The sequence below is a fragment of the Eschscholzia californica genome, unplaced genomic scaffold (assembly GCF_041429995.1).
Source record: "Eschscholzia californica isolate CP2 unplaced genomic scaffold, dmEscCali1.0.p SCAF_3, whole genome shotgun sequence".
In the NCBI taxonomy this organism is placed as follows: domain Eukaryota; kingdom Viridiplantae; phylum Streptophyta; class Magnoliopsida; order Ranunculales; family Papaveraceae; genus Eschscholzia; species Eschscholzia californica.
In genome coordinates, this window is record NW_028238420.1 from 26,918,089 (window position 1) to 27,062,267 (window position 144,179).

The window sequence follows — 144,179 nt, forward strand, 5'->3', positions numbered from 1 at the left end:
ATTTTAGTCTCAATAACGATGTTGTCGGGAGAACTATACTCCTCTAAAATTGTATCCTCGTCATCATAGTACACAGGACACTGTGGACCGTACTCTACATTCTCATGGTGATCTTCTTCTATAATACTGGTTGTTACTTCTTGTAGAGGTCTACAGATATTGTCAGTCTTTTCTTCTAAAGTCTGACAAAACTCGAAAGTACTCTTTTGAAGATCACTAACAGTTTGGGTCAATGAAGATGATCCTAAAGATGGAGAGTCAATAGTTTCACCGTTATCCCACTGAAGTTGAGACACGTGTGAAGCATGAGACTCTTCATTAATCCTCCTTAGCGCACTAATAGACTCTTCATGAACCTTCTTTAACATACTCTAGTTTCGACCAACGAAGGTGATGCTAAAGATGAAGGATCAATAGTTTCACCGTTATCCCATTGCGGTTGAGACACGTGTGAAGCATAAAATTCTTCGTTATAATGCATGTAAGAGTCATTAGTTTCAATGTTTTCCCATCGAGGCTGGGACACATTTGGAGCATAAGACTCTCTACTATAATGCATGTAAGATGATCTGTCAGGATATCTATAATATGGTTCATAACCTTCTTGAGGTTGATAATAATCCCTAGGACCATCATTATGCACATTGTATCTAGGATGACTAACACTATTCTGACCATTTGCTAAATACCACCATGGTAGATTTGAAGAACTCTCGTCCCTTCTGCCATTATGTTGGGACCACGATCTATCCATCTCTCATTAATATTTTTTTTTTTTTTTTTTTTTTTGAGACCGAAAACCGAGGAAGCCCTACGAAGATCCTATAGGAAAGCAAACACAATCAGGCTGACTCCACCAAGCAACCTAGACAAAATCTAGCAATGAGTGGGTTTGTCAGATTCACCTAAAAAGCTAGACAGCTCCTACTTCTCCACAACACTTGAACTTTGACGGTAAACAATTCTCCAGGAAGACAACCAACGATGAACGTTGTGACAGCCGTCTTCCTTCGGCAAACGTTTCCTCTTCTCGAGGCGGCCTTTTTGACAAGAATTGTTTACAAACTTTCCTCTGAGAATGCCTAGATAAAAGTTAATTTCTCGAGTTGTTTTTGAAGGGTCCTATGAGCTCGTTACCTTAGGGGCTGATGTCTAAATAATATTTTAGCTTTTTAAGTGAGGTTTGGGTTCGTGAATGTTGTTACCTATGTGGGCAAGAGAACGGTGATGAAATCCGTTTCTTATCTTGTAACTGGGTTAGTGCCCTTACTAGAATGATTACACTAACAGTTCGATCAAAGCAATTAGGCACACGAATTCACACCAATACCCACTGACAGGAGATTCGTGGGTGTTCAAGAAATTTACCTCCCGTTCAAGACGGGCGATGACCTTTGTAGATGACCCGCGAATGTTCAGACCCGAGGCTTCGTTTTGGTTTTCGGTTACAATTTAATTAAGCCCTCCAATTTAGGGTCAAAACTTTAAAAATAAAAAAAACTACAAAGTCTCTCTCTCACCAAATAAAATAAAAAATAACAAAAAATGTAAATTCTTCTTCTTGAGCTCCTCTCCTTGTTGCGCCTTCTCCTTTGCTCCTTAGTGTTTTTCTACACCAAAAACGGAAAAGCAAGTAAAAGTGTCCAAAAATATAAACTTACCAAAAATAGAAATAAAATTAGATTAAATTAAAACTAAGTCCCCGGCAGCGGCGCCAAAAACTTGATGGGCCTAAAAGGTTACCCTAAAAGGTCTCCACCCGCAAGTATACGGGCGTCAAGTAATAAGTCCGGTAAGACCGGTTCGTTCCTCAGAGACTAAGTTAAACTAAATTCTAACCTTAAAACTATTGAGATTTAAAATTGGTTTTGATGGTGATAAAATAGAATTATAATATAAAACTCAAGAAAAATAAATAAATAAATAAATAAATATTTCGATATTCAGAAAAAGGGAACCTAGGGTTTTCGAATCCGTTTTCCTAACAATTCTACGGACAAATTAATTTTGGTCTAATTCGATAGTTCTTTGTATAACTCAGGTTTTCAGTCCATGAACGGTCTAAAAACCCGGAAGATATTATCGTTAAAATAATAAAAACTGTAATAAATTTATCATTAGAATAATTATTTAAACTTCATCTAAAACCCTAGATATAAAGGACTTAGCTACTCATGCTAGAAATGATAAATATTTGAAGTAATAGAAGAAAAAGAAGAAAGAAACTTACTTTTCTGCGCTTCTCCCACCAAACAGACCCTTAAGGAATTGATTTCCTTCTGTTTTTTTCGGAAATCTGCCAAACGCACCCTCTGGGAAAACGATTTTCTCGTCTTCCCGGAAATATTTTCCTCTCCGAAAATTTATTTTCTCACCTTCTTCAACTCTCTTTCTCTCTCTAAACTTCCTGTTTTCTCTCTATCTTCTTAATCTCTCTGTTAATTCTCTCTCTCTATCTCTCTCACAAAGACATACTAATTATAATCAAAGAGATATAACATTAGAATCAAAGAAATATATCCAATAAACCTCTCAGTTCTCTCTCTCTCTCTACTTTCTTCTCTGTAAACAAAGTGTCTCTCTCTCTAACTCTACTTTCTTCTCTGTAATCTCTCTCTCTCTCACTAAGAAATTAAGGTTACAAATCAAAGAATAAAATCAGAAATTAAAACGAATTGAATCAAAAGCTCTCGGTTTCCCTCTCTCTCTACTTTCTTCTCTAGACCGTCGTCCTTCTCTGTTTTTCTGTTCTATCTCTCGCATCCTCTTGATCTTTCTTATTAGCCGAGAGGACCCCAAAGATGAGATAAAATTGCTCTCTGTTTTTCACTGATATATATAGAGAGAATTCAAAATTCGAAATCCTCAACAAATCTCAATCTCCCCCTCAGTCGAATCCGAGTTCTCTCTCTCTCTAAACTGTTTTTGAACCGTTCCTAAGAAGCCGAGATTCCATCTCTATCACTTCCCATTTCTGTTTAAATCACCCATCTCTCGGCTTCTCTCTCTCTAGATTTCTAGTTTTGATTTCGAATCATCTTCTCTCGATTCTTTCCTTCTTTTCCGTTTTCTGGTTAAGTCGATGATGGTGCTTTCCGGTTGGTTTGAACGGAAGAGAACTGTCCGTCAGATGGACTTCCGGCACTCGTGTCATAGTGAGATCCGTCGGATCGTGGGGATGCACTCGAGTATAATGGTCTCGGATGCATGGGATCGTTCACTACTAAACGTCCCAGTGTAAGCCTTGCGTAACCGAATCTAGCCCGAAGTAGTACCGAAATATTTCGGTAGTCGTTAGATTACACCGCGTCGTCCCACAAGATCAGCGCCACGTGTCCCCTAGGTGAGTTGGTCAACCAAATTTGACCCGAACTTTGACCTTCTCAATTTTATTGATCCGGACTCCGATTTGACTTCCGTTTTCGCCTACGGGCTCGTCTTGGACTCTACTTTCCATCCGAACACTAATCTTGACCAAGAAGTCAGAATCAACAAATGACCAAAATGCCCCTAGTCTGTATTCTTTCCGACTTTATCCGTTTTGCACGCGTAACTCTGTAAAAAGGTACCTGAACATAAAAGAGAGTAATTCGTGAGAGTAACTGCTCTAGAGAGACTAACTCGTCTAAATTAAGAGACCCAGATGGGACATTTTCATGTCTCATCAACCATCATAACCAAGGCTGTCATGCATCAACTTCCTTTTCCATGCTGATTTAACCTGAAGCCAATTTTCGACATCAGCATTTGGCGCTAGAAGGAGGGGATCTCTCCAGCAAATCACCGCATTCGGTAACTCGAATCCTACTCAATACTTTTTCAGAACAAATCACCTTTTCCTAAAGACCTTCAGGCAGACATGCCGGCAGAAATACAAACACTCGGTGAAGACCGAGAAGGATCTTTATACCTGATAATGATCTCATCAGCTCTCGAGCGGCTTAAGGTTGAAAGAAGGAAATAAGAAGAGAGAATAACAGAACTTCAGAGCAACCTAGAAGTAGCGGAAGCTAGGTTGAAATCCCTGCAAGGTAAAAATCCCAGAACGGCGGATGATTTGAGGGGTCCCACATTTCCAGGAATAGGATCGCTCTCAGAGACAAGGAACTTTACTAATCTCACCCAAGCCCTCCTCAATGCGTTCGAAAAGCCTTCAGACGAAAGGGCTGCCAACTTAAGTCAAAAAAGCCAGACTGATAACCAGGGATCTCGAAACACGAGCCTAGCAGTGGCAGCAATTAGGTGCTTGACAGTACTGGCAAAAGAGCTCGGTGAAATATCAGAAACTCTGACAGGAATATTCGCCGAGGCAGGAACGGAGGCCGAATCCGAGAGCGAAGAAAGTGTCAACGTCATAGATGGAGGACCAACTCATACGGAGGACAGAGGCAACAAACGACGACGGAAATATCAGGGGATCATGACGGTACGAGACGAGGCTACACCTCCGATAATATTCACTAATGATGACATGAAAGGAGTAATCGCGCCTCACGCAGACCCCTGGTGTTGACAGCACTGGTTGCCAATCGAAGAGTAGAGCGTATCCTGATTGACACAGGAAGCTCCACAAAAATCATAAGCCGAACATGCCTCCACAAACTCCAGGTGAGCGCACATCACACCGAGACTTACGATCATTACTTGATAGGTTTCGGCGGAGACCGATTACGAGTTGGGGGAAAGGTCACTCTACCCATACTCATCGGAGAAGGAACGGCCAGCCGAGCATTAATGATGGAGTTCGTAATCATCGACGAACTACACACGTACAACATTATCCTGGGAAGGAACTTCTTGAAAGAATCGCGAGTTGTGATCTCATTGAACCACTTGACCCTAAAATTCCCAATTTTGGGAACGAACCTGGTAGGGACAATAAAAGGGGATCAAGCAGCCGCCAGGGAATGCTACACCGTTTCAGCTCGGCACTGTCGACGACCAGCAGTAGTTACTGAAGGAGTTGAAGGAGATGTCCTTCGACCAAGATGGCAATGCGAGCAATATGTCGGCTAGGACAATTGATGAAGAAGATCATCAAGTCCGATTGCTTTAGGGGTCGTAGCGTTTAGCTAGAAACCAACTACGATCGTCGAATTACGAAGTAATTCGCGGCTAACTTCGATCGGATCCAACATCGGGTTACACATAAGAATGGGTATTTAATCGGATGATATGACTAGTGGGAGTGTGATATAATATTGGGAATGTCCCATAAACATATCTCACAGGCCTAAATAGAATTTGGGCAAAAGATAGCAAAAAGACCCGAAATAAGGGTTTTGGGCCTAGGCCGATTCGGGCACTTTTAGAGTTCGGATTGGGCTGATTTTTGGAGGGACTTTTCCTTATGTTATGAAAATTAAATATGCCAATTTTGGCTGGGTTTGGACTTCATCTCCTTAGGGAATTGACAAAATATCAACTAGTTGCTATTTTCGACTATTTCCCTAAATCTTATTCTAAAGGGTGTTTTAGGAAACCTAAAAGGAGGTGGATTCTTATTAGGGTTCTATATAAACACTCTTAGGGCAGAGAATAAGGGTGGAATTTCTCTCTAAGCTTTCTTACTCTACCACATCAAGTAGAGAGGAGAAAGTGGGCTAATTCCCAAGCTATCTTCTAGTCAAGCAAGAAGAAGGTCTTCTTATTATCAAACCACCATTGGAGTGCTAGCGAGCTTTCAAAGAAGGAGATTAAATACACTATTCGGTGTCCCAAGTAGAGGAGCTACGTTTGAAGCTCTTGGTCTTCTTTAATCAATTCAACTAGTTCGAGGGAAAAACGATTAAGGTAATCTACTATCTCCATTAGTTTAATTACTAGTTTTGCATGATGATCTTGGGGATACTAGTGTTAGACATTAGATGTCGTTATCCGCTATAAACACTAGTATAAGGGTTTAAATCCCTTCAGTGGCGTCAGAGCCTCTTGCAGTTAACTAGTTTTTGCTAAGAATCGAACTAATTCATATTTGATATACTTGATAGTTTGAAAATTGAGTTTATAAAAGTATTTTAAAAGTGTTTTAAAAGTATTTTAAACTCATAATTTGATATTATTGAATGGGATTCAATAAAATTTTCAAATTGAGAATCAAATTGATGATTGAAAGTGTTTTAAAAACTCAATTTAATTGAATTTCGAACTAATCCATGCTTGATTAAGTTGATAGTTATGTTTAAAAGAGTTTTAAACATAAGAATTTGATTGATTTTGAATGGGATTCAAGAATTTTTCAAATAGATTTCAAAATTTGTTCTTGAAAAAGTTTCAAAAACCTAGATTTTGATCCAAAATTGGTTTGATTAAGAGTAGTTTTTAAGTTTTGGAAACTTTTGAAAAACAAAAATTTGGAATTTTAGAAGTGTTCTAAAAGGAGTTGTTTTGAGTTTAGGAAACTCCCAAAACAAATTTGGAAAAATTTGAAAGTTTCTAAAAGTTTTAAAAGAATTTTAGAAGTGTTCTAAAAGGAATTTCAAAATTTTAGAAAAGTTTTAAAATTGGAAAGTAGCAACTTAGAGTTGCATAAGAAAAAAAAAAAAAAAATTTTGGAAACTAGGTTTTGAAAAACCCTAGTGTCTGGCCAGGAAGCTTCCTGGCCGGACCGGAAGCTCCTGGACGCGTCTTCTGGACGCGTCCAGAGCAGCTGCAACCAGAAGCTCCTGGACGCGTCTTCTGGACGCGTCTAGAGCAGCTACTGGGGACGCGTCTTGGAGACGCGTCCAGGTCGCGTCTAAGACGCGATCAGCAGCTGCAAGGGAGCTTCCTGGACGCGTCTGAGACGCGTCCAGAGCTCTCAACCAGACGCGTCTTGGAGATGCGTCTGGGAGGTTCTGCGTGTCTCGGACTAGGTCCGAGACACCTAGTGCTGGTCCGGTCCAGCACCAGACACGTCTAGGACGCGTCTGGTACATGGACTAGCGTCCTGGCTCCGGCCAGGACGAGACCAGGCCTTGATAGGCCTCGGCCAGGACATGCAGTCCCTATGGGCTGTGCTATGTCCGGACCTTCTCCGAGCCCTTTTGTGGGCTTGGGCCGGGACTTGTCTAGGACTTGTCCCGGGCTTTTTCGAGGCTTTTCGGACCATGAAAAGGGACCATCATTCGAGTGGGAGTTTTTGCCAAAATTTCTTCCGGTTCCAACCAAATAATTCCAAAATCAATCCGTGCCATCCAGAAGGCCAAAACGGATTTCTCTTTAAATTGATTTATGAAATCATTAAGAATCGAACCAATATTTTTTCCGAAATTGACCCGGGCTTTCAGAACCCGAAACGGAGTTTTTCTTAAAGATGATTTCAGAATCAGTGGGAGTAATTGAACACTGCTATGCATGATTCGATCAATGATGGGTTTAAGCCAGTCTTCCGAATATTTTGGGATATATTCTAGAAACGATTGTTTTCACACTTACCAAAGTCCGTCTAATAGCTAAGCTTGTAAAAGCATTACAAAAATTAGCTAAAGTCTGACGCAATTTCTTTAGAAGAAATTTGGGCTTTTTCCACAAGCAATCAAGAGAACAAAGTGTTTGTTGCTCATGATATTATTCTTCTAGTAATTAGCACACCTAGTAGTCTGGGAGAAAAAAACTAATTATTACAAGAATAAGTGGGAGAAAAGTACAAGTCGATTTAATTCGATCATGAGAAAAATCATGGAGGGTCATGAAGAACAATCATGAAACTTGTACAAGGCGATTAAATTCGACCAAGAGCAACAAACTGCGGCTCCTCGGAAAAGGAAAGGTTAAAGATATGATCTTGTAAACCCACCGCACAAAAGCGAATGTCATTCGCAGGAGAACTCTCAAAGCGAGTGAAAGTGTCTCTAAAGGAATATCTCAAAGTAGTTGAGAAAATTCCAACTTGTGGTTCAAAAGCCCTAAAAGGTCAAAATAAAATCTTAAAGACTCAGAAAATAAAGGTTATTTCTGAAGAGATAAAAGACCTGCGCAAAAACGGAAACTGACTCTAGATTTTGGCTAGAAGCCAAAATCATCGTGGAATCCATATCTCGTCAAGACGTGAAGCTTGATAATTTAAGTCAACAGAAGACCTAAATTGGTTTTCCAAAGTAGAACACTGAGAAGGATGGAAACATTCATGTTTCCCGAAACTAGACAAGAAGAATAAGATTCTTCCAATCAAGTTATGTCCATAGACATGCTTCAGAAATCTATCGACGGATTAAAAGCACACAAGAGTTAGAATCTTCAATTCAAAAAGGCAATCAAAGAAGTTTGATTCCTGAGGAATGAAGAAAATCTTGAATCACGAGTTTCAAGAAGGTAAGTGGGAGAAACAAACCTTCCGGGTCCGTATGTTGAGTACATACAAAAGATTGAGTACGACATAAGATGTTGTGTAACAGTGAACACACTAACTCAATAAAAGGACCACACACAAGGATGAAATGCCATTTTGGGCATCTGAAGATCTATAAGCATAGATCAAAAGGATGATAGGATTGGAGAGACTCAGTACGCTGAGATGCTTGAGATCCGAAACAGAAAATCTAAGACTCGGAAAGTCTAAAAGAATTTCGACCCAAAACTCATGACTAAGACCGTTGCTAAATCGGAGTTTGAAATGACACCGATGTAGCAAACAAGCATGAGAGAGAGATTTATGTTCGAATACATAAAGTCAATCATATTGGATATGATTAGCATTTGAATATCCAAATTCGGATTTGAAAACCGAAACATTACTTAGAAACATCCTAGAAGGCTAAAGGATGAAGTAGTACAAAAGTTGAACATGTCATCGTAGCAAACTTCCAGACATGGAAGGAAAGTAGGCTAAAAGTATTTTAAGCCGGGAACTATTGCAAATACTACATAAAGAATTAAAAGCCTTAACTCTAGTAAAAGTTACTAGAAATTATCAAGGTTGAAGATAACGGTCTTCAAATTAATTGATAATTAGCAAAGTTTAAACGGATTACATCCGTAGTCAAACTAAACTGTCACCTAAGACAAAGTATGAGAGTCATACACGAGTCTAAGGCATGAGGTATAATTTTAAACCTCGACAAGTAAAACTGAGTGGGTAAAAAGAGTTTTACGGAAGAGGCTCAGATTTACAACTCTCGTTATCAGAAATAATAGAGTTATTTCACCAGTCGTCTAAATTTGGTTTAGTGTTTAAACGACAGGCCATTGATGATAAAACATTCCGAATAGGTTTGTCAGATACGTGATCTGATGAATGAAACCCTATTAAGTGAACTTGGAATATTTATTATCAAATCCCTGGTCCAGGTCATTGCATGGACAACAATGACTAACGAAGACTAGCACGGGAGTCGATGGGATAGCACAGTTTCATGGGCTATAGGAATAGTATATTCTATTCGACTACGTGGGTGTGTAAAAGGTTTATACACTGGATAACCCTCAAATGAGAAGTACATCACTCGTGATGAACGTCAATACTTCTCATAAAGACAATTGGAGAGATTCCTCGAAACATGAGTGTTCCACTCATCTTATGAAAGGAATGTCCGACTTTGGTTCCGTCAAACGCCGCGCCGTAAAAGGAGGGTATAAAGACGGATACTGGGAAGGACAGGATAGACATGAAGTTAAGTGGGAGCGCAAGAATGGATTGTGTCAACCTAATCACATTAGGTACAAAGTGTCTCAAGGCCACTTGATGAGTAGCAACTGAAAATGCGTGGCCACGCTCAAACGGATTAGGAGTTAATCGTTTGTATTTTACAGTTGTACTCGGATATCAAGAAAGTCTGAATGACGTGACGTATCAGATGGGATACTAAATTGACACGGGAATCGAGGCATCGCACTTGTTCTAAGTCCAAGTGGGAGTCTGAAGGAGTTGAAGGAGATGTCCTTCGACCAAGATGGCAATGCGAGCAATATGTCGGCTAGGACAATTGATGAAGAAGATCATTAAGTCCGATTGATTTAGGGGTCGTAGCGTTTGGCTAGAAACCAACTACGATCGTCGAATTACGAAGTAATTCGCGACTAACTTCGATCGGATCCTACATCGGGTTACACATAAGAATGGGTATTTAATCGGATGATATAACTAGTGGGAGTGTGATATAACATTGGGAATGTCCCATAAACATATCTCACAGGCCTAAATAGAATTTGGGCAAAAGATAGCAAAAAGACCCGAAATAAGGGTTTTGGGCCTAGGCCGATTCGGGCACTTTTAGGGCTCGGATTGGGCTTATTTTTGGAGGGATGTTTCCTTATGTTATGAACATTAAATATGCTAATTTTGGCTGGGTTTGGACGACATATCCTTAGGGAATTGAGAAAATATCAACTAGTTGCTATTTTCGACTATTTCCCTAAATCTTATTCTAAAGGGTGTTTTAGGAAACCTAAAAGGAGGTGGATTCTTATTAGGGTTCTATATAAACACTCTTAGGGCAGAGAATGAGGGTGGAATTTCTCTCTAAGCTTTCTTACTCTACCACATCAAGTAGAGAGGAGAAAGTGAGCTAATTCTCAAGCTATCTTCTTGTCAAGCAAGAAGAAGGTCTTCTTATTATCAAACCACCATTGGAGTGCTAGCGAGCTTTCAAGGAGGGAGATTAAATACACTATTCGGTGTCCCAAATAGAGGAGCTACGTTTGAAGCTCTTGGTCTTCTTTAATCAATTCAACTAGTTCGAGGGAAAAGCGATTAAGGTAATCTACTATCTCCATTAGTTTAATTACTAGTTTTGCATGATGATCTTGGGGATACTGGTGTTAGACATTAAATGTCGTTATCCGCTATAAACACTAGTATAAGGGTTTAAATACCTTCAGTTACCACCCTCCCACACACCGGAAAAATCACCAACTCCAATCACACCGTAAGCATGCAGGAATAGCGCCGCCAAGGTCAGTATTGCTCATATCGAGAACCTATATATATATATATATATATATATATATATATATATATATATTACTTTAGCCGCTAGGCAGGAAAAATAGTGCTACTAGCTACATATTTTACCTATATACATATATATATATATATATATTATTTTAGCCTTTAGCTATAGGCAAGAAAAGTAGCGCTACTCGTTACATATTTTAACTAGTAAAATAAAAACATTTACAGCAACTAGCTACCTATTTTATTTAGCAAAATAAAATATTTTTGACACAGTAAAAGGAGGAGTCCTAATTAAACTCATCTCGCTCTGAATCGAGCAGGTAGCCCTGACAGCAAAAGCCACGACCAGGGGACCTAAAGGCAGCCTTGGTAGGTGAAAGCAGCGACCAAGGACCCTAATTTAAACAGCCCTGCTAAGCGAATGCCACGATCAGGGACATGATAGCCTCCGTAGCTGCGGCGACAACCGAAGGCTCTAAGGAGCAGTCCTAGTTAAACTGAACTTTGCTCGAGTAAAAACCGACCCCTCACCAAGGTCCCAAGGAGAAGTCCTAGTTACAATAATCGGCTCAAGTCGGCAAAGGAGGTAGCTCCGGTAGCTACGGCTGCGACCCGAGGCCTCACATGGAGGAGTCCTAGCTAAAACTCAACCCTTTACTCGAGTGAAACGTGGTCCCTGTGGATCCCCAAGGAGAAGTCCTAGTTAAACTACCGCCCCGATGAAGGTGACCGGGGGTATAAGGAGAAATCCTTGCGAAACTATTCATGCTTAAATGAGAAAGACGGCCCTGATAGCCCAAGCAACGACCAGGGGCACGGGAGGAGTCCCGACGAAAACTAGTCGTGATCACACTGACGTAACCAACTCTGGTAGCCTAAGCTACGACCAGAGATCTAAGTTGAAGTCCTAGAGAAACTAGCCAAGCTCTAGCTGGCGAAAGCAGCTCTGGTAGCGAAAGCCACGACCAGAGGTTTAAGGAGAAGTCCTAGTTAAACTAGCCGAGATCAAGCTGGCGAAACCAGCGCTGGTAGTGAAAGCCACGACTAGAGGTCTAAGGAGAAGTCCTAGCAAAACTAGCCAAGCTCAAGCTGGCGGAACCAGCTCTGGTAGCGAAAGCCACGACCAGAGGTCTAAGGAGGAGTTCCGGTGAAACTAATTATGCAAAGACAACTCTAGAATAGGCAGTCGGAGGTAGAGCTAAGAACTCTAACACTATTCAAAACCTTTACACAGGGCTAATTCGGATTCTATTTTGCAGAAGGAAATAGTAAGTTTAAGGCATGCTAGATTAGGTCTGAAATTATTTCTTTTGCAGGGGCGATCATTCGGAGCATGCGTCGTAAGCCTAAGAAAAATTTGCATTAGTAAGTATAGAGCTAATTACATTAACTTTTGATTACATATCTAAGAAAACAGGAATATATAGTTCGGCGGCAAGCTCCCATTCGCCAGAAGAAGAAGAAGAGGACGAAGGGCGACCAATGTCCATCGAAGCCCTGATCATAACGGCCAGAAGGCGACCACCCCCACAACGACGAACCAGAAAACCCACAACAGAAAAAAGAGCAGATTCAGAAGTGCTAGTAACACCATTCAAAGAACAAACCAGAAGATAAAGCGGCCTGGAGGAACTGAGGGTAGAAAGGTGATCGTCATTCATAAGATCGCACGGACGAAGGACCTCAACAAAGCCCTCGCCAGCCACTTCCATGCAGAAGTGTTTAATGGAAAGTTCATCACGGTTCAGAACCATGTAGAAGGCAACCCTAACATCACTACCAGGGAGAGTTCCGCTAACCATTAAAAGAGACATGGTGAGATTTGAAAAAATTATTCTTGCCTTGAACATCTATTTTATAGGGCAAAAAGGGCCATGATGATAGGGCGTGATCAACGAATAGTCGCGGCGAGCAGTCGTGGGAAACTAGCGAACCAAGCGTGGGAAATAAAGGAAAGCACAAAAGTAATGAAGAAAAGGTAATTTTTTATTAATTCATATGAAGAAGCTATTATAGAAGAAATTACAGAAAAGAACGTCAAAACCACCACTGGCACTTGGGTCTGTTACAGAAGAAATTACAAAAAGCCCAATAGTTGAAGGGAAAAGAAAAAACCAAGAGTGCCTCCAATTGTTGAGGGAAATGAAAATAAACCCAAGAATGTGAACAGCTAGAAGAGCCGTCACGAAATGGGAGAAGAGAAAAGAGAGCAAAAACCCTCAGGTATCCCCCTCAGCATGGGCGATCAAGACCAGTGCATGACAAAGGACGAAGAAGCCCTACGATCATCACCTGAACCCAAACACCTAAGCTGGAGGAGGTACTGACGATCTTTGCCTCGAGTTAATCTCAAGCACAGCAACCCGTGAAGTTATCACGATCATTGCAAAGAAACCCACCCTCTATCACCGTCATTACGAAGAAGCATTCCCCAAACAGGCACGTGGTATGAACTCGATCAGAGATTTCATCTCAGAGGAAGAAGTGAGAAATGGAGGAGTAAGATAGAAAGGAAGGTATTCCACGAAACTATCTTCAAAAACTTTTGGCAATGAAGAATTGAGAAGCCAAGGCAAACTATTTATAGCTGGAGGACCCCTTGAGCATAAGGAGTGGTCATTAAAGACGGAGACTAAACACGCCTCGAAAATATTCAAAAGAATAATGGTTGGGAGACGTGAACGGTTCAAGAATGGTAGTTACCAATGAAGTCTCAACGAGATTCTAGGGGACGTGATGCATCTATCAGTTGCAACGCTCCATGCGTCCGAGCATGATGAAACCCGCTACCGTGTGGGGTAATCCAAAAGATCAGCGCCAGAAATGCGTGATCAGAGGATCAAATCTATGACGTCACAAAATCACGCGTGGGAAAAAATTAATTAGTTGTACAGAAGACGAAACGTGTCTTGGAACAATAAACCACACATCAGAGTAAGAACACAGCTGGTTTAGCTCAGGCTAGGATAATACTCAGTCGGAGAAGATCTACACTTAGAAGATATCGATCAGCTCTAGAATATCAACAATAAGACAGAACTTTGCCAAACAGCTACAGTCCATGTAAGACCCGGAGAGCTTTACGGTACAGCTCTGGGACAGGTAATACTTTCGACTTCTGGCCTTCAAAGTAAAACATACGAGTTAAAACTACTCCTTAGCAACTCTACTTTCGACTAAGGAGTGGCGGGACTCATGATGATGCATAAAATGTCCAGAAGTTGACCAACGTCTGAAGAGTCAAAGATCAGACCAGAAGTCTCTCAGGACAAATCGGCTTAAGGCAGCAGGACAGCTAAAACCCCTGATGGTCCACCACACATTCCCACAACCGGGAGGTCGGCCAGAAGAAATCAGCTCTGCACAAAATACCCTTGGCATGGATAGATCAGCCCTGCGATCTCTAAGAATAAGGGGGATCTCTATAGGTTCGGCCCATATCTTACGCTTAGAACTGAGGAGATATCAACGCTGCGTAACCTAAGGACTTAATCCCGGACTTTTCAGAAAGATCTCAGTCGGTAACACATCTTGAAGTGTTTAAGCCCAGTTGGACTCCACGTATCTAAAGGAGGAAACTTCTCCTTTAGAGTCTATCACCCCGGCAAGATATCAACAAAGTATCCTTGAACTTGGGAACTTTCACTTATCAAAAATCCGGGATAGACTCAAAAAGAAACCCTAGATACGCAAAAGAGGTATCTTCTATTACGATCTGGCGGCCACCGCCTCACTACCACCACTAAGGACAGTCGGCCTACCTTCGCCTATGAAAGACCCCCCACATCGTCTTTCAAAGGACACGACCTCTGGAGAACAAAGACACACCATCTCTTCCAAACATAAAATCTCTTCAAACCAGAAGGATCACCCCCAAAACAGAGTTCACACAACTCGCCCCCCAAAAGGATCAATCAATATTCCTTCTTTTACTACAAAGAGCACCCTGACTGTCTTGAGCGTTAGAGCGGTTTTCGAACCCTTTGCAGGTTTTCCCCCCTCGGGAACAGACGAACAGGAGAAAGGAATCAGGAGCAGGAGCAAAACAGAGGAGCGGAGCAGAGCAGAAAAGCAGAACAGAGGAGCGGAGCAGAGTAGAGAAGCAGAGCTGAACAGAGGAATCTCACCTCTCAAAACAGAATATACCATCATAACGGAGGCTGTCATGCATCAACTCCCTTTTCCATGCTGATTTAACCCGAAACAAATTTTCGACATCAGCAGGTAGGACTTTGCTTCTGCGTTTACCATAATGGGCCACCCTCCAACCCTATTTTTGTTTTCTCGATATGCGAGGCTCATCATTAACTTAAGTAGTTCTTCGTTGGTCTGATGGCTTTTGCCCTTAAAAGGCGAGGTGTTTTTCAATCATGTGTCCTATTTTGATAGCATTGCAACTTTTTTTGCAAAAATTTATCATCATTGTTACTGATCTTTGCCCTTTTTTCTCTAAATACCGATCCTTCGACGGTAAGTTTCATTTTTTGCTCCAACAAATGGGAGAGGGCGGGTCTTCCTCACTTCTCATCGTCGCATCGGTGTCTACAAGGTCTTCTTGAAGGAAAGTCTGTTCTTTCTTCTCCCCTACTTTCTTCGTGGAAGTCATGAACCATTTCGGGTTGTTTCCTTTCCACTCGTACCCAAATGCCATTTTGATTGTGATGACTTTTTATCTCCTCCGTAGGCATCACAAGATCAAATCTAGTCTTTATGATTTCGATCGTCTTTGATGATCCAAAAAATGATCATCAATTAACTATGTCAATAAGTAAAGAAAAGACCAAAATCTAATGGGTCAACCCTATCAAGTCAACAAAGATGTTGAATCCGAAAGCGGTTTGCCACTCAAGCCTAAAAATGGGGGGTCGACATGATTCTTCTAGGCGCCTAAGGTATGCCTTGGCTCGAATACACCCAGGTCTGCCCTAAGATTTAAGAGAAAACTAGGGGGTTCCGAGTAAGTGGGCCTTATACCTCAATCTCAAAAGATGGGGGGGGGGAGCGTGTTAATGCTTTACCAACCTAATTTCGAAACCATATCAAAGATCCCAACCGATGAGGATCTTTAGTACTTACTAAACTTGGGCTTCAAGAGTCCTTACAGGAGAAATCTTTTCTTCAAGAATCTACGAACCCGGAAACACTATACTCCAAGTATCATTGAATAAGGTAACTTCTAAATATAAAAGATACGGGATAATCTCGAAGAGGAATCCCATTATCAGTAGTTTCAATCTAACAAGGTTGATCTCAGCCGCCCCATTAACACCGTGTGCCTACAGTTTGTCAAGGAAGCTTATAATAGGTAATCAAATCGTCTCAAAGCAGACACACAACGAGTAAGTCACAACCCCATAAACTCAGGTTCACTCAATACTCAACTATTTAACTACAAAGACAAACAAACTATCTTGAGCGTTGCAGAGGTTTTCAAGTTCCTTGCAGGTTTCGCGCCCTAGACCAAGAGGAGCATAGCGCGGTTCAACGTAGCAGTCTCAACATCTTGACTATTTCTAGAAAGAAAAATTTTGACATCAGCAGGTCCAATCAGTCGTTAACTTAAGAGTGATTGGATCAGCTCTTTGCATCCGCAAATTGGATAAAAAAATCTCAGCATGCAGGGGAGCTTCACCTCCTTAGTTATAACAATGACCATTACCCGATTTTATTGAAGACTGAAGTTCATTAGACATATGGTCCATCACTAGAGAAATTTGAGGCTTACTAGTTAAAACACCAAAACTACAATGTACAGCTAGAGAAAAAAAATGGTCAGAGGGTTCAGATGGTCTAGTCGATAAATTACAAATAGTAAAAAAAACCTCAAATACTGGAGCAGGGATAGCTTCGATAATTTGGATCACAAGCTGAAGATTGACAGAGATTGTTGATAATCCAGAGTCAGCCAGTCACCCAATGGGCTTTACATCAGGAATCAAGGATATTGGAAGATATCATAGTGTTAAAGGAAATCTTGCGAACTAAATTAGAACAAGGATCGAGACAATTTTGGTATTTGAATGGTCCTGTGGAAAAAGATATTACAGATCTTTGGTTGCTCACTTTCAGAATTTATTCATTGAAGAACAGGTATATTCTACCTCCATGGATGTATTACTTAATTATAAGAAAATGTTAGTTGAGAATCAGCATTCCATTGCAACGATGCCCATAAAAGATGATATCAAATATGTAGTAATGAAAATGGGTCCACTGAAAAGCCCTGACCCAGATGGACAACCGTGCTTATTTTATCAGAATGGTTGGACAACTGTTTATCCGAACATCATTAGGTTCATCCAATATACCTCCAGTCAAGGTAATTTTCCAGAATCCTTAAACGAGACGAACATAATTTTGATCCCAAAATTCGAAAACCCATCGCAGGCTGCTGATTTCAAATCAATTTCTTCGTGTAATACACTATGAACTCATTGATGGGCCTAGAAAGTTTACTTAAAAGGTCTTCACCCGCAAGTATACTGGCGTCAAGTAGTAATATTCCGGTAAGACCGGGGTCGATCCTCAGAGACTAAGTCAGCCTATTCTAAATCTTATAACTAATACGGTTTCGTTTCAAAAGGTATATGGTGGTAAGACAATAAGATAATAAACTTAGTTTAAACAACGCAAGATAGTTAATGGAGAAACTTATGAAGGGGATTACCTAGGGTTTCGGAATCCACCTTATCGTGTATGTAAAATGACCTAATTTTTCACAACTTAAATCTTTTTATAACTCAAGGGAGGGTAACCATTCGTACCAAACCTCGGAAATCATAATCTTGTAAAACGACATACACATTTAATATTTTAATTTCAAGACAAATATTCAAGAGATGCTCCAACTATTACTTATCAAACCCTAAGCATGATACATTAAAGACACTAAGTTTAAACATGTAACATCAAAATGTAAGCATAATTAATGAAGGAGTTACTATGAAACAGGTGTAAGTAAATTGAATTTATCTATCAAAACACATCAAAGATATTTACTGTGAGAAAAATGTCATTCCATCATACAAAACTAAGGCTCCATCCTAACCCTAGATTAGATGATTAGCTACTCATGATTAAACTAATATCAAGATTCGAAGTTAAAGGAAAACAGGCACACATGATTTGAAATATTAAAAATGTCACTGGAAATTACTTCCCTTTCGACAGCCAAACGCACCCCTAAGGAAAAATACTTTTCCAGCAACTAGAAAAATAATTTTCCTGCAAAATCTCTCAAATCAAACAAGCCTTTTGTTATTCTCTTCCAACGAAATTTCTCTCTTCTTCTTTCTTCTTTCTTTACTGATTCAACCAAAAAGCTTAAGAGAATAGGATGAATAGAATAAAATTGTCTTGATGAATCTTTAACAATGAAAGACTTTCTTTAATAATTTAAATCTTTGTTACAATTTGTCTCTTTACAAAAGTCTCTCACACTCTGTTTCTCCTCAAAAATCACTCACTCACTCCCTGTCTCTCACTCTCTCTCACAAAAAGAAAAGAAATTAGATAAGGAAGAAGATGAAAATGATAATGTTTTCTGTTTTTTCGAGTAGGAATGATGATCTCTTATTCTTAGTTTCAGTCCAAGATCTCTGTTTTTATCTAAAGATAAGATGTTGTACCCATTCTTAGCTCCCGGTTTATATAAAAAGATGAATAAGATTTAAAACATACCCAAATACCCAGTCAATCCTCTCTTGATTCTCTGAAAATATTCAACTTCATCTCTCTTTCTATTTCAAGATATTGAATAGATAAGAAAAGAATTCTCCTCTGTCAGTCCCTCCATCTTTCCATCCTCCATCTTTCCATCTCTGTTTTATAATATATTCAGATTTATGAGAGAGATGGATGGGGAAGAATCTCTTTCTCTCAAAATTATCTTCTGTGTATCCTCTTTAAATCAATCGAATCCTCTTAAATATATCTCCTTCAATCTTGAGAGTCATCTCTTTCTCTAATTTTATTTCCAATAATCAATCAAGCTCTGAAATCCACTCTCTCTGGGTTTATTTCTTTCTCTTAAACAGTAGAGAGAGAGAGAGAGAAAGAAAACTAAAAGAAGAAAAAAGAAATAACTAAAAGTTTGGGGCCAATCACGTTTTTGTTGGAGTGGTCGTTGTTGTTAAGAGTACTGAACATACAATGTAACTTGGAGCATCGGGTTAAAGTGAATCATTCTGGAAAAGGTCGTCAGATAGAGTTGTTCGGGTGCGTGTCACAACAGAGATCATTGCATCGTCCGGGGAGCACCAAAGTATGATGTATCGCATACACTGAATCAGCGCCTAGACTGAATCCTGCTAGTGTCCCTCTCATGGCCACCGTTGTACCGAAATTTTCACTAATGTTCCGGATATGCACCACGTGTATCTAACCGATTTGGTCAACTATCTTTAACTCCACTTTTTGACTTGGAATATCTTTCTGATCCGGACTCCGATTTGACTTTCGCTTTCGCTGTTGGGTTTGTCTTGGGCTCTACTTTTCATCGAAGTATCAACTTTGACCAAAATTATCAGACTACCCTCATCGCCAAATGACTAAAACGCCCTTAGTATGCCTTTCTCCCGATTTTATCCGTTTTTCGCGTAAGAGACACAAACAAATCATAGAAATAACGTCTCAAAATAGATTAACATGCTCAAGTTAAAAGAATCTGATGGGACATTTGGATGTCTCATCATTCATCACAAAGCTCATTTCCAATCGATTAAGACCTCTGCTAGAAAGATGGATGCAGTGGAACTAGAGTGTGTTTCTTTCAAAAAGACAGAGAGTGGACAATATTATTATAATTCAGTCGCTGCACTATAAAAATATCAAAAGAAAAGAAGGATCTTATATATTAAAGCTCGATATGGCAAAGGCGTATGACATAGTACATTTGGGATTCCTGAAACAGGTATTGTATGTAGTTGGTGCCCCAGAGGGACTGCTAAATGTGATTATGTCTATGTATCTACCAATTTTTGTAGTGTGATAGTGAATGGAAAAATATGGTAAGTTTGAATCATTAAGAGGAATTCGCGAAGGTTTCCCACTACCCCTTACTTGTTCGTTCTTGTTTCTCCGTTCCTATCATTACTAATTGAGAAGTACGAAAGAGAATCATTGTTCGATGGGTACTTAGTTAACAGAGTTGTCCCAAGAGATTCTCATTTACTATTCACATATGACTTAATTCTTATGGGAGAAGCACAGGGCCGGGCCTGAGCCCAAAATAGGCAAAGCCTCACTTTGGGCCACCACAGTTTAGGGGCCCCCAAACATAAGAAAAAGGTTAACTTCCAATGTTCTTGTAACAGATTTTAAAGGCCCCCACATATTGAAATAAAAGAATGGGCCACATTTTTTGCCCACCCGCACTAATTAGATTTGTGGGCCCATTTAATACAATCAAAACCTACTCAAAGGCCCCATTTCCGTTCTTTCTCTATCATAATCCTTTCTTCCCTATTTCTAACAGAGAAAACAAAACACTCTTTCCTAACCGTCAACCCTAACACCTAATAACTCAGACACCCACATCTCCCTCTTAGTCTTTCTTTCTCCTCTCTTTAAAGATTCTAATACTAATCTATATGCATATTTAGATTGGACTATAGTTACAAATTTACTTATGATTGGGTAAAAAATTATCAGTATTACATAAATACAAAATTAAGTACACAATTGATGATTAAATATTAAATCCCTAATTTGTTAATCTCTTTCACTCCCCTCTTTTTCTTTATATTTATGTATATGTTATATTATTATATACTCCCTCCGTCCCATATTGAATGACCTAATTTCTATTTTGGGTTGTCCCATTTTAGTGTCATGTTTCTAAAAATAAGGAAAAGAACTTTTCGCTCTTTCCAACAATACCCATTACTATAAATTTAATGACAACGTTATTTAAAAGTAAATTCAACTTTTTCATTGTAAATTACAAAAGTTAATGAGGTTACAATTGGAAAAACCATGTTATTTTTTAAAGTCAAACTCTAATTAATGATGTTCCCTTAAAAAGTTGAGTTTCCAAAATAGGTCATTCTTTTTTGGACTGAGGGAGTATAAAATATCCGTTTGGTTATAGATTTATTAATTATCACTAATTTGTTTTTGAATTCAACAAAACCTAGCTAAGTTTTCTAATTTCTCTATATTTTCGACATAGACAAGTGTGGTTATATGTGTGTTTGTCACCATTACTACAATTTAGTATAATTGTCATTTCTGATCTATGTATAACATTGTTCTTATTATTCTTGTTATTGTCGTCATGTAATTTGGTGATCTCGCTAGATGTATCAAACACATTGTAAACATAAATAAGGAAAGTGTGGAGGACGATAGCACGAAAGAAAATAACATGAGTGAGGATGGTGTAGATGACATTGATAGAGATAATACAAATCAACCCTTATATAACGATACAATTGAAGATCTCATTAATGAAAATACAGACCTAAGAATATATTTGGTCAAGGACATTGAGAATAAAAGAGTTTTAGGCTTTCCTATGACTAGTGAGAAGATTTGTGAAGAAAATAATGGAAACTAAGCATCATTGAATCAGTAGTTGCGGAGTGGTAAAGTACCAAAATTGCACTCTTAACGCATTAAACATGGCGATTGAGAATGACTCAACTATTATTAGTGATTTTGCATCTAAATGTATTCTAAAAGTATTTAAGTATTTATAAATTCTTTTTATATAACTTTGATTTGGGTCGTGTTAGGGTCATAGAGGAGTCGGGGGCACATTTTCGGACTTCGCTTCGGGCCATCAAAATGTCAGGACCGGCCCTGGAGAAGCATCTACAAAAAACTTAGAGGCGGTTCAAAGTATTATAACACAATATAGTGCAAGCGATAAATTTTTCCAAGTTCTCCTTACTTTTCAGTATAGTACCCCTCGAGAGGTATACAAGAGTACATTACACAACTACATGCACCACTTATGGAGGACGCAGAGAAATACCTAGGTAATGTAATCATTAGGAGTCGCATACATTCTCATGAGTTTCTACTGCGGAAATTTAAATCCAAACTATCAGGGTGGAAGAGGAAAGTCATTTCCCAAGCAGGTCTGACAACTTTGATTAAAACAGGCCTACGTCCAACATGGACATATTTCTTGGGTCTTTCTTTGCTCCCGCAAGGTACATTGAACCAACTAGAGAAGATAGAGAGGGTGAGACCAAGAGTAAGATGCACATAAAATGGACTTTCTGCCATGACAGCTAATTGAAAGACCGAAAGAATTTGGAGGGTTGGCAATTCGGGCATTGGTCAAGGTCAATCGAAGTCTCGTAGCCAAGGTGGCCTAGAGACTCCTTACAGATCCAATCACTGTATAGGTACGTATCATTACGGCTAAGTATTACAGTACAAATATGAATGGACAAAAAAATCAAATTCTTTAGTGTTATGGTCTTTCTTACTGGAAATCAAATAGGATATGAGAAAATAATGTTGTTATAAGGTGGGAGATGGTTCCTCGATTAAAATACTTCATGACCATGGGTACTTGACATTCAAAGATTCATTCAATAAGTTAAATTGAGCATACCAAGCAACATATTTTGGGTAACATATATATATATTTGATAGATCAACAAACGCATATAGCTGAAAAATACAATGGGAATAGGACTTACTCGAATATACTTAACATACAACTATCCAGAGCAATGTTAATTGACAGACTACTATGGATCCCTCAACTACAAGGGTGATTCACAACAAAATCATTTTTGAGCGAAGTAATCCCTCAACTACTATGGATTCCTCAACCATAAGGGTGATTCACAATAAAATCAATTTTCAACGAAGTAATCCCTCAACTACTATGGATCCCTTAACCACAAGGGTGATTCACAGTATTCACTCAACTGATGGTTAGTAACGCCACCTTCTAAAGTGTAACCTCTTCAATCTTTCAGTATGATTCTTTAATATTGTTTTAACTTCGAAATAGTTGTTGAATGTGCAGTTGACTGTACGCTGATGATTAACAGATCAAATGAAGCGGTTGAAGCCTCTGAACTTCATCTTTAATCACTAGTTTTTTGGGTTTTTTATGATTTAAAGTTGTAAACATTCTGATATAGATTTAAACTCTCACGAGTCAGATCTGTTTGATTAGACATATCTAACCGTTGATCTGTCTGCTTGAACAGATCTATGATCTGTTTCAGGAAGGTGAAACAAATGTGATGTAATATTTTTTTTGTAATGATGTTGATAGTTTGTAGATATGTTTTAGACTTTAGTTATCTTTAATTTCATGATTATGTAACTTTCTGAAATAAATCTTACTCGTTTGAGTTAGATCTGTTTGATCAGATAGATCTAAACGTTGATCTGTCTGATCAAACAGATCAGCGATTTGTTTGAGGAAGGAGATATAAATATCATGTATTTCTTGTTGTGATCATGATGGATGATGATAAAGAAGGTTTGATAGTTCTTTCTTTAATTATGATATCAACTTTCTTAAATAAATCCTTTAATCTCTTGAGTTAGATCTGTTTAATCAGACAGATCTAAACGTTGATTTGTCTGATCAAACAAATCAGAGATTTGTTTCAGAAAGGTGAAACAAATATTATGTAATTTTTTTTTTTGACAATGGATGATGATAAAGTAGGGTTGATTGTTCATTCTTGATTACGATAAAAACTGAAACAGATCTTTCACTCTCTTGAGTTAGATCTGTTTGATTAGACAGATCTAACCATTGGTCTGTCTGATCAAACAGATCTATAATCTGTTTTAGAAAGGTGAAACAAATATTATTCAATTTTTTTTTATGATGATGATGGATGATGAAAAACTAGGTTTGATTGCTTTCTCTTGATTATACTGTAAACTTTTTGAATCAGATATTTAACTCTCTTGAGTCAGATCTGTTGATCAGATATCTTACAGTTGGTTTGTCTGATCAAACAGATCTCTGATCCATTTCAGAAAGGTGAAACATATTTGATGTAATTTTTGTTTTCTTGTAAAAATAACTAATGCAATTTTCTGAAAATTTCTTATAAACCGATGATGAAGTTAGTTATTCTTCGTATTCTCTGGACATGAACTCGACCTTTCAAAATGACTTTTCTATTTTGGTTGTGGTTCTAATTTAGGTTGACGTGCGGGAGATTCAAAGTGATGCTCAAGGAGATTCACCTCCTGCTAGCATTGTTGTTCCTCCTGATCCCGTGGTTCTGCTCCTGCTGGCTCTGAGCAGTTGAAGTAGAATTTCCATCTTCTAAATCGTCCTCTAGGAGAGACAACAAATCTGAGGTTAGGGCAAACTACACTTTAGTAAAAGTTTCTGATTCTAAGAATGAGGACAACAAAATTCAGATGGCAAAATGCATTTTTTGTGGTGTTATGAAGGATTCAAAATCTAAGTTTTCTAAAAAAAAAGTCAGAGGCTTGGAAAGTTAGCCTCTTTTCAATTTAGTCAGGCAAGGTCTCGGAAATATACTATCAAACTTATTATTCTCCCTGAGTTGCCTCTGCAATTTGTGGAGGATCCCTTTTTCGAGCATTATATTACTGATTCATTTCATCATGATTTCAAATACTTTTCTAGATGAACTGCTAGAAGTGATTCATTTTTTCATGTGTTATACGATAAACTTACTAATGATTGGATGATTTTCGGGAAAGTTATTTCCCTTTCTATGGACAATGCAAGTGTGAACACAGTATCTGTTTCTCATCTAAATCGGTTGATGCCTCATTTGCCTTTGAGAAGCGAATTATTCCACGTTCGATGTTGGTGTCATATTTGAATCTTGTGGTTAAGGATGGGTTTAAGGTCCCTCAATTTAAGGATATGCTTACACGGTTGAAAGGAAGCCTTCAATATATCGCGGTCTCAAAAACTCAGAATGCCCAATATCGATCTCATTGTGAAGCTAAAGGGTTGTTCCGAAAAAATTACAGTTAGACGTAAAACATCTGTGGAATTCCACTTACCTTATGTTGGGGTTTGCCTTTTAAGAATGTGACAGATTCTTTTTTGTCTGATTGATCTCCTCCGTTTGTTTTATCCGAGTCTGATTGGCAACACGCCAACATGTTGTGCAAGTTTTTGAAGCTTTTCTTTGATGCGACAAAGTCCTTTTCAGGAATTAGAGTATGTGATTTCAAATTCGGTCCTTGAGTATTTGGTCGATATAGGAATAGTATTTTTGGATAATCGAAATGATCTGATATTTTCGAAAATTATTAATTCAATAGAAGTGAAATTTTGTATGTATTGGGGATAGAACTTCTGTTTTATTTGGATTTACATGTATTCTTGATCCACGAATTGAGATGAAAGTTGATATGGTGTTATCTGAACTTGAAAATTATTCTGTAAGTTCCTCACATGTTATAAAGTGTTCTTCATCTCAATCTTTCACAATGGTTATTAAAATACGTGAGCTTTTTTCTGAGTATAAGGCCAATTTGAATGTCTCTACTTCTGTTTCTTCATCTTCGGTTGATGGTCCTTCTGAGACCGATGACTAGTCAAGGCGAGGTGTTTTTTGGAGAAGTATCGAGAGGGCCCGAAGGGACCTTTTGGCTACTGCTTCCCAAGAAATATCTAGATATGATTCCGAGCCGGATCATTCTGTCGGTAATATTGAGAAATTTGATGTATTTGCTTGGTGGAGTGAGAACGAGAAAAGATACCCGGTTTTATCCCGAATAACACGTGATGTTCTTGCGGTCCTGGTTTCAACTGTTGCTTTTGAGTCTACTTTGTCTTGGGGTAGGAGCAATCTTACTCCGGAGATGTTGGAGTGTTCTGTTTGTCTGAAAGAATGGTGGAAACACCAACTTAGTGTTACTTTAATGGAGTTTGATCCATTAAACGACGGATTTCCTGAGCTGATTTCGAGCACGTCTCAAGTTCAATCTCTTAATTGATGAAACTTTTTTGGTTATGTAACTTTTTGGTATTAGTTTAGTAATTGTGTAATGTTGTTAAAATTATAACTATAAATGAAATTAAGTTGATTAATGATTGTTATTATTTTTTATTTTATTTAAAAAAAAACCGAGTTCGTTTGGCCTGTGACTGCCAAAGCGGGCTGGGGGACACTGGCAGGCTACGGGCATGAGAAAAGACCAAAGTGACTGGCCCGATCCGTCTGACGGTCTATAGTAGGCTTCAAGTTCCCGTGCCTGATCCGCCAGTGTCCGTCTAAAATATTCCCGCGGGAGTCCGAGCCTGACCGAATCCCACCCCTATCTCGTACTATCCGTGTCACTTGTCTAGGGGGGTGACTATTTGGGTTGGCCAACAGCGACACCGTATGGGAGGAATCTGAAGCTATCTTGGTCCACCTTCAAACATTTCTATGATATTTCAAAAGATTAAGTCAATTCCTTACGCTATACTTCAAAAGAAAATTTTCAATTCTTCATCTCAAATCGCCAATTCATTAACCAACACATTTCAAACCTCTAAACTCCTAGATAGTTACTTCAAACTTGGAAAAATTGAAGATGCAAGGAAACTGTTTGAAGAAATTCCTCAGAGAAGTATTGCTTCTTGGTCAATCATGATTTATGGGTATGCTACACATGGGCTTCATTCAGAATGTACAAAAACATTCTCCAAAATGCAAGTTCTGGGTAACGTCCCAAATTCATTCACAATGGTGGGATTACTGGTTTGCTCGGTTAACTCGAGGGACTTAGAACTTGGACAGTCTGTTCATGGACTTATTGTAAAAATGGGGTTCGAAATGGATCCGATCGTGGGAACTGCTGTTTTAGACATGTATGCAAAATGTGGAGACATAGTTAGTTCATATAAATCATTTGAAACAATGGATGACCCTAGTTTGATTTCTTGCAGTGCAATGATTGCTGGATTCGTATATAATGAATCATTTGCAGAAGGTTTATTACTTTTTAACCGAATCCGACGACTTGGGTTAGTACCCAATTATGTTACTATGTTGAGTGTTATAAGGTGTGCTACTGCTTTGGGATCAAGTAATTTATGTCGGTCGATTCATGGTTTGGTTATAGAATCTGGCTTCTGTTCTGTTCTTTCCGTGATTAATGCGGTTTTGAATATGTATTCAAGCTTGGCAGATTTAGAAGCTACTTCCCAGATATTCGGAAACATGACACGTAAGGATGTCATCAGTTGGACGACGATGATTGGTTTGTACGTTAGTCTTGAATATGCTTCTGATGCTCTTACTCTGTTCACTAAAATGAGACTAAGTGGCATCAAACTAGACAAAGTTCTCGTACTAAATCTAATAACAGCTTGTGCGCTGTTGGGAAATTTGAAGATGGGAAGAAGTATACATACTCAAGCTGTTATTAGTGGATTCATTTCAGACCTTCCTATTGGCAACTCAATCATTACAATGTACTCAGAGTGTGGAGACTTTTGCTCGTCGAGAGGTCAGTTCGAGCAAATGACAGAAACGAGTTTGATTTCATGGACAGCAATGATTTCAGGGTGTGCTCTAAATGGGGACCCTCGAGAAGCTTTGGACTTGCTGGTTGAAATGAGAGCGAAGCATCACCTCAACCTTGATTCAATTCTTCTCATTAGTTTGTTAGCTGCTTGCGCTGAATTAGCAAGTTTGGAATGCTCCCAACAACTCCATGCTTATGTTTATAGAGCTGGATTTCAGCAATCAAAGACAATTCAGAATAGTCTAATATCAACATACTCAAAATGTGGGGCTATTAAACTTGCTCAAAAAGTGTTTAATGAGATGGGTTATCGAGATGTAGTCTCGTGGAATGCAATTATATCTGGATGTGGGATTAATGGCCGAGGAAAAGTTGCTATTCAGCTCTTTAAAGAGATGGAGAAGAATGGAGAAGAACCTGACAGCCTGACTTACCTCAGTGTACTAAGTGCCTGTGGTCATTCTGGTTTGGTGGACGATGGGTTAATCATTTTCGATCAAATGGTGAATGCTAAAAAGATTAAGCCAAGTAAAGAACATATCTGTTGTATAGTTGACACGCTTGCCCGAGCTGGTCGCTTGTCTGATGCAAATAAGTTTTCAAATATGTTTTCAGAAAGTTTTGACCCAAACATATGGAGGGCTTTACTAGGTGGTTGTCGGATACACAACGATGTGCAATTAGCAGAGATTGCAGCAGATAAGGTATTCAGCTTGGATCCAGAAGAGGCAGGTCATGTTGTTCTTCTTTCAAATGTCTATGCATCTACTGGTAGGTTCAACGAGGCCGAGGTTGTTAGAAGGAATATGAGAACAAAAGGGTTGATGAAGGAGCCTGGGATTAGCATGTTAGGTCCGGGGCCTGGAAATTTCGATTGAAGAGTATTGAGAGTGTCTTGAATATGGGTAGATATCCAACCCAGTTTGTGACCGCGAAAACGAAATTTTTGGCCCGAGAGATTCAGTGCTAATGTTCAGCAGGGCTGTCGAAGCAGGGGCTGATCTCCGTTGCTTGGCGAAGGCGGGGGCTTCTGTTTATAATGGGTGTTCATGTATATTTCGGAATTAGGAAACGAGGTAGTGAGGCGATAGGATTCAAGTTTCCAGTAAGCTATACAAACTGAAATCCTGAAAATATCTTTGTAACTTTTTTTTCATTCATATTGGAAATCATCGCCCCATTATTCGCCGTGAAATAGGTATAATAAACCGAACCACATAAATATCTTATGTTCAGTGTGATTGTTTATTTTCGTTAATACTTTTCTGGGTTGCTTGTTCTTCGCCATAACAAAGAACCTATCTTCAGTTCTTCACAGTTATTGAGATCCTTAGTTCATGCTACCACTCCAACCAACCAAAGTTTCAAACTGCATTTCAAACTTTTGAGGTACTATAGCCTATAGAACTGAGATGAATCAACTAAGAAAAGAATAGGAGATCATGGAAAAGTTTATCTTATTAATAACCAGGTATAGTTCTACTACTTTATAGTACGTCATTAACTTAGTAAGATCACCTCAAAAGTGATCAGTGTAACAGTAGGTGCATAAGTGTCACTAAAATCCACCAACTTGGTAGTGTTCATCATATGAGCAGAGTTTCTTTCTGTGTTTGAGCATCGAGGTACAACAGCATTACAAAAATGATGCATACAAACACATAATGAAAACATTAAACCTTCAATTGTAGTTTCTCTTTCTAAAATAGCAGAAGGGCATGATAATGATTCAATTCGTGTACTTTAAGATCCTAGGTGCAGGAGGTAAAGGGTTCAATTGCCATCTCCCTTCAAAATACACCTCTTCATTAAAAGGGAAAAAGAAAAAGATGAGATATTAAGTGACATATGTTACTCATGGCATCACTTCGGTATAGGATTACATTGATTTTTTACTCTGTACTATTATTCAACAGTATATTAAAAACTTATAAATATTTGTCGTATTTAGACTTCTAAGCCCATGTTTCTAACTTTTTTAGCTGGCTAAGTTGTCGCTGGGTGCCGAAGCTTCCGAGAGTATGTCTTGCATTGCTGGATCTTATGGTTATACCTCACCAGGTTTGTCTACTTCCCATCTGTTCTTGTCGAATTAATCAACACATGTGGATGCCTTAGAGACGTATCCTATACTCAACAAAAAGTGATGTTTCAGACCAATTTATTGTGCTCCATTACTAGACAGATCAAATATAAGAAAGGTGCCACCCGACTCCAATTTAGTGGAAAATATCACTTCTTAGATCCACCTTCACTATGTATGCATCTCTGTTCACGGTATGAAGGTACCAGTATCCAAACAAAATCTGATAATTAAGATCAGTTGGCAAAGTTTATCAGCCAGTGATGATGCTATTTGCATCAAATTTACAGCTTGGTTTTACAGGAGCCCGGTAACAGGGCGAAAGCTTGGTGAGTTTGATGAAAGGGTTAACGTTGTGAGGTGAGTGAGAAAGAAAGAATTAAATTATTGGAACTGTCGAATACAGCGGTGGTATTGTTACTGCGGGATATATAGCAGGTTCACTAGTTAGCAATTGACTACGCATCTTCCTCGTTTGTTTTTTTGAAGGTCTGAAATATGATGCGAAATTTCTTTTGGTATTGTTTTGTATGCGAAATAAATCTTTAAATCAAATGTATGTGTTTTCAGCCATAAGTCTAGATTTGAGAGAAAACTTGTTTTAACGTTTGATTTTACTAGAGAAGTAAATGTATATAGAAACTCAAATTATTCAAGTAAACGGACCTTCGGCCAGAATATGACGCTTCTCCTGCTCGTTCCAGCACAGTGATTCTCACCTTTTTATTTTTACTTTTTGTACTTTGAGTTTGAAGGTCCACTAATAGACCCCTGTTCCTCGACTAGTTTTTTCGGTTTCCCATCCGCTATTAGGGATGAAGTGGAAGAGTAGTTTTCGTGAAATATTGAGGGAGGTCACTTGAAAAATTAAAGGATTCATTTCAATTTGGCTCCCAATTTGTGACCAACTGGAAAATTTGATATGTTCCACACAATTGTAATTCATTAGTCGAACTTTAACAGTTCATTTTTTCTTTTTTTCCTCTTACCCCTTCTTTCATTAGTATTTGAATGAAAGTACTTCAAAGGTCTGCAGACCTCGGTTTTGTTGTCATTTTCTTCATGGAAGGCGCACCGTACAGTGGGATTTTTTTGGCCATTTGTCATTTTTTTTTGTTGGGATTAACGCCTTGACGAATGGAGTTGTACTGCGATCTTTTTTATCAGTACTCTAGAATCTCTTATCTCCTTCTGGTCAATGAGGTGCACTCGTTGTAGTCTGGTCTTGTTATTTCAAACTGATCTCTACCATCTATATCATAATTAAATGGTTGTTTTGAACCTCTCTTTTCAGAGAAGTTATGACAATGTCATCATTTAGGCCCGGGATCTGTACCATCTCGTCTTTGAATCTCATCCAAAAGTTTTTGAGCGATTCTCCTTTGTGTTAGAGTAGACCTAACAGGTCTTCCAAGCTTTTCTGAGGCATTTTGTTGATGTACAAGGTCATGCGAAATGTCGCGGTGACCTCCTCAAATGACCTCATGGTCCCTGGCAGCAGAATGGAATACCAAGATTTGGCCGCTCCCTTTAGGATTGTGGGGAAATCTCGGCACATTGTTGGTTCATCGGTGGTTCCAAAGCTCACAAGCGTGATACAATTATGCATGGAAATCTCTGGATCAACTTACCATCATATGTTTACAAAATTGGGCATTTCAAATCTTTTGGCCTCTCAGACGTTCAAGATTTCAAGACTAAAGGGAGGTAGAGTGATCTTACCTAGCCTTTCTTTCTCCGCGATCTTCCTTTTCATCTCTGCTGCTGGATCATCAGAGATCCGAATGAGGGCCCATCTTCTTCATGGTCGATCTATAATATGGGAATGGGAGGAGCGCATTGCCCCTCTCTTTTGGCCACAGAGGTATCTTCCTCCTGTTTCTTATGTACCCTTTCCATCCCCTTTTGTTTTGTTACTTGCTTTCTTTTCTTAACTGCTTCTTCTGCCTTATGTTTGAGCCTTTACGTGGCTTCCAGATCTCTATCATTGCCAACGAATGGGGTACAAGAAAAGGATGGAGTGGCAAATAAGTTTAACGAAAAGGATTGGATGGGTTCCCTTCTTTCCTCAGACTCTGTTTGCTTCTTTATCTGGTCCATTTTCTCTTGCAGTTTCAAGAGAGTGGGTTGCATCAAAAGTATGATGTCGGCACCACTCCTCGTTTCCTCCTTTGATCACGCAATTTTTATTGCTAAATCTTCATCGGAAGACATGGTGATGTCCTGAAATCAAGTGATCAAGTGAATATTAGTTTGATTTGTTGGAAACACGAAGCTACTAATTAATGGATTTGGGTTTTAACGAATGTTTGCGGGATGTTAAAGTGTTTCCCTTCCTCTGGCGCCAAAGTGATCAAGTCGCAAAGGTTTTCCCAAATATATTCCTGATGATAAAGATACCCGATCAGATGTTGAATTTTTCCTTATGTTTTTTACTGCATCCAGATGGGCAAAGCTTGCAAAAAATAAGGAAGACACTTCGACGCCCAAATCAGTGGGATGGTTTTTGCAGTTAAAGAAAATGATTCACAAGTCTGCGTCTAAAGAATGACATTCCATTCTTTTAGGACAAACCTTATATGTTTATATAGGTTTGGATGATTGCGACAGAGCACGACTGAGACAACGTGGTGGTTAGGCACCGGTCTTAATGATAGCTGATGAGACATGAAAATGTCCCATCAAAGCTCTCTTAACTCGAGCTAGTTAGTCCATTTCGAGCAGCTACTCTGATGATTTGTTTGTTTCTCTTACTCACGAGTCTTCTAAAGAATTAAACACGAAAAGCGGATAAAAACGGGAGGGAGACACATGGGCATTTTGGTCATTTGGTGATGAAAGTAGTTTGGTATTTTTGGTCAATGTTGATACTCCAATGCAAAGTAGTGTCTAAGACGAACCCAACGGTGAAGAATGAAGCCAAATCGGAGTCCAAATGAGCAAAATCGAGCGAGTTAAATTTAGACATTATTGACCAACGAAATAGAGAAGGACACGTGTCAAAAGCATCGTGCAAGGACCAAACGGTTGAAAGTGTTACCGGTAGGGTTTCGGGTTTTTCAGGATGGCGCTAAGGACTTCTCTAGAACTATGATTCAGTATTCGCGCGCATCCAAAATTCAGTACTCCCCGCGTGATCTGACGCGTCCACAGACGGCCAATGCACAGGGATCTAAGCTTGAGATGACGCTGCTCGGTAGACCCTCTTACAGCCGATCCCTCCTTATTTTTTTGTTGAGGACGATCCCTCCTTATTGGAATCCAACATTTAAGCGATCCCTCTCACATGACAAGCTCACGTCAAAACCAACCTGGCGTCCCTTCATTGGTCAGAAATAAATATTTCTGGTTCAAAAATGATAAACTTCTCTCCCACCTTACTCCCTTGTACACTCAGTGGCGGACCCAGAAAAACTTCTTTGTAGGGACACACTTCTTTATAATAAACATTTGTAAAATGCCGAAAGTATTTATTTGACATTGAAATAAGTAATTTATACATTTTATAGTGATATTCTCGACCATAACGACCAGCGCTAACTTGTGTATCTCGTTGACTGTAATTTCAATATAGCCAATTGGTCTTTATATACATTTCAATTATATAAAAATAATAAAAGAATGAGAGTAATTTATATCTTAAAAAAACATCACCACTATTGTCGTTCATAAAGAAATTAAGAAAAGAGAGAGCATAGTGTAACAACCCTAAGTAATATATAGGGGGTGTCTATAGCAAGATGGCACTTATATCCCCACGGTAGCCAGATTTCAATTTTAGGGTCCACTTTCACTAAAGTAAAAGTTAGGATTCCCTATAGCAATAGACCCACCAAATTAATAACCAAGCAACTCATCTCTTTCCCTCTTACTTGGTTAAAACCATGAGATTGTGAGAAGCTCTAAAGTGAGGGTTTTGTTTAGTGGGAAATTGAAGGTGTAGTGAGAGAAAGTGAAGACTAAGAGGGAAACAACAAAGGGGTTTTGCTAGGGATTTGGTTTCTTCTTCTTTGTGCTCCATTATCAAGTAGGTTTCTTCTTCCCTAGGGTTTATATAGCCCTCTTTAATTTTTAACCTAGTTTTGGATAGTAGTACTATAATAGCTTTGAACCATTGTTGTTTACTAGGTTATCATCAACTTAGAACTAATTAGTGATACCATAGATATATATTATGATTAGAAACTAATTACAACAACAACATAGTAACCCTAGATCATTATAGTTATATTAATGGAGTATACATATACCCGGACAGCAACCTAGGTTATTTAGGTTATATAAATATGGTATATATATACACCCGGACAGCAGCCTAGATACTAAGAATTGTTTGTGTTTATGTTATTTATGTTGATAATTGATTGTATGAGATGATGTGTATGATATTGGAGCATAAGTGCTATCAATAGTTGTGTGTGATATATTGCTTTAGGTTGTTAACCTAGAAAGCATAGGCTAGTCGGAACCAAGAATGGTTGGCTCGACATGTGGGTCGATTGCAAACACTAGTTACCATTACGATATTGGATAACTTGGTGGACCATGATCTTGAGTTTCGTTAATGGATTGAACTAAGACTGGTTGGCTCGACATGTGGGTCGATTGCAACCACGGGTTTGTCAATTTGATATTGGACAACCTAGTGGACTAGGGGTTTGGGTTCTAATATGGATTGACGGTTGTAATCCATAGGTGGTTGGCTCGACAGGATGATCGATGCAAACACAAGATCATTCTTGTGGACCACATACTTCTAGTGTGAGAAGTAATTACCAACTAGAGGTTGGCTCGCCTCCTGCTCATATGTAAAGTGCTCATGTTGCACTGTGCTCGTGTTGCACGGATTCCCTTTTTGGGTGGTATCCTTTGTCTATTGAGAGGTTTAAGTCGATGCAAACACGAATGGTAAGTGACGCTATCTTGTGGACCTCAAAATTGGTTATGCCCCTCCAAAAGGGAAGTTGTATTGTATGAATCTCTTCAACCGTGTAACAGGTTGACTTCAATTGTGTTAGCACGAAAGGTGTAACATAATGGACTGTTATTGTTGTTCTGTTGTTCGATACTTGGTTTTGTGTTGAATTGGTCTATTTAGACCTTAGGTAATTAGAAATCTACTAGCTGGGTTCTGACCCAGCCTATTATTTTTCAGGTGATAGAGATCGGGGAGCGCCACCAGCTTGATCCCAGTTCGTCAGCTCAGAGCTTCTTTCTTAGTTTTCGCTTTCGAGATTAGGTAGTTATTTGGAGTTTCACTTTCTAGATAGTTATTTGTTTCATTCGTTATTGTCCGACCTACGTGTCGATGATTCAGAACCATTGTTTGAGTTAAGACAGTTTAATGGATTTCTTTTAGATGATTTATTGATTCTTATGAGCTTCACATTTGATATTATTTGTCTCTTTTGATGGATATATCGACTATGTTTACTGTTCTGCGGAGAAATGTTTTAAGTTTAGGTTTTCATGGCGGCCGACGTGGAAATCTAGATTTGGGGCGTTACAAAGTGGTATCAGAGCTCTAGGTTCATAAATCCTAGGATCAGTGTGTAGGGTTCAACCCCTCTAAGCGCATAGTACGTAGTAAATTTTTGTACGGAGCTCTTGACTGTCTAAGTTCTGACTTGGTTTCTCTTTTGGATTTGAATAAAGTTATGGTTAGCGAAGGGGCTACTGGTCGTGGCAGAGGTCGTCGCAGTGCTCGCACTCGAGGGGGTGGTAGAGGTCGAGGTCGAGGTGTCCTACCTGAGGAAAGGGGTTCTACAGCACCAGAGGGTACACATGGACAGTCAGGGGGTCATGAGACCACAAATCCTAATCTGAACGGAGGAGAGACAGTGACAATTGATGCAGCCGCATTGCAAAATTTGATTAACATCGCAGCAGAGGCTCAAACAAGGGAACAAGCTCGGACGCAGAATCCGACACTAGAGACGGGAGGTCCTGCTGTGAATCTGAGGCCACCGACTGAGATGACCTGGTTGAAGTACTACCATGAGTTTATGAAAATGAAACCGCCAATATTTGATGGGACTGGAGGACCGGTAGAGGCATATGAATGGTGTAAGGAGATAGAGAGGATGTTCGTGGCATTTGATTGCTCCGAGGAATATAAGCAACGGATGGCAGTGTTCCAGTTGAAGAAGAATGCAGCTACTTGGTGGGACACTCAGTCTAGGCTAGTGGATCCGTTGAGGTTCACCTGGGAAGAATTTAAGAAGGTCTTCATGGAAAACTTTATTCCTTTCTCAGCACAACAAACACTGAAGAGGGAATTTCAGGAGTTGAAGCAAGGGGAGAATCAATCAGTTTTGGAGTATGAGAATGAGTTTCACAGACTCTCCCTCTTTGCTACTCAACTAATTCCCACAGAGGAGGAAAAGATCGAGAGGTTTGTAAATGGGTTGCGTGACAACATGCTAGGTACATTGCTGGGCAACCTAGTTTCGACACCTATCAAAAGGTGGTTTCTTGTGCTAAGGTTCACGATGCTCGGATACAGGAGGCAAAGAAGCAGAGAGGAATCAAAGTGCAAAGCAAGGGTGAACAGAAGGGGAACAGTAGAAATTATGGGAAGGTTGGTTGGAATCAGCGCAACGACTATAATGGTCAGCGGGACGGTAAGAGGCCTCGGGTCGAGGGAGGCAACCGGGATATGGCAGTGATGACTACAGATAGGCAACCGCCAGTGGCTAATGTTGATGGTGTGGGACAGAGACCCTTTAGAGGGGTTTGTTTTAATTGTCAGGAAGTAGGACACAGGTCTTTTGATTGTCCGAGGAGGACTAGAGCTCAGACAGGAAATCAGGGGCGTCATCATGAGCGTAACCCGCAGGGCAGACCACAGGGACGTGGGCAACAACCACAGTTGAATGCCATCCTTCCTAGAGATGACCGCGCACCTACTGATGTGGTGGAAGGTACATTCCTTATTCATACTAGAATGGGTAAAATTTTATTTGATCCTGGTGCCATGGGCACATTTATCTCTGTTTCTTTTGTTCGTAAGTTACCCATAGAGTTAGATCGATGTGGGAGATCTTTTTCGATGTCTTCTGCTTGGGGTGGTTTTATTGTGATAGACCACATCTGTAAGGGGTGTATCATTAGATTGGGTGAGCGAGACTTCGCTGCAGACCTTTTTGTGCTTGAGTTGGTGCGGTATGATGTGATTTTAGGCATGGATTGGCTTGCCTCATACCATGCACTTGTGGACTGTTATGCCAAGACAGTCACATTTTCTCTTCCAGGGGAAGAAGTGTTTACAGTGTCAGCGTTGACTTGTCAGATGAGAGAGGTTCACCTGAGTCACGTAGAGCTAGAAGAGCATCCGGTAATGAGTGAGGGGCTTGATAGTATTGATGTGGTTAGTGAGTACCACGATGTGTTCAGAGATGTACCAGGGTTGCCACCACGCAGAGAGGTTGACTTCTGCATTCAGTTGGAACTGGGTACTAAACCTATAGCCCGAACTCCTTATCGAATGGCTCCGATAGAACTGCGAGAGCTTAAGGACCAGATTCAGAAATTACTAGATCAGGGGTTCATACGTCAGAGTAGTTCTCCTTGGGGTGCACCCGTTCTTTTTGTTAAAAAGAAAGATGGGTCAATGAGGTTGTGTATTGATTATAGAGAGCTCAATAAGGTTACTGTGAAGAATAAATATCCTTTACCAAGGATTGACGATCTGTTCGATCAACTGAGAGGGACCAAGTGGTTCTCTAAGATTGACTTGAGGTCAGGGTACCATCAGTTACGAGTCCGAGAGGAGGACATTCCTAAGACGGCATTTGTGACACGTTATGGTTCGTATGAGTTTCTTGTTATGTCTTTCGGTTTGACTAACGCTCCTGCAGTGTTTATGGACCTCATGAATCGGGTGTTCAGGGACTTCTTGGATAAATTTGTCATTGTCTTTATTGATGACATTCTTATCTACTCCAAGACTAAGGAGGATCATGAAGATCACTTGAGATTGGTGTTAGAGAGATTGATGGAACATCAGTTATATGCGAAGTTCGAGAAATGTGATTTTTGGCAAGAGGAAGTAAAATTCCTAGGCCATGTTATTTCTAAGGACGGAGTATTGGTTGATCCTTCTAAGGTTGAAGCTATGCTTAATTGGAAGCAGCCTACCTCGGTTACTGAGATTCGCAGTTTTCTGGGATTGGCTGGGTATTATCGTCGGTTCATCAAAGGGTTCTCAAGTATTGCAGGACCTTTGACAAATCTTACAAAGAAGGGAGTGACATTCTCATGGGATATAGAGTGTAATGAGGCTTTCAAAGAACTTAAAACGAAGTTGACTACGGCACCGGTGTTGGTCATTCTAGAGAGTGGCACCAGATTTGTGATTTATGCAGATGCTTCTATTCAGGGTTTAGGGTGTGTATTGATGCAAAAAGATAAAGTGGTTGCTTATGCTTCTAGGCAGTTGAGGCCACATGAGCAAAACTATCCAACTCATGACTTAGAGTTGGCAGCTATAGTGTTTGCTTTGAAGATTTGGAGGCACTATCTGTATGGTGAGAAGTTCGATCTCTTTACCGATCATAAGAGCCTCAAGTATCTCTTCTCACAAAAGGAATTGAACATGCGTCAGCGCAGGTGGTTGGAGTTGATGAAGGATTGTAACTTCACGTTGCAATACCACCCGGGTAAGGCAAATGTGGTAGCCGATGCACTAAGCCGACAACCGAGGGGTATCGTGGCAACATTGATGATGAACCAGTGGAAGATGTTGGAGGATGTAGCAACATACGACATTGACGTGGTTGGGTCAGGAGTTGACTCGTTATTTCTGGGTAGTATGGTTGTTAGACCATCTTTGCTGAATCGTATTGTGGATGCCCAAATTGATGATGAGTGGGGCCAGAAACATGTTTCGTTAATGCAAGAGACTGAGACTGAGTTCAGTACCGGGCAGGACGGCGGATTGAGATTTCGAGGGAGATTATATGTACCGGCAGATCCGGTCTTGAGACGGGATATATTAGATGAAACACACCGAAGTAAGTACACAGTTCACCCCGGGGGTAACAAGATGTACAAAGACTTGAAGAGGCAGTACTGGTGGTCAGGGATGAAGAAAGATGTTGCGGAGTATGTGAGGAAGTGTAATGTGTGTCGGATGGTGAAAGCGGAAAATCGACATCCATCCGGACTCTTGGAACCGTTGCCCATTCCGGAGTGGAAATGGGAGAATATATCGATGGACTTCATCACGGGTTTACCGCGATCTAGTAGAGGCTCTGACGCTATTTGGGTGATAGTTGACAGGTTGACAAAGTCGGCTCACTTCCTACCAGTGAAGACGACAGATAGTGGGGACCGACTGACACAGTTTTACATTAAGGAGATTGTCAGGTTACACGGAGTTCCGGTGTCCATTGTTTCAGACAGAGATTCGTCCTTTACTTCACGGTTTTGGAAGAGTTTCCAAACTTCTATGGGGACATCTTTACATTTCAGTACAGCTTTTCATCCTCAGACTGATGGGCAGACAGAGCGAGTTAACAGAGTACTTGAAGATATGTTGAGATGCTCAATACTAGATCTTGGAGAGAGTTGGCAAGATCATTTGCCTTTGTTAGAATTCGCATATAATAATAGTTACCAATCTAGTATTGGCATGGCACCTTTCGAGGCATTATACGGGAGACCTTGTCGGTCACCATTGTGTTGGACAGAGGCACTTATATCCCCACGGTAGCCAGATTTCAATTTTAGGGTCCACTTTCACTAAAGTAAAAGTTAGGATTCCCTATAGAAATAGACCCACCAAATTAATAACCCAGCAACTCATCTCTTTCCCTCTTACTTGGTTAAAACCGTGAGATTGTGAGAAGCTCTAAAGTGAGGGTTTTGTTTAGTGGGAAATTGAAGGTGTAGTGAGAGAAAGTGAAGACTAAGAGGGAAACAACAAAGGGGTTTTGCTAGGGATTTGGTTTCTTCTTCCTTGTGCTCCATTATCAAGTAGGTTTCTTCTTCCCTAGGGTTTATATAGCCCTCTTTAATTTTTAACCTAGTTTTGGATAGTAGTACTATAATAGCTTTGAACCATTGTTGTTTACTAGGTTATCATCAACTTAGAACTAATTAGTGATACCATAGATATATATTATGATTAGAAACTAATTACAACAACAACATAGTAACCCTAGATCATTATAGTTATATTAATGGAGTATACATATACCCGGACAGCAACCTAGGTTATTTAGGTTATATAAATATGATATATATATACACCCGGACAGCAGCCTAGATACTAAGAATTGTTTGTGTTTATGTTATTTATGTTGATAATTGATTGTATGAGATGATGTGTATGATATTGGAGCATAAGTGCTATCAATAGTTGTGTGTGATATATTGCTTTAGGTTATTAACCTAGAAAGCATAGGCTAGTCGGAACCAAGAATGGTTGGCTCGACATGTGGGTCGATTGCAAACACTAGTTACCATTACGATATTGGATAACTTGGTGGACCATGATCTTGAGTTTCGTTAATGGATTGAACTAAGACTGGTTGGCTCGACATGTGGGTCGATTGCAACCACGGGTTTGTCAATTTGATATTGGACAACCTAGTGGACTAGGGGTTTGGGTTCTAATATGGATTGACGGTTGTAATCCATAGGTGGTTGGCTCGACAGGATGATCGATGCAAACACAAGATCATTCTTGTGGACCACATACTTCTAGTGTGAGAAGTAATTACCAACTAGAGGTTGGCTCGCCTCCTGCTCATATGTAAAGTGCTCGTGTTGCACTGTGCTCGTGTTGCACGGATTCCCTTTTTGGGTGGTATCCTTTGTCTATTGAGAGGTTTAAGTTGATGCAAACACGAATGGTAAGTGACGCTATCTTGTGGACCTCAAAATTGGTTATGCCCCTCCAAAAGGGAAGTTGTATTGTATGAATCTCTTCAACCGTGTAACAGGTTGACTTCAATTGTGTTAGCACGAAAGGTGTAACATAATGGACTGTTATTGTTGTTCTGTTGTTCGATACTTGGTTTTGTGTTGAATTGGTCTATTTAGACCTTAGGTAATTAGAAATCTACTAGCTGGGTTCTGACCCAGCCTACTATTTTTCAGGTGATAGAGATCGGGGAGCGCCACCATCTTGATCCCAGTTCGTCAGCTCAGAGCTTCTTTCTTAGTTTTCGCTTTCGAGATTAGGTAGTTATTTGGAGTTTCACTTTCTAGATAGTTATTTGTTTCATTCGTTATTGTCTGACCTACGTGTCGATGATTCAGAACCATTGTTTGAGTTAAGACAGTTTAATGGATTTCTTTTAGATGATTTATTGATTCTTATGAGTTTCACATTTGATATTATTTGTCTCTTTTGATGGATATATCGACTATGTTTACTGTTCTGCGGAGAAATGTTTTGAGTTTAGGTTTTCATGGCGGCCGACGTGGACATCTAGATTTGGGGCGTTACACATAGTAACTTTTAGAAAAAACAATGAGATTATGTACACATTTGAAATAAAAGAAAAAAGAAAGCGTAAGAATAACATGGAAAAAAATAGTTGAAACATAATTTGGTTGTAATTATATAAAACATAGAGGAAACCAATTTTATAAAGGAAAAAAGTAAGGAATAATATATAGCCAAAACTATAATTAGTTAAAGTGTAGCTACAAAAATGAATTTACTTCTACAAAAAATAAAAGGGCAAAAACTGTTTAAAACAAAATGTCATTGAGGGGAATCGATCTCGGGTGAGAGTGGTGTACATTTAGTTACCCATCCACCAGACCAACACCAATCTAGTGTAAACATTTGCATTACATCATTTTCATCTAATAATGTGTCTCCAATTATACTAAAACCCTATTACTACTACTAAAGGGAACTCACATTGGATTGTGGGGGGACGTGCCCCCACAAGCCCCAATGTGGGTCCGCCCTTGTGTACACCATCATACCTATGTGGTAGATAAGATGAGGGGTGTTTTTAAAAGTTCAGACACCTGAAAGGTGTAAGAATACAAAAATGCCCCTCGTCTTATTCTAATACGGTAGACAAAGGAGTGAGGTGGGAGGGTAACCTATCGCGGTTGTATCTCCAACATGTTTTCCTTCTTTTTCTCTCATTTCTAACTTTAAAGGTAATATATAGTAGAGAGAGAAAGATTTGAGCTAGATTTGTTAAAAGGGGACTGGGATTCGATTGGAATTTGGTATACTATTCTTAAAGAGAGAGATTCGATCAGGAAGGAAAGAAGATTGAGATAAAATCTAGAGAGATTGATGGAGATTATCAATCACAGAAAGGCTTGGCTGGAAATATTCAAATAGAGGGATTCTATTGAGCAAAACAGGGAAGAAATATTCTAGAGAGAGAAAGAAATATTCTCTTTTGAAATGAGAAGATAACCTAGATATTTTCTAGAGAGAGAAAACTGTCGGTTATGGAAGGTGAAGATTTTCATAATAGACATCGAAGGAAATGAGAGCTGGGTATTTTTGTTTCTCTGATGGAAGATTTTAGAAAGAGAATCATGGTGATTAAAGGAGATATATTCAAAGATCGTAAAAAAAAAAAAAAAAAAAAAAAAAGTGGAGGAGCTGGCTCTAATTCTTCTTCTTCTCTATTTAAACAGAAAAGAGAGTCATCATTAGCATCTTCTCTTGGAGGGGAGCTCGGGTCTGGACTGAACAGAATAGGGTTTGTTCTTCTACTCAAGAGCTTCAAGAATATTTTAGAGAGATGGTGGAGAAGAACAGAGCATTAGAATAGAACTGGGGATTGATTGATTCTGGTTTTTCTCTTCTTCTCAGTTGAGAGAACATAATATGGTAGAGAGAGAGGGAGAGTATTGTAGAGAGGAAGAACAGAGAGTTTCATGTTTTATAAAGAAAAGAAAAACAGAGTGAGTAGAGAGAAAAGAAGAGAATGCAGACCAGAAATGTTGAAGATTTCAACATTTCTGGTCTGCATTTTCTTCTTTTCTTTGTGAGAGGAAAAAGGGAGTGAATAGAAAGACAACGCAATTTTGGTGATTTCTCTCTAACTCTTTTGCTTTTGTTTGATGATTGTAATATTTAAGATCATGGTGTTCTTTCTAAGTTAGTGGATTGCTAATTTTACCTCTAGGGTTTATGATGAAGTTTTAACATAGTGATAATGGTGTCCTTCTCATGTTTAATATCTTGAAGTGTTTTGATTATCATAAAGAACTCTTAGCTTCGATATATGAAGATTTCTTCATTAGTTATGCTTTTAATTTGATGGTTCATGTTTACATTAATTTCTTTAATGAGTCATGCTTATAGATTTATAGGTAATAGTTGCGACCTTCAATATTTCGATACTTTGAGGTTTGGCTTTAGAGTTATCAGGGGCGGCCCAGGTCCAAAGCGGCTGTTTTGGGCCTCACATTTTCAAGGGCCTCAAAATTTTTTTTTATTAAAAGCACCTCCAAATAAAAGATGAAAAAGAAAAAACTTGAGTAACCAAAACCCAACTGAATATTTCGCACTCTTTCCCGTGCTTGTTCCCGCACAAGAACTAAGACGGGGGCCCCACAAAAACTTAAAAAGAGGTAAAGACTTTGTCAAATTTAGTAACCTAGTCAGACTTAGTCAAATTTAGTAACAAACTTCCAAATTAAATTCAACCGACCTAGGAGGCTAAATGTTGTACTTTACTTTTCTATAAATTTAGGTTGTCTCTCTCTCTTTCCTTTATAAAATCGAAATCTAATTAATCTAAGGAGGGGGTAGTGGATTGGGACTTTCACAGACTTTCATAGACAAAATGTTCCGTAGACATTTCAAGACATTCCGGATGACTTTTTATAGACAACATGTCTTCATAGACATTTTCAAGACATTGAGTTTGGCGATTGGTATGGGGAGCTGGAGATTGTTGTTGGGGAGCTGTAGTACAAAATCAATTTTTTGTACTACAGCTCCCTATACTAATTTGGTATTAGGAGCTATTTTTTTGGATCTGAAACTAAATAATGGAATATAAATGGATTAGAAAAAACTATATAATTCAAAATTTTAAAAATTTTGATAGTAATTTTTCTTTTCTATTCCTCCTTAAACCCTAAATATTTCAATAACAATATAGCTCTCTTTCTTCTCCACAATCAAGTTATACAAGAACCGTTACTGATAAGCAACTAGTCCACTCTCTTCTCTATTGGATACTAACGTTTATTATGTCTCACGATATCTATGATGTTGCTTCTTTAATGGAGGAAGAACATATTTTTCAATTGAACCAACAACCACCAACTCAATCAAACAATGTTATTATAGATGAAGATCTATCTCAAGATGTAAGAAACTTCCAAGATAAATATTTTTGGTTAAATTTTATTTTTCTTTCTTCCTTCAATTTTAAAAAATTGCCGAAAAAGAGGCTGAACCGTTCGGTTCGTTCAGATATTTCCCTGGGGAAATTTTTGAAACATTTCCCCCCAGCTAAGGGAAATTAGGCAAACAAAGGTGAAAACAGTAAGTTTTCCCTAGGGAACCACATATTCATGATATTTTCTTTAACAAATTTCCCCCCAGTTGAGGGAAATTAGACAAAAAAGGTGAAAACAGCCTAGGGACCACATATCCATGATTTCGTCATTGTAATAACAGAACCTCAAAAAATGAAAAAAAATAGGTACATTACTAAAGTTTCTCTTTACAAAATAGTCACAAAGAGATTCATCAAATTATACTATTGCCAATTTTACTCATAATCTTTATCCCCATCGCTTGAATCGCCGCCATCGATTGAATCACCCTCATCTTTTTCGTCTGAGACTTGATTTCCCTTTTCAGCAGAATCTTATATGCTTTCGAGGGTGTCTTGCATTTTCTTCCTCGATTTCGGACTTATCGGTTTGTTTGTGTCTTCGCCACCACAAGCTTTCCTATTATCAAAAAGTTTACCAATTCGCTTGTTCTGCAAACAAACATAAAAATTCCAAGTACATAACATGTTGTAGTAGTCTACATTTGTTTACAGTAGTTGATAAAAGATTTAGCTTACCAAACGCCTAAGTACCAGAGTCAAATCAAAGAACATATTGCAATTACAAGTTTTGAAGCTAACACAACAATCTTAAGTATAACAAAAACGGGAAAACAAATAAGCAACTTATGACAAATTCTCAGCAAAACCCTAGATGTAAAACTCACTAAAACCCTAGATATAAAACTTAGAAAAACCCCAGAAATTAAAAGGGGAAGAAAAACTCACAAGATTTTAGTTTATGTCTTCTTCATTAGAGAAAATACTTGGGTAGAGTTAGCCGGAATTTTGTACTTGATGACCGGAAAAGATTGAAGAGAAATCGGACAGAGATTAGGAGAGACGATTTGAAGAGAGATCGAGTGGAAGTAGAAAGGCATTGTTTTTTTTCTTTTCTTTAATTTTGATATATTTCCATGTATTACACTTGAGTCCCTTAAATTGTGAATCTTAGAAGGTCTTTAAAATAATAACTCAAAACTTGCATCTCCCTTTACTAATCTTGGCAGCTCCCCAACCATAATAGTTCCCCAACAACAATCCTTAGCTCCCCTTACCATTCGCCTTGAGTTTGTAGACAAAATGTCTTCATAGACATTTCAAGACATTTGATCCATAGACAAAATGTCCTGGGGATAGACATTTATTATTTTAATATTATTATTATTGTTTAATCACATGAAATAATATATTTATACTAACATTTCAAATATATATTTTCTTCGACTTTCGTAGACATCTGTGAATATCTGTGGACACTTGTGAACATTTGGTAGACATTTATTATTTTAATATTATTATTATTGTTTAATCACATGAAATAATATATTTATACTAACATTTCAAATATATATTTTTTTCGACTTTCGTAGACATCTGTGAATATTGGTGGACATTGGTGGACATTTGGTAGACATTTATTATTTTAATATTATTATTAATGTTTGATCACATCAAATAATATATTTATACTAAACATTTCAAATATATATTTTTCGACTTTCGTAGACATCTGTGAATATTTATGGAAATTTGGTAGACATTTATTATTTTAATATTATTATTATTATTATTATTGTTTAATCACATTTATTATTTTAATATTATTATTGTTGTTTGATCACATGATGGACTTCAAATGTTTCTTGTTTTTTGAAAGACATTTTGGCTTCCAAATTTGTCCCAAATCCTTCACAAAATCCATCAAACTATGAAGTCCACCAAAGTCTGGGACATTTTGGAAGACAATCGAATGCCTAGGACTTTCATTGACTCTCAAATGTCTGGATTTGAATGCCTCAGACTTTCGTGGACACTCAAATATCTGGATTTGAATGCCTTGGACTTTCGCGGACTCTCAAATGTCCGCGAAAGTCCCTATCCAATACCCCCCCTAAGAGGCTAAGAGTTGTTATCCTTTCCTTTATCTCTCTATCTAACAAGCAGGTAAGTTCTCTCTTTTAAACTTTTTCTCCTTTTCTATTTCTTTTTTATTTTTATTTAACAGTATCCCTTTACCCCTTTAAAAATTTATTTCATTGGTTTTAAATTAGGTCTTCACAAACAACAATTACTACTTTTGATTCTCTCATCTTGGAATCGATCTCATCTTCTCCTTATAAGGTATGTTATTAAATTTGTTTTTGTAAATTTTATTTTCTTTAGTACAACTGTAATATCTAATTAGATTATAGGTGTTTGATTTAAATTTTATTATTCTATTTTAGGCTCAATTCTCTTATTGTCATCAATTATTCAATTGAAGTTGTGTGAAAATGAAGCGTACACATCCATCGGGACATACTAAAAGAGAAAAGAAAAAACGGTTAGATGAATTAACGAAATCTCAAGAAGGTTCCATAAATAAATACTTCGCGAAAAATATAATGGTAGACAATTCTGCAATGGGTAATTCTAGTTCTAGTGTAGAACTTAGTAATGTAGTTGAAGAGTTCACTAACGAAAATAATGTTGAAAAGATAGTTAATAAAACGTTGATGATGATCATACAATTGAAGAGCATGGAAAAGAAACTTTTGTTGAAGAACATGAAAACGAAAATGTTAGTGAATAACTTGTCAACAAAAACATTGATAACAAGTTAGACAACAAAAATATGAATGAAGGATTTCGTGATCCCGCTAATTGGAAAATAATCAATCAACCATTAAGAGACATTTTAGTCGAAAGAGGACCCATTAGAGTTTTAAGAGATGGAGATGATTTTCCAAAAGATGCTCTCAAGAGACACTTCTCTTCGAAATATTATATTCGGCATTTATCTAATGGTGATAGACAAGATAGGAAGTGGCTTGTCTACTCAAATATGTTGAACAAAGTATTTTGTTTCTGTTGCAAATTATTCAAGCAAGACCAAATGTAATCTTTTTTAGCTGAAGATGGAACGGATGATTGGCGTAATCTCGGAGCCAAACTTAAACAACATGAGATGAACATTGAACATATTATGAATATGAGTGCTTGGATTCAGTTAGAAACAGGACTGAAAAATAATACAACTATTGATAAGAGTACGCAAGATCAAATTAACAAAGAGAAAGATCATTGGAAAGAGGTATTGGTAAGAATAATTGCACTAGTGAAAACTCTTGCTAGTAACAATTTGGCTTTTCGTGGGAAAAAAGAAAAGATTTATGACCGTAACAATGGACTCTTTTGTCAATTTATTCAAATGATTGTCGAATATGATCCAATAATGAAAGAGCATGTTCGACGGGTTCAGAAGAAAGAGATATATTCACATTATCTTAGTCATAAGATTCAAAATGAATTGATACTTACGTTATCAGGAGAAATCAAAGACAAAATCATTCAAAGAATTAAGAAGGCAAAGTACTTCTCAATCATACTTGATTGCACTCCGGATGTAAGCACTACAGAACAGTTGTCTCTTGTGATACGATGTGTAGATGTTACAACTACTCCAGTAAGGGTCGAAGAGTTTTTCATAGAATTTTTGGAAGTGAATGATACATCTGGGAGTGGGCTTTTCAATAAACTTAAAGATGTCTTAAATACTCATCAACTTGATTTATATGATATACGAGGACAAGGTTATGATAATGGTTCTAACATAAAGGAAAAACACAAAGGTGTACAAAGAAGACTCTTGAATGAAAATCCAAGAGATTTTTATACACCGTGTGGTTGTCATAGTCTTAATCTTGCTTTATGTGATATGGCAAAATCTTGTTCAAAAGCAATAAGTTTTTTTGGAATCGTGCAACGTATCTACACATTATTTTCGTCATCACCTCAAAGATGGGATATCCTCAAAGATCATTTGTCAATTACAGTGAAACCATTATCAGATGCTCGTTGGGAAAGTCATGTTGAAGCAGTTAAAGCGATTAGATATCAAGCTCCAGAAATAAGAAATGCGTTGGTTCAACTAGCAAACACTACGAAAGATCCTATGACGAAGAGTCATGCCATAAGCTTGGTAACCAATGATTTGGAAAATTACGAATTTTTACTTGGTTAATGTATTTGGTTTGATTTGTTAAATGTAGTGAATGTCGTTAGCAAATTTCTTCAAAATGAAGATATGCAAATTGATGTTGCGATAACTCAGTTACAGGAATTGATTAGATTTTTTGACGATTATAGAGAAAATGGGTTCGTTTCAGCCATTTTAGCTGCTAAAGAGATTGCAGAGGCCTTAGATATCGAGCCTATATTTCCACAAAAGCGTGTCATTCGTAAAAAGAAACAATTTGATGAAGATACCAATGTCAGAGATGAGATAACTCAGACTGCAGAAGAATCTTTCAAAGTTAACTATTTCTTATATATCGTTGATCAAGGTCGTATTTCATTGAAGACTAGGTTTGAGCAGTTTCAAGAATATGAAGAAAAATTTGGGTTTTTGTTTGATTTGAAGAAGTTCACTATTGCAGATGATGAAAGCTTAAAAGAATATTGTCTTAAACTCGAAGGTTACTTGAAGCACGACACGCAATCTAATATTGATGGAGCTCAACTGTTTACGGAACTCAAAGTTTTAAAAGTGATTTTACCAAATGGCATAAAAAAACGATTGAAGTGCTTGATTTTATTAGTTCTAATTCTAGAGAATTAAATTTTCCAAATGCTTGGATTTCTTACAAGATTGTATTAACTATACCAGTTACAGTAGCCTCTGCTGAGAGAAGTTTTTCTAAGTTAAAATTAATCAAGTCTTACCTCCGCTCCACCATGTCACAAGAGAGATTGAACGTACTAGCTATGTTATCAATTGAACAAGATATGACGAAAAAATTGGATTATGAACGCATAATTAGTAATTTTGCCTCTCAAAAGGCAAGAAGAATGTTTGCTAAACATATTTAGCTCATCTATATGTGTAAATTACATCTTCTTACATAATATATAGTTCAGATTTATGCTTTTCAGTTATGTTTTTTATACTAATTTATCTGCTACAACAAATAATTTTTTTTATAATTAGTATAGAAGGGCCCCAAATTTTTTTTCGCTTTAGGCCTCCCAACTACTTGGGCCGCCTCTGAGAGTTATTCGGCTTTAATTCGACAATTTTCAAGGTTTGGTATGATCGGTTACAAAAATTTGAGTGATGAGAAAAGATATGGATGTTTAGGTCGTCATTAATACGGGTTAAGACGGATTCTAAAATCCGAGGTCGTCTCCCCCATTTGAGTTCATTTTTATCCATTATTTTATTTTTTATTTTACTGTTCATCGCCAAAACCAAATCATTTGAAAAATCGCACAAATTCTAGGTTAAGAACGAGTTTAACTTACTCTCAGTGGATCGACCTTGGTTTTACCGGGATTATTACTTGACGCCCGTATACTTGCGAGTGGAGACCTCTTAGGTGTAACCTTTTAGGCACATCAATAGTTGTTTATGGTCGTGGGGAGGATAATATCTGATGAGTGCATATCTTCTAACACTGAGAAATCTTCTGACACATAACGGTTCATGTATGAAAAGTGAATCTTTGGATATGTCTGGCCTTCCACACATTGTTGTTCTTTTCGGGTAAATCTGAGCTCAAGGAGACTGAATTTAGTCTAGTTAATCTCTCTATTTTGTGTCTCTGGCCAGAGCAGGGCTAAGGTTACGAAGCTGACTCAGATCCACCTTCCCTCTTGCCTCAAGGCAGAGCAGGTCTCAAGGTGTCGAGTTGACTTCTGCAGACCTCCCTTTACTGTTTTGAGACCAAAGCAAAGCTTTTACCAATAACTCGAATTTACCTCTTCGTTTTCCTTTGGCAAGCACAAGGTTCAAGGGCTGAGGTGGCAAAGTCCCGACAAATTCTCCTCCTTGATGGCTTCGACGAGGGTCGGCTTACGTGTAACCTCGATTAATATGTTGATTTCTTAACTTGGGTCAATGTTGGTCAATATTTGGTTCTGCTGAAGCAACCAAAATTAGCATTTCCTGAAAGTATACTTTGTAGTAAATTTGTTTTCTAATTGGTTCATGTTAACAATATGAGGGCCGTCTCAGGTCTCACCTCTTACAAACAAGCGATACCTCATCATTTTTTATGACGACTATTCTTGATATACTTGGACCTTCCTTGAGAAGTCCAAATCTGAGACAAAAGAAATACTTAGATTTTTTCATTTTCACTATTAAACAATATTAACAAACCATAAAGTCTATTTCTTTTAGCCCAGCTAACAATTCTACTTATCTGATTCACTAATTAAGACTTTTCATCCTGATAATGAAACTGAGTTCCTTACCAAGGATTTACAGTCTTGGTATTGTTCTAATAGGATTATCCACCAATGTAACTGTGTTCCCACCCCCCACAACATAATGGAGTGCTTGAACGCAAATACCGACGCTTACTTGATGATGCACGTCCCTTGATGATATACGATTAATGAAAGACTAAGGTAGTGCCTTTTTAAATCCCATACAAAATCTGACTCAAAGTTTGAGTTGACTTAGAGTTAGATTTCAAAATGTTTGTTTTTGTTTAACTCGTAATGTCTAGCCATCTGAAGGACTAACTTGGGTAACACTTTTGATTCATTGAGTCAGACGATCCCGATTTAGACTAATCAAATTATACGATGAGAAAAAAAACACTGAAATCTTGTTTTAAGTGTCTTTAACTTTTACTTGGTGTCAAATTGACAGAATCAGTATACTTTTATGGGGAAAAGGAATAAATTAAGAGACACAAAATAGAGAGATCAACTAGACTAAATTCAGATTTACACAAAATAGAGAGATCAACAGGAATAAATCTTGTTTTAAGTGTCTTTAACTTGAATGCCCGACACCCGCTACGGGCGCCCGGAGTCTGAAATGAGTTGTCGGCGCTCATGCCCGAGACGGTCTCGGGTGAAAAGGTTTACCCATGCCCCCGCCCACACCCTAACCCGCATGATGGCAGTCGATGGTTACCCGAATTAACTACACAAAAATTTTGAATTATTGGATATGTATAGTCCCATTAAGGTCTTCGTAGGTTTACTTCTCATACACCAACTGGTGTAGTTCACACATATGCCACTAAGAGTTGGATGTCTGTCATGGTTAGTTTAACTACTTATAACCGAAGTCTCACGTTGCTCACAACCACTTCTCAATGCGGGACTAAAAAAAGAGAGAGTTGGAAGTTCATCATTTTGGTCACTCACACTGTCCCACGTCATTTAATTTGAAAAAAAGGAAGATGGACTAAGTTTTTTTTTTTTTTTTGATGAGAAGATGGACTAAGTTAATAAAGGGATTCTTTCAAAAAAAAAAAAAAAAAAAAAGTTAATAAAGGGATTTGGGTGACACATTCTCTCCTTACAATTAGAGCCCCACATTGTTCCCTTTGAATTGAAGAAGACTCTTGGAAGTTAATAGAAGGGACGCCACTGCTCATTTGTGTAAGTACTTAGATAGGTTGTAATGTATCTAAAGGCACCTCCTGGAGTTGGGCCTGAAGATTGGCACATTTGTTGTATACGCGATGTTCATTTGCCCGAAGCCCCGTCTAACCCGAGTGATTAAACGGGCATGGGCGGGCTTTGAGCTTGGGGAACTTTAAGTTTACGTGCCCGTTTTACCCAAGTGCCGTAATAGCCACTTGGAGAATATACCCGATCCGCCCAAGCCCGAAGTAAAGTTACCCGTGGGCACCATATCCGCCCTATTCCCACCCCTAGGTCTAGGGCTCAAATCTATAGACTAATAACGCGGGAAAAACAAAGATATAACAGGAGTAATTAGAAGTATGTAGATATGCCGAATCCATTGATGAGAATACAAAATAAATACTGACATAAACAAAAGTAATAAAAAAATTTCATTTATTCTTTAAATTTGTTTCAATTTTAACTCATTCAATTTCATTATAATGAACTCCTTATAGTTCTTGAGATATGAAATGCCCCCTCAAATCCCATCTTCAATGTCTGTTGTCTTTAATTCTATCAACTTCATCAATTGATGAACAATAATAACCAATGGCACATAAAACTATCTGAAATACTTTCTTGGGGATCTCCAATGGGTTCTCTGATTCAAACCGACGACATCGACTGATTTTCTCAACTTGTGTAGATTTGTGTTTGCTTGTGGTACCAAATCAGACAGGTAAAGAAGATGGGACAGATTATTATTTATCGGTGCCATCGAATTTTCTGTAGATTGGATGAAGAGATTAGTGATGTCTTCAAGGGGTTTTCTATATCCCTTCTTCTTGATCTTGATGGAAGATCTTGAGATAGAAGTAGTAGTCACTGGATTAGTTTGCTTGGCAGAAACTTGTGTGATATTCTCTTTGTTATTGTATTTGATATGAGAGATTGACTCCATTGCTGAATACAAGATGAGAGAGAGAGAGAGAGAGAGAGAGAGAGAGAGAGAGAGAGAGAGACAGAGAGAGACAGAGAGAGAGACAGAGAGAGACAGAGAGAGAGAGAGAGACAGAGAGAGAGACAGAGACAGAGAGAGAGAGAGAGAGAGAGAGAGAGAGAGAGAGAGAGAGAGAGAGAGACAGAGATGGGAGGATGGAAGAAGGAAGAGAGGTATTTGTAGTTGGGGGTTTGTTTTTCAGGTTGGAGGGAAGTTTAAGTTTTCATGTTTGAAGCTAGTGAGAGAGAAGGGATTAAATTTTTAGAGAGAGAGGGAGAGAGATTTCTTTCCAATTTAAAATTTGGAGATCTGGAGTTAACAGAGAGAAGTCTAATGAATTTTTCAGATTAGTTCATATTTTGGCGGGTAATTTCTTTGGCATTTTCCAAAAGAAGAGTTGGACGGCGGGAAAAAAAAAGAATGAGAGCTTTCAGATCTCATGCATTTATTATTTGGAATTAGTCCCAATAGCCCCCATGTTATGAAACTCGTCCATTTGCCCCCTATATTATATAGTATATATCTTTCAAAATAAATTGTTGGGTTTTTTGGCTGGCTTACCCTTCAACACTAATAGGAAATAGAGTTTGTCTTTCTCAATAATTGGTAATTGAGTTTACCTCCTTCGATATTTGGTAGTTGAGTTTAATTCCTTGACCTTACTGATTTAGGCAAATTACTAGAATTATGTTTGGCAGAAGAAAATCACAATCATAAATAAATATTCTATAAACAAAATAAGTTTCTACGAATCATACTATTTTTTTATTAAACCTAATATTACAGTAGAATATTACAATTACTAAAATCACATTACCAGGTCTTGATTCTTGATAGTCATATAGGTTTTCCGCGCGTCTAACATTGTCCTAATATTCTTAACAAAAGTAGTAAATTCAAGTAGGTAAATTCAGTTACCTAGTAGTATTGAGGGGGTACAATTAAAAAAATTATAAATTGTTCAACCGCCTAGCAAACACTTTTGTTAAAAATGTACTAATGCTTGTCACAGGGGGCCAATGACATCCAAGGTGGGTCGAGTTGGATTGGCGACCCACATTGTCCCACTTGCGAAAAGATGTTAGTAGTAATGTTATATTGTTATTAGAAAAACAAAATTCGACTTGTTATTTTAAAGATGTGTGTATGATGAACATATAATTGTGTTTCAGCTCAAATAGTTTAAATATGAAGGTCCTAAGCTCAACTCTTTCCAACACCTCTTTTTTTTCCAGATAAAATACTTTTTCCATCTTGTGGATTTTGCATCACTACAATTTTACTCAGACGTAGTCCTATTTAAATTTAAGTGAAAAAAAGGAAACAACTAAATCGTAGACTTAAGAAATAAAAATGATTAAATAACACTAAATAAACTAAGCCAAATAACCTAAAATAAAGTAAAATAAAAGCCTATGTAAACCTGCTAGATCTTTCAACTAAATTTTAACTCGTAAATGATTACTTGCCCATTTGATTGCGCATCTACTCTATAAATTGAGAGGTCATAGGTTCGGTTTATGGTGAAAGTGAAAATCCGTCATTTTTTTATTTATATTATCAATGAAGTTAAAGCAAGAATAGTGGATACTCAGTTGTCTCTCACTATTAATAATAAATATTAATATCCTTTAAAAGTTACAAATGAGAAATAGAAATAAGTGCTTATGACGAAGAAGTTCACGGAGCAAGAAGTGTGAGCCCTCTTCAAAAAAAGAAAAAAAAAAGTGTGAGCCTACGCCTTAGCAGTTATCGTATTATATCCGTTATTACCACCCTTGGCACAAGTTCATAGGTATAGAGTTTTGTTCGTAGTGAAGGTCCACCAGAAAGGCATTGGTACTTACTAAGCTCGAGTGTTCACCCACAATCAGGTTCCAGACGCTCTCATGAGCGACGTGGGACTATAACGGACCCCGCCCTTAGCGAAGAGCCAACATCGGCTCTGATATTACTTGGGACGTTCCTAACCTTAGTAGAAAGTTGGAAAATAAGTAATTTTAAGAAGAAAAAAAACCAAATGGCAGAGGGAGAGTGAAAAGTTATTCACACCTCAAAATAAAGAACTCTTGAAGTACTTGATGTTCATGATTTAGGAAGAAAAAAATTGGACCCCTCACATTTATAAGTCGAAATTATGACATAAAAACCTATATGATTTGTTATATAGATACATTGTTTTTTGTCTTACCTCCCGTCCTTATGATAGGGGTTTCCTATGGCAGAAAATGTTTGCAAAATGCGCGAAAGCAAAAACTGTTAAATGTGAAAAAATATCAATTCCTATTTGGCCCCCACATGTGTCTGACCCTATTGTTAGCCCGTTAAACAAAAGAATGTTTATTTTTCGCGTTTTTCCGTACTTTTTTTAGGCCATACTTTTGGAGAAAGAAATACAAAATTTTGAGAATTTTTTTAGAGTTTTGTTTTGTTTCCCTAACCCCCATCTCTACTCCCATAATGGTCGGAGGAAAAAGAAAGAAATTTTGTTGTCTGGGAAAATTCAAATCTACACTTTCCCTTTTGAAATTTAGTACCTCGAAGATTTTTCTTGTTTCTCCAAAATGCGGGCCTTTCTTTATCAATATGGTGTCGTTGGAAAATAAAACATTACAAACAGCCAGAGCTTACTGATTTTACCTTCAAGTGATGCCGCCTAGCCAAATTGGAAACTCATAGGGAAAAGAGCATTTTCCTAAAAGAAGTGCATTAGACATATGCAGTCTACCAACATCAATGGCAATCATGGGCCTGTGAGGCTCAAGGAGGGTACCAATGTAATGTGGAAATAGTATACTGATTAACCCTAAGTTTTGAAGAACATCACATAATGATCATCACAACAAAAACAATTACGAAACACTAATGTTAAAGGTCAGAATTAAAATGGTTAAGACGTCATAATCCAATGTTAACTATTGAAATATATTGAAGATTGTCACATACTTCGAAGAACATCAGTCAGCAGTCATTTGTAGTATTTAAGGCCTAATATAACATTGTAAAACTGAAAAGGGATTATGTGAAATCCGTGCTCGAAAGGAATCAATATAGAGTTAGAGTAGCGCTATTATAGTACCTGGATCACCACTACTGCAAAAGGAACAGCAAGAACACGAGGAAGTCGAGTAAACCATTGTAAGATCAGAACCTACAAGTTTAAGAGTATTTAAGCAAGTCTATTGCAAACCATGACTGTGTGTGTGTAAGTTTATTTTAAACATTAACATATTTGTACGAGAAGTAGAAAGAGTGTATACCTTTAGGTTAAGAATGTTGTATTAACAAGTTTCGAGCTTCTTCTCCATTACACGATTAGCAAAATTCTGAGCGGAACGGATGTTTTAATTGTAAAAGAAAACAGAAGACAAACCAATATCATTCTAATAAAACTGAAATTGCAGGCTCTGTAACATAAACATTCCTTCTTAGAATTTTCAACCATGTCGAATACTTAGACACTCAGTCTCTGATACTAGCAGTCACTTCAGTGGATAAAATGAGATTTTGTGTGCACGTGTGTGTGTGTGTGTCTTCATGCGTTTTTTGTGTGTGTCTTCATGCGTTTTTGTGTGTGTGTCTTCATGCGTTTTTGTGTGTATGATAGTTTTTTTTCTACTCTTTGTATTCAACACTTCTTATCATATTGCAACCTATACCTGTACATCCGCATTATGTACAGTTTTTTGAAATTGTATAAAGGATATCTTCTCTTCGTAGATTGGATGATTCAGCATAAGCAGATTATTGTTGTTTACAATAGCACGAACCAATAATTCTTTGGCTTCCTCGTGTTTCTTCTTCAGCATGTTGCAAATCTGTATAAACAACAACAATGGCAACCTAAAACATACTTGTCTATGAAAATGAGATAATAGTATTAAGCAATAGTAGATTAGTAGAAGTTTGAAGTTTGAACAACTAAGTTTTGTACCTGATTAACAGTAGAACAAATACAATATGTTCTACTAGATCCATTAAAGAAACTAGTACTTTTTTTTCACATCAAACTGCTTTTAGATAACTATTATCTCTCTAAGCAAATATACATTTTCACGCCCGTTACAGGATCCAAATACAGTCCATTTCAGCTAGTAACATGGGAAAGTGAAACCCCAGCATGTGATTCTTACCAACTTAAATGGTCAACTCGGCCATTCCATTGACTCTTTATTATTGTTTTAAGTTCATTAGGTGTTCTTCACCCGGATTGGACAGTTTCCTATGAAACCTCCCTAATAAGAAAAAAGAAAAAGTATATATACATATATATATATATATATATATATATATATATATATATATATATACGGTTCCGGGATCTATATTTAACTTACATCTTCCAGCTCTTTTGCGCATGCTTCAGCCTTTTCAACAATGCCATCATTTTCCATTGTTAGAGGGACTTCAAATTCTGCCATGCTTGTATCAGGTTCAAATCTGGAGGTACGGTAACCACTTAATGGACTTCCAAGATTGGGAGCCTAGCCAAAGGTCAAAGCCATGACAAATATTACACTTTTATATCAGGCACTTCACCCAGTTTCGCTTCACAATAAGCCACCCAGATAACCCAACAAAAAGAAAGAAATCCTTACCAATTTCTTATCATTCGTTTCAGAAGTTTTTAAAGCTTTCCTGAAAAAGTAAAGAGTGAGATTTCAATAGTACCCAAAAAAGGATTTCACACGTAAAAGTAGTCAAAACTTGTACACAAGTAAAAAAATAACCTGTTCTGGCTGGGTGATTCATTGATAGATCTCGATGGATATAAGGTATCTGGAGCTGCATCTGATGATGCCTGCAGGATCATAACCATACTGAGCAAAAAATCAAACTTATAAAGGATCAAATATACTTATTTGTTTACTTCTGTGAAGACCTTGAAAAAACAAACAACACTGACATCTTAATAAACATGATAAACATTTAGCTACTTCTGCAAGACTTTTGATTGACGATGTCTGGATTTTGGATCGATTAAAGACTTCTGCAGAGACTACTGTGTAATGTGTATTACTTCATTAGGGAATATTAGTATTTCTTCATGTTTGTACTATCAGATACTGTTTTTCCATAACAAACGTCCAAAAGAAGGGACCTTTGGTTTAACGAGTATAGGAACCCATCATTCTCTCAATTTCGTTAAGTTTTTTTATGTCACCTGCAAAAAACTTAGCATCTTATTAAAAGGAATAAGTTGTTTCCTGTAGTTCTTCTAGCATTCACTTGCTGAAGTTTTATTTGTTTAGATTTTTCTGTGTAGGAATCTCTGTTGCCAAGAACTGCCAACCGTGTCCGTACTCTTACAATAAGAATTTATTGGGCTTCTGATTAATCAACTAAATGTCTGACTTGACTGTACGAGATGACATTTTCTTGCATTAAGGTACCATCGAGTAAATAGCATACCGAAAAAGTATCTTCCGATAATAAAAGGCGCAGTATACTAGATTTACTATCGTATCTGGTAAATATCATTACTGAATCTCAGCAGAAAAAGGATTAACAGGGATTCGACCTCAAACGTCTTTCGCTTCAGCGATGGACTTAAGAGACCTCGTTTTTCTGCAGCAACAGTGGAAGCTGTGTTGGGTTCTCTTACGTGTAATTCTTTGTTTACTTCTGTAGGCTTCAATGACCTTATCTGTCTGTGAAGACTGGAATGTTGTAAATCATTCTTTGCTATCATGGGCCTACATTGAGAACTATTAGATCACATGAACTTTCTTTCAGATAAATGAGATGACATGGGGGAGGAAAGAGTCAACTTACCTAGATACCTTAAGGCTAGTATCAAGTGTCTTATTAAGAACCTCCGAAGAAGAGACAACTTTCTTTGTAGATGCAATGCTTAAAGCGGGCAATTTCGGATTTGTGCATCTGAGATCGCTAGATTTAGTTGTCAGTTCCGGTAAGCTGGCAGGACGAACATGGCCACTGCAAGACACTCATAATGCTCATTTCGTAGGATACAAATTTTCTTTTCAAAGCATTACACGATGAGAGAAGGAGTTCAATGATCGTTTAACAGTAATGTGGGAATGCTCATATGTTGTACATCAAAATATTGAAAGGGTTTACGACTTACGACCTTTAAAAATAAGGTGCTAGCATGTGGAGAGGAGTTCCCTAGTTAGTCGAGAAAACATTCAGGATGCACTAAATCCCCCCTCTATGCAGGAGGATCAGGGAGCCTTGTAACATTAACTGATGGAGTAGGGGGAATGGCGGAACTCCCTTCGCCAAGTTCCTTTTGTCAAAAAGGTTCTATCCGTTCTTTTAGGCTTCAACTCCCTATGCGAGGTTACCACAAGTTTGCACATAGTATGTACGGTTTTACATAGTTTTCATAATGAGCCCAATTTTCTGTTAAAAGAGATGGGCCGGGGAAGGGTTAAGAAAATCCTTAGGTCTTCAACACCCAACTTTTCTCTCTCTTACAGGTAAACTCTCTCCAGTTATGGGTGTACGACCAAGATTGTTATGCCTCTTGAAACCTCAGTGAAGGGTTTCGATCCATTTAGCAAGCTCTTTCACATGAGAAAATGTGTAAGGACCATCCTTTCTGCCGTAATTCCTACAAGTTCAGATGATTTTAAGAAATGTTGGACACAATACCCAAGATTATTGTGCATTCAGAATTCCCCATATTTTTACGGTTGTTATAGAATCCCAGATATCCATAACCTATTCAAGTATTTTTGTTATTCTACGAAAGTCAGAGAAAAATTTATTGAAGGGTTACTTACCACTAGCAATGGAACTCAAGTTTATATATCCTACCTCGAAGTAGTTTGTCCTGCATTGTTCTTTACACATTCTTCTGTAATAGTTACACCTTTTCTTCCAGCTGAGTCAGGTAACTTAAGAGCACTAACCCTCCTGTCCCCAGCTTGTGCGTCACCAGGGCCACATTCCAGCCTGTGGAAGAATACAAGGGAAGATGTATCACTGGAAACTTAAACTTAAATATGTGGCAGAAAGGGGTTAATGGATGAGTGGAGTACCTCCTTTCATGTACAGAACTTAAAGATTTAGATTCAGTTATTTTGTCATTAAGGGAACAACTTTTTGATTGAGCTGGTGCAGTGTTAACCTGAGCTCCTGCTGCATCTGATCTAGGTAGAGGCTTCAAGGAGACATGACCCATTCCTTTTCCTCTAACTTGCAGGTGCTTACTGATTCTGGGATCACTGCATAAGATAACAAATGAAATAACTAACGGGAAACAAGACCAATCATCCTTAGTTATTAAATTAAAGCTGAAGTTGGCTAATCCAATTTCGAATTCATGCATGCTATAGGAACAACTTTATCATATCGCAATATGATGAGTTGTAGGTTTAGATGCATAACTCGTCTTAGGTTTTGACCAATTCCTGTAAATGAAATAGTATCAGAAGTGTATGAACTAACTGACCTATTCGTTGGTGCCACTTGAAGCTTCGAAATTGAATTGGTGGTTTCTATTGTAAGCTTTTTACTACAAACTGTATTCTCTGCAGCACTTGAGACAGAGGCATCTTTATCGTCTGTATGACCTTCAATTGATGCACCACAACTCGTATATTCAACAGGTACAACATTTTTGTTCTCCAACTTTCTTCCAATTTCATTGTTTGTGCTCTGCAGTCCTCTGATGTTCGTCAATGAACTAGATACTCTAGACTCGAATGCGGTAGCAGGTTTGGCCGCACCATCTTGTTCCCCATCTTTAGTAGTATTTACTTCAGGAACAAATGAAAATTCTTCCTGTAGTTCTGGAACAGCTTCCTGAAATACATTATTCCCGTGCACAGATGAGATGAACAAATCTTGGGTAGTATGGTTAGACAATGGTTTTGTTGTATCAGTCATCCTCGACTGTCGATTGAAGTGGTCTGACACTTTGGTACGGCTAGTTATTTCTTTCTCAGGAGATGTTGCAACATGAGACACATTTAGATTTTCACAATTTGCAGATGTGGAAGGAGAACTGTCAATTTTTGAAACATGACTCGTGGGGCCACCTATGAGATGTTCAATCTTTGATGTGGTAGCACTCTTCAACTTAGGAAATTTCTCAGATCTACTATCGTCAAAGGAATCAGCTCGTACGGCCAGGTTGCTTCTTGAGCTTTGACTGCTTTCGTGTTCGCATTGAGAATCTAACATTTTCTCATGGGCTGACCCTGGAGCTTTGTCAGATTTCTTTCCTCCTTTGGGCCAGCTTGAGTCCAAATCACAATTATCCAGCCTGAAAGTCAGAAAGAACACCTATTTAATGTGTGTTTCCTGAAGCATGGTATACAAAGAACTATAACAACTAAAACCATGATGTATAGTTCAGATAAGGAGGACCCTATGTGACTATAAACTATAATTATGTAAATGGGATACTTACGCATTTAAGTTTCCAATTTTTGCAGATGCGGGAGGATTACCATCAGCTACTGAATCGTGGCTACCTGCACTGCCTATCAGATGTTCAGACCTAGATGCGGTCACACTCTTCAATGTACAAAATTTATTTGGTTTATTAGTACCTTCAAGTGCATCGATTCCCGTTACCAGGTTGCTTATGACACTTTGATTTTTGTCATGTTTAGGCGAGGAATCAGATCTGTTTGCATGTGCATGTCCTGAACCTTTTTCAGATTTCTTTTCTTCTTTCAACAAGCTTGAATCCAAATCAAAACTATCGAACCTGAGGTTTGAAAAGGACAAGAAGTTATTTTGTGTCGTTTCTTAACAGTTGAAAAGTTGTTACCATTCTGCAAAAGAACTAACTTAATGATGAATTCTGGTAACTAACAAACTTACGCATTAAAATCAAAATTGAAGCTGGAGCGGTCCTGCTTGTCTTCAGATTTTCCACTACTATTTTCTTTTCCAGTTTTTTCGTTCTGCTTTCCAAGTCTTTTAGGTGGACTTGAGAAATCCAGATCTGGCATGCTGACTTTGAAGGACGATGATATTTTGTCAAAATCACCACCCAGACCAAAATCCATATCCCTGGGAGAAATATTGACGAATAAGTATTATCAAAATAAATAATGTGTTCTCTTCCAAATTAAGTAGGGAACTTTAGTCATATGGTAGACCACCAAAAGTTTGCAAGTATATCCCTTTTAATTATGTACAAGTTAGACAAAGAGACATAGTTTAGTGGTTGGTGCTGCCAAAAAGCTGAATGGTGCAAATTGCAATTGAATGGCCTACAAGAAGCTCCTAAAAGAAGATGAACATAAGTCGATTGACAAGTTTAGAGAATAGGCGTAAAAATCAAAACTTAAGTCAATGGCCTCCTATAAGCTGATGCAACAATGTCTGTACAATCAGATATTTCTTGATCAATATTTATTTCATGAGGATAAGAGTAAGAATTTAGTGGTACAGTGGTAGTTACTGGTAGAATTTTATGCACTCAACGATTTGAAACACCTACAATTGGTCAAAGCTGAACGCGTTCTTCTTGCCCTTGGGAAGTGGCTCATAGTTAAAATCCATAGCATCATCCTCTGCGACAGACATAGACTTCCAGGAACTGAAAAAATCCTTTCCGATATCTTCATCTGTTCATATAGAACTTCAGAGTTATCAGAGTGCTTATAAATGTTAAGTATAAATCTTTTGAACTCAATGTTCTTGCACCGTGCCAATATCTGAAGACTAAGATGAGAATCTTCAGAGTCGATGATGCAATAGGTTCTTCATAACCTTTCCCACTGAAATTATGTCTAAGATACCCTACTTCGGGTAACAGCCAACTTCATCAGGGCATATGTTGGGATCCACTCCGATCATTGTATATAGTATTCCTATTATCTATACCTTTAGGAATATCATAATGTTGTTAAACAGGGTTAGATTACTTTCACAAGAGAAAATTAGGGCACATACCTTGTAGAGAACTTCTGTTTTTTGTATTGGCAGTTGCAGCAGGCTCCTTCTGCGGTTCCCCCATGTTGATAAGTAGCTTGAGATATGTTCAAGTTCACCTGATGCACCCTTACGAAATATGCTACAATAATATTTGGAAACAACAATAACCGGAAAATCTATCTGAGACAACAATTATATCGATGGAACAACTTATGGTTTAAAATCAGTAAACATTGACTGATATTATGCTATCATAATATTGGCTGATTCAGTAGTTGAAGGCTTGCTCTTATATTGAGTTATCAATTCTCCTAAACTTTACAACCTTGATCAGAGGGATATCCTTATAAGTTTATGTCGAATAGCAGATAGTACAAATGTGAGAATGCAAGCTGAATTTGAATATCCTCTCAATTGGATACTAAAACCTTCATGAGAAACTCGATGAGTGCCAAACTAGGTCAAATTTTGAGAAAACTAGAGACCGTAAAAGCATAGCTTGGAGATTTTGGAATTTTCTCAAAATCTGAAGGTAATAATAGTATACTGCTGGAACCGACTTAATGTGTTCATTTCTCCAATTGTGGAGTAACGGAATTCGTTCAATTTCAGTTCATTCATCTTCTAATTCCAAATTTTGTTCCGTTAACATGCAATTATTCAAATCAACCTAAAATTGAAGTTGCTAACAGAAATAAAAAGAAACCGAATCATATATATAGTCATCAATCAGAAGTAATTAACAAAGAATTTCACCACTCGATCAAAGAGCTTATTTGGAAACCTCACTGGAAAATTTCTCAGGTAACATAGATAAGTAACAAGAGCATTAAGATTTACCAAATGAAGATTAACAGATGACGAATCAGAAGGAGAGAGAGAGAGAGAGAGAGAGAGAGAGAGAGTACTTGAATTATCTTCTGTGAGGATTTGATGCCGGGTGGAGATCGGAGAATCGCCTACTTCAATGGATGTAAACGCGATGAAGAAGAAGAAGAAATGAGAGTGATGAGGTACCGCCTCTTATTTATAGGCGAAGTGGCGGGAACCGTTTCGTGACTGGTTGAACTCCAGGAATTATGACTACACTGGCACTGAATTCTCTTTTTTGTCTTTTATTTTAAGGTTAGACTAGAAAAACCAAATGGGGAACCACCCGGATTTCAGAGTATATGCTTTACCAATTGAACTATTGACATCTTGATTTTCTTTCTCTTCATTTCGAATATGGGACTTACAAGGTGTTTGATTTTTGGGCGAAGTCAGGTGATTTTAGTTTATTGAGTTAATTCCTATATGGCCCCCTACTTTGTGACCAGTTTCTTTTATGGCCTCCAAATTTCTGTAAATTCAAATATGGCCCCCTATTTTCATGAAAATGTCATAACTACCCTTCCCATTAATATATTTTCAAAATAAAATTAAAAACAAAATCCTAAATTCCACCTCACTTCCCTCTCCACCACTCATCTCTCTCCACGTCACCTATCTCTCCAACTCACCTCTCTCTCTCTCTCCAAGTCACACTCTCATGAAGGTCGCCGGCCGGCGACCTTCAAACTTAAAAAAAAAAAAAAAAATTTCACTCACCTTTCTCTCTCTCTCTCTCTCTCCAAGTCAGCACTCACATGAAGGTCGCCGGCCGAAAAATTTTTCGGCTGGCGACCTTCAAACTTAAAAATTTTTTTTTTTTTTTTTTCACTCATCTCTCTCTCTCTTTAAAAATTCCGGCGAAGGGGGTTTCCCTTCGCCGGAATCTGGTCTGTTCTTCAACAGACCAGATTCCGGTGAAGGGAAACCCCCTTCGCCGGAATTTTTAGAGAGAGAGAGATGAGTGAAAAATTTATTATTTTTTTTTTTTTTTAAGTTTGAAGGTCGCCGGCCGGAAAATTTTCCGGCTGGCGACCTTCATGTGAGTGCTGACTTGGAGAGAGAGAGAGAGGTGAGTGAATTTTTTTTTTTTTTTTTTTTAAGTTTGAAGGTCCCCGGCCGGCGACCTTCATGAGAGTGTGACTTGGAGAGAGAGAGAGGTGAGTTGGAGAGATAGGTGACGTGGAGAGAGATGAGTGGTGGAGAGGGAAGTGAGGTGGAATTTAGGATTTTGTTTTTAATTTTATTTTGAAAATATATTAATTGGGAAGGGTAGTTATGACATTTCCATGAAAATAGGGGCCATATTTGAATTTACAGAAATTTGGGGGCCATAAAGGAAACTGGTCACAAAGTAGGGGGCCATATAGGAATTAACTCTAGTTTATTCTATATTTTTTGTCGTTTGTTTAAATGGGGACAGTTAATATTTTGTTGTTTATTTTAAATGTGGAGCTTCCCGTTTTGTCCTTATTTAATAAGTGTAAAAAGATATTTTTATCCTTCTCTTCGTGTACTAGTTCCAATATAATTTATAGTCATTTTTTTACTGCCAACTTTGTGACCAGTTTCCTTTTTTACCCTCTATTTTTTCAGTAATTCAAATTTTGTTAACATCGTCAGTTAATTTTAGTGATTAATTTTTTTATTTTCATAATTGGCCTTGTTATAAATTCAAAATTAGCCCCTTTTAAATATGTATTGATTGCCAATTTTTTTTAACTTATTTAGAACAATTGAAGGGCCAAAATGGAATTTATTTTACAAACATTAAAGACACGTATCTCTCCTCCATCTCATCACCTCTCTCTTCCACGTCATCTCTCTCGCCACCTCATCATATTCTCCGATGAAGGTCGCCGACCGGCCAAAATTTTCACCGACCATCAAACCTTTTTTCTTCTCTCTCTCTTCTTCTTCTCTCTTCTCTCTCTCTCTCTCTCTCATTTCTTTTTGCTTTAGTAAACAAAATAGCTTTAGAGATTTGTAACAGAGACGCAAAAAATGGAGGATATCTATTATTTCGCCACATAGGAATGAGAGTTTCAATTCAAACTTGACACATAACATTAATGAATTTTATTTAGTTTCGGGGATGCTATTATAATTCCATGATATGTGACGGAAGTTATTTTGTAGACCTGAAAATGACATTCTAAATTTAGAGTGTCCTCTTGAAAATCTCCAAGTCTCTTAATCATCAAACTGTTAGAGTGTCTACTTGAAGATCTCTAAGTCTCCTAATCATCAAACTGTAGTTTAAAAAAATAGAAAATTTTCTTCTATAATTGCTTTTCTAATTAAATTAAGATATAATTATTTTCAGGATCTCCCTCTTAAAAAAACCTACCGAATCTAAAAGCTATTGGGAATGATGAAGGAAAACGTGGACACCCCTACTTCTTCATCGTTGCAGCAGGGCAACATTGTTGACACCATGTTGCTAAGTACCCTTTGTCTTCTGCTTTAGACCCTTGATCGCATGTTTCGTGGCTAGTCGACCACAAAATGTTTTCTGATAGACCGACCACGAAACCTTCGGTCAAGGGTTACAGAATCCTCGATAAAAAGTTTGAAACTCTCGATGAAGGTTTCATTGGAAGGGTTCTTACAAGGGAATATGCCACTTCGTCGAAACAGTGAGAGAGAGAAAGAGATAAAAAACAAATGACAAGAATAGTATAAAACACCAACAGTGTTCTGGGGGTGGAAGACACCGACCTCTTCTGTATCATTGGAGTAGTCTAATCCCTTGACCAAAAGATAAGACATATTATGATTTTATGCTTGAGTGGGAGGACTTAATGATATAACATCTTATTTTTCTTCTTAAACACTTGTAAATCCTTTCTTCTTGTTTTAAAACAAAAGCAGGAGAAAAAGAGAGCAAGCATAAAGAAGAGAAAAAGATAGGAAGAGAAAAGAAGAAAGAAGAAAAGGTAAAGAGAGTGGGAGAGACTAGAGAGAAGAATGAAGGAGAGAAAAAAAAAAGAGAACAATGGTAGTGGTGGTCGGAGTTGGTGAGGGGTGGAATTGAAGATGGTCACTGGTGATGGGATGTGGGAGATGAAGATTAGAGGGTAAACAACAAACATGACGATTTTTAAGCTCACAACACGATTTCCCTCCTAAGAGCATGTCCAATGTGCAGGGGCCCAGTCCAGACTTTGGGCGCTCTAACCGGATGTCGAACCTCCACCTGTTAATAATTTTGCGGGCACCGACGACGTCTTTGGACTTAACCTGTGACAAAAGAGACGACAACACACGTGACCGTGAGGCCTTAGGGGACACCGGGATGGTGTCGGCCTAAGGGGGCTCCGACGGTCAAGCCAGTAAGCTCGCAAGAAAAGTAAAATGTACGTGGATATTAACCTTGGAATGTTACCGTTGGTTGGATAATGGTCGGAGTTTAGGCACGACTCGTAGAGTGGTCGGAGCTCGTTCTCTGCGGATTGACTGACATGGTTGGAGAGAGAGTATGACAACCTATGAGGTCTGTCCTTGAGTGAGGCAGCCCTGGAGTGGTTTGCCTTGTCCAAGGGTATGCTTCGTAAATAAGTGAGAAGCTTTAAGGGTCTGACCTTGTAATTAATCACGTGGGTGGTATGTTAACGGTTTGACCCCTAGGAGAGATAAAGTGAGCGAACCCTTGTTGATTGTCACGTGGGGATGTGGGGAGGTCTTGACCTCTTGAAACTAGGCGAACCCCTTAAGTAGACGAACCCTTGTTAGAGATTATAGGAGAGAGAAAGTAGGCAGACCCTTGATAAGCCTTGTACTTGTACTTTCTGGGGAAAGTGTGTGTTTGTTTCCTCAAAGGTCCTGCACCTGATAAGATATGCTAGTATTTGATAATCTCTTGTATTTGACAAGGCCCTGTACCTTGATAAATGGTGTAGAGCCTCGTATCTTCTGTGCACAGTATCTTATGAGGTCCTGTATATGGATGCAAAGCCGTAATAGTGCCTAGGTGAGAGAAGGAAGGCGAGACTATATGATGAAGCGGGACTCTATCAAAGAGCTAGACTCTATGAGAGAGAATGTGAGTTGATTGTCCTCTGTATAAGAAAGAAAGTAGTGGGGTTCTTCGCTCGGGCTCAGATGATATTAGAGTGCTTGATAGTGATATCAGTGGAATCTGAGTATGTTCGGCGATAACCAGATGATCAAGTGTATTTGTTGGGAATTCGATGATATTATTGAGTCTCTACTCGATGTGTTTGCCCGGAATCAGATGATTTATCACTCTTGGTTCCGTCCTTTTATAGTGTCTTGGGTCGACTGTTACCTGATGATGAGTTGTCATCTTTAATGGTGGTAACGCATGGGTTGTCACCATTATTATGGATTTCGTAACCCCCTAACGGATATATCCGGGTATGGTCATCTTGAATGACTGTAATGTCTCTCCAACGGATATACGGGAGGAGGTCTGTTGAGGATTTGGGGCGGATCTCTTTATCCAGGGCTGGATGTGCTTCTTAGGTCTGCTGAGAAGGTGAGGGCAGACCTCTTCTTCTAGGGTTGGAAGTGCTCACATATTTCAGCCTGGTGAGGAGGCGAGGGCGAACCTCTTCCTCTAGGACTGGAAGTGCTCCTTTATTTTGGCGTCGCTTCGGGGTGCACGAAGATAAATGGGTCGGACCCATTAGCCATTAGTTCACGGGCTTGGTCACCGAGTAAGCCCATTAATCGTGAATTTCTTGGGGCACTCCTGGTGACGTATTTTGGCCCATACAGATATGATGGATTCCCATCGTGAAAATTCATGAATTCACCATCAATTCTAGTGCACTACAGTGGCAAGAGGACATCGAGAAGACGAAAGGAAAAGAAATGAATAATTTATCTTCGCCCAGCAACTTTAGTCTGACAGTCTCGCACGCTCTCCATTTTCTACTTGGTTCATCATTCCTACTTATGTATACATTAAATAAAGTTTATGACCTTTAGGGTCCTCTCATTCGTGATCTTGAGGATCTTTTCATGTGTGATATTTAGGATCTTTTCATTTAGTTTTTGTAATGTTGTACTCCTTTCCCTTTATGTTCTACTTTACATTTGTAAGTTCCTGTTGTAATTTACTTCTGTGAAGAGGGATAAACCTCTTGATAAAGAAAGAGAAGAGAGATGGTTGAGACCGAAAGAGAGAGAGAGAGGGAGTTGTGAGAAATAATTGATATTAGATTAATTCTCTCTGTTACAGTCTTGTAAGTTACATAGATGCCTATTTATATGATACAAGGTGAATTAGGGTTTCCTAAATTAACATATGCATGTTGCTAAACTATAATATACAGTTGTTAAACTAAAATATACATTAAAGATCTTCATGGACCGGGTCCACTCGGTTGGCGCGAGTGGAAGTGGGTCGGTAGATCCTAATACTCCCCCCTCAAGTTGGAGCGAAGACGGAAGTAACAACCAACTTACCAATAATATTCTTGAAAGGAGCCGCCACAGAGGCTTGGTGAATATGTCTGCTAACTGGTTTTCTCAAGAATTGAAGCATGCGACAATGACGTTGTCTTTGATCTTCTCACGAATGATGTGGCAGTCGATCTCAATGTGTTTGGTACGCTCACAGAATATGGAGTTGCCGACTTTATGAAGAGCCGCCCGATTGTCACAGTAAACCGTCATCGGGCTAAAATGGTCGATTCCAAAATCGAGTAAAAGATATTTTAGTCAGGAGTCAGGACGGGTGATAGTAAGATAAAGAAGGCAACCAATCAATCGGCGGTGAGGCCAGAATCTTTTAGCATGTCGAGAGCATATTCCCGCTGACAAAGAAAAATGCCTTAAAGAGGAACAAGAAACCTCTATACCGAGTAAATATTGTAAGCAACCCAAGTCCTTAAGAGAAAATTTTCGATCAAGGAAATTTTTCAGTTTGGAAGTGGCAATCTCATCATTTCTTGTAATAACTATGTCGTCTACATAGACGAGGACAAATGTTTGGGTGGAATCCGAGTGATATGTAAAAAGTGAATAATTGATTGAGGGAAGCCTCTACTAAGGAGGACAAAAGAAAATTTTGAGAACTAATGTGTAGATGCCTGGGCGTTTAAGGCCATATAGTGATTTTTTAAGTCGACAGACATTGGACTCCCCCTTAGAGGAGAATCCGGGTGGAAGTTTCATATAGACTTCTTCATGTAGATCTCATGTTATACTCAAAGGAGTAAAAAATCTCATAACCATGTAATGTTCTGGATTGGTTTCCTTCGTATGAATGATAATTTTGATTTAATTAAAAAAAAAGGGTTATTTCCCTAATGGCCCCCAACTTTGTGACCAGCTTCCCGCCTGGCCCCCTACTTTACGAGAAATACCCATATGGCCCCCTTCCGTTATAACACCGTCACTCTCTCTCCTCCATCATGTTTTCTCTCTCTGCCAACTCACGCCACATCATCTGTTACCCACCTCATCACCTTCTCTGGCAGAGGTCGCCGGCCAGCGACCTTCAAACTAAAAAAAAATCTCTCTCTAAAGAACAGACCAGGTATGTTCATTGAAAAACAGACCTCGGTCTATTCATTGAAGAACAGACCACTCTGGCGAAGGTCTCCCTTCGCCGGAGTAATTTTAGAGAGAGAGAGAGAAGAAGAGAGAGAATTTTTTTTTTTTTTTAGTTTGAAGGTCGCCGGCCGAAAATTTGGCCGGCTGGCGACCTCTGCCGGAGAAGGTGATGAGGTGGCGTAACAGATGATGTGGCGTGAGTTGGCAGAGAGAGAAAACATGATGGAGGAGAGAGAGTGACGGTGTTATAACGGAAGGGGGCCATATGGGTATTTCTCGTAAAGTAGGGGGCCAGGCGGGAAGCTGGTCACAAAGTTGGGGGCCATTAGGAAAATAACCCAAAAAAAAAACACTATTGACGAGGGCAGCCTTTGGAAATTATCCTCAAGAAGGGGACAAAATGGGAGTAAAATATTATGTTAAGATAACAAAAGGCAAACGGACTCAAAAATCACAAGAGAGAATTGGAGACCAATCTTCACTCTTTTTCTTATCCACAGTCCATAAAAAGAAAGGAGTTTAAGTGAACGTTGAAGCCTTCACTAGTTGAAGCATCAACTCCTACTTTCTCTCTCTAAAAACAATTTGAAGTTGCAGCAAAAGTCATGGCAGGACTGCTCCTACCCATCTACTCTTCCTCAACTCTCACACCTTCTCGATCCCTCTCTTCTTCCCCAAAACCTTCTCCCTTAATTTCTTCTCTCTCTTCAACTACAGGTACCAACATCTATCTCCCCAATCTTTTACTGATTATTATTAGATCATTTATCGTCGAAAAAGGGTCATGAATAGAGTTAAATTTTCACCAGTTTATCAATTTTTTTGTACAGGCCAAATCTATGGGAGGAAATTGTACGGATGGAATGGAAATTTTGTTAAAAAGGAAAGATGTCAGTTCAATTTCTCAGTCACAAATGTTGCTACTGAAATCAGTCCCACTGAGAAGGTTTGATCTTTGTTTAGGGTTTTCTTAAATGTTACTCAATTTATCTTCTATTAGTAGATTATTTTTATTCTTGACCTAAATTGAACTCATAGAGTTCACATTTAATCAGGCTAGAAGGGAATTAATTGTTTTCTCTACTGGACTTGTGGATACGTAACTCAATATCAATTGGCTTTTGAGTGGAGAGGCCCAATATATATTGTATTCTTGTTCATGAGACTTCATTTGGTCCATGTGGGACTATTCTCACACGTCTCCTCCCGGTGGTATTTTGAGCCGAAGACGCATCATTTGTTGGGCGATGTGCACAAAGTTGTGGCCTTTTTGCGCTTATAACGGGTGGGACTAGTTCTACAACCGTATCATGAGACTTCATTTCATCCATGTGGGACTATTCTCATACGTCTCCTAACTGTGATATGTTGAGCCGAAAACGCCTCTTTTGTTGGATGATGTGCACAAACTTGTGGTCGTTGCGTCTACAATGTGTGGGACTAGCTCTACTACCATATTAAGTTTATAATGTGTGAGACTAGCTCTACTACCATATTAAGTTTGTGAACATTTAACTGAAATCGAACTGGCAATAAGTTGAGATGCCCTATTGTACTCTTGTTCATTAGATTTCTTATTGTCCATAAAGGACTATTCTCACATTTTGGTGACGTATAACAGATTCTATATTGCACTAAGAAATGTTAAATTTGAAGTAATAGTTATTGGAGTAAAGTGCCATCTTGCTGATACTGGATAATGTTTGGAGCATATTGTAGTAGTCTTAGAGAGTTTAGTAAATTATAAGTAACAATGCTAAACTTGAAAACGGGTGCATGGTATTAACATATAAGTTGTTATAATGTTAACTTTTCAGGCTCGAAAGCTTTCCAAAGAAAGTCAGCGACCAGTATACCCGTTTGCTGCCATTGTAGGGCAAGATGAGATGAAACTATGTCTTCTCTTGAATGTGATAGATCCAAAGATTGGAGGAGTCATGATCATGGGTGATCGAGGAACTGGCAAATCAACAACTGTTAGATCCTTAGTGGATTTACTTCCTGAAATTAATGTAGTAGCCGGAGACCCATTTAATTCAGACCCAAATGATCCTGAATCCATGGGTGTTGAAGTAAGAGAAAGTATCTTAAATGGTGAAGAACTTTCCATAGTAACGACTAAAATCAACATGGTTGATCTCCCACTTGGTGCTACTGAGGATAGAGTTTGTGGTACTATCGACATTGAGAAAGCTCTAACCGAGGGTGTAAAAGCATTTGAACCTGGTCTTCTAGCTAAAGCCAATAGAGGGATTCTTTATGTTGATGAAGTTAATCTTTTGGACGATCATTTGGTGGATGTGCTATTAGATTCTGCTGCCTCTGGGTGGAACACAGTTGAACGAGAAGGAATCTCAATTTCTCACCCTGCTCGTTTTATCCTGATCGGTTCGGGAAATCCCGAAGAAGGCGAACTTAGACCACAACTTCTCGATCGATTTGGAATGCACGCACAAGTAGGAACAGTAAGAGATGCAGAACTCAGAGTGAAGATTGTGGAGGAAAGAGCACGATTTGATCAAAACCCTAAAGAGTTTCGGGTGTCTTACCTTGAAGAACAAGAAAAGCTTCAAGAACAAATAACTTCAGCTAGGAACTCTCTCTCTTCAGTTCAAATTGATCGTGAACTTCGAGTGAAAATTTCTAAAGTATGTGCAGAACTAAATGTCGATGGATTGAGAGGAGATATTGTGACAAATAGGGCAGCAAAAGCTTTAGCTGCTCTTAAGGGAAGAGATAAAGTAGCTGCTGAAGATATTGCAACTGTGATTCCTAATTGTTTAAGACACCGTCTACGAAAAGATCCTTTGGAGTCTATTGACTCTGGTTTACTCGTCATAGAAAAATTCTACGAGGTGTTTAACTAAGCGAGGTAAAACGTCCGTACAGTTCAATTTTTCCGAAATATCGTTGCTTTATTTTCTTCTACATACGTTTTATTTGCTATATTTTATTTTGTTTTCGATGTTATCTTGATTCAAGTTTTTCAAGTATAACTACCATCAAGGCTAAGCTGTTTCTTCAGTGGGTTGAGTAACTTCAATTGTTATAATTCGGTTCTTTCTTAGGTACCTGTTCCCAAACCTTACCATTTATCCTATATTTGGTTATACCATTACACAAATCAACCATGAAGCGAGTAAAATTGTGTAGTTTAAGTTTGAAATTACGATATTCTGATAGTTCAGTACCACAACAAACTTAGCACAAAGCATTAAGTCTTCACTTGTGTCCAAGATAGTCGAAAACTGCTCATATTTTCCAACAAAAACATCACTTTATAAAGTCAGAGCAAAATATACATGAAACATTTGAAAGAAACAAGCCAAATCTAATCGACGAAATAGGGAAGAAAAAAGTAAATGAACTCAGCGAGATCTACGACCAGTTAAAGACATAATCAAGAACATAAACGAGCACCAAAGAGAACGAGTAGAGTAGATACGCGACTGAACATGTCCATAGTGGGAAAGTAGTTCTGAAGCTGCCGAAGAGACCCATCACAACACATACGATAACGATTACAAGTACTTCAGCAGAGAAATCCCAAGTCAGGTGCCTTACATAAACAAGCGCCAAGAAGACCGACAAGCAGAGAACGTTGTTCATAGTTACTGCACCATATATCTGTAACCAAAAAAATTTCATGGGTTACAATGTCTAATATATATATTTTCCGAAAGCTACCATAAGATCGATGAAATGAATTATTGAAAAGTATTAATTATTTGTTATCCCATATCACTTGGAGAAGCGTCCTGAAACTGGGCTATAGGGTGAAGTTCAGTAAGTGACGAGGCTTTTTGGATGGTTTGGATAGAGCGTTCGAAACGAACAAAACCCTTTACCCATTGGGATTAGGCCTAGGTGGCAAAAGCACGAGCAATATAAATAATTGTTCAGGTTTGGGTCGTAACAAATGGTATCAGAGCTAGGGACAACTCGTCTTTGTGGGTGGGAATGTAATAACCCACATCACTTGGACAAGCGTCAGGAGACTGGGTTGTAGATGCGAGCTGAAGCTTATTAAACGTTGATGCCTTTCAGGTAGGCTCATAGAGCATTTGCCAGGACACAAATCCATGTATCCATTGGGCTCACCACGAGGTGGCAAAAGCCGATAAAATGTCTATAACTTATGGAACTTAGGTCGTTGCATTACTTTTCGAATTTGTTGTATAATGTAGAAAATATAATGCGAGCAAAAGGAGAAACAAACCTCTGAAAATGTAAGAGAAGCAGTTCTTTGCTTCTTTCGGCTAGCAAAGATAAGTGCTGATACTGCTTCGCTTGAGTTAGTAGCCAAAGGTAGCACTATAAATGAGATGAAGAAAGAAGGTATACTTGTAGCAGTGGAAAAATTATCTACAGCATCAACTAGAGGATCTGCAAATGCAGCGGCAATAGCAGTTCCTAGAAGCAACATCAACCCAGCTTTGAAGGAAGTAAACTTGGAATTTTCAACCGTCTCTCCTGCTTCATCAGTATGGCTTCCCAACAGGTCGTGCTCTTTCTTGGTTTGCTGTATGTACATTTTACAAGTATTATATTCACTAGGAACAATTGGATCAAGAAATACAGTCTTAAAATGGGACTAATTTACCTTATGGAAGTCGGCTAATAACTTCATTGTGGGAGGAGGGGAATTAGTAGAAGAAGTGACAGAACGTTTAGCCTCGTGAATCCATTTGCAGATACCCTCAATGAACTCATCCACATCAACTTGATTGTCACCAGATGTATCAAAATCAGTAAGCAGTTTATTAACAGCATCGTCTTGATCCAAATCTATCTCTTCGAAACGGATTCCAATAATCAGAGCTCTTAGTTCTGCAGCCGAAAGATTGTTATCCTTATTCTCATCAATTGTCGTGAATAACCTGTCATTCGGTCCACGATTCTTATCAAAATTGAGAAATGACTATCTAATAGACCACCAAAAGAACTATCTAACATAAAAGAAACTACATCAAGTATAAGAGATACGAACTTTCTTATGACATCTTTATTAGGTTCACCATCGTCGTCTAGAAATCTTTCCAACCCATGCATATGTTTTAGAAGTCCTGCTATTACATGTTTGTGCTTTGCATATGCCATTTTTCTCTCTTGAATCCAAGGCTGAAAAATCTGTATCAAAAGGAAACATATTACCATGAAAACCAAAATATACATAAAACCGAAGTTTAGACATTCTAGAATAGGATTATTAGAAGAACAAGGGCCTGAAAATGTCCTACAAAATATTAATATTCATGGGTTTATGTTTATGTAACATGAAACAGATAGATAAATACCTGAAAAAGGCAGTATGATATTAACAATGAAACAGCAACTATTAATGAGATCAAGACTGCCAAGCGTCTTCCTGAAGATGTGTGCAGAATTTGTGGTAGTTGAACAATAACAAATGGAATGATAGATATAGCCATGATCCTCGCAGCATAGCTAGTCCAGATGTCTGTACTGACTCCAGATCCTGCAGAAATCAAACCTTTGTCGATTAATCTGGCTCTTACAACATATGGAATTCAAAGAGTTTCATGATCATTCATGATACTTCAGTCTCCACTGATTACTCTATTATGTATTTGTGTGTGTGTTTATGAAACTATGTCTATTCGAGAGTGGGAAATACAGATAATTTTAGAACATATAGATGGATATAGTACCTGTTGAGCTAAATCCTCTATTATGTGTTTGTGTGTGTGTGCGCGCGCGCGCGTGTGTTAATGAAACGATGTGTATTCGAGAGTGGGATACAGATAACTTTAGAATATATAGATGGTTATAGTACCTGTTAAGCTAAATCCTCTTGTATTTGTTAAATCTTTAGCTGTTGAGTCATCAATATCGCACTTGCCAACAACAACACAGGATCCCCACAATACTGTGAGAAGCATGACGGTTGATCCAGCAAGCAAACCCATCCCTACCAAGACCTGAGATTGAGCTACTTCTCTGCTTCCAGATAGTCCAGATACTGTTGGAACACGATCAAAATAAGGCCATTATAGTTCTTGAATGCTATATAAAATCAAACAAAGAAAACTCTTATTTTGGTCTAGAGCAATAGTTAGGGGCTAGTAGATGTGGGCATGGAATGGCAATATCTACCAACGTCTAGGGTATTGGTTGTGCACATCTGAAATGTTTTTCAACGTCTGAGACATTGGTTCGGGACTTTCAAATGTCTACCGATGTGAGGGGCATTGGTTTGTGACATTTCAAATGTCTACGGGATTGGTGGGGAATATTTAAAATGTTTTCTGATGTCTAAGTATCAGTTTGAAATACTAGGTCACTGACATTTGAAGATATTTAATTTTTAGTGTAAACTTGTTGAAATATCTTGACAAATATCAATGGACATTTGCCCAAGAATATCTCTATCCACCATCCCTCACTAGTTTTTTTTAGCATATTATTATCTGGTTATATTTATCCAATGATGTTAACAGTTGTGGAACTCTAAAATGATATTTAAAGAGGAGAAACTTTCTCAACAAAAAAAAAAAAAGAGAAGAAACTCTTCGATATACAGTGAAAGCAACAATATATATTTCAGAAAATCAAAGTGGAGCTAATGGAAGACTATGTTTCATTTCAATTTGGTCCCATATTCCCCTTCCACTGTGTATTAAAAAAAGTCAGCATTAAAGACCTCAATGTGTGGACATAACCTAAAGAGACAGAGAGAATTTTTTTTTTTTTTTTTTGAGAAATTGGGTAATAGCTCTGGATAACATTCTAAATTTTGTTTCTTCAAAAAAAAAACATTCTAAATTTTATAATCCCTTGTATCTCTCAGTTCCTATTACCCAAAAGATAGATCAATGAAATTATGAATACTGAAAATTTGTTCTGTTACATAAGAAACCCAATGCGATCAAATAGAAACCTAAAACAACCAAACAATTAACAATGTTGAAGTTTCAGGTTGAATCAAAACGTCCTAAAATTTTCTTCAATTCTCCGAAATTGTTGGGAAAGATTTTCCAGAAAAATGTAAAAATCATCCACACAGACAATAATTTTACAATCTGGAAACCTAGAAATTAAAATTTGGAGAAGAATTTACCAAGGATAAGCATAGCATCAGGAAGAGCACCAAGAACAGGAAGAAAAAGACCACCAATAATACCAGGACCTAAAATCTCAAGCAACAATTCACTTCCATTTGACAAATAACTAGCAGCGGTAAACATCAAGTATCCATAAACAACGATAAGAAATAGGTTTCCGGTGACTGTTGTCGTACAAGGCAAAAAACCATACGTTTGCTCACAAACTTCTTCTGATGAAGGAGAAACCATAGATTTGAGAAAAAGAAATGAATCTCGGTTTCCGACATTGTTGATTCCATCTGAAACTAGATTAGGCGAAGAAGAGATGATTCTGCTATGAATTTGGTCGGAAAGTAAGAACAGAGTGAAGAATAATATGAAAATTGATCTAGGTTTTTTCGCCATTTTCTGATAGTGTTTGAGTTAGTTGAAAGAGTTTAGACAGAGAGAAAGAGTTTAGAGAGAGAAAGAGTTTAGGTTAGATTCATGGTGGGAGATAATGAAGTTGAGGAAGTTGAAACTTGAAAGGTTGTTAAAAAGGAGAAGATTGGAAATGGGGGAGGGGATTGAGAACCAAATAAATCGGGTAAATTTGTCTTTTTTATGGATATATATAGATCATATCAGACTTTTACCCGCTTTGGATACCACGTATTTTGGATTTTTACCCGATCTTTAAGCATAAATGTCTGTAATTTCTCAAGTGAGTGGTGGGCAAGTGGTGTTTTTTTTGGTAATCGGTGGGCAAGTGGTGTTACAAGATAGAAGTGAATAAGTGGGATATTGTGACAAAAATAGGAGCATCTTACTATATTATTTTGTTTACTTTTTTTTTTTTGTTGAAATTGTTTAGGTAAGAGTAAGATTGGTAAATGTTGATGTTATTCTTGGATGAGGCAGTTGAAGATTCTAAGCGAAAAGAAACACTCCTTAAGTTTAGGATTCTCTCACCATATTTTTCTTTGGAATGTCATTTCATACTCGTTTTTGTGTATTAAATCAGTTCAGAATGTGATTTGCAGTAATTACAGTTTATTCTTGTAATTTGTTTGATGAATTATAGTCAATTGTTTCATTAAAAAGAATCATATATTTAGTATCTCTCTTTCGTTTAAAATTCTGCCGATTAACTTTCACAAGTTCGTGGAGATAAAAACTTGTTTTGGCACTTGAAGAGTTTCCAATATGAATTTGCTTCCCAGAAAGAGTCCTCGCAACAAATAAAAAAAGAAAAATTTATAAAAAAAATTATAAGTCAATATGACCAAATGTAGTTTTCCTCCACAGATATTAGCATAATCTTTAAAGAAGACCAAAAATTTTTTTTTTTGTTGAAATAGAAGACCAAAAACTTAGTCAATGATCTCCTCACACTGTCTGTGAATGGAACTATGGAAGCAATACCAATAAAATTGGGTTTATTAACAATCACCATTATACTTGATGCTCACATTATATTCTACATTTGGTAAAATTAGTAACATAAGTTAATGGTTCGTTTTAATTTACACTTAGATGAGATATTTCTGGATCTGTTTTGTGTTTTATGTGGTTTTGTTATCAAAACTAGTTGTCATTTTTTTATAGAATTTGTCTCGTTGTACAACTACGAGATATTTTTTCAAACTTATTTCCTTTCATATATTTTGTGGAATATTGACTCAATTCTTTGGTTCTTGTTTACAGACTATGAGATTGGATAGGAAATTATTCACATATTTTGGGGGACGTTATTTGTATCTGTTTGATTCTATTTGCAACAACTAAAGTAATGTTATTGGATGATGGTGCTATTTTTAAAGATGTGTTGGTGTTCGTGTCATTTTTTGGGCTATAGACATTTTCCATTTGGATTGTGATACCACTTACATGCAGAACGAGATTACCAGACATAAAAATTGACATGCTTTTATATTTTTATTTTATTTAATGTATTTGACATATAAAATCAATTATATTGTAGATATTGTTTCGAAAAGAAGAAAATATTTTAGATATTCTTGTCAAGTCAACACCTAACTAGGTGCTGGAATTAGAGTAATTTATTTTATCTCTTGAATTCGTATTAAGTTTGATTCGTGGTTATAACTTAGATGCTTGCAAAAAGATAACGAAAAGAAAAAAAATATGAGAAGAAAAGAAGGCATATTCTATCAAGGGGTCAAGTTGACGTGGAATAGAAGCAACATTTAGTCCTTTCAAATGTGATAATCACAAAATAAAGAAGAACAAGAATCACTCTTGATTGCGACATCCGCGTCCGCGGGAAGACTCGGTTAAATATCAGTGTCCAGGACGTGTTTGACGAATCCAAAAAACCGTGTTAGAATCGTGTCGTGAAGACGCGAGACCTTATAAAAAGTCATTATGTGGTAATTCCATCTGGAGGTTGCCCTACCTAAATAATGCACATGACAAAGTCAACAGTATTTATTATTTCTAGTTGTTACTTGAATCAGAGGGAAATCTTCTCAACCGTCTTTTAAAACTCATCCGAATGCATACCACTTTGAAATTTTTTCAACCGTTTTTTAAATACTCATCCCGTTGCATACCTCTTCTTTTTTGTCGCAGTTTTGGACACAAAGAATAATCTCCGACAAATAAATTTTATAGGGTACTTCTAAAGGTACCGGGCCAAAAGGCTGTTAGCATCCATCTCTGTTAGTACCATGCCCAACCGCTCCTTCTCAATTAGCGCCATCCAATTATGTAGGCACCGGTCAAGTAGAGTTAACCCTAACCCCTCCATCCATCTCACACAAAATCCAACCAAAATTTCGGTTAGAACAATGACGCCCTAAGACATACTAGACTGGAGTACTGGACCAGTCCGCCCGTTTCCATTAAATCACGGATTAGCCAATCCGTTAATCTTCACATGCTCACGGATTGGCTAATCCGTTTCTCTTCACATACTCACGGATTTGTCAATCCGAGAGTATTTCAAAACAGAGATATGCCAAATTCTTCAATAGCACAATCAATCAGCTTCTTCATCTTCCCCTCAAAAGAAACGTATAAGATCCTTTCTATACGGTAAATTCGATCTCAATCTATCTCTCTGCATTAGTTCTCTGTTATAAGTAATGAATCTCATGAGACGAAACATTAAAGAAGCTTACTACACGATTAGGATTATCAACTTTTACAACATCATTTGCTATCTTCATGGCTTCAATTGACCGCTTCATAACAACACAAGAATCATCATATTTCTGGTGGAGAAGTAGAAGATTTTGATTCAATGTCTCGAAACGGATAATTTCATCAAAGCAATCTTCTAACCCAAGTCTTTCGATAATCTTAATCGCAAAACTATGACGAGAGTTTGTGAAAACCTGCAAGTTTTGTAGAGAATCAATTAGGGTTTCAAGGGAATTGTGTTCCATAATTAGGGGTTTAAGACAAAAAAACAAGTTGATTAGAGTTACGATTTTTCTCTGTTTGATGCTTCGAAGAAGGTTTTGTAATTGAGGGGACGGTTCAATTAATTCAAAGTTTTTCTCTTTAGTTCATCCATATTTCTCAAAATCAAATAGAAAATAAGAAGAAAGAAAAGAGATTCAAATTAAGGTTTCTCTCTTAGAAAATTTGTATGGATGGAATCCATGCAAAACATAGTAGAGTCATGGATTAGAGATCAAAGAAATAAAATCCTTAAAGTTCAATGGCTTATCCCTCAATTAAAGTGGCCATGAAAAAATGATAAAGAAAAGAAGAAGAAGCTTCATGAAGAGTTTGAGAGAAGAAGAAAACAACTTCAAGATCTTTGTCATGCTGCTAAAGTTGAATCTGTTTCTGATTTGCAAGATATTCTTTCTTGTAAGGTTTTTTCTGAGTGTGTTTACAAGGTATTTGCTTAATTTCAATTCTTTGTTATGAAATTTACTTTCTTTTCTTATGATTAAATTAGGGATTTTGTTGATCTTGATTGGAATTAACTTGTTTTTGGATTATATATAAGTCTATCACAAAAATTCTTGGTTCCTCCCATGGTTTGAAATGAAATTAGGTAATTTGTGTGTAAAATGGAATCTACATTATGTTAGTACTTGAAAGTGCAAGTCACTGTTCGAAAAATTTGGAGGAAGAAAAACTAGTATGAGGAATTAACGAAGGTGAACTTCACCCACAATAAAAACCGGTGCTTATAGAGAACTCAGGTCAATGGCCATTGACTCGAATCAATAAAATTTCCGGATGTGAACAACCTTTTGGCCCGGTGCCTTTAGAAGCACCAATTTTATAGAAAATTCATATTTTTTCATATTTTCGGAACATTAATTTTTAACTAAAAAATTAACTTGATTAAATATTGTTTCCTAGTCTTCATCTTCTCTATCACCTTCACTACCACAACTTCTCACCACCACCATTCCGACCACCATTGTCACATCTTCTCTCTTCCATATTCTCCTTTCTCACTCGTTGTTACCTTCTCTCTGGGTCTCCCCCTCGTTTTTTTATTGCTCTCACTATCTATACCTCTCGATCTCTCATTGTTTCTCTATCAATCTCTCATTGTTTCCCAATCTCTCCCTCCCTCTCTGACACTGTTCCGGCGAAGAGAAGTGTTCCCTTCGTCGGAACTTGACCTCGAGGAGGTTTTCTGGCGAAACCCCCGAGAATTTCGTGGCCATGATCTTTTCGTGGTCACAATTGTGGCCACGAACTTTGTGATCTCCACAGAGAAATCTATAAAGTCCACAAGAGAAAGAGAGAGAGGGAGAGATAAAGACTGCGAGAAAGAGAGAGAAATAGAAACTAATCTACATAGAGATGTGTCTACATCGAGAGAGGTGAGAGTGATCAACAATGAAAGAGAGAGAGATTTAGAGTGAGAACGACAGAGAGATAGTCACTGAGAGCGGAAGAGATAGTGAGAGAGAGATACTGGGAGAGAGCGAGAGAGATAGTAAGAAGAGAGCGATAGAGAGGGAGAGAGAAGATGAAGACTAAGAGGCAATGTTTGATCTAGTCATTTTTTTATTATAAGGTGTCGTTTGGCAACACTAAAATAAGTTACTTTTTTGCTTATTTAAGTAGAAAAGTAAAAAAGTTAGTTTGGTAACGTGAAAATCCGACTTCACTTAAGTTGAAAAATTGACTTTCTTTTAAAGTTTATATTTTTATCTTTTGACTTTAAGTTAAGCAACTTTTCTTCAACTTATGCACGAATTTTACTTTACCAAAAAAATTTCTTTGTTTATTTCCGCTGTACCAGCACAACTAAACTTCCACCACCAGCCACCACTATACACCTCCACCACCACCACACCTCAAACCTCCACCCCCACTGTATCTCAACCACCACCACCATACCTCCACCACTTTGTACCTCCACCACCACCGTACCTCTAAATTTCTTCAACTAAATTTCTTTGTTTATTTCCTTTATGCATGAAAGAGATGTGTGATAGAGAGGGTAATGAGGTGGAATTAAGGTTTTATTTTTAATTTTATTTTGAAAAAATATTTAAAGGAAGAGTAGTTAGGACATTTACATAAAAAAGGGGGTCATATTTGAATTTACAAAAAACAGGGGCCATAAAGGAAGCTGGTCACAAAGTAGGGGGCCAAATAGGAATTAACTCTTTCTTTAATTAACTTTTGATTGTGACCAAGTTATAATATCTACCAACTGCTTGACCCACGGGTTCAAAATCTTGATTCTGCTCAAGTCATATGGCCACCCTTCAACAATACAACACACTACAAAAATTCAAGCACAAAGCAATACTTAAATTTAGATCTATAACAGAGAGATTTACAAAAACCACCATGTTTTTTTCCGAACTTCCAAATATTTTTGTTTGCAGATTCAGTAGTCTGAGTCCATTTTATAGTAGATCTAGCCAAAGCATATATACTATCAATACATTTCTTAAGAAGAGGATTGTTAACCTAGTCCTTTGTCGGGCCAAACGCGGGCTGAATGGATGGGGGTGGTCCGGGTACGACCCGTCCTTTTAAACAACACTCATGGGTCAATAACGTGAAACATAGTCTAGGATGAGTCTAGAGAAGATGCACAACCCTGGAGCCAGGGCCGTGTGGTGGGGGTGCGGGTCGTGTGCCCGCACAAGCCCCCACCACAAGGGGCCCCACTGTTATGACTTATGTGCAGACAGAGTTTTAGTTTCTAAATAATGTTTTCAACTAACTCAACAAGACACAGTGTAGCGGTTCAGTGGTTAAGTCTTGGTGACATGTGCTTGTGGTTGGAGGATCGATACTTGCTTCATGCAATTTTTTTTGGTGTTTTTCCTACATTCAATTTGGTAATAAAGGACTTCAACTTTTTTTTTTTTCAAAAATCAACTACGATCTATGTTAGTCTTTACAAGGCATTGATACATCATTAAGATGTGATGTGATGAGCACGATAACCGCCTAAGTTAAACCAAGAACTAAATAGGCCTAAAGTCCGACAATAAAGAGCCTAAAGCCCGATAATATCTACTTTACTTAGTGCCTAAATTACATGGGATAAATCTTGGTGATAAACACTTCCAACAAGACTCGATCCCAATACCTCATGGCTTAAGAGGGATGTCCTACCACTACACCAGAGGGTGGTGGACTAAAGGACTTCAAATTGAAACAATGACATTTCCTACTCTCCGTTTGGGATACAGGACTTCAAATTGCAACACCTTGTAATTTTTTTTTACTTTGCATATTCTATAATTCTTACCACCAAAATGAAACAATATTTACAACTTTGACAACATTTTCAATTTTAACAATTAATGTCTTCGTACGGTAAGAAATCTTAAGAAAATTCACAACTTTCTATTTCTTTTCGTTAATAATGGTGGTGTTATTTGTTCGAAGCATTACGTACAATCATCTCTAATTTATAAATTTCATTGGATTTTGTGTGAAAAATTTATATGAATATAGAGTTAATAAATAAATTAATAAAAGAGTAAATTTTTACGACTTATCCTATTTTTATTGTTAAATTATTCGGATCTTGTAATTGTATATTGTTAAAAATATTTTGGGTTACAGATTGTTATATGAAGGGCCCTTAATAAAATTTGGCACGAGACCTCCAAAATCTCAGCCACGACCCTACCTGGAGCCAATGGAAATGTGCATCTAACAACTATTTGAGATAGGGTTATTGATTTGGTCACTTATAAAATGCATAAGTGGGTTTGATTGGTCGAAAGATTTTCTTTTCATAATTTGACTTTGTAATTGATTTTTTTTTTGATGAAGGACTTTGTAATTGATTTGGTTTGCTAACTTTGAATTTCTATTTTTTCATAGAAAGACCAAAACAATTTTGTTGATTATATGACGCCATTGCAAAGAGTAAAATACACACGAAATGCAAATCAATCTTCTTAAGTGCCAAAAATAGCCTTTCAATTCACCTAAAATCTCTAAAATATACAGATTGATGTCAATTATGTAGAGTTTGGTATGATAGAAATTTAGAGCTAACTTGGAATTGTTTGATAAACTTTTAATAACTCAAATGCAAGGAGTTTCAATCCAAATGTATGGAGTTTCAAATCCAACCTCATGATGTTGGAAAGTGATTTCCGGGTTTCTTCCTGATGATCAAGACCTCCGAGCAGATGTTGAACTCTCCTTTATATTTTCGACTGGATTCAGGTGGTTAAAGCCTGCAAAAATCGAAGAAGACACTCTTACGCCCAATTCAAAGGGGTGTTTTTTGCAATTTACAAAAATAATTCAGAAATCTGAGTGATGGAGATGACCTTCGATCTCTTGGTAGGACAAACCTGATATGCTTATATTGGTTTGGACAACCACGACTGAGATGATGCGATGATAAGGCATCAGTTCTGATGATGACATGAGTGGATGGTCGTTTAAAGGATAATATATGATGAGTGCGTATCTTCAGATACTAAAAGATATTTTGACACATAAAAACTCGTGTATCAGTAGTGGATTTGTGGCTCTATCCGGTCTTCCACGTCATTGTGTTTTCTTCAAGCGAATCTGAGCTCAAGGAGACCGAGCATACTCTAGCTGATCTCCCTACTTAATTTGTTTCCACCAGAGCATTGCTTAGGTTGCGAAGCAGACTCGAGTCCACCTTCTTGCCTTGAGGTAGAGCGGGATTCAAGCTGCCAGAATAACTTCTACAAACCTCCTTCAAGAAAATCAACTTGCACGTAGAAATGAAGATATCCCTCTCCCATTAGATGTACTCTAGCCTTTGGAATACAGTTTCCAACTCAGAGTCGTTAGAATGCACACCGTAAAACCTCTTGCTCGAAACAAAAGTACCGATATCTAGTAAAATATCTCCATCCGATAATTAGAACGCCTCACACGCAATTTTGATTAACTTCATGTAAGTCAGATCATTCGAAGTGATATCGACGTCAAAAAGTTGTTCCTTTCCTCCAATGTACACTCAGTAATAAACATTGTGCAAATCTGTATTTCGCAACATCGACCACCATAATGGAGTTTCACATCTACAATTTTATCGACAGGATAGCCCATGACAGACAAAGGGAAACAAAAACTGATTTGGGAAAGCTCTCCACCAATCACAACCATTGGATGTAAAAAGACAATATCTTAGAATATTTCGTCAATCTTTAACTCGGGAAGGAGCGTCACCAAATGTAATGATGAGCTACAAGATAACTAACATACAAAGGGATAAATTGGAATAGAAAAGATGACGGTAAAAGCAGTTGGACGGAAAAATGAAAAAGAAGTAATTTCGGCATTTCGGGTAACTTAGGAGGTCCACGCCGATGGCGGGTTAAGGGGGTGATCGAGGATTTAACCCAAATAATTGTGATAGAATTAGGCGGATTGCGTCAACAACTTTTTTACCAAGTTGGTTTCCACCCTATAGGAGTATAGGTCAAGGGTCCGAGACACAGAACCATACCCCTTAAAGTATGCTGTCATTTACCAAAAAAAAAAACAACAAACAAAAAAAAGAAATATTGGGATTGGGCTTTGAATGAGTACAACAGAAATTGACTTATGATACATCATAAAATGAAATATCTTTATCCGTGATATAGAACTGCTGAACTGTATGGAACTCCCATATGTCATAAATGCCATGACTCCACGTTCTATTACACTAATATTTTTGCTTGTAAAATTTCATAAAAGTTAAAACAAGAAATTTGAATACAATCTTAGTATTACAAAACCAATCCATGCCCCAAATTGCATTAAAGAATAAACAAAAGAAGAAATTACATAACAACATTGTAAAACTGAAATACCCTAACCCTTGATTTTTAAGGAAAACCTAGTTGGTGGGAACTAGGGTTGGTGTAGTTGATTTCAATAGTCTTCATCAATGCCAACGGAAAACAGAGTTGAGAAAATAAACCATCAAGAGAGATGATGGATATAAAAGGTATGCTAGTGCAGATGTCCAAAGTGGGAATCTGCAGGAGAAACTTGAAAGAAGACCCATTACACCACAAATAATGAGGATTACCAATACTTCTGCTGAAAAGTCCCACTCTAAATCTCTTGCACATACTAGCCCTAGAAGTGCAGTTAACCCTAACACATTGTTCATGAATACCCATCCATAAATCTGTACACCAAATAAGCACAAAATCTATTACTTCATTTGAATTCCAAGAAGATATAAGAGCTCATATTATTAATATGCGTCAGATGATTAAGCGAGTCAGATTATTTAGTTAACTCGTTAAAAAAAAAAACAGTATTCTGAAATCTGATTCAAGTCTATTCCGACTCAAACACTAGTATAGTATATTTTAGGACTCGAGAAAATGGATTCGGGGCATTGTTATGTGGAGAATCATTTCCTTTATGTAGAAAACTTTACGAGGCACCAAAGGTTATATTTCACATAATATATACGGTAATAGGTTCACAAAAATTTGACGAATTTTGTGCCGAAATGTGTGCCATCTTTGAGAGTTTAACCGAAATGATATGACGAATTCATGAACGACCTATAAAAATAACTGTCCAGATTCAATCAAATTTTCGAATGGAACTTCCCGCAACATTTTGCCATAAAATTCGTCAACTTTTTTTTGTGAACATAGCATTTTTTTTGTATAATCCTTCAGTATAAAGAGAGAGTGAGAGAGAGAAATGAACCTCGGAAAATGTCAATGAAGTAGTATGTGACTTCTTTCGCCTTGCAGAAACAATAGCCGAAACTGCTCTTCTTGAATTAGTAGCCAAAGGTAATAATACAAATGAAACCAAGAAAGAAGGCAAATGTGCTGCATGAGAGAAATCTCTAACCACTTCTATAAGTGGTTCAGCAAGCAAAGATATGATCGTAATTCCCACTATCAAAAGAAATCCAGCTTTACAGGCTGATAACTTCGAAGTAATTTTACCCATAAATTTTCCTTTACTTCTCGATGAGTTTCCTTCTTCAATAACGTTATCGGTTTCTATCCTTCTTTCCTTGATAATTTCTTCCTTTTCATTAGAATTTTTATTTACGGAGAGTCTAGAATCAATAAATTTAGTAATCCCATTTACGAATTCTTCCTTATTAATCAAATGATCACCATTAGTGTCTAATTCTTCCATTAATTCATCTACTGCACTATCCATATCCAAATCTATTTTTCCAAACTTGATACCTTCAACCAATTCTTTCAACTCTGAATGGGATATATGGTTGTCTCCATCTTGATCACAGTTTTCAAATAATCTACACCCACAAGAAAACTTAGTTATAGATTAATCTGTGGGATTTAAGAATATTGATTGATATTGACAAGACTATTTACCTTATTATTGAAGGAATATCTGGTGTGCCTTCTTCTGTGAGAAGGTTTTCCATTGCATTGCTTTGGAAATGTCTTAAAATCCCTTCAATCAAGTACTTACTCCTTGCATACTCTTGCATTTTCTCCTATATTGTTTAAGAGATTTCATCAAATACATTTTAGTATGTACTATGGAGCACAATATATTAAAGATTAGAGAGATATAAACGTCCTAGGTGTGGTGCTTGTTTTTTCATTCAATTCCAACTCGTTTTAATATTGGAAATGTCTTATTTCAGAATATTAGTTTTTTGTCTAACTCGTTTGAATGACAGACTCAGACTGATTTTATCCATGTGTGTCAGACAGTCCTAAATCTAGTCTCAAGTAAGTGTCCACTATCTAAATAATTTGAAATGTTTTTTGTACCTATGAGTCTATGACCAAAACATGCCATCATCAGAGGATTCATTTTTATACTATAAAAAAGGGTGATACTATATGCAACTTTAGTTTTGCTAAAGACAACTATTAGACAAAAATAACTAAATAAAACTAACAAAAATATTGTCCTAAATTGCTAAACAACACCAACACCAAAAATCAAGTATAACCGAATTTCTCCTCAATTCTATACACAACTCTACAAAAATTATTAAACAAAATAACTAAGTAAAATTAATTGAATTTCGTCTTAAATTGATAAACCCAACACTAAAGGAAAAAAAATCAAATATAATCGAATTTTTTCTCAAAATTCAAATTTCTATTACCATAATTAATTATTCATAAATAAAATATATTCGAACATTAAACTAAGAAGTTAACCAAATATTAACAAATAACAAAAAAAAATATATATATATATATATTTTCAAATAAAAAAAATCCAACGGATATTCTCAAAAAAATAAATCCAACTGTTATATTTTCAACAAAAAAAAATCCAATGGGATATTCATAAAATCATACTACATAAAATCACTATGTATATTTTTAAGCTTAGTTTAAACCTTAATAATGTATATTTCATAAAATCATGCTACATAAAAATAATGTATATTTTTTTAAAACCTATAACACTATTTTTTCTTTAGATAATACTAATACAACCAATTTTATTTTTGTTTAATAATTTAATAAAGAAAAAAATTGTGTCTATTAAATAATTTTGGGAAGTTAACATAGTTGTATAGCAATCTAAGATTCAAAAAATTATTTGCTAGATAAAATCAATAAATCGATCTCTGGTGTTGTTTAGCAATTTAATAAAAAATATATGGTTGTGTCTAGCAAATAGTTTTATGAAGCAATTACGCAGCTTCATTTAGCATTTGTCATAAAAAACAAACTCCACATAATTTAATTGACTTTAACTAACCCACTCGCAATTAATAAAAAATTGTTTGCCATTGTCATACGAGTGAATTCATATCTAAAGATGTTCGGTAACGAGTTATGCTAAGGGGTACATTTTCAAATAAATTCCGTCTTTCAGTAGTCAGGAGACACATGAAGAGATGATCTAAAAACAATTCTTTTTAGTGTTTTTTTATGTGAAAAGAAGTGAAGCCACATAATTACCTGATATAAGTTGTCAAGAAACTTTTTGGAGTAAGAACGTTGTTGTTTCTTCGCTGTTTTCTTAGTCTTAACAAGCCATTTAGCGAAACCCTTGACAAATTCATCCCTTGATATTAAATGATCACAATCTAAATCGAATTCTTCAATTACTTCTTCAATAATAGCATTCTTATCTAAATTATCTCCTGTTTTTGTTGTCTCCATTATCAATTTCCTGAATTGTTCAGGAGTCAAGTTTTCATCATCATCTAAATCGATTTTCGAAAATAACCTGTAAAATATATTCCAATCAAACAAGCACATAATGTGAATATTTTATCCTGTTGTAACTTGTATATAAACTTAAACTAGAGGTTGGATCTCTTAAAAAATAAAGTTAATTGAACCTTTGAATAAGAGGTAAATTTGGGGTGCCTTCCTCGGTGAGGAGTTTGCCCATAGCTTGACTTTGAACATGGTTTAAGAAATTTGCCATTAGATGCTCAACTTTCATGTATTCTAGTCTTCTCTTCTGAATCCATGGTTGAAATATCTACAAAATTCGATTTAAATTCAAATTTAACTACTCATAAATGAATGCAACAACACCAATAGAAAAACATAAGAAAAATATCATTTTATAACTTTTCAGAAAAAAAAAAAAAAACTTCAGAATTCCGAATGAAAATTCTGTAGGCACCGCGATTTGGTTATAGCATCTCAGAGCGTCTGCGAGGCCCCCAACTAATTTGTTTTTTTTTAAAAAATTCACTACGATCTACGTTAGTGGTTACAAGACATTGATACATCATGAAGATGTGATAAATACGACAACCGTCTAAGTTAAACCAAGAAATGAAAGAGACCTAAAGCCTAACAACATGAAAGAGGCCTAAAAACTAACATCATGAAAGAGGCCTAAAGCCCGAAAAATTTATCACATTATTTTATTTATACCTTTAATAACCCAAATTCAATAATCCTGGATTCCACCTCTTACGAGATCGAACCTGGTACCTCCAGGATTTTGGAGTTTATGTCAACACTGTCAACCACTTAGGCAACCAAGTGTTGACCCCAATTAGTTTGTTAATTTTCACTTCTTTGGAATAGACAAGCCCAAACCCAAACCCAAGCCCAAGTCCAAGCCCAAACACCAGTGATCATAGCGAATTAACAATTGAACCCGCACCCATTACTCTAGTTTCTTTCAGAGTTCAGACACACACACACACTATTTTTGAATAAATTTCTAATTAAAATGAATGTCAATCGAATTTCATATTTTTCTCAATCAAACCAAGACTGCTTCATAAGATAGGAGCTAAAATACTAGATTTATGTGCTTTCTTTTGAGTTTTGAGATATATAATATGGGATAACTTCACATAGAATTCAACCAAACTGTATCATTTACAATCGTTATATTGTTCCTTGCACACAATTATATTTTCTCAAGAAGACTTTTTGCAAATTGTCATATTGCCGCCGTTTTAGACTTTTATCTCGTTCAATAAGTTTCACTTCTATAACCATAGACTATGTAAAACTTCCATATCTTAAATCTCCATAATGTCTACTTGTAATGTTATATATCTTTTTTATTCCTTATCACCAAAAAGCAGGTGCAACTTGTCTTTACAAATTTGATAATTCACCTAATTCAGACCAACTATACTCCAATTTCAGACCAAATCAATTTTATTTCCACATTAATATAATATTTACCCATATTATCATATAACCCAAATCCTTACACAAAGAAATTAATTAAAGTTCTACGATATTACGTACCTGATAAACGAAATAAACTAGTAGAAATCCAATCGAAACTGCAAGAGATATAAATATGACGAAATGCGGTAGGTATTTCAGAATAAATTCTGGCACTTGAACAATAAGAAATGGTAGTACTGATAAAACCATTATCCTTGCTGTATATTTTGTCTCCTGATCAACCCTAATTCCATATCCTGTTAAGATTAACATATATGTAAAAATTTAAATTAAACTCCAAAATAAACCTATATATAATAACAAAGACAAAGAAATATATATGTATATATATATATATATATATGTATATATTCATAGGTCTAAATTCATTTTTACCAACTTACCTGTAAATAATGATCTAAGTTTTGTAAAAAACCCAAGTGTCCAAGATGATTTTTTTCGATTTTTGGGAAGGGAATCATCGGAGGAGAAATCGATCCTACCAACGATAACACAAGTTCCCCATACTAAAGTAAGAAGCAAAACAGTTGATCCAGCTAGTAAACCGACTCCGGTGAATACCTTTTCTTGAGCTGTTTCTTTACTTTTAGATAGTCCAGATACTGAAAATCACACATAAAATGATAAACCCTAATTAATGAAATACACAACTTTTGATTTTTAACCATAATTTAATGGCTTAAACCCTGAAAATAGAACCCAACAAGAAGTATTCAAGAAAGTACTGAAAGAATTTAAAAAGAAAACTTACCAAGAAGAATCATAGCTTCTGGTAATGCCCCAAGAATTTCAAAAGCCGAAGCACCGAAAATACCAGGACCTAGAATTTGAAAAACGAGCTCGCTTCCTTGTGTAATGTATTTCTCACCGAGGAATAATAAGTATTCGTAAATGATGATAAGAAAAAGGTGACCCAGAAGGTTTTCGGTACATGGTAAAAACCCGTACATATGCTCACATTTTTCGGTGGTGCTGGTGTTGGTGGTGACCGGCTCTGGAGAATCGATACGTTTAAGCTGCCTAATCAACAAAGGCGAAGAATGATAATTATTATCATCGTGTTGTATTGATCGGCTTTCATATTTTCCGATGAAAAAGAAGAGAAGAAGAAGAATATAATATGTAATTTTGGACATGATTTTGAACTACTAGCTAGCTCCTAGCTTGTTCTGATAGAAATTAAGATAAAGTTAATGCTCCATAGAGATGTGATAGTTTGATATTGAATGTTCATTAATTCTGAGTTTAAAGATTAATATAGCTTCTTAGTAGAGATCATTTTCTTCTAATGCAAGTTGATTACCAATATTAAAATTTAAAGAATGTATTTGGTACATTATGACATGTGACCAAATATTGAATTTGTCAAGGTTTATTATTATTATTTCTTTTGCTTTGTTTGTTTTCTACAAGTACAATTGATTCTAGGGCAATCGGATTTAACCACTCTTCTTTATTAGGTGATTTTTTTTTCTCCAAGTGGAATGTGAAGATTGGAGTAGACATTTAAACATGCAGTTCTGTTGAAAAATGATTGACCATAATCTCGACTGGAGTATCTGATCGGACCAGATTTAGTGAGAGAAAGTGTTTTGAATTGTGGTTATAAATTTAGTATATATAATATAAATACATGTTTTAGGATTAAAATAGAGTATTTTGAATTTTAGCTCTAAATTTTTTTGTACAAATTTTTTTTTTTTGTCAAAGATAATGAAGATTGAACTATACCAAAAAAAAAAGTAAATTAAAATAAAATCTAAGTAGTTCTTTTTCATCTTACTATCATGAGTGGGTTGATTGACTTAGTTCAGTTCGACTGATCAACCAAACATAATGAAAACTGAACTGGGCTAAACTGAAGCGTGCACTTTGACTTACTAAATTTCGGCCGCCAATCAGACAAGACCGCCATTGACCGTTTGGATTGGGCTGAATCCTAATTGGTCGACAGTGACCTGATGCTCACCCATGAATTGTGAATTAATTCATTTGAGTACTCAGACATAAGTTAGATTTGTATTGAAAAACAGTACTTTATTATATAACAAACAATGTCAAGTAATATCAAAACTTAATGTCATTGTCATGATTGAAGTTTAACTGAATTAAGCTTTTGAAAGTTATTAGAGCAACCTTATTAGAATAAGGACCATTTATTATCAAGTATTTTAAGATACCTTTCATAATTTTCCTTCCTTTTCATGAGTTTTAACTTTAAAAAGCTTACCACTATCAATGTCAAAGTCAAAGAAAATCATCCAAGAATACAAAGGCCACTGTGATAAGAGGATTTTGGGGAACGAAAATGCTATACAACCCCCAATTAAGAGTACTAATTAGACGAATACAGTATAGACGGTTCATTTTGAGTGCCTATTACTCCACAGTAACATTCTAGATTTTAGTTAGAGTTAATTCCTATTTGGCCCCCTACTTTGTGACCACTGACCAGATTCTTTTATGGCCTCATTTTTTCCGTAAATTCAAATATGACCCCCTTTTCCTAACACCGTCAGTCAACTTTTATGGTCAATACCTTTTTTTTCCATATTTACCCTTCTTATTAGAATGATTTCTAAATTCAAAATTGACCCCCTTTTGAATTTTGGTCAATTTCAAAAAAATTATAACAACTTTAGAAGAAACAAGGGGGCTAAAATAGAATACATATAAAAAACAAAAACACCTCATCCCACCCTCTCTCTCTCCTCCATCTCACCTCCACATCATGTATCTCGCCACCTCATCATCTTCTCCGAATGAAGGTCGCCGGCCGGCCAAATTTTCCGGCGACCTTCCATTTTTTTTTCATCTTCTCTCTCATTCTTTCTCTTATCTCCCTCTATCTCTATCTCATTTCTCTCTCTCTCTCTCTCTTTATCACATTTCTCTCTCATTCTCAAAAAAAAAACTTTCTCTCTCATCTCTCTATATTCCGGCGAAGGGGAGGAGCCCCTTCGCCGGAATAACCAGACCTTGAAGGTCTGGTTTTAGAGGTAAACCAGACCGAGATCTGGCTTCAACCAGATCTCTGTCTGGTTTGAAACTAGACCGGGATCTGGTTTCAACCAGCCAGACCGAGATCTGGTTGGTTGAAACCAGATCCCGGTCTGGTATTAACCAGATCTCGGTCTGGTTTACCTCTAAAACCAGACCTTCAAGGTCTGGTTATTCCGGCTAAGGGGCTCCTCCCCTTCACCGGAATATAGAGAGATGAGAGAGAGTTTTTTTTTTTTTTGAGAATGAGAGAGAAATGTGATAAAGAGAGAGAGAGATTAGAGAGAGAGGGGGATAAGAGAGAGAGGGGGATAAGAGAAAGAATAGAGAGAGAAGATGAAAAAAAATGGAAGGTCGCCGGAAAATTTGGCCGGCCGGCGACCTTCATTCGGAGAAAATGATGAGGTGGCGAGATACATGATATGGAGGAGAGAGATGGTGGGATGAGGTGTTTTTGTTTTTTTATATGTATTATTTTAGCCCCCTTGTTTCTTCTAAAGTTGTTATAATTTTTTTGAAATTGACCCAAATTCAAAAGGGGGTCAATTTTGAATTTAGAAATCATTCTAATAAAATGGGTAAATATGAAAAAAAATGGTATTGACCATAAAAGTTGACTGACGGTGTTAAGAAAAGGGGGCCATATTTGAATTTACGAAAAAAATGGGACCATAAAGGAAGCTGGTCACAAAGTAAGAAGCTAAATAGGAATTAACTCTTTTAGTTAAGGTTTTTTAATTAGAGACTTTTACACAAATAGGAAAATAATCAATCAATCAGACAAATTTTAGTTGTTAAACAAGCTAAATTTTGACTTTATAGTAACCGTCGCTTCTCACATGTCTTTTCAGATGTCCTTAAAACAATAAAACAGTACCACATAAAAAATCATGAACAATACTACAAAGCTCTCTAAATGTCAATTGGGAGATTTTATAGGCCCTCACATTTTTGTTAAAAGGCCTCCCCTTAGTGATAATTTAGCAAGTAAAATGGTTCGTGGAGAGGCCTTTTAACAAAATTGGGGAGGCCTTATAAAACTTCCCATGTCAATTTTAGTATACCACATAAAAATGCTTTTCTAGTATAATTTTCACAATCAATGACTGCTAAGGCATGGTATCAGTGTATCACCAGGAAGCATTAGCACCATGCATAGAAGACCATCTTCTAATTTGCTTACAAACTTGAAATTCCACACGTATGTAGAATGTTTGTGGTACATTTGACCCTCAATACATTTTTTTTCCTTCCCCACAAGCAAGTTCTTCAACGACCACTTCGTGTAATCAATAAAGTGTTTATCCTTCTTATTTTTCTCTTTTATTGGACACTTTTTTTTTTTTTGTTGAATTGTATGGGGCACTTATTTAATATATATATACTAGACATAACCCGTGCCTCCGGCACGACTAATCAGATCTTTGATATAAAGAAATTCTTAGAAATAAAATAAAAATTTGAATTGGTTGAAAACAGTGGAAGAAAATTGTACAAAATGGACAAACTATGAAACTAAAAAGCTTAAAGAAAATTATATATATTTATAAATCTACAAAAACCATTCCTTCCATCTACGAAGATAACTTATTGATTTTAGTTATATTGTAACTTGTGATATGTCTGCAAACTCATATTTCGCTTACAAAGTGAAGGCCCACTTTTATTCTGATAGTGATTTATAAGTACAAAAAAACCATCAATCACTGTTCGTTTTAGTCGATGGCGATTATTGTGGAAGGGTTTCGGGAATTAACCCTTAGTAACAAAAGTATCACACAGGAATAGTGAAGGCACCCTTATATTCGGACAGTGTTGGACCATGAAGTTGCTTTAATCTGATAGAAAAACTTGGCCATAGTGTTAGCCTATTAAGTTAGAACAAAACTAAAATCTAACAAAAGGATCTAGGTAAGGAAAAAATGCTTATACCGGAGCGCCAATACAATTAGTAATAATATAAAGTGATTATAATTTACATGTGAGTGTCCTCTGTGTCCAATTGGAGATAAGAAAGCAACCCTCATTGTCTATTCTTTCCCGGACCATAGAGCCAACCACCGATATGAAGCAAATGGGGCAATAATATATACAAGAAGTACACATCAGTTGTACTAAGAGTTATACCATAAAACTGACCAGGTTTATGGGTTGCCATTTTCTAAGTTTCAGAGTTTGAGTCAAGGAATCACGCTGACCATTAAGTTTCGCAATTAGCAGTCACCTAATGGTTTATTTGAGTTCATAGGGAAAATTAGAAAACCATAACTCAGATACATCACTTGGTACGTCAATTTGACCCATATATTTTAAGAAAATAAGATGCTCGCTAAGCATTGCTTTCTCATCTCTCCAAATTAATCCCATTGTATTATAAGCTACACTTGGAATTGTGAGCATACTTCACCCATTTTGAATTTGGTCTAATCAAAATTGATAAGAACCTCCATAAATATCTCAATCACTTAATTTCAAACTCTAATCTCTAAACCCAATCCATACAACAACTTCCCAGGAATGACATTTAGAAATGACAAATTTCAACCATAACCTATTATTAGCACACTTAATAGATTTTGTTTGAAGAAGTTTGATGGGAGAGTAAGAGGATGGGGCGATGAAGATTGAAGGGGAGAGAAACTGAATGTGGGAGGAGAAGGGTTTTGGTGTAAATTGAAAACAATTATTAATTGAAAAACAATTACATGAATGGGGAACTTGACCGGTCATTAAGGAGGGAAATAAATTGAATGCATCTATTAGAACAGAAGGGGGCTAATGAAGGGGTTTATTGATGCATAACCCAAATCCGTTAGATTCGGATCGAGTTGGCAGTTCAAAGGGTTAGATTTGTCTCAGCCAACATGTACCATAGATGTCTATGTGGTAGTCCTAGTCACCTTCTAGGAACATTTATTTTGTCCTAGTCACAACTTTTATGTTTTGTTATATAGATATATATATATATATATATATATATGTCTCAAGATAGGAAGATAATATCTTCCAAACAACCATCATTTCAGTCAGAGAGTGATACCACAGATGAAGATTTCTCTCAAGATGTAAAAGTTTTTCATGAAAAGATAACATTAGGTCAAATTTTGGCTTCTCTTTCTTCTTTCAACGTAAAAAATGTCGCCAAAATTAGGTATGTGTGTGAGAATAGTCTCACATGAGTGGAGGGGTAACTAGTAACCAAGAATATAATGTATAGGTCTTCTCTATTCATTGTCAATTGGTTTTGAGTTGGATGACCACAAACTTAACATTATGAGAATAGTTTCGTATAGGAGAAGGAATAACTAGCAATCAAAAATATGATGTATAGGTCCTCTCCACTCATTGCCAATTGGTTTTGAATTGGATGACCACAAACTTAACATGGTATCAGAGCTACGCCCACACGTGATAGGCTTAACACGCCACAAACTTAAAAGCAACACGTTCTCCACGTCACCCGAAACAAAATAAAAAAATACGTTTAGACTAACACGCCTCACGTGAGGGGGCGTGTGAGAATAGTCCCACAAGGGAGAAGGGGTAACTAGCAACCAAGAATATAATGTACATGTCATATCCACTCATTGCCAATTGGTTTTGAGTTGGATGACCACTGACTTAACAATTTCAATGTCGTATAATTTTCTTAAGACCATAATCGTAAAATTTCTGAAAAACAATGAAACATTTCAGCTCCATCACCAAGAGAACTTAAATGTTACTAAAATCTCATAGATGAGAAGAAAAGAGAAGGTGACCAATATATGGACAATCAAATATCTTATGTGGACAACAATTTTATATGGACAAATTGAAAAAATTACAAATCTTTTAGAGAGAACAATTTTGTATGGGCATTACTCTAATATATTGAAGACCAATTGACGAGTTTGTCATATAATGGAAGGCATTTGGAAATTAACGATGTACTCCATTTCAAGCTTGTATACCATCATCACACATTTTTATATGTTTTTAGGGATCATCATTTTGACTATATATACAGCAATGAAGCATTAAGAACACGTTGTTCAATGTCAAAAAGAAAGAAAAGACAAGGGCTACTTGCAAGTAGATTGTAGGCTGCTCGAGGAAGAGTGGGTCCGCCATTAAAATGACAGAGAAGCTCCCGTAGAATGGGAACAATTACTACTCCCTCCGTCCCATTTTGTTTGGTTGTTATACCTTTTATGGATGTCCCAAAATGTTTGTTAACTTTCCTTTAATAACATTCATTCAAATAATAAAAATCATGGGACTTCCAAAACTACCCTTTGTTTTGAATACCAATAAAAGGTTCTAATTGGTTCTACACTTCTACCAATGAAATATTTAATGAAATACTCTATATTAAATGAGGGTAGTTTAGGAAATTGCATCTTTTTTGTCAACAATAAATAAGGTCTTCTTAATAAGTTGGATTCCCCAAAACTACAAACAAAATGGGACGGAAGGAGTACATCTAAATATTTTAGGTAGTACTTTTAGCACTCAATGTATAAATTAAGGTTTCATTATTAGTATTAGATAGGATTAGAGGTTTAAGACAAATATTGAAAACAAATATGAGAATGGTTAATCTATATCTGATTTTAGCCAGTCAATTATATATTCTGATCGGTCTAAATTCACAAACATTTTTTTTCTCTTACTTAAAATTATTTTAGTTTTACCGCAACTATTTTAATATCTTGTTAAAATCGATCCAGATTTTGGACCGTCATTCTTCTTGAAAGATTAAGATCATTTAGACAAAGTTGGGATCTGTCTTTGTGGACCATTTCAAACTAGGCTTACCTAACATTTTGGCAGCAATATCGGTTGATGCAGCCATCAGAGGCTCTTGCAACACACAAAAAAAAAAAGCCATCTTACAGGCTATTGGAAGTTGGGATTTTAAAAGATATCTTAATATTTTACATGTTAGGCCCTACACTAGTTGTAAGATGTACTTAATTATGTTCAAGTTAGGTTTTGTCAGCCAGACAAAGAAGTTCTTAGGTATTCTGTTTTTAGCCAATCTATCTGCAATGAAATTGGCTGACCTATTTACATAACAAAAAGAATCAATATTAGTACTCAAACAAAAGATTTTCAAAATAGTTGGGTTTGTAGTTCAATGGGTAGAAGTAGCACCTTTTAACACGTGGATTATATTCATAGGAGCTATTAGGATTTCCCTTTCATCTACGGCTCCGTAGTAGATGTGTTGGTGTATTTCTCTGCAATGCAATTTGAGTTAAAATCATGACGAATACAAGTAGTGATTTTTGTTATCCCATATAGTTTGAGGTGAGATTTTATAATTCTCCCTCTTCACTATTTGTAATACATGAAAGTTGTGTTGTTCTTCTGGTATTATGAAAAACCAAGAATCTGATCTTCCTGTCTTTTTTCAGTATTAAAACAAGGATACACTTTAGAGTGTCTTTCTGAAATAGATTCAGAGATAATTTTATTTCTAAAAAAAAATTAATATTGTATCTTAAACAGATTAAAAGGAAAACAATATTTTTTAAAAACAAAGATTAAATAAAAGATTAGAGAGAGAAAGCCGAGTCGAGTTGTCTCTTTCCTTAAGACAGTGAACACCCTGGTATTAGTACTAAAACCACTAAGATGTTTGTCTCCCAGGATACAACGGCTGTACCTTTCAGTATGACGACGAGAGTACTTTGTTTCTCTGAAAGCGTGCGAACTTAGAACAAGCAGTAAGAACGACAGATGAATTGACTTCTTAAACTCTAAATGCTCTTAACTTTGAATGCTAAAATTTTTTCGTATTTTGTTTGCTGGTTTCTTTTTGGTATTTATAGAAGTATTGGTGACACTTCAGACAGGTGCCTATAGACGAATGGATGCTTCTGAACAGTCATATTTGTCTGTTGGTTTTCGGGTGCCATGTTGACCGTCAGATCTTAACGGATCTATTAAGATCTCGCGCATTGAACGCCCAGCGTTAGATCATCAACGGATCTATCTTAAGAGCGCCAAATATCCTGACCGTCAGATCATATCTATGATCGTAAAATCCAAGTGCAAAGTGCGTGCGGGCGCCCAATGCGTCCTAAACGCCCATTCGCCCACGCCGCGCGTGCGCGTGCGTGGTTTGCGTGGTGCAAACCACGTGAGTCACCTCTCTATTCTAAAAAACATACCATAAATATATGGAAGGTTCTATAAAAGGAAATAAATCATTTCCTCTTTCATAAATGTGGTACTAACTCAAAATCTCGGTTTTGAGTTAATGGTACCATACCAAACGAATTTTGTAATAACTCACTCATACGGAATCGGATTTGGACAAAATTTGAGTCTAAATTCAAGAGCTCGACGAGACGAATCCAACGAGACGTCTTGCTCGAGATTCTAACGAATATAGGTACATAAAATTAACCAAAAACCGGTCCAGCTACTTTTGAGCTAGGTTCTGATTCCAACAAGTTGTACATAAAGGAAACTCTTTAGGAGGAAAGTAATAAAATAAAAAACAAATCTTCGACCATCTTGATTGCTTGTACAACAAGAGTTGTGATTGAGTGAGCCCTGTGACTCACTGAAGAGCCCAAGTGGGACTCGGTGGTTTGAGTTCCACATTTTAATGCTATTATCCTCTTACAAATTAAACGTAGTGGACTCATGAACGTTCAAGTTAGGGAGATAATTCCAGAGCCACACATGAGATAGACTCTTGGTTAAATTATCAACTACTCTTTTTTTTTGTTGAAAAGCTATCAACAACTTGATCTCTTGAAGCAACAAACTTAATTAGAAGAAAACCTGCCACCACCTTTTTCCCGTATGAAGTGATAATCAAGGGCAATATGCTTTGACCTCCATGATACACCTGATTAACGATCATTACGATAACATTTTTGTGGTCACATAATATATCCGTTGGTTTAGAAAAGGAGATGGCGAGCTCTTGAAGCACAAAATGAATCTAAGTAATATTAGATACCTCTGTAGCAAGGGCACGATACTCAGCCTAAGTACTAGATCTAAACACAGTTGGTTGCTTCTTAGCACTCCAAAAAATTAGATTGGAGCCTAAGAAGATAAAACAAAAATACAACATTTAGTAGAGCGACGAGTGTTAGGACAACCTACCCAATTTGACTTGAAGTAGGCAAAAGAGAATCATTCAGTGAAGATTTATAATGTTGTAAGCTCATGTGAATTGTATCCCCAATTGTAGCGCCCCAAATCTCAAATCTCAAGCTAACCGCCTTGAAATTGAAGATTTGAGACCTTCAAACTGGATCCATGAGCAACGCCTGTCATGATTGCACAATCAATACCTGAAAAACGAAATAGCTGGTTAAAACCTAACTGCAGTAGATTTCCACAAACCTAAGTCCCGGTTAGGTAAGCTTAATCCCCAATTAAGGAAGCATTGCATTCATATTAATTATTGCCATTATTGGAAATTCAACTGTGACAACTAACATCATACAACAAGATATACCCCGCGCTTGTAGAAACTAATAATTTATGTTCTTGATTATTAAGTTTTCCAAGTTTTCGTATTATAATTCAGTACTAACTCTCATATTACAACAATGTTTCCTTTTTTTTTTCAATAGATATAAAAAAGATCGCATCTTTAACTAAGGTAAACCTTTATAGCACCCAAACTGGTCATGTAAGTCGACAAAACATTATGTCAAAAAGGCACAATCATCAAACCCACGTTCGGGTATCTCTCAGACCAATGCACAATAAACATTAACTCTTATAAATAATTACAAACAAGTTCACCCAATAATTCAAGCCAAAACACATGACAAGTCAGAAGGGATGATGCTCAAAATAGATCCTCACATGGATCGCAACCTCAAACAAGGAAATAACAAAAATAGTTAACAAATATAGACTACCACTAGAAGGTATCTACCTAGGAGATACATTGCCTAAAGAACAGAAACCATGTAAATTATCTCAATAAATTCGTTCATTGGTGATTGTCTTGACACCTTACGCAAAAACTTTCATAGCTCCTCACTCGGAACTCCGATCAATACACCGTTTGAAGAATTGGAAAGTAGTATACCTTTCCAACCATATAAGAAACATTCCCAAATTCATTACCTATCAATACCAGATTTAGTTCTAATCTAGACCGAAATACAGTAGAGACTGTTCTGACACTTTCTATGAAAACCATCATAACTCCTCACTCGAAACTCCAATTAATACACTGTTTGAACTATTAGAGAGTAGACGAATATAACTTACCAACCATATAAGAATCACTATGATATCCATCATCTATCAATACCATATTCAATTTTAATCTAGACCGTAATACAGTAAGGACGGTTCTGACACCTAGTACAAAAACTATTATAAATCCTCACCCGGAACTCAAATTAATGCACCGTTTGAACCACTAGAAAGTAGACAAACAGACCTTTCCAACCATATAAGAATCACCACAATATTCATCATCTATCAATATCAGATTCAATTTTAATGTAGACCGAAATATTGTCCTCTATAGATGTTTTATGAAATTCAAAATAAAACAAATATCTAAACCATTCAATCCTTCTTTATAGAACTTATGTGATTAACAATACTAAACCTATCATGGAATAAACTGAAAGAGCCTACAAAAGAATTAGGAGATAAAAAATCTTCCTATTTCCCCTTAGATGACTTCAAGACCACAATCATGCCTTGTTCTCTCTCTAGAGAATTCTATCTCTACCTCTTTACTTCTTTATTCATCATTCCTTCATCAAGGAGTGGCTGCACCATCTCTCTCTTCTATATGTTTTCTTCAAAAGTGAAGAGGATTGAGGTTTTTAAACCCATTAGTATTTCATCCAAACAAAACTGAACTAAAGTTTTGTTATTTCCACCCAATTTGATATATAAGAAAAATTGGGGTGTTACACCAATATACCAAAGGATACACTTAACTGCTTAAAAATGATCAATTGCGAGAGCATGCATAAACTAACAAGCTCCACTAATAGAAACAACACATCATGAAGTGTCAATGTAAGATACCAAAGCGAAACAAGAACCTTACTGATGATGCATACAATGTATGGACGTTGACTAACGTCTGAAGAGTCAAGATCAGACCTGAAGTCAACAAGGTCAAGCCGGCTTAAGGCAACAGAACTGCTGAGCTCCCGATAGTCCACCGAATGTTCCCCTAACTGGGAGGTCGACCAGTAAAAACCAGCCCTGTAAGACGCCCTTGGCATGGACAGATCAGCCCTGGGGTTTTCAAAGAAGTGGGGGGGGGGGGGGGGTTCACATAGGTTCGGCCAGTGTCTTACGCCCAGAACTGGGGAGGCAGCAGCGCCAAGCGACCTATCGACTTAATCTCGAAACTTCTAGAAAAATCTCAGTCGGCCATACATCTCGAAGTTTTAAACTAGCTTGGACTCCACGTATCTAGAGGAGGAAACATCTCTTTTAGAGTCTATCGCACCGACAAGATATCTACGGAAAATCCTTGAACTTAGGAACTTCCACTTATCAAAGATCCGGCATAGACTCTGAGAGAAGCCCTAGATACTCAAGGGAGGAAACTTTCTCTTCGGTTTGACGGCAATCACTACCGCCATTAATCATAGTCGGCCTAACATCGCCTATAAAAGACCCCCCACATCGTCCTTCACAGGACACGATCTCTTTACCCCAAAAGATCACAAGTTCTCATAACTCGCCCCCAAAAGGATCAATCAATATTCATTCTTTTACTGCAAAGAGCACCCTGACTGGCTTGAGCGTCGGAGTAGTTTTCGAACCCTTTGCAGGTTTTCCCCCTTAGGAACAGACGAACACGAGCAAAGAGCTGGAGCAAGGAACAAGTAGCAGGAGCAAGGAGCGAGGAACAGGAGCCTGGAGCTGGAACAAAGAAAAGCAGAGCAGAAAGCATGAACACGGAGCTGATCAATCCCAAACTTAGAGGAGGATTCAAACATAACGGAGGTTGTCATGCATCAACTCCCTATTTCATGCTGATCTAACGGAAAACCATTTTTTGACATCAGCAATTACAATAGAGTGTTATAGGATCCACAAAAGGAGTTCCTATAACGAAAAAATGTGAGCTGACGGCCACAGGAGTGGATGACGCTTTGACCCAATTACCTTTCTCATTAGGAACAACTTCAATGCCTAAGAAGTTGTGTTGCGGACTCATATTCTTCTTATAGATCTCGGGTCACAAGAGGATATAAATATGATTCATAGTCAGGTTGTGATGATGTCAAAAAATGGCTTATCGGAAATCGTCCTGAAAATTATCCATGTACCTTGGAGTTACTATTCCTCCTTACGTCAGTAAAAAATAAGAGGAGGGGGACGTACCTGCAAAGACACTCCAACGCTCAAGTCAGTTCAATGTTCCAGGTTGAAAGTTAATAATTGAAAGGTAAGTGTAAAACTATTTTCAAACAAACTTGTGTTGTTTATATAGGCTTTGCATAACGTTGGTTAATAACATGCTTAAAAGAGACCACGTGACAAAGTCGTTAATAAAATCTTACGGATCATAGCAGATATGATTGCATCTCTGATAAGGGAAACACATTGGACACTATTTAGCCTTTCATGTAACCGACATTTGTCTCAGGCATAGCAAATCTCAAGGTACCGAATATACGTTTACACACCTAGTTTTGCTGGCCTTTTAAGTTGACAGAGCTCGAGCTGCCTGTGAGACTCTTTGTCGACCTCCCATCTCAGGGCTCATGTGGGAGAGTTCTTTTAGGTTCACCTATCTGTTTGCCTAGTCAAGGTCCCGCTTGACGCATACTCATTAATCCGATGTGCGCCGCCTATGTCAATCAGTTGACATCTTTAATTGTTCAAGGTTGACAAATATTGGGCTTAAGACTAGTCTCCTTCCCCTTCCTTAATTGAATGCAAAGACGCTAAGGAGCAGAAGCACTCAATGTTTTCATTCACGTGTCATGGTAATTAATCATATGCAAAATTTACATGATAAATAATTCTAATTCAAAGAGGTAAATCGTACCTTAGGAAGAAATAGATGCGTTGCTCTTCTTATATGATTTTGGACTCTTCTTCGAGGCAGAGCATCTACTTAGTCAACATATTTCTTGAATCATATGGTCATTCTGAAACCTTCTCTTCAAAGTTGTTCCAGCGATGTCATCATTCAGGCGCGGGATTTGCACCATCTTATTTTTTAATCGGAGCCAGAAGTTCCTTTATCGATTCTTCTTTGCTTCAGACTACACCCAACAGGTCTTCCTAGATTTTCTAGGGCATTTTTGCGTAGTAGAAAGTCGCGCAAAACCTCGTGGTTGGCTTCCCAAGTGACCTTATGGTCCTTGGAAACAGAGTAGAATACCAAGATCTTGTCGCTCTCTTAGGATTGTGGGGGAAAACTCCGCACATTGTTGACTCGTCTATGGTTTTCAAGCTCATGAGGATGATGTAGCTTTGCAGAAATATCTAAGGATTTGCCGACCCATCACATTCTTCCAGAGCTAGACATTTGAAATCTTTTGGCCTCTCAGCGTTCAATTTTTCCAAACCTAAGGGCGGTGGGATGATTTTACCTAGCCTCGACATTTCTTTCTCAATGATTTCCTTTTTTCATCATTGTCAGTTGCTGGATCATCAACTATCCAAATGTGGTAGCTCTAAGACAAGAATTAGAGGAGCAGTCTTCCACCGTCTCTCGACAAAAGAGATATCTTCTTCGTGTTCATTCTGCAATCTTTTCATCTCTCCCTGTCTTGCTTATTTCTTTATTTTCTTAGTTGTTTCTTCTTCATTTTGTCAAAGCCTTTAATGGATTCTAGATTTTTATCATTGCTAATGAATGGGGTCGAAGCGATAACCAATGTCGCAAATAGGTTTTTTTTAAGGGATTGTATGGGTTCTCTTCTTTACCTGATCTCGCTTTGCTTATTCATCTAGTTGATCTCTTCTTCCAACTTCAGAAGGGTGGATTGCATCAAGAGCAAGGAGTCTTCATTCTGCCTCTTTTCTTCCTTTAACCGTATGATTTTTGTGGTTAAATCTTCATTGGAAGACATGATGTCTAAACTTTAGGTGGCAAAGTGAATTTTAGCTTGATTTATTGAAAAAACAGAGCTTGTAATTACTAGAATCGTGTTTAATGAATGCTACTGGTTGTTTAAGTGTTCCCATTCCTCTAACGCCAACCAAAGTGAAAAATATCGAAAAGTGGTTTTCTCGGATATCTTCCTGTTGATTAAGACTTCTAATCAAATGATGAACTTTTCTTAGGATACTGATGAAATTTAGGTGGGTGAGAGCTTGCAAAAATGAAGAAAACACTCTGCTACCAAAGTTAGTGGGGGTGTTCTTTGTAGATTAAAGAAATACTTCAAAGAGTTTCAGTGTAGAAGATGACATCCGACCAGAGTACGACTCAGGTTGTGAAGTTGACTCGGATCCACCTACCCACTTGCCATGAGGCAGAGTAGGGCTCAAGGTGCCGAGCTGACTTTACAAACCTCCCTTCACGGTTCTGAGGCCAAAGAAAAGCTTTTATCATAGTAGCTCAGATTCGCTTGACTCTGGGCCCAACGTAGGGTTCAAGGTGCTTAGGGACTTATGCCGACCTTTCACATCCGGGCTCAGGTGGCAAAGTTTCGTCGGATCCACCTCCCTGATGGTTTCGATGCGGATCAACACATATGCTATCTCGGTTAATTTGTTGACTTCTTGACTTGGTCAAAGGTGAGCATTTGGATCAGCTACAATGGTTAGAGGATATCGACGAACAACCAGATAGTGCTTCATGGTCTTAGCCAAATAATGTCTGACAATGGGGATAATGGAGCTCGACTTAAGGGTAATGCCTTTTCAGTTAAGCATAACCAAAGCCATTCAGAAACTAGACGAGAGAAAAGCGGAGCTAAACTCGTAAACAAGCATGAAAGTGTGGCAAAGTCTAGACGTCTCTCGATAGAGGTTGAAAATGATAGTAATGGGTCGAGCAAATGAGAAATTTGAATTTATTGATACAAACCCCAAGGGAGGCCTGAAGTATACTTTTCTTTAGTTATGGATGAATAGATGATGCATTTTCTAAAATTACTAGGTATAACCCGTGCCTCCGGCACGGATGAACTTGTTTGATACATTATCTAATTTGCATTGCAAAGGTTTAGTGCATCCAATTGTTATACGTATGTTGCATTTGTTCATTACTAAAATTTTATATTTCCTGTTAATGAAATCATTAATCACATTATATGAAGAATAAAAGGACAGTTGAATGCTTTTATTGAAAATAAATCCAATAAAAACTCCTCATTAATTAATGGGAAGAATACAAATAGAAATTGAACGACAAATTTCGCAAAATTCTTTGGATTGGACTTGGAGCTAGCTACAATGTTTGCTCATGTACCTGTGGAAAATGAGAAAAAGGAAAAATATAAGTTGTTTAAGGAAAATACCAGAAACACATGGCAACAAATAACTCTAGTTCAATAAACTGGTCTAAGCCACATCAGTACCACACCACGACCAATTGAGACCATGAGTCACATCTATCGTTCTAGTGGAAATGGTCTCCACACGAGGAAGATATTGATCTAGAAAAAAAAATATTATATTCTCCGCCAAAGATTGTGTTAGAGATAGACTAAGATCTAAGTCGTATTAGTGAAATATTAACCTATTTGTAATAAAAAATTAAAAAAAATAGAATCTTAAGAAAAGTGAAAACATAACAAACAGTCAAACATAATATGAAGCATACATGTCGTTCGTCTTGTCCCTAAATAGTTTGTCATGACAAGCTTTGATATGTCTTGTCAGCAAATCTTTTTGAGAAATAGCAAGACTCAGATCATTTTAAAATGAGAAACGTTTTTGATGTATCTTCTTCTCCTTCTCGAAATGAATGAGATGGTAGATCTCATACTGTTTTCAAATGATAAACATGCAATTATTTGAAATTCACTCTTCTGCAAATCAAAGTTCTAAGAGTACTTACAATTCACTGTGTTCTCTAAATTGCTTGTGACATATTGTTCCCAAGTTGATGGGAAACGTATGGTTTTATGATGTGAATATTTATGCCAATGGAAGAGAGATAGTGCTACCATCTCTCATTCATCTATCTATATATTCTTGTGCATTATTCATATCTTAATTTGAATCTCACAGTACAATCTACTCCAAAAGAGAGTAAGTATAAAAAGACTCAACCAGATAGAGAGAAACAACAGATTTTAGGAAAAAAAAAATCATTGTTGTGACCTTTGTAAAAAGTACCTGATTATATTGTTGTTATTTTGGTTTGTCTTCTTCTTCTATAGACAAACTGTGCCATAAGGCATGGACATTTCTATAAAACACCATACATATTATAGCATATACGCTCAAATTTTAAACTAATATAGTCATCTCCCAAGCCACCTATACAAAAAATATTGTAATTTCATCTTAACCTTTAATAACTATAACCATTAGCCGAAAAGAAAGCTCTCAAATTCATGTTCAATGGTTTGCTAGTTTTATGTGGAAGTGTTACTCACATTAGAGTCACACTAATTCAGATCTAAGGCATCACTTGTATGGCTATGAAAGTCTTGTATTGGTGATTCTTTGATACTGAAAGAAGACATCACTGACTTGGTGAATCTAACTCATTAGTGGACTCCTATTTTTCATTTTTACCTTGACATTAATTCAAACACTTTTCAACCACCAATAACAAAAATCATGAAGAAATTCACTATGTAACACAATTTGATCTTCACTTTCAAATTTGTTCAAACAATAATCTAAGAAAATATTATATTAAAGACAGAAGGAGAAAACAATTTAACCAAAAAACTTATATCAAAGGATGAGTAAAAATAGTTTACCATTGAGAAGCCAGAACAACAAATAGAGATTGCTGATAGTTGCAGCCAACCTAAAATGCAAAAGAACAATTACCACGAATTCCTTTGAGAAGGGAAGAAGAAGAATGGTGTCTATGTTTGAAATAAATAAACCATTTATCTTTACGACTCCTCGAAGTCAAGCTACACATGTATACTAATAGGAACCTCAAGTTTGATTGCATACTCTAGATTGCACTCAACCTATCTTACAACCAATTTGAGAACCTGCAACTTTATCCATCCAGTACTCCACAAAATATGTTTTTCCCAACATGTCAATCGATAAACAAAATGAACAAAAAACACAACATTCTGTGATATTGGCTACGGATGGTGAAGTTTAGTACTCTAACTTCCCCATCACAAGGCTTAATCACAAAAATACTGAAGTCGGCTGTTACGTGGTCTATGTGGATTGACGTCATTTCTTCTTGTTAATGTATGCCTTCAACATTTTAAAGAAAGTTGATAGACATCCCAATTATGATTAAATCATAATAGATAATTAAAATTTAGATGTGAGCCACTAATGCAATTTGGTATGTTCCCTTAAAGTTAATAATACCTCCACTTTCGACTACCCCAACAGCCCATTTACCATGTCAACCTCATCCACTGAACATGCAAATCCAGAAGAAGCCTTACAGGTACATCAAGCTTCACAAGTCCCAGGCACTCAATATCAAGAAATTCAAACAAAAGGTAAAATAGCTTGATATCCTAGAAGACCCCACATTAGAACATTTTATCGAACAACTGGAAGTCGCACTATATTGAGTTCCACACTTTCGATTTTGGGACAATGTATAATATGGCAACGGGGGCAAGCAGGACTTCTATAACACAGGGATTGGTGGTGTGGTTATGGCGTGCATATTTAGTACATGTGCATCGCATGATGATGGACAGGTGACAGGTTGTGAAGACCACCAAAAATCGAAAACTACCAAAATCTTTAGAACACATCACTACTATTACCTACAAAATCAAATAATCGTTCAAGCAAAACCCAATATCTCACAACAACTCATGAATTGAAACAAACCCCCCAAATGCACAATACACATTTCTATATATTTGAAATTACAATGAAGGGATGTCAATGTGAAAAATTGTGAAAAATGATTCTTACCAAGTTGAAAAATAAGTAGTGGTGCCAAAACAAACTATCATTCATGTCACAAGCCAATGATGAAACATAAAGTATACAGTGATCAATAGACTACTACAAATATTAATATTTGAAAAAGACAACCCCATGGAAAAGTTCATGATTTCTAATGAATTTATTCTAATTTCCATTTATATTATTAAGTTTGAGAGGTTCCTAGTTTGAGAGGTACCAAGTTACAACATACAAACAACTTTTTATCATGTGAAACAGCAGTAAACATAAACATAAATTGGATATAACAAAGTTTGAGGCATTCAATTTGAGACATTTTGTTTGAGACATTTTATCAAACAGGTTGTGAGCGTATGAAGTCTATGCAGATTTTTATCACAAAAGTACCATATCAACTCCAGACAACAAAATAAAAATTCCCAGACAACTAAATAGATTACAAGACTACTCACAATTTTGATTCCAATAGATGAACAAATTAAATAGATTACAAGACTTATTTCTCACATAGATGAAGCAACTACATACTTATTTCTAAGATTCCAAATCAAAACAGACCAAAAGAACTCATTTCTGATTTCAACAAAACTACTCTCAATTTTGATTCCAATAAAATAGATTAGATGAATAGACGAACATGAGAAAAAAGACGAACAGAAGCAAACTTACCTCGCTTCCTCTGCACTGATAATGGAAGGTGAAACGAATGAAAAATTCTCAAAATGGAGCAGCCACTGTTTTAATAGAAAAAAGATTGAATAGATGTATCCGGCGGGAAATAGATGCGTTGGTCTTGGGAAACAGATGCGTCTGAATCCTTTCCCCAACTTACGTGGCTGAATCCTTCCCTCAAATGAAGTGGTCAAATCCAATGGTGGATGCTAGTGCTGACGTGGGACGGACGACCGGATATATCTCTGGGTTTGTCCCAGTCAGCACCCATGCACCTATTTTATTATATAGATTCTACAAAAGCCTTGCTCCGTAGACCCTTGACAAAAGCCATGCTTCGCCAAATACAGAGTGAGCACTACTCGGTAGGCCTCAGACAAAAAGCTCTGCTTCACCAGATTAGTCTTGCTTCGGCAGACCCCATGCTAAAATTCTTGTTTCGCTAGACAAATAATAAGCCATGCTCCAACTGATCTCCAGACAAAAAGGCCTGCTTCGCTAAGCACACTGTAAGCCCTACTCCAACAGGTCCTAGACGAAAGTCCTTCTTTGCCAGACAAAGTAAGTCTTGCTCTGACAAACCCTAAACTAAAAACCATGCTTTGCCAAACACATATCAAGTCATGCTCTCCTAGACAAAGAAAAAGTCCTACCTCGTAGGTACATGAAATATAGAGGTGTTTCCAAAAATACCCCCTTGCTAGGTGTTTTATGGTTGTTGGAAAGGGGGGTCATTTTGGTCTACACAAAATTTTCTTTTAAATTATTGGAAACGGGGTTTCCTCCTTTTTCTGAAAAAGTGACATCTAGTCATATCTGACAGGATAACAAACGTGTTGTTTTGAGAACGACTTGGGTTGTTTCATACCCGTACCTTTTCTCTTTTCTGGCGCGAAATGGCCCATGTTGTTTCGTGTCAGCCAAACCACGCCTAAGAACCAAAACTCCAAGAACTTCCCTGTGTGTTTATCAAGTAATTAAACAACAAACGAAGTCATCAGTCTATACTACATAAAGATTTTCAGAATTATTCAACACCACTAACCTATAAACAATTTAATCATTTTCGGTTGTAAAATGGTGTTGAACTCTTTGATGAAAACAGTATAGAAAGAAGAAAAGAATTGGAAATAACCAATATCTGTGCCAGGGACGAAATCACGTTGAGACTAAACTGGGTCGCTGCCCCGTCTGGACATAGGTTATTAGTATTATAGGAGGTAGTAATTGTTCAAATATTTAGAGTAGCTCAGTTGAGTAAAAAGAAGAGTGTTCACAGTTAGGTTGTGAGTTCGAATTCCTTAGTTCGAGGTTCTTTTTTCTTATAAATTGGATGGTTTAAGGTCTAGTCATCAGATTTTTCATATTTAAACCATTAGATTTTTCAGTTTAGTTGTATGCAAAACATAGTTTGTAATGATCAACAAATAAAATTAAGGGAAATGCTAAGTGTACAAAGGATTTTTGACAAAATCTTTGACTCGATGAGTCACACGGGTAAAAGAATGATCCAGATTAAAGTGAAACTTTGAATTTTTTGTCTTTTAGTGAAAATGAGTCGTTACGTCAAGAATTTTGTTAAGAATTTTATCATTGTAGTACTCCCCTGAAATTAAAACTTTTTAGTTGTTTAAGTCCAAAAATTGTGTCCGAGCCAAAGTCTTGCTCGTACAATCTACCCACCCCGTTCTCTCAGACTCTAGACCCCCAAAATTTGAATCCTGGTTCCGCCCGTGTATATACCAACAACAGAATTGGATGGAACTAACTCTACTCTCAAATTACGTCTGATATGATATATGAAAGTTCTCACTCACAAAGGTCCTCTCATTTCCCCTTTGTTATATAGATTGTGGTCACCAATTTGGGCCTTTGGGGTTTCCACTTTTTCGTATTGCCTTCCCAACTTCATAAGACTAGGAAAAGGTGCCTATAGAATTCCTCCGTATTCCGGCCCGTCCATCTGAAACGTCTCCTTTCATTTCATTCTAAAAGTTAAATTAACAACAAATACGATAGAGCCGTTTTCCTAAAAAAAAAAAAAAGATAGAGCCGTTGGCAAACCCTTCCGTTCCTTATCAACGGCTAGTTTTCTCTCTCTTCTCTTCTCTACTCTTTTACACTTTCTCTCCCTTTCTCTCTCATCTCTTCCTCTCCCCTCTACAGAGAGACTTGGCGGAATCAGATCTCACTCTGAAATTCTGTTGAATCTGAATCCAATCGTCTGATTCAAACCATTAATATCTGAGAGTATTTGGTACCAGATTTATCTAGAAAGCTGTAACCGAAATTAGGGCACAGAAGTTCTTCAATCCACGGATTGACAGATCTGATCAATTGGTTCCCTCTTGTTTTCTATTTCGATTCAGCCCTAAAATTCAGAAACTAGGTTAAAATTAGGGGAAAACGAAAATGGCGGAAGATCAACAACAACAGAATGTCACTACTGCGATGGCTCCTCCTCCTCCACCTCCTAGAAGGCCAAGGGTAAGGGAAGTAAGCTCGAGATTCATGTCTCCTATTGTTTCTTCTTCATCTTCTGGAGATCTTCATCTTCCATCTTCAAAATGTCCTCTTCCAAAACACTCTGTTTCAACCTCCACAGAGCTTCACCCTAAGTACCACCATCAACGTCACCACCAACATCAACAACAACGATCACATTCAGCACAGAGAAGACAGCAAGAAGGGGAACCGTTATCTTCTGCTGATGAAAACAGACTCGAAACTGTTCGAAGTATGGATACTCCATTAGGAACCCATAGTAGTAAATTAGGGTTTTCTCTTCAAAGGAAGCCACAAAGAGCTGTGAAGCTTTTTAAGGAAAATAATGGCGGCGGGGAACACCAGAATTTGGATAGTGCAAATTTGAGAGCTTCAAATACTGGTAAGTTACTAAGTAGGTCTAATAGTCTTACTCGATCTAGACCAGATACTCCAATTGCACATGGTATGGATAGGATAAACCCTAGATCGGTAATATCGACTCAAAATTCTCATCGAACGAACACCTTTACTATATCTTCTGTTGCATCTACTGCTGCTGCTAAGCTTGTTCAGTCTCAGGTTTCTAGTTCAATTTCTTCAAACATTTCAGATTGTGATAGTAAATTACAAGAAACCCTAGCAGAAAGTTCAACAACTTCTAGTGATTACTCTGAAACTGGATCCTGCTGTAGTTCTCCAATCCCTATACTGAAGTCCAAAATAAGATCAGTTCCAGAGTGTCGATCTTCGATGCCAGAGGCTGATCAGTTCTCATCAATGTCAAATAGATTACACAGGGGAAATAGTGGAATTGGGGATTCTCTAAAAGTTGTTTCTTCGCCTATTTACCGATCTCTCAGTTTTGAACAACCCTTTTCTAGTCCTACGAAATCTGTTTACAGGTCATCAAGTGTTTTAGCCAAACCACATTTGAATTCTATGAAATCTTGTAGTGGTGTTAATCTGCCACCACATCCATCAAACACAACAGTTTGGGCAGAGACGAAAAAGGGGAAAAAGATTTTGAGTCACCAAGAAAATGTACATTCTTTGAGGATGCTTCATAACCGGTATCTGCAATGGAGATACACAAATGCTAAAGCCGAAGTTACTAGGGATGCTCAAACACTCGCTGCCGAGGTTCGTCATTGATAAACTTTCTCTGCATTTGCATATTACAGTACTTGGGTAACTTCTTTTGACTTCATAATCAGAGGAATATATCCTTGTTTTTCGACATAAACGATACTGAAAATACTATTTCGACTGATGCGCTCTTAGATGCAGCAATGTGGGGGAACTTTTCACCTTTATCTATCTATTGATCCTTGTTATATGTTGGATCCTCCTTTGTACTTTATAAACAACCTTATTATTATTGTTTCCCAACAGCAATCCCTTTATGGTCTCGGGTGCAAAATATCAGAAATGCGTGATGCTGTCAAAGCAAAGCGTGCTGATCTTGAACAGTTGAAGAGGACAATAGCCGTATCTACCATCCTTGAAACTCAAGTAAGAGTAACTACTTGATGAATGCATTTCTTTACATATGCTTTCTTCACATGTATCTTTCAGGTTAAGAAATGAAATACCAGACTTGCTTCCATTCCCTTGACCTTGATAACAAAGAGACGTAATTAGTTTTTGTTTGCTTTCTCACTTTAATTAAGACAAGTGAGAGTAACCTTGCACTATTCTGGTAATTAGTGGCTGCTGCCGAAGAAAACAAAAGAAAAATAGTAGGAACGGGCGAACGGCATAAAGAGAGGACAATGTGCCTTTACTGTATCTAGACCTTGTTTACAAACTAGTTTCAATCAACGCGATTTGTTCTGTCGTGCCTCTATAATTGGATAGCATGAAATTGTATGAGCTCTTCCTGAGCTCTAGTATATAAGGTGGTTTTTTAGTGGTTTGAATTTGTTGAACGAATAAATGGATGCTAAAGTGTCCCAATGCATATATACTAGTTCATGCGTGGCCTGTCATATTGTTAATTCAGTTCAACCAAAAAAATAAAAAATAAACAAAAATTTTATCATCCAGTGCAACTGTATTGCAGAAGATATCTACCTCTACAGGTTTACCCTTAGAATAACCGGGATGGGTGGCCAGAGGGCTAGGATTGATGGGTCTATTCTAATTCATATTTATTAGCTAATCCTCATCATGATATTATCTGTGAGATTACTTCCTTAGATATCTAGTTATGCTTTCTAGAAACCATGTAGAATAATAATACTACAGTACTTCTCAACTCACTTATTTTTTAAAGTGGCATAGCGCAAGTTCAATTATGTTATTTGAAAATTATTGAAGCTCCATCGCTTACGTGGGAAACGGAGTAGTTCTCTTTGTTTAATGTAATGTTCTCTAATTTGTGCATCTAGATTCCCTATTTGGATGAATGGTCTGCCCTCGAAGGCGATTATTCAAGCTCCTTGGCTGGAGTTACAAAAGCTTTGCAGGATGCCTCCCTCCGACTTCCAATTGTTGGCAACGTGAAGGTAAAATACCGTGATTCTTATCTCAGTGCGATAAAATCACTTTTCACCTAAACATTAAAGGAGAATGTGATGAGAGATATCTAAATTTGCAGGCTGACATTAGAGAAATGGACGGAGCTCTGAACGCAGCTTCAAACATGATGGAAACTATGTCCTCCCACATTGAAAGCTTTTTACCCAAGGTAATTGATGAAAAAACTCTTCATTGCGTCGTGTTACTTCTATTTATCCGAAGCAATGCCAACTTCCGAGGGAACTAGACACAGAAAGTCATGATCGGAAGAGAAAGTATGATAGTAGATGGCAATATAAGCATTTGATTTGCATTGTATACGTATATATATTTACAGCATGAGCTTGATTGCAGGCAGAAGAGATGGATGGTTTGGCTTCAGAACTGGCTGCAGTAGTCAGTAGAGAAAGAGCTTTGATTGAAGAATGTGGAGAGTTGTTATCAAAGACAAATATGTTGCAGGTCAGTCTAGCCCTATCTCTAATTTTTAACCCAAAATGCTAAAGAAACTCAAAGTTCAGATAACAAGAACATGAATTTCACATTTTACTTTTTCTTCAACTAGCAAGCATACATAATTGGCATATGCCTTAGTTACAGGGGTGCAAGAATACATTGTATATGCTTGACTTGCTTTTACATTAAACTAGGGTACTTCTTTGTATAATATACGTGGTACCGCAGTAGTTTAATTTTTTTATTTGAAATCTCAAATCTGAGTTGAAGCCTGGCGAAGTCTGGGAACCATACTTTTGACCTATTTCAGTCAGACTTGTATTAAGTCTAAACTGAGTAGAATTTGTTGTAATTATGTTGTATCAAGTAATTTGTCTTAGGACATTTTTCTTTAATCTGTCATTTCCATATTTTGTTTGTCGAACTATAATAAATATCTATTTATTTATTGCTTCAGGTGGAAGAGTGTAGTTTAAGAGGCCAGCTAATGCAACTGAAACAGAACACTCATAACAACCAAGCAAAGGAAGAACAAGCATAGGTTCCGTCTAAGCTGATAAACTTATTTTCTCAAGGGTTTTCGCACTTGATCGAACTCTCAAGACATGATTCCGCCAGATCATCGATTTTGCTGTTGATTGAAGAAGCATAAGGAGAACGGCTACAAATTGTGTCTGCTTTCTCACTTATTGTTATTTGTTAAATGATTCACAAAGTAGTAACATAAGGAGCTCTAAATTCCTGTTATTTTTTTCATTCTATTCTGCCGAGCCAGTTTTATATTGGTTTTTGTATAATATCAGGAACTCTATGCCTGTGAGATGTGAATGACTTGGCTTGTATTAGTAAGGCAAACAATAAAAGAAGCAAAGGGATTTATAATGTAATTCTTTTCCTTTGATAAGCAACCTTGGCTTTACTCTCGGGGTACAAATATGGTTTAGGGGTTAAGATTTAGTCGTTATTTGGGTTTAGGGTCATGATCTGGAATCCATAATGTTGAGAATTACAGATGGGATTTTGGCCTGGTGGTCTGCACCCGTCCACGGACACCTGCATCCGTCAGGGTCCATGGGTGCCCGAAGACCGTTATGGACTAAACCCGCCTCATAAGTATTCAGTGGACAAACGCGGGTAGGAAGGTTTACCCAATGTACCGCCCACGCTTGTTTGTTTGTTAGTTCTTCAAGACCGTTATGGACTAAACCAATTCGCCTCATAAGTATTCAGTGGACAAACGCGGGTAGGAAGGTTTACCCAATGTACCGCCCACGCTTGTTTGTTTGTTAGTTCTTCTACGTAATCGACACTTTTCCCGTTTGTTTGTCCAGTTACTATCGATTTTGCCCGTCCAATTACCCGCCCGTCAGTCTGCCTCATTTATGTGGATTCCTAAGCCATCCCCTATTTAACCCTTACGCCATGTTTGGCGCGCAGGGAATAGAATGTGATACCTGCGAATTGCATTACAGTAACACAATTCCTTAGAATAAGATTATTTTAGTTTGATGTTTGGTTTGGCCAGGATTAGAAATTCGATTCCTGATAGATTCCTAACATGGTGTTTTTTTGTTCAACTCCTAACTTGGTGTTGGTTGGGATAGAAATAAGGTTTGTAAATTTTTATAGAAGTCATATTATATCATTTTACTTAAAGTACATAAATTATAAGTCATATTATATCATTTTACTTAAAGTACATAAATTATAAGTCATATTATATCATTTTACTTAAAGTACATAAATTAATGGCACGCACCGTTTCCTCAAAGCAACCTCTCTCTGTTGCCAAGACCGTTGATTCCCAATCTGTTCTTAATAGATTGCATTCTGAACTGATGTTCCCTATGATGAGTGGAGATTCGAGAATCTTTGTTGTTTGATCTGAATGTTTGTCTACGATCATCGGAGCTCCTTTTTTAGGTGAAAAAAAAGTGAATAAAGAAGAGAAGAAGAAGAAGATCAGTTGTTGTTCTTGAAGCATAGAAAGAAGAAAGTGAAAATGAGACCCAGGGTTTCAACTTTCAAATCCATTTTTTAGTAAGTGGGCGCCCTTAATATTTCGAATGACTAAGTTCAAAGTTACTCTGTTTCTTCCACTTGTGTGCTCTCAAGATTGGTAATCTCTAAACTTCTTGCGGCTTTCGAAACTTTCATGGGAACTATGGGGCGTACAAACTGGTGTGATGTGTTCAAGGCAGAAAGAATTGTGTGCCTTAAATTCTTCCCCAAACCTTTCTCTTTGATTTTTTAGATTTCTCACAGTTTTTTCTCCTTCAACCCCAAGTGGGCCAAGATGTTTCATTTCTTAAAGCTCAAGTGGGCAAAGCTATTAAGCTTAGTATTTCTTTTCTCAAGCCTGAGTGGGCCAAGCAATCAATGCTTTTCCTTTTCTCTTTCTCATACCCGAGTGGGACAAACAATCAAGTTTTTATCTCTCTTTCTCAAGCTCAGATGGGGGAAAACTATAAGCTTTTATCTCTTTCTCATACTCAACTTGGCCTAGCTATCAATGCTTCTTCTTTCTTTTTCAAGCCCAAGTGGGCAAAACTACTACTATTCTACATCATATTTCTCTCAAACACCACAATAAACACACATCAAAACAACACCAATATTAGTAGTAGTAAAAGAAATTGAAACATCATTAATGCGGTATCTAAACAAACTCATGGTCTTCCATACTTGCAAGTACCATTAGTTTGAGGGGAGGGGGTATTATTATGGAGGAAGCCAAATTACCATTGATACAATGAAGTACAAAAGAATAACAAAAGTTGTTTTGCATTTAATTTAATTTATTTTGCTTTTAGATATAATTGTAATGATTTAGATATTTATTGTAGCAAACCATTTGTACTTATCAATATCTTGAGAAGTACATTGGTTTGAGGGGGAGTGTTAGAGTATGTGAGAGATGGTAGAGGTATAGTCCCATATGAAGATAATATTCATGATAATTGTGACGCCCCGTATTCTGAGTCACGGTTTGCCAGACAGTTTATGAAAGAAACTAGGTCTAAGTCTCGCTTAAACGGAGTTTCTAAAATAAGCCAAAGCCAAAACATTTATCTCCGTTATCAAACTAATAAAATGAAGCAGCGGAAATCTAATAAGAAATCATATTTTTTGAAAACGAACTAAAAGTCAAACGAACAAGACTAAATTTTGGCAGAGTCTCCTCTATCAATTGAGACAATCAAAACTGAAAAACATGTCAAATATTTGTATATATATATATATATACACACACCGAAGTCAAAACTCCAACGACTCACACGTAACTAGATACTACAGTGATACATATATAAGGTTCGTTCTGTGACAATTTACATAACTTAAAAATATCAAAAAGCGGATCGATCTTACATCAAAAGTTGTTCACGAGCAGTGTTAGATCGATCTAAGTATATAGTACATGAACAAAAACAAATGAAGGAGTAAGATAAGTCGAAAGTCAGCTCAGTAGGATACTTAGACATCCTACCCACACCACACACATCAACAATTTAATATATCAATAGTTTATAAGTGTTACATATACACAGAGATATCAATATGCACACCAAGCAAGACAATATAGCAAGATAATTTTTCTATCTTACCAAGATCATGACTGAATACGCCCTCAGTCGGGGTCACCTACTATTTGGCTAGGAAGAATCAATCGATCTTTGTTAGTGTGTGGGCAAGCGGCGCCTTATTGAACGTTTTGACTACTGCAGTGTACACATGGATCCACGTAATACCCCGGTAAGAGCTTCTGTAACTCTCCCTTCGTCATCATCGCCCATTGGGCTGGCTTGTGATCCCTATACGCATCGAATAGTAAATTCCACCCAAACAATGATACGCTTAGAATATGTCATGACTTACCCAAACAACTATAAGAGCATCATCGTGTAGCAGAGCCATATACCCACGACGATACAACTATGCCGTCTTGAGGCAGGTCCTACCTCCAGCCAGATTTGACACTTCCTCGCAAGGTAATTCATTAACCATTCGAAGAATACCCAAACATATGCATGAACCTATAATAATATTAAATGATCTGAGTGGCTCCCAAACCTACAAGAACAAAGCCCTCCTAACAGGTTCCATCAACCGGAGGAGAAGAGCGTTTTTGTGTCTCAAGGTAGGGTAAACCCTGTTTAAAGCCAAGCTTTTACAAGTGTCCACTTTCAGAGATTAAGTATTTTCTTATTAAGAAAACTCGGATAAACACCCTCTTTCATTTCAGTGAAAACATTGTAAGTATCAATCACAACAGAATTCAAAACCACACACCAGTGGCTTAGCAGAATAAATAAACAAACATGACATTTGGGTCGATCCCCTAATCACTCCAAGGGTCGGAATACCGCAACTCCTGTCTTCTGCGGACCCCATTCTGGGTAATTTGGAATGGTCGTTACGAAACGGTTGCGCACACACCGAGTGTAACCCTTGCCATAATTCATTACTAATCCATAACATAAAAATAAACAAGGGGACCAACCAATGCTCATCGGAAAACAACCATTACACGTAACATAGCTCAAACAATTCTGTCACCATGTTATAGACGCAGCTCAAACGATTCTGCAACCACGTGTTTACAATTCACACAAAACGACCATGCAGCTCAAGCGATTCCGCCACCATGTGATCATTTTTCAAAAAAACCAATTTGTTTTGTAAAGAGAAAACATCTATAACACATAGCATACCATATACATTCATATCATACCATATCATATCATAATTTGAATTAGAGAACGATTAAAAGAAGAAAATAACTATATATATAATGGTGAAACGGAGAATACCCGTGCTCCAAGTAAGATTCATGGGATCCTACCTCAAATATAATACACCTCAAGTTCAGTACTATCCTCCACCTGAGACTCGGACTCTTCGAAGACCTCTTCTACGTAGTATTCACTTCATGCTGAAAGTAGAAAGAAACGTGATGGTCAATTGATAATTACAAAAACTGTCAGAGGAGATCTTGCAAACTCATAAGATACTAAGATGCAAAAGAATGAATTAGAAGAACTTATGAACGATATAAGATTCAGCATAATGCTTCACCGAATACTTAGCTTGCATCCCAAACAACTGAACAACTCTATATAATCTTACCTGTAATTTCGAAGTCACCATATCATGATAACTTTGACATACTACAAAAAAAAGTGGTCATTAGGGACGAGTATAGCGACATATGCGATCTGTCACGACTGCTTAACAGGGACAGATGATTATCTGTCACGGATAATTATTAGTGACAGATTGATATCTATCACTAAAAAAGTTGATTTTCATAAAATAATTGTTTATTATTCCAGCTTATTGCTTATTAAATCACACTGTAATATAAAACCAAACAACATTCCATTTTTAAGAAGTTAAATTTCATTACATGATCGAATATAACTAATACAATAAAATTCGAATTAGTGATTCTCTTTTGTACATACAATAATACACTTCCTAAATTGTAATTCCTGCCTGAATCTCCACCACAAGATACACTTCAATTCGTTATTTGTAACTTCTTTGCAAATTCACTTAGTTTCCATGATTTGGGCTCTCTACAAATTTAGAAATTTGAGACTTTTCTCATCAGATCCTACACATAGATCCACCATAAGAAAACATGTACTATTAAGAATTAGAGCAAGTTTACATGCTATTTAGAAGCAAGAAGATCAATGATAAAATGTAAGAAAATGACAATTAGCTATATTTTGAATGAATTGAATGAAATAAGAAATAATGAACACGTGACTTGAAACTTGTTTGTTTGCTCACTAAAGTTTTTAAGAGAAATTAAATTCCCTCTCCTGCATCATTAATAAACAATATAACAATGAGAGATTTTTCCTGCTCTTTTTTGTTATTATTTTTCACAAGCAAATATGCAACCCTAATCAAATAAAGTGCTAGCTAGCAGGATGGGTCTTTAAAAGGGTTTGTTCATATTGTATTACAACAAAAGCCAAATCAGAGTCACAATTATACATATTCAATTAAGCTCAAGAAGTAACATATTATTAAATATTATAAAACTGATCTCCAATGAAATAACCTAATGTGCGTCTACCTACAACATTCGTGAGTTCAATTTGACAATTGAATTGATGTCTGTCTTATCCCAACCGTCATCAAATATGGCAAAATATCTAGTGTAATTGAAATTATTTTTTCATCCTCAAACAGTAAACCACCAACATTGCATTATCACTAGATTGTACCTTGTTCTCATTGAAGCTCAATATCGAAGCTACAATTGCACGTCTATAGAAACAATTCGGTCTTGAACACCTACAATTAATGACCACAAAGAAAATCTCAGTTGAGACATTGTTGTTAGAAACATTGTGGAACAGTTGAGAAAATTAAATTTTATTACCCTAGGCAAACAACAATCAAAAGGATAAAATGTTTTTTTTAAAAGATAAAATGTTTCGCTGAAACTAAATTCACTAAAATCATGACTTTAAGATAATACCTCTTGGTTGCTGAGTTCCCTAAAATAAGCTTTCATCTCTGCATTTACATTCTTCCAAATTATGATCTCTGATCCAAACTGTTATTTCTCTCTATCTTTGAGTCCATTGGTTGATTGACGATACAAAATATATACCTAATGTATCTTAGAACTGTATCTTAGCACTGCGGCCTCAGTTATTCATTTGGTTTCTTGCAAATTTTTGAAGCAATGGAAATGATTTTGGTTGTCAGAGTCCATGGAGACATTCAAGTGGTACTTTGATACCTTAGTAGAAGTTTGTATGGAGCAATTACAAAAATTAGAAGATAAAACCCATGATATAGTAAGGAGCTGAAACAATAATCAGGTGTCTATTAGTATAAGAGATTTTATATAAATTCTTGCAGTTCCGTTGACAATTCTTAAGTACACTTTGAATAAAAACAAAACCTGATAGATATACTCTATAAGAAATAAAGCAATTTTATTTGGGGTTTGGTGGAGACAAAGGAAGTCTTAGTTGTGCCTACTGTACTTTCAATATGGGAGAAGGAAAGAAATTAGGAAAAAAGAACAGCGATGTGGCTCCATCAAGCACGTCACAGGATTTAGTTATTCCAGATAACATGGTAAAATAAATTGTTGGAGGAATCGTGGTTGATATAAGCCTTCGAACAAATTATGCACAAAAAAATGGCCACATAAGCCTTGATGAGTCTTAAGTAGAGAACTTATCAAAGAAAGAATCTAAAAACGAATCAAAACTTCCCAATTAAGTAAGAAAGCATGCACCACCAACCTTAAAAGAAGCATGAACATAACCAAATGAAGCTCGTGACATATAACTTCGAGGAATCTTATTCATCCAATAGTAGTTTTCCTGCAAGATCACAGATTTATCAGGAATAAAATGAGAGATGCATTTATAAACGACTAAATTGTGATAAAATATACAATTATTGGATTATAAATTTACCTACAACCCGTTTTCATGGGCATATTGCGTTAAAAAATAAATCGAAACACATCCGATCGGCCAATAGCAAAAAACCTACCATCTACTAACAAAAGTATTTAGGAAATGTATATCAAATAAACTTCAGGATGGTGCCATCCGTTTGAATCTTCAGCGTAAAATGCCATCGCTATATTTCCCATAACAAAGACGTTTCACTCACTGGAACAAACAAAACAAAATAAGAAGTCAATTAAGTAGAATATTTAATTTCATCTTCAAACAAGGGAACCCCGATAGTTGTAAGATTGAGGTGAAGCTCCATGAAGGAAAATTATAGTACCACGCTGGCTATCAGAAGATCCTGCATACACAAATTTAGACAAGCATAAACAAAGAATTATAGGATAATAGGTAAAAGTCCTAGAAAGATTAGAGTCATCAACACCTGTTTTCCTCACAAATCTTCATGTTTTCCAGATCTAAAATAAGAATAATATTCTTCCCTTATCTTCTACAAATACAACACTTCCTCAACAATCCAAAGGACAAAAATCCTTCCAAAGAATGATCCATAAAAAAAATCATCTTCAAACAAAAGAAACCCTTAAACATTTTAGTGGATTGTTATTCCTAGTAACTAGGGCTAGTAAGAGAAAAGAAGGAGACGAAGAAGAAACTCAATCAAAGAATAGAGGGTACCTGTGGAAGCAATCGATTCCTCTGATTTCTCTAATCTCACTTCAATTTCTCCAATTTCCTGGTTAACAGTTGTATTCAGTTGTATTAGAAGAAAAAGAATAATCCGCAATCTCTGAAGAAAATAAATAGAGGATAAGCAGCAAAAGAAAGTTGAATCAGACTAGAAGAAGAAAAAACGCAACCACAAAAGAAAAAACGAGAGAGAGGAAAAGAGTGAGAAGAAAACGGGAGATGGAGGAGAAAAATCGAGAGAGAGAGAGAGAGGGAGGGAGAAAAGGAAAAAAAACTTTTGGAAATATTTTGTTTTGACCGCCAGTTTACTTTTTTTTTTTTACGGGCGGGAAATATTAGCGCCCAAAACATCAGGCGCCTTCATAAGCGCCCCTATTGTAAATTTGTTGGGGACAAACATTAAAAATTGTTCCTATTTTGAATGTACTAGGTTTCCGCCGCGTCCTACGAATGCGGCAGATCCCTCTTGCTAATGCGGTCATACTTTTTTACTTACTCCAAAAGGAGAAGATGAAGATAAACAAAGAAAGGGATAAGAAATAGGGTGGGTAATTGTGGAGAGAAATTAGGAACAGATATTCTGTATAAATCGTGAGAGAGAAAAAGTAGAGAGAATGTGGGAGGAGTTATTGTAGGGAGATTATAACCGATTTTGACACTAATACCCTTCTTCTTTTTGTCTATTTATATAAAAAGGATTTTATATTATCCGTCGGAAGTGATTTCTATCAAACCCTCAGAAAAAATGGACAGTCAGACTTATCCAAAATAACCGACTGATCTGTTTTTATATATTAGATTAGGGACACACGTAAAATAATTGTCTCTATTAGCCCTTTTTTGTAGTGACAATATGAATTTTCTTAGCCAAACCCTCTCTATATAACGGTGAATCCGATATATTATAGGTATCCATTATATACCCAACTACTCCAAAATTGTTCGTTATACAGAAATCGATTATTAAAAGTAATTCGGCTGCACTTCGTCTGCATATGGGTACTCCAAATGAGTCCATAACATTCTAAACGAGTTCCAAAACATAAAATCATTGAAAGAATTTAATAATTAATCATCCCAATAGCTCCAATATATGAACCCACATTAAATTAGACCCAAACTATTTAATTTTCGACACTACCACCGAATGTTTATCAAATTGGGAAAGGTATCCATTATATACCAAACTACTCCAAAATTGTTCGTTATACAGAAATCGATTATTAAAAGTAATTCGACAGAACTTCGTCTGCATATGGGTACTCCAAATGAGTCCATAACATTCTAAACGAGTTCCAAAACATAAAATCATTGAAAGAATTTAATAATTAATCATCCCAATAGCTCCAATATATGAACCCACATTAAATTAGGCCCAAACTATATAATTCTCGACACTACCATCGAATGTTTATCAAATTGGGATGAAACTAAAAATTTTGAACCGCTAGAACGTAAATGAAGTTGAATAGGATTATCTGGAAGAAACGGTACAATTTTCTAATTACCGACGACAAAGTAATTAGACCACGAAAATCGAATTTTTTAAAACACTAAGTGGCCTTCTACCAAATCTGTCCACGCTGCCACTGAAAGCTAAGTGAAATGAAAAGTGGGTTCGGGAGTGAGCTGGTTTTACAGAATTAAAAGTGCATGGGGTTGCCACATGTCACCTAGTAAAGTGTCCGTCCATTATATTAATTTGGTTCAAGTCCTTAATTCGTATATACCTTTGATGAGATGTGAAAATGTCTCATTTGAATCTCTTAACTCGGGTTAGTTAGTCCAGTTCGAGCGGTTACTCTGATTATTTGTTTGATTTTCTTTCTCAGGTCTCATTTACGGAGTTCGATGCGAAAACATCGTGATAAAGACATACTTGAGGGGCATTTTGGTCATTTTAATGACGAGGTTATTCTGGTCAATATTAGTGCTCATGTGAAAGTAGAGTCCAAGACGAGTCCAACGGCGAAGACGGAAGTCGAATCGGTGTCCGGATGAAGAAAGTAGAGCGAGTCAAAGTTGTGGTCAAAATCAAGTCAACCTAAGGTTTTCTATGACACATGGCGCACAAGATGGTACCAGATCAGACGGTGACAACGTTATGTGGGCTATGTTCGGTCATTATGGGTGTGTCTCGGGAATTCAATGGGGTTACCGATTCAGTACCCCAGAACTCATTATGTTGCCGTGTCCCGAAGCGCATCGGACGGTTTCTGGTGATGAAGTGACGCGTGGGATTATCTGAGATGGCGCCTTAACGTTCTAAGCTAGCCCGCAATGTACTGAATCAATCTTCTCCACCTGCCAGCAATGCTAACCGATTGATCCTCTCTCTTATCTTCTCTAGCTGTCTTCAAAAATCTATATAATAATAGAAATCAAAAGAGAAGATGGGGAGCAAAACAGAGGACATGAAGAAAGAGAAAGAGATTTAGAACAAAGAAGGAAGAAGATGAGCCGAGACTTTCGATTAGGAAAGATAGAAACCGAGAGCAACTAAGGAGATTTGATAATTATATTTTAGAGAGAGAAATGGAAATAAAATAGAAACAGAGAAGGAAGGAGAGAAAATGAGCTGGATATCTTCTTGAAATAGAAATTAAGAGGATGAAGATAGAGAATTTTCTAAAAGATAGAAAGTTTTTGAAATGGGAAGAGAGAGAGGAGGTCGGCTAGGGTAATCGGCTATAAGAAACAGAGATGAAGAATGGATTGAGGATCTCGGTTTGGGGTCAAAAAAAAATCACCATCTCGACTGGAGAGTTTTCCTCTGGTAGCTCAACCAAAACCGACTATATTAGAGAGAGAGAGAGTGATGTAAAGAGCTCTCGGCTGGGGATGAAGAAATGGAGTTAGAGAGAGAGACAACCGAGAGTACCATCCATTGATCATCATCATCATCATCATCATCTATTTTTCTTCTTCTTCTTCTTCTTCTTCTGTTTGTAATCCTTTTTAGTGAGAGAAAAGATTATCAAGATAGAAAGAGAGAGTTAGATAGAAAGAGTTGAGAGAGAAAGAGAGTTACTGTAGAGAGAGAGAAAAACAGAACCAAGAGATTCAGTTTTAATAAATCACTATCTTCATCTTGTTTTGATTCTTTTCTTTTTGTTTTCTGTTTACTTTGTGAGAGAGAGATAGAATACTCAAAGAGAAAGAGAGAAAACAGCAAGAGAAAGATAGTTGGAGAAGATGTGAAAATAGGAGAGAAGATAATTTTCTCTTAGGGAAAATATTTCCGGGAAGACGAGAAAATCGTTTTCCCAGAGGGTGCGTTTGGCAGAACAGTGGAAAATCAGAAGGAAATCACTTCCCTAAGGCTCTGTTTGGCTGGAAAATCAGTAAGAAATTCAAGTTTTTCTATTTTTCTCCCATATTTTATATAGTTAACCTTTAAATCTCTCAAAATGATTAACTAATCTTTTATCTAGGGTTTAGATGAAGTCGTAATAATCATTTTCTCGACAATTTTTTAAAGTTTTTACCATTTTAACGATAAAATCTTCCGGGTTTTTAGACCGTTCATGGACTAAAAACCTGAGTTATATAAAGAACTATCTAATCGGACCAAAATTAATTTGTCGTTAGAATTGTTAGGAAGACGGATTCAGAAAACCCTAGGCTCTCCCCCATTTGAGTTCCTTGTATCATTTGTAATTATTTTCTTTCCGTAATTTTCTTTATTTTATTTTATTACCAAAACCTCATCAAAACCAAAAACCAAGTTACTTCCAAGTCTTAAAATAGGTTTCACCTAGTCTCTGAGGAACGAACCAGTCTTACCGGAACTATTACTTGACGCCCGGATACTTGCGGGTGGTGACCTATTTAGGAAACTTTCTAGGCCCATCAAGTTTTTGGCGCCGCTGCCGGGGACTATGTTTTAAATTTGTTCTAATCTTGGAAAGTTTTTATTTTTGGTAAGTTTTTATTTTTGGCCACTTTGACTTGCTTCTCTATTTTTGGTGTGTAGGGCATTAAGGAGCGAAAGAGAAGACGCAAACAAGGAGGAGGAGTCGAAAAGAAGAAATTTACAGTTTTATTATTATTTTTTTTATTTTTGGTGAGAGAGAGACTTTAGACTTTCTAGTTTTTATTTTTGGATTAAAGTTTTGACCCTAATTTAAAGGGCTTTATTGTAATCGAAACCAAAGAAGCCTCGGGTTCGAACACTTGAGGGAAGAGTGGCCCGGGTCGTCCTCAAAGGTCATCGCCCGTCTTGAACGGGAGGTAATTCCTTGATCACCCACGAATCCCCTGTAAGTGGGTACTTTTGTGCTTGTTTTCCTATATGATCTTCGTAGTGATTCCTTGATTTTGAAAAAAAAAAAAAAAAAAAAAAAAATTTAGAAAAAGAAAAAAATGGTTCCCTTGTTACCAAAAACTCTAGCAGTTGACCCGTTGGAAGCATTGTTGGCCCATTTTAACTTAGATTTTGACGAGGAGAGCAGTATCAATGAGGTGAATGCTTTATTGGATTCAACCCCATTACTGGATACTGCAAAGTGGGAAGCTAAAGCGGAACTCCTCATAATCTCAGAGCCAATTATACTGTCACCTTTAGAGGCACCTCAACCATCATCGGAAGAGGGTTCCAGTCAGTCTAACCTAGAGTCGTCTCTATTTATGGGGAAACCAATAGGGTGGTCTATGACAGACCAAAAGAGTATATGTTCATCTGAGCCTGAGAGTCCTCTAGATGTTAATGCATATGGTCCCTCGAGAGTAAGTCTAGACGTTTTTCCAGTTCCTCACCCACTTTTTCATTTCTACATAGACCCTTTTTACCAGGTCTATACTATTTCGGGTGTAGTACCAAACTTAACGACCTTAATGTCGTCTAAGTTTGGGGATTGCCTTTCTTTTCTGATAGTCTCACATGCACTATCAATAATTTACAAAAATGTGAGACTATCGTTCACTGAAAACTTTGTGTTTTGGGTGGACCCACAGATGTATCGATTATTGGTTTACAGTTAGTTACGCTTCTGTAATCCAGTAGGTATAATCTTTTCCATTTTTCGAATCATCTGTTTCGTCTGGCTGAAGACGTTAAACTTAGCGCTTTCTGGGAGGCAACCCACGCTTAGGACATCCGAATCAGGTAATATCTTTCCCTTCACCCTGTTATTTTTTGCATAGTCTTCAGAACATTGAGGACAATGTTCGGTTTAAGTTTGGGGATAGGGGATTGAAATTTTTTTGCTAAGTCCTTATTTCAAAAATTCAGAAGGGTTTAAAATTTTTCAAAATTTTTAATTTTTGGATTGAAAATGTGAGTCTAGTTATTTTTGCTTGTTAATAGTTATAGAGTCTAGTTGGTTGTACTACACTTTTGCTAAAGGTTTTTTTTCACGAATTTCGAGTCTTGAGGTTGTCTGTGCACTAGCCATGTGAGTGTTAGATAGGTGAAGAGTTGACTTTTCTGAGAGAACTTAATCGATCATTAGTGGAGACTTAACCTATGTGAGATTCTGAGCCTTTCTTGTTGTTTTGAGTGATCTCTTCTGAGCTAATTCTGAGTAGAATGAAGAGCTACTCAACCTCGCAATATTGAAAGAAGAACTCATTTGATCTCTTGAGTTCAAATTTTACAACCACTAGAGATGTCATCAGGAAGTAAACCTTTCTCTTGTAGTCTGGAAACTTGAAAACAGTGTCAACTAGAGGAAGATAGGAACCTCATCACTTAGAACCCTGAGAATAAGGCATGAAGCAAAGTGGAGAGAATTATACCCAAGGAAAGTGTTAAGAAAGTCTATTGTGTATCTTGAGTTTTATTACCAGAAGAGTTTATCAAAAAAAATAAAAAAATAAAAAAATAAAAAAATAAAAAATTTTGAAAAAGAAAAAAAAGTGTTTGTGTAGTTTTATTTAAATGTTTATCCCTTGAAGTAATTCTTGAAGATTTGAAGACGTCAAGTTCTCAGGAGTTCTAGTCACATCATCATTATAGTCTATTGACCTCTAGGAAGCATTGTTAGATAGTTGATCAGGTGAGAAGAGTTGGTTAACTTCCCCATTCCGTATTAGTGGTTGTTTCCTTTCTATGAGATCAGTCGTTTGCCAAAAATTTAGTCCGTCTTTTGTAATGTGTTGAGTTTTCTTTCATACTCATACTCGCACATTGAGTGAGCCATTTCTGAGTGACTTTAATTTTTGAGTGTATGACCGTGAGGCAGCAGTCGAGGCGAAATGTATTGAGAAAGTAATCGAGGTCTTGTCTGTTCGGAACTGAAATGATGCTCATATTGGCTGGTCACGAGCACTTCGGGTCTTGATTACTAGTGAAGGAATTTTTTTTAGCGTTTGTATGGTTTGACTGACTTGGATTTCATTTCTATTAACTTTCGAAAGTTTACCGGATAAACATTTTTAGTCCACATCATATTTAAACCCTTCTGCATTTTTGAGATTTTTGAATTTTGTGGGTATATTCACTGCAAACCCTCACGAGACAAAACTCGTCCTCTTGGGTAACCTAGAGGTTTAACGGCTTGTTGCACGAGCTAAGTGCAATCGTGATTCCCTACGAAAGTGGTGAACTGGGCTTGGTTTTATTTTTCTGTTTTGCTCGAGGACTAGCAAAATCTAAGTTTGAAGAAGATGAATCGGTGTAGAAATCGCTTACTTGAATCACAAGAAAAACCCCTTAAAACCGAGATTACTTTTAGAGAGAGAAAAGAGGGTTTTTGGAGAGGAAGCGAAGTACTGAAAGTGAAGTACTAACTATGAGAATTAAATTGATAAGTACTACAGTATAAATAAAGACCAATACTACACATTGTTTACTCCTCGGCAACAACATTGTGTTTGTGGGCCAACTAAAAAGAAAAAGAGGACTAAAAAATGTTAATGAACAATTTCCATAAAATTATAGAGGGGGGTAAAAAGATGTAGCTATAAATTATGGCCCTCCAATCCATGTTGTACATCTTCAACATACTAGTTTATTGTCTAAATTATGACCCTCCAATCGGTGTATAAATTATGGCCCTCCAATCCATGTTGTACATCTTCAACATACCAGTTTATTGTCTAAATTACAAAATGTTATGTCCATTGCATTGGGTTAAAACCCCTTTTATACGCTCTACACAGTGAAATACATTCATGGACATTTGCACAAGGAGTTACATGCATACACGTGAATATGTCTTCAAAGTATAGGACAAATTATAATTGTGGAAGACAAAACATTACACCACTTCCCCTTGGATTTCACAATATAAGTAATTGCCGCATGAAAACCTTACCAGAAAAATTCTGTGGGGAAAACCAAGGTGAGGGAAAAAAGAGTACATTGCTCTTTTATATCTTCGATTATGCTAGAAGTACATAAACTGTCTCACTAAACCATTGGCAAGGAAAACACAATGGGATAAAACCATAGTGAAAGAAAAAGAGTATAGTTCGAAGATTTACAATGTAAGATACATGTTCACTTTGTCACTAACATTCTTACTTCACTCCCCCTCATAGACGTTCAGACGGTTGTGGTTGTGAAAGATCACTTAACCGACACATTAAATATTTGTCAACCAAACAAGGTTAACAATGACATAGACATGCTGTCTAAATAGGTAGAGTAAAAAAAAATCAAATTACAGATTAGTAATCTAGTATAATAATAGAAGCTTAAACATTTTGTCTGTTTCCTTTTTTTCTTTATTTGAACTTTGAAGAAGCTAGAGAAGAATGATTTTATTAAAAGTGGCTCATATCAACCAACAACAACAACATCAGCAGCAGCAACAAAGACAAATCAATAATAAAACATCAAAACACACCATGTTAAACACAACCATGCAACAAACTTATTAGAACGGAGTAATTATATACTTATCTAATAAAAAATAAAAAGATCATGCAACAAAAAACAAATTAAAAAAAATACTTTTGCACATTCGAAACACATATTCAAATTTCAGCTAACTTGAATCCGTATTTTTAAGTTTGAAGAAGATGAATCGGTGTAGAAATCGCTTACTTGAATCACAAGAAAAACCCCTTAAAACCGAGATTACTTTTAGAGAGAGAAAAGAGAGTTTTTGAAGAGGAAGCGATATACTGAAAGTGAAGTACTAACAATGAGAATTAAATTGATAAGTACTACAGTATAAATAAAGACCAATACTACACATTGTTTAGTCCTCGGCAACAACATTGTGTTTGTGGGCCAACTAAAAAGAAAAAGAGGACTAAAAAATGTTAATGAACAATTTCCATAAAATTATAGAGGGGGGTAAAAAGATGTAGCTATAAATTATGGCCCTCCAATCCATGTTGTACATCTTCAACATACTAGTTTATTGTCTAAATTATGGCCCTCCAATCGGTGTATAAATTATGGCCCTCCAATCCCTGTTATACATCTTCAACATACTAGTTTATTGTCTAAATTACAAAATATTATGTCCATTGCATTGGGTTAAAACCCCTTTTATACGCTCTACACAAAGAAATACATTCATGGACATTTGCACAAGGAGTTACATGCATACACGTGAATATGTCTTCAAAGTATAAGACAAATTATAATTGTGGAAGACAAAACATAACACAACTTCCGCTTGGATTTCACAATATAAGTAATTGCCTATGAAAACCTTACCAGAAAAATTCTGTGGGGAAAACCATGGTGAGGGAAAAAAGAGTACATTGCTTTCTTATATCTTCGATTATGCTAAGAGTACATAAACTGTCTCACTAAACCATTGGCAAGGAAAACACGATGGGATAAAAACCATAGTGAAAGAAAAAGAGTATAGTTCGAAGAATTACAATGTAAGATACATGTTCACTTTGTCACTAACATTCTTACTTCACTCCCCCTCATAGACGTTCAGACGGTTGTGGTTGTGAAAGATCACTTAACCGACCCATTAAATATTTGTCAACCAAACAAGGTTAACAATGACATAGACATGCTGTCTAAATAGGTAGGGTAAAAAAAAATCCAATTACAGATTAGTAATCTAGTATAACAATAGAAGCTTAAACATTTTGTCTGTTTCCTTTTTTTCTTTATTTGAACTTTGAAGAAGCTAGAGAAGAATGATTTTATTAAAAGTGGCTCATATCAACCAACAACAACAACAACAACAACATCAGCAGCAGCAACAAAGACAAATCAATAATAAAACATCAAAACACACCATGCTAAACACAACCATGCAACAAACTTATTAGAACGGAGTAATTATATACTTATCTAAAATAAAATATAAAGATCATGCAACAAATAACAAACTAAAAAACACTTTTGCACATTCGAAACACATATTCAAATTTCAGCTAACTTGAATCGGTATTTTTAAGTTTGAAGAAGATGAATCGGTGTAGAAATCGCTTACTTGAATCACAAGAAAAACCCCTTAAAACCGAGATTACTTTTAGAGAGAGAAAAGAGAGTTTTTGAAGAGGAAGCGATATACTGAAAGTGAAGTACTAACAATGAGAATTAAATTGATAAGTACTACAGTATAAATAAAGACTAATACTACACATTGTTTAGTCCTCGGCAACAACATTGTGTTTGTGGGCCAACTAAAAAGAAACAGAGGACTAAAAAATGTTAATGAACAATTTCCATAAAATTATAGATGGGGGTAAAAAGATGTAGCTATAAATTATTGCCCGCCATTCCATGTTGTACATCTTCAACATACTAGTTTATTGTCTAAATTATGGCCCTCCAATCCATGTTGTACATCTTCAACATACTAGTTTATTGTCAAAATTACAAAATATTATGTCTATTGTATTGGGTTAAACCCCCTTTTATACGCTCTACATAGTGAAAAACATTCATGGACATTTGCACAAGGAGTTACATGCATACACGTGAATATGTCTTCAAAGTATAGGACAAATTATAATTGTGGAAGATAAAACATTACACCACTTCCCCTTGAATTTCACAATATAAGTAATTCCCGCATGAAAACCTTACCAGAAAAATTCTGTGGGGAAAACCATGGTGAGGGAAAAAAGAGTACATTGCTTTCTTATATCTTCGATTATGCTAGCAGTACATAAACTGTCTCACTAAACCATTGGCAAGGAAAACACAATGGGATAAAACCATAGTGAAATAAAAAGAGTATAGTTCGAACATTTACAATGTAAGATACATGTTCACTTTGTCACTAACATTCTTACTTCACTCCCCCTCATAGACGTTCAGAGGGTTGTGGTTGTGAAAGATCACTTAACCGACACATTCAATATTTGCCAACTAAACAAGGTTAACAATGACATAGACATGCTGTCTAAATAGGTAAGGTAAAAAAAATATCTAATTACAGATTAGTAATCTAGTATAATAATAGAAGCTTAAACATTTTGTCTGTTTCCTTTTTTTCTTTATTTGAACTTTGAAGAAGTTAGAGAAGAATGATTTTATTAAAAGTGGCTCATATCAACCAACAACAACAACAACAACAACATCAGCAGCAGCAACAAAGACAAATCAATAATAAAACATCAAAACACACCATGCTAAACACAACCATGCAACAAACTTATTGGAACGGAGAAATTATATACTAATCTAATTAAAAATAAAAAGATCATGCAACAAACAACAAACTAAAAAACAGTTTTGCACATTCGAAACATATATTTAAATTTCAGCTAACTTGAATCGGTATTTTTAAGTTTGAAGAAAATGAATCGGTGTAGAAATCGCTTACTTGAATCACAAGAAAAACCCCTTAAAACCGAGATTTCTTTTAGAGAGGGAAAAGAGGGTTTTTTGAGAGGAAGCGAAGTACTGAAAGTGAAGTACTAACTATGAGAATTAAATTGATAAGTACTACAGTATAAATAAAAACCAATACTACACATTGTTTAGTCCTCGGCAACAACATTGTGTTTGTGAGCCAACTAAAAAGAAACAGAGGACTAAAAAATGTTTATGAACAATTTCCATAAAATTATAGAGGGGGGTAGAAAGATGTAGCTATAAATTATGGCCCTCCAATCCATGTTGTGCATCTTCAACATACTAGTTTATTGTCTAAATTATGGCCCTCCAATCGGTGTATAAATCATGGCCCTCCAATCCATGTTGTACATCTTCAACATACTAGTATATTGTCTAAATTACAAAATATTATGTCCATTGCATTGGGTTAAAACCCCTTTTATACGCTCTACACAGTGAAATACATTCATGGACATTTGCACAAGGAGTTACATGCATACACGTGAATATGTCTTCAAAGTATAGGACAAATTATAATTGTGGAAGACAAAACATTACACCACTTCCCCTTCGATTTCACAATATAAGTAATTGCCGCATGAAAACCTTACCAGAAAAATTCTGTGGGGAAAACCAAGGTGAGGGAAAAAAGAGTACATTGCTCTTTTATATCTTCGATTATGCTAGAAGTACATAAACTGTCTCACTAAACCATTGGCAAGGAAAACACAATGGGATAAAACCATAGTGAAAGAAAAAGAGTATAGTTCGAAGATTTACAATGTAAGATACATGTTCACTTTGTCACTAACATTCTTACTTCACTCCCCCTCATAGACGTTCAGACGGTTGTGGTTGTGAAAGATCACTTAACCGACACATTAAATATTTGTCAACCAAACAAGGTTAACAATGACATAGACATACTGTCTAAATAGGTAGGGTAAAAAAAAATCTAATTACAGATTAGTAATCTAGTATAATAATAGAAGCTTAAACATTTTGTCTGTTTCCTTTTTTTCTTTATTTGAACTTTGAAGAAGCTAGAGAAGAATGATTTTATTAAAATTGGCTCATATCAACCAACAACAACAACAACAACAACAACAACATCAGCAGCAGTAACAAAGACAAATCAATAATAAAACATCAAAACACACCATGCTAAACACAACCATGCAAAAAACTTATTAGAACGGAGTAATTATATACTTATCTAATAAAAAATAAAAAGATCATGCAACAAATAACAAACTAAAAAACACTTTTACACATTCGAAACACATATTCAAATTTCAGCTAACTTGAATCGGTATTTTTAAGTTTGAAGAAGATGAATCGGTGTAGAAATCGCTTACTTGAATCACAAGAAAAACCCCTTAAAATCGAGATTACTTTTAGAGAGAGAAAAAAGGGTTTTTGGAGAGGAAGCGAAGTACTGAAAGTGAAGTACTAACTATGAGAATTAAATTGATAAGTACTACAGTATAAATAAAGACCAATACTACACATTGTTTAGTCCTCGGCAACAACATTGTGTTTCTGGGCCAACTAAAAAGAACCAGAGGACTAAAAAATGTTAATGAACAATTTCCATAAAATTATAGAGGGGGGTAAAAAGATGTAGCTATAAATTATGGCCCTCCATTCCATGTTGTACATCTTCAACATACTAGTTTATTGTCTAAATTACAAAAGATTATTTCCATTGCATAGTTAAAACCCCTTTTATACGCTCTACACAGTGAAATACATTCATGGAGATTTGCACAAGGAGTTACATGCATACACGTGAATATGTCTTCAAAGTACAGGACAAATTATAATTGTGGAAGACAAAACATTACACCACTTCCCCTTGGATTTCACAATATAAGTAATTGCCGCATGAAAACCTTACCAGAAAAATTCTGTGGAGAAAACCATGGTGAGGGAAAAAAGTGTACATTGCTCTTTTATATCTTCGATTATGCTACAAGTACATAAACTGTCACACTAAACCATTGACAAGGAAAACACAATGGGATAAAATCATAGTGAAAGAAAAAGAGTATAGTTCGAAGATTTACAATGTAAGATACATGTTCACTTTGTCACTAACATTCTTACTTCACTCCACCTCATAGACGTTCAGACGGTTGTGGTTGTGAAAGATCACTTAACCGACACATTCAATATTTGTCAATCAAACAAGGTTAACAATGACATAGACATGCTGTCTAAATAGGTAGGGTAAAAAAAAAATCCAATTACAGATTAGTAATCTAGTATAATAAAAGAAGCTTAAACATTTTGTCTGTTTCCTTTTTTTCTTTATTTGAACTTTGAAGAAGCTAGAGAAGAATGATTTTATTAAAAGTGGCTCATATCAACCAACAACAACAACAACAACAACAACAACAACATCAGCAATAATGACATAGACATGCTGTCTAAATAGGTAGGGTAAAAAAAAATCCAATTACAGATTAGTAATCTAGTATAATAAAAGAAGCTTAAACATTTTGTCTGTTTCCTTTTTTTCTTTATTTGAACTTTGAAGAAGCTAGAGAAGAATGATTTTATTAAAAGTGGCTCATATCAACCAACAACAACAACAACAACAAAATCAGCAGCAGCAACAATGATAAATCAATAATAAAACATCAAAACACACCATGCTAAACATAACCATGCAACAAACTTATTAGAACGGAGTAATTATATACTCCTACTTATCTAATAAAAAATAAAAAGATCATCCAGCAAACAACAAACTAAAAAACACTTTTGCACATTCGAAACACATATTCAAATTTCAGCTAACTTGAATCGGTATTTTTAAGTTTGAAGAAGATGAATCAGTGTAGAAATCGCTTACTTGAATCACAAGAAAAACCCCTTAAAACCGAGATTACTTTTAGAGAGAGAAAAAGGGTTTTTGGAGAGGAAGCGAAGTACTGAAAGTGAAGTACTAACTATGAGAATTAAATTGATAAGTACTACAGTATAAATAAAGACCTATACTACACGTTGTTTAGTCCTCGGCAACAACATTGTGTTTGTGGGCCAACTAAAAAGAAACAGAGGACTAAAAAATGTTAATGAACAATTTCCATAAAATTATAGAGGGGGGTAAAAAGATGTAGCTATAAATTATGGCCCTCCAATCTATGTTGTACATCTACAACATACTAGTTTATTGTCCACATTAGAAAGTATTATGTCCATTGCATTGGGTTAAAACCCTTTTTATACGCTCTACACAGTGAAATACATTCATTGACATTTGCACAAGGAGTTACATGCATACACGTGAATATGTCTTCAAAGTATAGGACAAATTATAATTGTGGAAGACAAAACATTACACCACTTCTCCTTGGATTTCACAATATAAGTAATTGCCTATGAAAACCTTACCAGAAAAATTCTGTGGGGAAAACCATGGTGAGGGAAAAAAGAGTACATTGCTTTCTTATATCTTCGATTATGCTAGAAGTACATAAACTGTCTCACTAAACCATTGGCAAGGAAAACACAATGGGATAAAACCATAGTGAAAGAAAAAGAGTATAGTTCGAAGAATTACAATGTAAGATACATGTTCACTTTGTCACTAACATTCTTACTTCACTCCCCCTCATAGACATTCAGACGGTTGTGGTTGTGAAAGATCACTTAACCGACACATTCAATATTTGCCAACCAAACAAAGTTAACAATGACATAGACATGCTGTCTAAATAGGTTGGGTAAAAAAAATATCTAATTACAGATTAGTAATCTAGTATAATTATAGAAGCTTAAACATTTTGTCTGTTTCCTTTTTTTCTTTATTTGAACTTTGAAGAAGCTAGAGAAGAATGATTTTATTAAAAGTGGCTCATATCAACCAACAACAACAACAACAACATCAGCAGCAGCAACAAAGACAAATCAATAATAAAACATCAAAACACACCATGCTAAACACAACCATGCAACAAACTTATTAGAACGGAGTAATTATATACTAATCTAGTAAAAAATAAAAAGATCATGCAACAAACAACATACTAAAAAACACTTTTGCACATTCGAAACACATATTTAAATTTCAGCTAACTTGAATCGGTATTTTTAAGTTTGAAGAAAATGAATCGGTGTAAAAATCGCTTACTTGAATCACAAGAAAAACCCCTTAAAACCGAGATTTCTTTTAGAGAGAGAAAAGAGGATTTTTGGAGAGGAAGCGAAGTACTGAAAGTGAAGTACTAACTATGAGAAATAAATTGATAAGTACTACAGTATAAATAAAGACCAATACTACACATTGTTTAGTCCTCGGCAACAATATTGTGTTTGTGGGCCAACTAAAAAGAAACAGAGGACTAAAAAATGTTAATGAACAATTTCCCTAAAATTATAGAGGGGGGTAAAAAGATGTAGCTATAAATTATGGCCCTCCAATCCATGTTGTACATCTTCAACATACTAGTTTATTGTCTAAATTATGACCCTCCAATCGGTGTATAAATTATGGCCCTCCAATCCATGTTGTACATCTTCAACATACTAGTTTATTGTCTAAATTACAAATTATTATGTCCATTGCATTAGGTTAAAACCCCTTTTATACGCTCTACACAGTGAAATACATTCATGGACATTTGCACAAGGAGTTACATGCATACACGTGAATATGTCTTCAAAGTATAGGACAAATTATAATTGTGGAAGACAAAACATTACACCACTTCCCCTTAGATTTCACAATATAAGTAATTGCCTATGAAAATCTTACCAGAAAAATTATGTGGGGAAAACCATGGTGAGGGAAAAAAAGAGTACATTGCTTTCTTATATCTTCGATTATGCTAGCAGTACATAAACTGTCTCACTAAACCATTGGCAAGGAAAACACAATGGGATAAAACCATAGTGAAAGAAAAAGTGTATAGTTCGAAGATTCACAATGTAAGATGCATGTTCACTATGTCACTAACATTCTTACTTCATTCCGCCTAATAGACGTTCAGACGGTTGTGGTTGTGAAAGATCACTTAACCGACATATTCAATATTTGCCAACCAAACAAGGTTAAGAATGACATAGACATGCTATCTAAATAGGTAGGGTAAAAAAAATATCTAATTACAGATTAGTAATCTAGTATAATAATAGAAGCTTAAACATTTTGTCTGTTTCCTTTTTTTCTTTATTTGAACTTTGAAGAAGCTAGAGAAGAATGATTTTATTAAAAGTGGCTCATATCAACAAAAAACAACAACAACAACAACATCAGCAGCAGCAGCAACAAAGACAAATCAATAATAAAACATCAAAACACACCATGCTAAACACAACCATGCAACAAACTTATTAGAACGGAGTAATTATATAGTAATCTAATAAAAAATAAAAAGATCATGCAACAAACAACAAACTAAAAAACACTTTTGCACATTCGAAACACATATTTAAATTTCAGCCAACTTGAATCGGTATTTTTAAGTTTGAAGAAAATGAATCGGTGTAGAAATCGCTTACTTGAATCACAAGAAAAACCCCTTAAAACCGAGATTTCTTTTAGAGAGAGAAAAGAGGGTTTTAGGAGAGCAAGCGAAGTACTTGAAAGTGAAGTACTAACTATGAGAATTAAATTGATAAGTACTACAGTATAAATAAAGACCAATACTACACATTGTTTAGTCCTCGGCAACAACATTGTGTTTGTGGGCCAACTAAAAAGAAACAGAGGACTAAAAAATGTTAATGAACAATTTCCATAAAATTATAGAGGGGGGTAAAAAGATGTAGCTATAAATTATGGCCCTCCAATCCATGTTGTACATCTTCAACATACTAGTTTATTGTCCACATTACAAAGTATTATGTCCATTGCATTGGGTTAAAACCCTTTTTATACACTCTACACAGTGAAATACATTCAATGACATTTGCACAAGGAGTTACATGCATACACGTGAATATGTCTTCAAAGTATAGGACAAATTATAATTGTGGAAGACAAAACATTACACCACTTCTCCTTGGACTTCACAATATAAGTAATTGCCTATGAAAACCTTACCAGAAAAATTCTGTGGGGAAAACCATGGTGAGGGAAAAAAGAGTACATTGCTTTCTTATATCTTCGATTATGCTAGAAGTACATAAACTGTCTCACTAAACCATTGGCAAGGAAAACACAATGGGATAAAACCATAGTGAAAGAAAAAGAGTATAGTTCGAAGAATTACAATGTAAGATACATGTTCACTTTGTCACTAACATTCTTACTTCACTCCCCCTCATAGACGTTCAGACGGTTGTGGTTGTGAAAGATCACTTAACCGACACATTCAATATTTGCCAACCAAACAAAGTTAACAATGACATAGACATGCTGTCTAAATAGGTTGGGTAAAAAAAATATCTAATTACAGATTAGTAATCTAGTATAATTATAGAAGCTTAAACATTTTGTCTGTTTCCTTTTTTTCTTTATTTGAACTTTGAAGAAGCTAGAGAAGAATGATTTTATTAAAAGTGGCTCATATCAACCAACAACAACAACAACAACAACAACATCAGCAGCAGCAACAAAGACAAATCAATAATAAAACATCAAAACACACCATGCTAAACACAACCATGCAACAAACTTATTAGAACGGAGTAATTATATACTAATCTAATAAAAAATAAAAAGATCATGCAACAAACAACAAACTAAAAAACACTTTTGCACATTCGAAACACATATTTAAATTTCAGCTAACTTGAATCGGTATTTTTAAGTTTGAAGAAAATGAATCGGTGTAGAAATCGCTTACTTGAATCACAAGAAAAACCCCTTAAAACCGAGATTTCTTTTAGAGAGAGAAAAGAGGGTTTTTGGAGACGAAACGAAGTACTGAAAGTGAAGTACTAACTATGAGAATTAAATTGATAAGTACTACAGTATAAATAAAGACCAATACTACACATTGTTTAGTCCTCGGCAACAACATTGTGTTTGTGGGCCAACTAAAAAGAAAAAGAGGACTAAAAAATGTTAATGAACAATTTCCATAAAATTATAGAGGGGGGTAAATTGATGTAGCTATAAATTATGGCCCTCCAATCCATGTTGTACATCTTCAACATACTAGTTTATTGTCTAAATTATGACCCTCCAATCGGTGTATAAATTATGGCCCTCCAATCCATGTTGTACATCTTCAACATACCAGTTTATTGTCTAAATTACAAAATGTTATGTCCATTGCATTGGGTTAAAACCCCTTTTATACGCTCTACACAGTGAAATACATTCATGGACATTTGCACAAGGAGTTACATGCATACACGTGAATATGTCTTCAAAGTATAGGACAAATTATAATTGTGGAAGACAAAACATTACACCACTTCCCCTTGGATTTCACAATATAAGTAATTGCCTATGAAAATCTTACCAGAAAAATTATGTGGGGAAAACCATGGTGAGGGAAAAAAGAGTACATTGCTTTCTTATATCTTCGATTATGCTAGCAGTACATAAACTGTCTCACTAAACCATTGGCAAGGAAAATACAACGGGATAAAACCATAGTGAAAGAAAAAGAGTATAGTTCGAAGATTCACAATGTAAGATACATGTTCACTTTGTCACTAACATTCTTACTTCATTCCCCCTCATAGACGTTCAGACGGTTGTGGTTGTGAAAGATCACTTAACCGACACATTCAATATTTGCCAACCAAACAAGGTTAAGAATGACATAGACATGCTATCTAAATAGGTAGGGTAAAAAAAATATCTAATTACAGATTAGTAATCTAGTATAATAATAGAAGCTTAAACATTTTGTCTGTTTCCTTTTTTTCTTTATTTGAACTTTGAAGAAGCTAGAGAAGAATGATTTTATTAAAAGTGGCTCATATCAACCAAAAACAACAACAACAACAACATCAGCAGCAGCAGCAACAAAGACAAATCAATAATAAAACATCAAAACACACCATGCTAAACACAACCATGCAACAAACTTATTAGAACGGAGTAATTATATACTAATCTAATAAAAAAATAAAAAAATCATGCAACAAACAATAAACTAAAAAACACTTTTGCACATTCGAAACACATATTTAAATTTCAGGTAACTTGAATCGGTATTTTTAAGTTTGACGAAGATGAATCGGTGTAGAAATCGCTTACTTGAATCACAAGAAAAACCCCTTAAAACCGAGATTTCTTTTAGAGAGAGAAAAGAGGATTTTTGGAGAGGAAGCGAAGTACTTGAAAGTGAAGACTAACTATGAGAATTCAATTGATAAGTACTACAGTATAAATAAAGACCAATACAACACATTGTTTAGTCCTCGGCAACAACATTGTGTTTGTGGGCCAACTAAAAAGAAAAAGAGGACTAAAAAATGTTAATGAACAATTTCCATAAAATTATAGTGGGGGGTAAAAAGATGTAGCTATAAATTATGGCCCTCCAATCCATGTTGTACATCTTCAACATACTAGTTTATTGTCTAAATTATGGCCCTCAATCGGTGTATAAATTATGGCCCTCCAATCCATGTTGTACATCTTCAACATACTAGTTTATTGTCTAAATTACAAAGTATTATGTCCATTGCATTGGGTTAAAACCCCTTTTATACGCTCTACACAGTGAAATACATTCATGTACATTTGCACAAGGAGTTACATGCATACACGTGAATATGTCTTTAAAGTATAGGACAAATTATAATTGTGGAAGACAAAACATTACACCACTTTCTCTTGGATTTCAGAATATAAGTAATTGCCTATGAAAATCTTACCAGAAAAATTCTGTGGGAAAAACCATGGTGAGGGAAAAAAAGAGTACATTGCTTTCTTATTTCTTCGATTATGCTAGCAGTACATAAACTATCTCACTAAACCATTGGCAAGGAAAACACAATGGGATAAAACCATAGTGAAAGAAAAAGAGTATAGTTCGAAGATTTACAATGTAAGATACATGTTCACTTTGTCACCAACATTCTTACTTCACTCCCCCTCATAGACGTTCAGACGGTTGTGGTTGTGAAAGATCACTTAATCGACACATTCAATATTTGCCAACCAAACTAGGTTAACAATGACATAGACATGCTGTCTAAATAGGTAGGGTAAAAAAAAAAATCTAATTACAGATTAGTAATCTAGTATAATAATAGAAGCTTAAACATTTTGTCTTTTTCCTTTTTTTTTTTATTTGAACTTTGAAGAAGCTAGAGAAGAATGATTTTATTAAAAGTGGCTCATATCAACCAACAACAACAACAACAACAACAACAACATCAGCAGCAGCAACAAAGACAAATCAGTAATAAAACATCAAAACACACCATGCTAAACACAACCATGCAACAAACTTATTAGAACGGAGTAATTATATACTAATCTAATAAAAAAATAAAAAGATCATGCAACAAACAATAAACTAAAAAACACTTTTGCACATTCGAAACACATATTTAAATTTCAGGTAACTTGAATCGGTATTTTTAAGTTAGAAGAAAATGAATCGGTGTAGAAATCGCTT

The 144,179-nt window shown here is 36.6% G+C and overlaps 6 protein-coding genes, 2 long non-coding RNA genes and 1 pseudogene across 15 annotated transcripts; 5 read left to right on the top strand and 4 right to left on the bottom strand.

The window, feature by feature from the left end:
- The first annotated feature begins 25,953 nt into the window (after positions 1 to 25,953).
- Positions 25,954 to 30,107, top strand: LOC147549267 (pentatricopeptide repeat-containing protein At1g11290, chloroplastic-like). 5 transcript variants are annotated; one of them, XM_086665020.1, is made up of 4 exons: positions 25,954 to 28,559; positions 28,651 to 28,705; positions 29,299 to 29,377; positions 29,703 to 30,077. In XM_086665020.1, exon 1 carries the CDS (start codon positions 26,233 to 26,235, stop codon positions 28,192 to 28,194), a length of 1,962 nt encoding a protein of 653 aa, XP_086521146.1. In that variant the 5' UTR covers positions 25,954 to 26,232; the 3' UTR covers positions 28,195 to 28,559; positions 28,651 to 28,705; positions 29,299 to 29,377; positions 29,703 to 30,077. The 5 variants fall into 5 exon arrangements, with proteins under 5 accessions (XP_086521146.1, XP_086521147.1, XP_086521148.1 ...); XM_086665021.1 differs by lacking the exon at positions 28,651 to 28,705 and having other exon boundaries at positions 25,979 to 28,421; XM_086665022.1 differs by lacking the exon at positions 28,651 to 28,705 and having other exon boundaries at positions 26,067 to 28,421; positions 29,690 to 30,107.
- Positions 30,108 to 33,291: 3,184 nt separating this feature from the next.
- On the top strand, positions 33,292 to 34,766 carry LOC147549268 (uncharacterized). Its single transcript, XR_015238254.1, has 2 exons — positions 33,292 to 33,426; positions 34,555 to 34,766. It is a non-coding gene; the product is annotated as an uncharacterized LOC147549268 (long non-coding RNA).
- Positions 34,767 to 46,293: 11,527 nt separating this feature from the next.
- On the top strand, positions 46,294 to 48,760 carry LOC147549269 (uncharacterized; annotated as a pseudogene).
- A 6,403-nt stretch (positions 48,761 to 55,163) lies between these two features.
- Positions 55,164 to 63,411, bottom strand: LOC147549270 (uncharacterized protein At4g18490). Of its 4 annotated transcripts, none has more exons than XR_015237038.1 (18): positions 63,038 to 63,408; positions 62,148 to 62,268; positions 61,693 to 61,819; positions 61,068 to 61,259; positions 60,791 to 60,951; positions 60,649 to 60,712; positions 59,686 to 60,501; positions 59,273 to 59,458; positions 59,049 to 59,186; positions 58,038 to 58,202; positions 57,784 to 57,958; positions 56,993 to 57,063; positions 56,861 to 56,900; positions 56,600 to 56,746; positions 55,970 to 56,080; positions 55,523 to 55,603; positions 55,342 to 55,413; positions 55,164 to 55,250 (listed from the first exon to the last, which is right to left on the bottom strand). XR_015237038.1 is itself a non-coding variant. In XM_086666578.1 (17 exons), exons 2-16 carry the CDS (start codon positions 62,209 to 62,211, stop codon positions 55,544 to 55,546), a joined length of 2,526 nt encoding a protein of 841 aa, XP_086522704.1. In that variant the 5' UTR covers positions 62,212 to 62,268; positions 63,038 to 63,411; the 3' UTR covers positions 55,164 to 55,413; positions 55,523 to 55,543. The 4 variants fall into 4 exon arrangements, 2 of the variants coding, with proteins under 2 accessions (XP_086522704.1, XP_086522705.1); XR_015237037.1 differs by having other exon boundaries at positions 60,649 to 60,721; XM_086666578.1 differs by having other exon boundaries at positions 55,164 to 55,413; positions 60,649 to 60,721; positions 63,038 to 63,411.
- Positions 63,412 to 69,963: 6,552 nt separating this feature from the next.
- Positions 69,964 to 72,551, top strand: LOC147549271 (magnesium-chelatase subunit ChlI, chloroplastic-like). The gene is made up of 3 exons (XM_086665026.1): positions 69,964 to 70,244; positions 70,358 to 70,473; positions 71,345 to 72,551. Exons 1-3 carry the CDS (start codon positions 70,133 to 70,135, stop codon positions 72,392 to 72,394), a joined length of 1,278 nt encoding a protein of 425 aa, XP_086521152.1. The 5' UTR covers positions 69,964 to 70,132; the 3' UTR covers positions 72,395 to 72,551.
- Positions 72,552 to 72,784: 233 nt separating this feature from the next.
- LOC147549272 (sodium/calcium exchanger family protein / calcium-binding EF hand family protein) lies at positions 72,785 to 77,376 on the bottom strand. Its single transcript, XM_086665025.1, has 7 exons — positions 76,609 to 77,376; positions 75,325 to 75,510; positions 74,825 to 75,006; positions 74,518 to 74,657; positions 74,131 to 74,407; positions 73,747 to 74,049; positions 72,785 to 73,154 (listed from the first exon to the last, which is right to left on the bottom strand). The coding sequence occupies exons 1-7, from the start codon at positions 76,997 to 76,999 to the stop codon at positions 72,906 to 72,908; spliced, it is 1,728 nt and encodes a 575-aa protein (XP_086521151.1). The 5' UTR covers positions 77,000 to 77,376; the 3' UTR covers positions 72,785 to 72,905.
- An 8,327-nt stretch (positions 77,377 to 85,703) lies between these two features.
- On the bottom strand, positions 85,704 to 91,933 carry LOC147549273 (sodium/calcium exchanger NCL1-like). Its single transcript, XM_086665027.1, has 8 exons — positions 91,388 to 91,933; positions 91,020 to 91,238; positions 90,694 to 90,872; positions 89,307 to 89,452; positions 88,921 to 89,191; positions 87,358 to 87,482; positions 86,708 to 87,278; positions 85,704 to 86,168 (listed from the first exon to the last, which is right to left on the bottom strand). The coding sequence occupies exons 1-8, from the start codon at positions 91,770 to 91,772 to the stop codon at positions 85,920 to 85,922; spliced, it is 2,145 nt and encodes a 714-aa protein (XP_086521153.1). The 5' UTR covers positions 91,773 to 91,933; the 3' UTR covers positions 85,704 to 85,919.
- A 20,319-nt stretch (positions 91,934 to 112,252) lies between these two features.
- EDE1 (ENDOSPERM DEFECTIVE protein (DUF566)) lies at positions 112,253 to 116,681 on the top strand. Its single transcript, XM_086665028.1, has 6 exons — positions 112,253 to 113,937; positions 114,190 to 114,309; positions 115,188 to 115,304; positions 115,397 to 115,486; positions 115,672 to 115,779; positions 116,231 to 116,681. The coding sequence occupies exons 1-6, from the start codon at positions 112,723 to 112,725 to the stop codon at positions 116,312 to 116,314; spliced, it is 1,734 nt and encodes a 577-aa protein (XP_086521154.1). The 5' UTR covers positions 112,253 to 112,722; the 3' UTR covers positions 116,315 to 116,681.
- A 4,454-nt stretch (positions 116,682 to 121,135) lies between these two features.
- Positions 121,136 to 124,096, bottom strand: LOC147549275 (uncharacterized). Its single transcript, XR_015236615.1, has 6 exons — positions 123,912 to 124,096; positions 123,310 to 123,431; positions 123,054 to 123,134; positions 122,273 to 122,539; positions 122,016 to 122,085; positions 121,136 to 121,390 (listed from the first exon to the last, which is right to left on the bottom strand). It is a non-coding gene; the product is annotated as an uncharacterized LOC147549275 (long non-coding RNA).
- Positions 124,097 to 144,179: the final 20,083 nt, after the last annotated feature.

Coding starts and splice junctions, on each gene's coding strand:
- LOC147549272 (XM_086665025.1), bottom strand. CDS start 76,999: ATGGCGAAAAAACCTAGATCAATTTTCATATTATTCTTCACTCTGTTC. Junction 74,408..74,517: donor AATAAAGATGTCATAAGAAA/GTTCGTATCTCT, acceptor ACCGAATGACAG/GTTATTCACGACAATTGATG. Junction 74,050..74,130: donor TATTAGCCGACTTCCATAAG/GTAAATTAGTCC, acceptor ATGTACATACAG/CAAACCAAGAAAGAGCACGA.
- LOC147549273 (XM_086665027.1), bottom strand. CDS start 91,772: ATGTCCAAAATTACATATTATATTCTTCTTCTTCTCTTCTTTTTCATC. Junction 89,192..89,306: donor AATTTACCTCTTATTCAAAG/GTTCAATTAACT, acceptor TATATTTTACAG/GTTATTTTCGAAAATCGATT. Junction 87,483..88,920: donor TTCTTGACAACTTATATCAG/GTAATTATGTGG, acceptor TAAACAATATAG/GAGAAAATGCAAGAGTATGC.
- LOC147549271 (XM_086665026.1), top strand. CDS start 70,133: ATGGCAGGACTGCTCCTACCCATCTACTCTTCCTCAACTCTCACACCT. Junction 70,245..70,357: donor TTCTCTCTCTTCAACTACAG/GTACCAACATCT, acceptor TTTTTTGTACAG/GCCAAATCTATGGGAGGAAA. Junction 70,474..71,344: donor AAATCAGTCCCACTGAGAAG/GTTTGATCTTTG, acceptor TTAACTTTTCAG/GCTCGAAAGCTTTCCAAAGA.
- LOC147549270 (XM_086666578.1), bottom strand. CDS start 62,211: ATGGGGGAACCGCAGAAGGAGCCTGCTGCAACTGCCAATACAAAAAAC. Junction 57,064..57,783: donor TGAAGCGAAAGACGTTTGAG/GTCGAATCCCTG, acceptor ATGATCCTGCAG/GCATCATCAGATGCAGCTCC. Junction 56,747..56,860: donor AAACGAATGATAAGAAATTG/GTAAGGATTTCT, acceptor ACCTTTGGCTAG/GCTCCCAATCTTGGAAGTCC.
- LOC147549267 (XM_086665020.1), top strand. CDS start 26,233: ATGATATTTCAAAAGATTAAGTCAATTCCTTACGCTATACTTCAAAAG.
- EDE1 (XM_086665028.1), top strand. CDS start 112,723: ATGGCGGAAGATCAACAACAACAGAATGTCACTACTGCGATGGCTCCT. Junction 115,487..115,671: donor TTGAAAGCTTTTTACCCAAG/GTAATTGATGAA, acceptor GCTTGATTGCAG/GCAGAAGAGATGGATGGTTT. Junction 115,780..116,230: donor CAAAGACAAATATGTTGCAG/GTCAGTCTAGCC, acceptor TTATTGCTTCAG/GTGGAAGAGTGTAGTTTAAG.